Raw genomic sequence first — 144,179 nt, forward strand, 5'->3', positions numbered from 1 at the left:
AGCCCACCAAACCCCGGATGAAGGTGTAAAATGACTGCCTCCGGATGGAAGAAGCTGAAGATTCTGCAACAACGAAAGGTGCTAGGAACTTCTCCTTCGTGCAGAAGATGTCTCACAGAGTGCTGGAGGATGCAGAGTTGTTTCCTTGGCAAAATACCACAAACAAGCCTTGCTAGCTGCAAGAGTTGCGGTTGAAGAAAAACGGTGCTGCCCGGCCCAGTTAGAACCAGGATGTTGCCACTTGGGAGAGGAGTAAGAGGGGGCCCTCAGCAACGTAGAGAGCCCATGCACAACTTCTTCTTGTAGCACCCGCACCCGCAGAAGTCCTTGAACACGGGTTCAAGAAGACTGAACACAGCGGTCATCTCAAAACTGCAAAAGAGGGACCCACGGGAGCTGAGCATCGTAGGACAGAGTGCTGGGGACCTAGGCATGGCTGTGCATGCAGGATTTTGTGGAAATGTGCACAGAAGGCCTTGTAGCTGCAGTTCAAGCGGTGCACAGGGTTACTGTCTGGAGAGGGGAGGCAAGGACTTACCTCCTCCAAATTTGGACAGTTGGACCACTAGACAGTCTGGATACTCGGGTCCACCACCTGTGTTCCAGGGGCCACGCTCGTCAGGATGAGAGGGGTCCCAGAGTACCGGTGACGCTGAAGTTTGGTGCCTGCTGGAGCAGGGGGAAGATTCCGTTGACCCATGGGAGATTTCTTCGTGGCTTCCAATGCAGGATGAAGGCAGGCAGCCCCCAAAGCATGCACCACCAGGAAACAGTCGAGAAAGCCGGCAGGATTAGGTGCTACAATGTCGCTGGTAGTCTTCTTGCTACTTTGTTGCAGTTTTGCAGGCGTCCTGGAGCAGTCAGCGGTCGATCCTTGGCAGAAGTCAAAGAGAGAGGTGCAGAGGAACTCTGGTGAATTCTTGCAAGTCGTTATCTGAGAAACATCCCACTGGAGAGACCCTAAATAGCCTTCAGAGCAGGATTGGCCACCTAGTCAGGTAGGCACCTATCAGGAGGGGTCTCTGATGTCACCTGCTGGCACTGGCCACTCAGAGGCCTCCAGAGTGGCCTCACACCTCTGGATCCAAGAGGGCAGAGGTCTGGAACACAATGGAGGAGCTCTGGGCACCACCCCTTGGGTGGTGATGGACAGGGGAGTGGTCACTCCCCTTTCTTTCCTTTGTCCAGTTTCGCACCAGAGCAGGGCCTGGGGGTTCCATAAACCAGTGTAGACTGGCTTATGCAAGGAGGGCACCATCTGTGCCCTTCAAAGCATTTCCAGAGGCTGGGAGAGGCTACCCCTCTTCAACCTTCAACACCTATTTCCAAAGGGAGAGGGTGTAACACCCTCTCTCAGAGGAAATTCTTTGTTCTGCCTTCCTGGGACTGGGCTGCCCAGACCCCAGGAGGGCAGAACTCTGTCTGTTGGGTGGCAGCAGAGGCAGCTGCAGAGAAAACCCGAGAGCTGGTTTGGCAGTACCCGGGGTCCATAGTGGAGCCCCGAGGATGCATGGAATTGGCACCCCAATACCAGATTTGGCATGGGGGGACAATTCCATGATCTTATACATGTTACATGGCCATAATCGGAGTCACCATTGTGAAGCTACATATAGGCATTTACCTATATGTAGTGCACGCATGTAATGGTGTCCCCGCACCCGAAAAGTCCAGGGAAATGGCCCTGAACTATGTGGGGGCACCTTTGCTAGTGCAAGGGTGCCCTCACACTTAGTAACTTTGCACCTAACCTTCAGCAAGTGAAGGTTAGACATATAAGTGACTCATAAGTTACTTAAGTGCAGTGAAAATGGCTGTGAAATAACATGTGCGTTATTTCACTCAGGCTGCAGTGGCAGTCCTGTGTAAAGGTTTGTCTGAGCTCCCTGTGGGTGGCAAAAAAAATGTTGCAGCCCATAGGGATCTCCTGGAACCGCAATACACTACCTAGGTACCATATACTAGGGAATTATAAGGGTGTTCCAGTGTGCCAATTGAAATTGGTAAAAGTGGTCACTAGCTTATAGTGACAAATTTAAAGGCAGAGAGCGCATAAGCACTGAAGTTCTGATTAGCAGAGCCTCATTGACACAGTTGGTCACTACACAGGTACACACATTCAGGCCACAAATATGAGCACTGGGGACCTGGCTAGCAGGATCCCAGTGGGACAGGCAAAATCAAACTGACATACATGTAAAAATGGGGGTAACATGCCAGGCAAGATGGTACTTTCCTACACTATCGCAAAGCAAGTGAAGAACTTGGGGGTCCACAGCCGGCAGACTACTCATTGTCGAAAGCAGTGGGAGGACCTGAGACGCTAAGCTTGGAAGACTGTGGAGGCCCAGCTGGGGAAGTCCTCCCAATGAGGGAAGTGTGCCTGTCGGACCCTCGCCCCCCCCCAATGGCCCGTGTTTTGGCAGTGGTCTACCCTGAGGTGGATGGGCGTTTGAGGGCAGCACAACAGCCACAAGGGGGTAAGAATAGACTGTTACCTGGTACCTGCCTCTGACTGAGTGCTGTTTGCTGTATCACTGTATCTTCAGTGACGATGTAGTAGCTGACAAATGTTTCTAAACTAGTGGTAATCAGTTGGTACCACCTTGCCAGTGGATGAGATGTGGAGCAGCCCTCATGGTTTGCTATGTGTGAGTTTTGGAATCATGTCTCAAGACATCATTCTGACTGCATGTGGAAATGCTCCATTGTCCATGGCAAGTGTTGCACATCCTGCCATTCATATGCACGTCAGCTGGTGTTTCACCGTAACCTTTTAGCCTATCCGGACCATCCCTCTGCATATGTGCATCAGTGGCTCTAAGGTGTCTGACCACTCCCATCTGTGCTGATCACCTATTGTAGCAACAAGTTGAGTCACTTATTTGGTACAGGCTCCAAACATTACTTTTTACTGGTACAGGTCTGGACTCCATGTGAGTCTGCCATCTTATGTACAACACGGATATGGACTGTCTAGGCCAGTACATATCTGTGTTTGTCGCTGTAACTCCATTGTCCGTTTATCTCCATTCAATGGAGTACGTGAAGGTAGCAACGAAGGGACATTCTATTTTGGGGGTCTGCTTTGTGTATTCATAATACAATAGCTTTTCCATGTGATTGACATATGCATTTCATCTCTGTCCCAATGGGTAGGTAATAGAGAAGGCCTGAGCCAGCCTTATACAATATGTGATGTCAATGGTATGTGTGCAAATGCCCTACCAATTCCTTTGTAACCTTGGTAATATGCTGCCTACATCATGACTCAATGGTTAAATGGGTGCACACCATGTGGAGTAGGAAAATCTATGTTACCCTTGGCCTAGCTGATTTGTCCATTCAAGTGAGGAATATGTATTGAATCACTTATGTGGTGATAAAGTGATGGTCTGGTTGTACCACTATGTCGAAAGCAGGTATGTGTTGTAATGGAAGATGTTTTTAATGCACTGGCATTTGTGTAGTGCCATGCGTAAATCATGTGTACATGTACATTTTGTGTGACATTTGTGTGGTCTTGAGTTAGATACACGCAATCTCATGTCAGGTGGTATGGTGTGAGGGATGTCTGTGTACTCATGTTGCCAAGTCCTGGAACTATGACTGCATGTCAGGTGGAATGGTAGGTGGCCTATGATGTCTATAGTGGCTGTCTGTAGTGTAGTTGTTGTGACACTGCACTCAGAGATTGCCTATGAATGTGTAATGGGTGCTATATAGGCCGTTGTAGCTAGACATGCAATAATGAAGTGATGTGTTGTATCTATGTTTAGTGTGTGCAGATATTCCTCAGTGATTTTGTGAGTGTAATGCTATGGCTTTTCTACACATCAGTTGTCACCTGTATGGGAGTGACACTTGTGGCTTGATCAGTTCAGGTATCCCTGTTGGCATATATGTATGGGGGTCATCCAGCAATGTGATATGTATGGCATGTGCTGTGTGGAATGTGAATTGGGTAGTCTACACTTTCAAGGGACATTAGTTATTGAGATGGGCTGGTCAGGTGTAGTTTCAGGACATGCATGATGTGTTGGGATCACTCACTTGCTCTCCCAATAACTGATAGGAGTATGGAGAGGTAGGATCTGGACTATGCATGATATATCTACTTCTGCCATGGCATGGGTAGAATGTACACATGGCTTTACAGGTATAGAGGTGGATTAATCCAGTTGTGCTAACTTACTCAAAATATGATGTGGGTGAGGGATGACCGGGAGGGGTGGATAGTATTAACATGATGTCACATGACGTAGGATATGTGTAATGCCAATGGAGATAGCCTAGCCTGCACATGTTCATCTGCAGTACTGCATTTTTCCATATGTGTATGTAAGGAATGTGAAAACCCTTTCTCTCCCTCTCAGTGACTCCCTCCCTCTCTCTCTATTTGTGTGCATCAGCATCAGTGGGCGATGGAGACGAGGCACATGCGAGTGGGGATGCTGCTGGCCAGGGGACCCAAAGTTCTGCAACCAGCGACAGTGAGGGGCCCACTAGCTCTGAGGGCGAGGGGAGTGCCACGGGAGACTGGAACATCATCATCATCTTCGGAATCCTCATCCAGTGGACACTCCCTGGCAGTGGCAGACCCATCTGGAACCACCCTAGCACCATCTTTGTCCACCACTCCCCTTAACACTACCGCCCTCCCTGTAGCTCCTCACCCAGTTGTCCCTGCGTACTTACCCAGGAGGGTGGGTGTCTCCTTCCCCACAGGCACCTCTGCCCCAGTCAGCCCTGTTGTCCTCAGTGAGGAGACTATTGACCTCCTGAGGTTGATCTCTGTGGGTCAGTCGACCATCGTGAATGCCATCCAGGGACTTGCAACTCAAGTCCAACAGAGCATGGAGTTCCTAGAGGGTATTCACTGTGCACTGCCTGGGCTTCAGAGATCCTTTCAGGCTCTGGCCTTCGCACTGACGGCAGCCAGTCACCCTTTGTCTTCCACCCCCTCCGTCTTCCTCTACCCAATCCCACACCCATCTTCCCTGTGCCAGCCTGAGCACCCAGACAGATAAGCATGCATACCCCTCAACAGACAAGGATACTGCAGTCAAACACAAGCACCACAAAACCCACCACCGGCATGCAAACAGACAACACCCACCTGCAGACACATCAACACCCACTACCTGCACAGAATCCCTCACCACCCCTCTTACCCTTCACATACACTACACCTGACACACCAGCAGACACCACACCAACATTCACAGATCCAGCCAGAACTCCAACCCTACCCAAAGTCAGCACAATAGCAGACCAGCAGAAATCCACCCAAGTCACCACTTCCGCAGCCACCACAACCACTGACTCACCCACATGCAGCACATCCACCATACCGGCAGTCACCACTCCAACAGACACTCACCCTTCCAGCACAGCATCTCCCAGCTCCTCCACCCCCTCACCCACCCAACAGACACCAAGCACACTCAAGCATTCCTTGCACACACCTGCACCCAAAACATCCACCAAGACACCTGCTACGAGCACTCCCATTCCCTCCACTCCCAAACCCTTTTGCCATGACCGTTCCTCTATGTCTAAGAAGTTTTTCCTCTCGGAGTTTAACATTTTCCCTACTCCTCTCCCACCCCATGTGACCCCCAAGACCAGCCCCACCACCTCCAAGTCCTCCCCTGCCCCCCTGCAAGTTCCCATGCCCTTCCCCTGCCAAGAAGTGGACCCCTCCAAAGCGCTCCCAGCCCGCCCCTAAGCCACGTCCGAAGCGCGCACCTCCCAAGCCCAAGTCCAAACCTAGACTCAAACCCCCACCTCCGCTCCCCGTAATCCCTGAGGTGCCTGCCTGCCCCATTTATGCCCCTACCCATGGGGGTAATTTAGCAGTCAGGAGTCAAGTTGGGGCAGTCTGACATGCCAACTGTGCATGTTGCACTTTCGATTCTGGGACTGGCTTAAGGCCTTTTATATTTGTAAATACTAATATCAAAATATATTTTTTACATTATTTATATACATACATCTGGGCCAACCAGTTGTTGGTTCCAACGTTATCATCTTTGTCCTGCCTTTCATTCCTCATGGCTGTTATGGTCTTGCCTGTTTCATATTGTGTGTGGGTGTGTTATGTGTGTGTGGTGGTTGTGCTACCTGTTATGTTTGAGCTGCTTGTGTGGGTGTGTGCTTTGCAATTCTCCCGCCGTGATGGCTGTGTATGGTGTATTTGGCATGTATGTGTGTTGGACATACATTTAGGTTGCTTTGTGTAGATTGATTGTATTGGCTTTTGTGATTTGGAGTGTTGTGTGCCCTTGTGTGGTTGTACTGTGTGTGTGCGTGTGTGTGGTGATTGGTATGCCCGAACCGCTGTGTAGTGCGGTTACGTGGTGTGACGAATTACTCATTGTGTGGCTGTGTGATTGTATGTCTTGGTACAATGGTGTTGTTATGTAGTGTTGTATATATGTATTGTCAGGTAAGGGTGTGAGTTGTGTATTGATGGTTCCTTTGAGGTGTTGCGGTTGTTGTGCAGTTGTGTAGTTTGCTGGTGTGCTGTTATGTTTGACAGTGCCAGTGCTGTGTGTCTGCAGATCGGTATGTTAATTTGGTAGTGTGTGTTGGCCATAGCGTGTTTCCTGAGTCTGTGTGTGTGTGTAAATGACTGTATGTGAATTTGCGTGTCAGTGTAGGTGAATGTGTATGTGTTGCCCTCACCACCCGTTCTGGATGTGTATGTTGTGTGTGCGGTGTGACCTTGCCATTATGCAACAGTGACAGGTAAGTGTGCGTGCTCACAGTTGCTGCCGTTGTCGTCATTGCTAGTCCTGGAGTCAATGGGTGAGCAGGAGCACCGGGAAGATGTGTAGTTCAGGTTCCATGGCGGCTCCAGATGGGTGTGGCTTCCTGAAGGTGGGTATCTCCATTTATACTGTAGATTTTCACCAGGGTTTCTGTGAAGGTGTGACCGCGGCAGAAATCTTGGCAGTGTGCAACTTCGTAATATGCCGGTAGTAACATGGTCTCCGCCGGCCTGAAGGTGCCTCCCGCCGTCCGTGGCAGTCTGACTGTATTGGCGATGCCAGCAGTGAATTGGCTGATTTCTGTTGTGAATACCCCCATGGTCATAATTTGGAGGTCTAATCCACCAGCCTATTGGCAGAAAGACCGCCACCACCAAAATGGCAGTCATGGAACCGCCAACATCGTAATGACCCCCAAAATCTGTTGCTGGTTACAATAGGGGGCCACTGCTTAAAAGACCACTCAGCCTCCTTCCTACCTGCAGCTGGGGGATGGCCCAAGGTTAAAACCTCACCAGGCAACACACATGCTGATAAAAAAAACCAGAGGAAGCAGACAGATACCTTCAAGTGAATGCAAATGTGAAAGAGAGGAAAACGCAAACGTCGCTCAGGGTAGCAACAGTTAATAACCACACAGTCCCCTCTTAGTGCCGTTACCTGGGGGCCACCTAAACAATTTTTCTTACAAACGAGAGATCATTGGAGTCTGCAATATGGAACTCCGAATTCCAGGACAGCCAGTGACACACTTTGTTCTTCAGTTGGGCCATAAATTCCTCAGTGCTTGACAAAAACCAAGGCACAATAGATAGAACAGCAACACTCTGGGGGAAGGTGCAGCTGGCTAGGGCTCTCCTCCCTCAAGTTAGTTTCACCCCTTCCCGTAGTTGATGGACAAGTGTGACTTGAAAAATTACAAAGCCTCTTGAGGTCAACAGGGGGCTGCACAAAATCCCAGTTGGTAACATCACGCACATCAACAAAACCACCTGCAACCCATTGAGTCGGCTTAACCAGAGACTTCAGTGAATTCTTTGCATCCGAGTATAATGACTGACCCACAACACCTTGTATGAGCAACATGGCCACTCAGGGTATTAGAGATATACACATTAGCCAAATCTATGACCTTCGCTTCTAACTCTGCCAGCTTATCTTTTAGTGGGGACAAACAAGCGTAGATGATCTCCTTAATTTGTGACATAAAAGCAGGCATTATAATTTGGGCAAGCTCCTTAAGATTCATCATGGAGGGATTACTACCTGCTTGGGGTACGAGTCGTCAATCATTATTGGAACACGCGGAATCCTTCACAAGTGTTCTCCTAGGTTGACTGTTCCTTTTGACGGGAGGGTTGTCCGCGGTGTCAGAAAAAGAAACTTGCTCCATATCGATATGGCCCTGGGTTTGTGCAGTCAGCTCAGGCCTCTGGGCCAAAGAACCGTGGGCTGTGTCCCCCAACCTGAGGTCCCTCCCTTCATTAACAGCAATGGAGACAGGTTGCAGGAGCAGACTAACACTCGCAGAGTTCCAAAGATAAGCATTGCTCGGCCAAATCTATCTCTTTAGAGACCACCCCAACAGCTCTAGCTAAAAAGAAGTCCAGGGTGGTACCAAGCGGGCCTTGGGGCGGAACAACTGCATCCTTGCCTTCTGGGTTCTTTCTCTTGACCATGATAAATAAAGTAGTTGCAGCTAACAGACAACAAACAAAAAATAAATTGTAAAGGGCCTTTACCCCAAAAAGTGCACAGGGTGGAGAAATCAGAAGCAGAGCTTGGCAAGGGGACGTCTTCTTACCCTAAAGACACAAACCAAGAGGTTGTGCCCAGCCTGGCCTCTTCCGACAATGGCGGGCTAAGACAGCCCGGTTTTCGCTCGGGCATGTGTCCGGGTGTATCACACAGGGCAGGAGGCCAGGTGTGCTAAAAGTGCTAGTTACACCCTCTCAGGGCCAGGTGCAGGCTGTGGGACAAACCCAGCCTGGTGATGGCATAGCACTGCAGGCACTTCTGCTGCTGGAAAATCACCCCAGGAGGTGGGAGGCCAGGTGCGCTAAAAAGCACTAGTCACACTCACTCCGAGCCAGGGACAGGCTGGGGGCAAAGTCTTACCCCAGCCCAGTGATGGCAAAGCACTGTGGGCACTTCTGCTGCCAGAAAATCATCTTAATTTCAGAGCATACTATATTCATTTTAATGAGTGTCATATGCACTTTAACACCTTTTGAATTTATTTCAATGGGCCTCATATTCTTTTCAACACATTTAATATTCAGATTAGCATGTGTCATATTCCTTTCAATGGATGTTGCATTCATATTAAAAATGTTATATTAATTTGAACAAAGTCACATCTATTTCAACACATATAATATTAATTTCAATGTGTATCATTCAACTGTCAATGCAAGGCGCATTCATTTTAATGAATACAATGCTCATTTCTAAGTTACTCATATTCATTTTAAATTCATGTCAAATTTATGTCAAGGAAGCTCATATTCATATTAGTACGTCATATTCATTTTAACATGTGTCATTTTCCTTTCAATTGATGTTATATTTGTTTCAACAAGTGACATAATCATAGTAACACTTGTTATATGAATTTTAGCATGCATCATATACATTTTAACATATGTTATATCCATTTCAATATGTATCATATTATTTTCAATGCATGCCATATTCATTTTGACGAATGTCAAGCGAATTTCAGTGTTGATCATATTCATTTTAAGGCATGCTGAAATTAATTTCAATGAGGCATACATTAATTTCAACAGAAGTCACATTCATTTTAAATCATCTCATATTCATTTCTGTATATCTCATATTTATTCCAATCTTGGTAATGTTCATTTCAATGGAATTCAAAGTCATTGCAACATATGTAATGTTCATTTCAAGGTATTTTATATTATTTTCAGCATAAAATATATTCTTTTCAGAATATAGTATATTCACTGTTGTAACTGATATTCATTTCAATCTGTCATAATTATTTAAACTAATGTCATATTCCTCCTGGCATATGTCAGTCATTTCAAGAAATGCCACATTCTTTTTTGATGCATATTCTATTCATTTCAATGCTTGCTATATTGTTTACAGTGAAAGTCATATTCATTTCAGTGGAACTGATATATACTTTAGTATATCTCTTATTCAATTCAGAGTGTGTGTTATTAATGTTAATCACTAAGGATCATATTCACTCTGCCATGTTTCATATTTGTACTGGCACAAGTCTAATTTAATTCTGCCAGGTATCATATTTATTTTGACACATATTACATTAATTCTTATATGAGTCATAATCATTTTGCAGCACGCCGTACATTTCAGGAGGAGTCTCATATGGGGATTCCCATACACCACCCTATAACATGGGCATGGACCAGGATGAAGAATGAGGTAAGTAAATTTAAAATATAAGAGAATGTATTTCAAGCAGCAGTACAGCCGAGGTAACTTCCTGGTGCTGTCAGGGTATAAGAAACTTTCAGTCAAAGGATGCAAAGAAATGCAGAAACACAAAACACACATACATGGATATGTTAAGCGCGTTACTCACCCGGCAGGGTCTGAAGGCGCTGGGGGTGGGGGGTGCTACTGCTCGAAGAGCCAGGTCTTGAGGTGCTTCCTGAAGGTCAGGAGGTCCTGGGTCAGACGTAGGTTGATGAGGAGGGAGTTCCAGGTTTTGGCGGCAAGGTGGGAGAAGGATCTACCGCCAGATGTGGTGCTGTAAATGCAGGGAACGGTAGCAAAGGCGAAGTTGCCGGAGCGGAGTTGGCGTGTAGGGATGTGGAGGTTGAGGCCCTCGTTGAGGTAGGCCGGTCCAGTGTCGTGGAGAGTTCTGTGAGCTTGGATCAGGAGCTTGAAGATGATCCTTTTGTTGACGGGGAGCCAGTGGAGATCTCTGAGGTGGGCTGAGATGTGTTTGTGGCGAGGGAGGTTGAGGATGAGTCGTGCAGAGGCGTTCTGGATGTGCTGGAGCTTCTTCTGGAGCTTGGCTGTTATTCCCGTGTAGAGGGCGTTGCCATAGTCCAGTCTACTGCTGACAAGGGCGTGTGTGACCGTTCTTCTGGTTTCCATGGGGATCCATCTGAAGGTCTTACGGAGCATGCAAAGGGTGTTGTAGCATGAGGATGTGATGGCGTTGACCTGCTGGGTCATAGAAAGAGAAGAGTCCAGTATGAAACCGAGGTTGCGTGCGTGAGTGGTGGGCTTTGGAGCCGACCCCAGGGTGGCAGGCCACCAGGAGTCATCCCATGCTGATCTGTTGGGCCGAAGATGATGATCTCAGTTTTCTCCGAGTTTAGCTTGAGGCGGCTTTTCTTCATCCTGTTGGCGATGGCGTGGCGTCCGGTGTGGAGGTTGATCTTAGCGTTTGCGGGGTCCTTCGTGAGAGAGAGGATGAGCTGTGTGTCGTCTGCATAGGAGATGATTTTGAGGCCGTGGGATCGGACGATGTTGGCGAGCGGGGCCATGTAGACCTTGAAGAGGGTGGGGCTGAGTGAGGATCCCTGGGGAACTCCACATATGGTCTTGGTGGCCTTGGACAGGAACGGGGGAAGGCGGACTCTCTGGGTTCTTCCAGAGAGGAAGGAGGTGAGCCAGTCCAGGGCTCTGTGGTGAATTCCGGTGTAGGAGAGGCGTGTGCGAAGGGTGTGGTGGCAGACCGTGTCAAAGGCTGCAGAAAGGTCAAGGAGGATGAGGGCGATGGTTTCTCCTCTGTTGAGTCTGCTCCTGATGTCGTTGGTGCAGGCAATAAGGGTGGTCTCGGTGCTGTGGTTCTGGCGGAAACCTGACTGGGAGACGTCGAGAAGGCTGTTGTCCTCCATGAAGCGGGATAGCTGGTTGTTGACTATCTTCTCGAGGACCTTCGCAGGGTATAGGAGAAGGGAGATGGGTCGGTAGTTTTTGAGGTCTTCTGGGTCGGCATTGAATTTTTTGAGCAGGGTGTAGACTTCGGTGTGTTTCCAGCTCTCTGGGAAGATGGCGGTCTTGAAGGAGATGTTGATGATTGTCCGGAGCTGGGGAGGGATGATTTGTCTGGCTTTATTGAAGATGTGGTGAGGGCAGGGGTCAGCAGGAGAGCCGGAGTGGATGGTGCTCATGGTCTTGGTGGTTTCCTCGTCGTCGGTGGGTGTCGTTCAGGACTTGTGTGTGGCAGGGTGCGCTGGGGTCGACCTTGGCTGTGGTGGAGGTGGGGGGTGGTGGTATGAAGCTTCCATGAATGTCGATGATCTTGCTGTGAAAGAAGGTGGCGAGGGAGTCGTAGAGGTCTAGTGAGTGGGGTGGGTCGGCGGAGCAGGCCTTGGGGTTGGTGAGTTCCTTGATGATGCTGAAGAGCTCCTTGCTATTGTGTGCGTTGTTGTCAATTCGTTCTGTGTAAAAAGTTCTTTTGGTGGCTCGGATGAGCTGGTGATGTTTGCATATGGCTGATTTGAGGGCGGCGTGGTTGTTTTCTGAATGTTCTTGTCGCCAGATCTTCTCGGCTTTCCGGCATTCGCGTTTGGATGCCTGAAGGTCTGAGGTGAACCAGAGAGCTTTCTTGTTGGCGTGGTTGTCGGTGCTTTTCTTGAGTGGGACAAGGGTGTTGGCACAGTCGTCGAGCCATACTTTGAGGTTGAGGGCGGCGGTGTTGGGGTCGTTGGTTTTGGGTGGTAGGGCGTGAGCAAGGTTGGAGATCAATTGGTCCTTGGAAATCTTGTTCCACTTGCGGTGAGGGATCCAATGCTGTTGGTGATGGGTGGTGGGTTTATGGAAGGAAAAATGAACACAACGGTGGTCGGTCCAATGGAGTTCGGTGGTGTGAGTGAAGTTGACGTGGTTGCTGGAGGAGAAGATGGCGTTGAGTGTGTGACAGGCTGAGAGGGTGGGTGAGGTGACCAGTTGCTTGAGGCCGAGGCTGGCCAGGTTGTCCAGTAGGGCTGAGGAGTTGCAGTCGCCGGTGTTCTCCAGGTGGAAGTTCAGGTCGCCGAGGAGCATGTAGTCTGTGGAGGTGAGGGTCTGGGTGCTGATGGTGTCGGCGATGGCGTCGCAGAATAGTGGGCGGGGGCCCGGGGGTCTGTAGATGAGGGTTCCTCTCAAGGTGGTGTTGGCATTAACGTATATCTGGAAATGCAGGTGTTCTGCTGTATCTAGGGCGCCATGGGTGTCAGTTGCGATCCTGATGGAGCTTCTGTGGACAATGTTGATTCTTCCTCCTGGTTTGTTGGTACGGTCTCTTCGGGTGATCTTGTAGCCCTCAGGGATAGCTTTCGCGATGTCCGCTTCAGATGAGGGGTTCATCCAGGTTTCGGTGAGGAAGATGATGTCAGGGGAGGTAGATGTGAGCAGGTCCCAGAGTTCGATGGCGTGCTTGTGGACGGAACTGGTGTTGAGGAGGATGCAGCTGAGGTGGTTGGGCTGGGCGGCATTGTTGTGATGCTTGGTGGCTTGAGTGCAGGTTAAGTGGCACAAGAGGCAAGAAAAAGGCCCGTGGGTGTGCCTAGGAGAGGCCTGGATGCAGGTGGTTGGGCGACCAGGGTTGAGCACGAGGATTTCTGAAGTGGTGTAGTGTCGTCTGGGTCTGGCGGCGTGGGAGGTGCAGGGGGACGGGCGCTGGGTGCGGTCCAGGCATGGACAGGCGCAGACGGGCTTGCCTCTGGCGTGCCAGTGGCGCAGCCGCACAGCGGCTGCCATTAAGAAGGGGAGGTGGGAGGGAGGAGCAGCTAGGAGGCGGGAGGGGGTGGCGAATGGGGGCGCGAGGGGGACGGTGCCGCAGGGGACACAGCGGCGGGAACGGGGAGACCGGGCAGATTAAGCAAAGCAGAAACGGGCAGAAACAGGCAGAGACAGCAATAAACAGGCAAAAAGACAAAAGCAGAAAAACGGCACACAAGCACAGAAAACAGATGACAAGACAAACACACAAGAAAGCGCATAGATACAGATACAAAAACAGAGTTCCATAAAGAAACGGAGACAAGGAACACACAAAGCACAGGGACAGAAAAATAGGTACATAAGCATATGCAGATGACGTACACATTGAAGTTCACAGATAAATAGACACACTCTGGCACCCTCAGAGTGGCACATGTAAATACATATAACTCTCTGAAGGAGGACGTGGGCAGTCTTTCATACCGTTCAAGCAAACAAAGTGAATGGGAGCATAGCCAGAAGGGAGGCTGAATAAAATATTCTTATTAATATAATTATTAAATTCACAGATTGTGCAACATATTTATAGCGCAGCACGTGCTTACCTGAGGCTCCATCCGTTTCTGCAGCAGGGCTTCCCACACCAAAAGGTAAAATGGTGATATTGCATAGAAAAAGTGAAAATTGTACCTCCACTGCAGGAGCCTGCAGTGGAAGGACACTGCCACTGGAAGCAAGACTCAGATTCGAAGCCCAGGAGGAAGATGGAGGTGAGGATGCGGTGCTGACCAATAGTAAGCAAAGAGTGACGTGGGAGCCACGTGGGGAATAGCCAATAGCAAGTAAATCGATGTGGGGCCAGCAAATGGTGAGTAAAGGTATGTAATGGGTGTCCATTAAAGCTAGATGAGTTGTGAAAGTTTGCCTTTTTACAAATTGGGTCATGGTTCTAAAATGTTTGGGAAGTACTGCCCTAGACTCTACCTTTGTTAGTGGAACATTTTGGTAGCTTTATATCCTTTGAAATAATCACTAGAGTAAAAAGTGACCATGGAGCTCAGAAGGCATCCTTTACTGATGAGCCATGTGCAGACATCACATTTATAATGCCATAGGTGAATCTACTGGTCGCCAACAACAAAAGGGTAATGTGAGAAAAGCCTACAATAAATAAGCAGGTTAAACAAACGGCTGACCACAGATGATTATGTAAGTCTGACCAAGATACTGTGCTAAGCGGATATATCACAATTAGAATGATGTGCTATGTGGGAGCAGATTACAAACCCTTTATTACAACTATGTTGAAGAGTCCAAATATCAAACTCTGTAACACTGTTAGACGTGCTTCTATTAATAGCTGTAGAAAATAATCTTAAATTGGAAATTAAGAAGTAGAAGATCGTAACCCATCAATCAAGCACTGGTTGAAGAAATCAGTAACCTGAAAAGACTATAAACAATAAGTCAGGGATGTGAGGAGAGCCCACACAGGAGATCAGTGGATGAAAATGACTCAAATCTGCTCATCATGATTCTCTCAAAAACGTTTGGAAATGTATAAGTAGCCTTGATCCTCATTGTTTAATTGATTCTGGTAATTCTATTCTGAACAAAGGATTTTGCATGTTAAGATGCCTTATCTGATTGATCCAAAGGGGTGGCACACCCCTTTTACTCTTTCCTACATAGTATTTTCCTTTGAAACCAGTCAATGAGGTTCCAGACCCAAATGGCTTTCCAAACAGGCAGTATTAGTCTAACATTGACCTCTTGGCCCCTATTATAACCTATCTTTATTGTAGAGCATCTGAAACCGAGATTGTCCCTGCATCATGGGAAGGATATATTTTACACCCTATGTATAAAAAAAAGTATTCCAATGCATGTTATGAACAATAGAATGATTGCACTACTTGATGCGGATGTCATGTATGCCACAAAAAGTATTTTAGAAGAACTAGAACTCTGGGTAGAATTAAATAGTATAATTCTACCAACAAAGACGGAAGTCAGAGGCTGGAGCAGTGTGAAGGAAGGTGGCTTTCTTCTAGCATGGTTACCCCCATTTTTGGCCTGTTTGTCAGTGTCTGTCAGTGTGTTTTTACTGTCTCACTGGGATCCTTTTAGTCAGGACCCAGTGCTCATAATGTGTGTCCTATATGTCAGTGTGTTTTACTGTGTTGTCAGTATGCTTGACTGTGTCACTGGAGTTCTGCTAACCAGAACTCCAGTGCTTATGCTCTCTCTGTTTACCAAATTAGTCACTATAGTCTAGAGACTCCATATTCCAATTCACATTGGCACACTGGACCCCCCTTATAAGTCACTAGTATATGGTACCTAGGTACCCAGGGCATTAGGGGTTCTAGGAGATCCTTACGGGCTGCAGCATTTCCTTTGCCACCCATCAGGAGGTCATACAAACACTCCTTCAGGACTGCCACTGCAGCCTGAGTGAAATAGTGCCAACACTATTTCACAGGCATTTTCACTGCACCCGGTAACTTATAAGTCACCTATATGTCTAACCTTCAGTTACTGAAGGCTAGGTGCAAAGTTACTGTGTGTGAGGGCACCCTTGCACTAGCAAAGGTGCCCCCACGTTGTCCAGGACAAATTTCACTGACTTCGTGAATGCGGGGACACCATTATAAGCGTGCACTACATATATGTCAATACATATATGTGGCTTGACAATGGTATCTCTGAATATTGCCATGTGAGGTGTCTAAGATTGTGAAATTTAACCCCCAATCCAAATCTGGTATCGGGGGGCAATTCCATGCACCCTGGAGGCTCCACCATGGGCCCCCTGTACTGCCAAACCAGTTCTTTGGGGTTTCCACTGAGCCCCAGCTGCTGCCACCTCACAGACAGGTTTCTGCCCTCCTGGGGATTGAGCAGCTCAATCCCAGGAAGGCAGAACAAAGCATTTCCTTTAGGAGAGGTGTGTTACACCCTCTCCCATTGGAAATAGGTGTTACAGGCATAGGAGGGGTATCCTCCCAGAGCCTCTGGAAATGCTTTGAAGGGCACAAACGGTGCCCTCCTTGCATAATCCAGTCTACACCAGTTAAGGGACCCCCAGTCCCTGCACTGGCATGAAACTGGACAAAGGAAAAGGGAGTGACCAATCCCCTGTCCATCACCACCCCAAGGGTGGTTACCAGAGCTCCTCCAGAGTGTCCCTTGTGTTAGCCATCTTGGATTCCAAGATGTGGGGACCCTCTGGGAGCATCTGAGTGGCCAGTGCCAGCAGGTGACGTCAGAGACCCCTCCTGATAGGGGCATACCTGGGTAGGTAGCCAATCCCCTTCTCAGGGCTATTTAGAGTCTCTCCTCTGGGTATTTCTCAGATTTGGTTTGCAAGACTGCACCAGGACTCCTCTGCATCCTCTGCTTCAGCTTCTGACTATCAGATCAACCTCAGACTGCTCCAGGAACTACTGTAACTGCAACAAAGTATCCAGGAAGGCTATTGTGACCTGCAACTTCAGCTCCAGCCAGCACCTGCAACAGTTTCCAGGTTGTGCATGCTCTGAGGACTGTGTGTCTTCATCCTGCACCAGAAGAACCAAAGGAATCTCCTGTGGAGCGACAGAGTTTCTTCCCTGCTTCAGCAGGCACCTCTCTGCAATGACGGCCGGTACTCTGGGACTCCTCTCCTGTCGACGAGCGTGAATCCTGGAACACAGGTGGTGGACTGAAGTGATCCAGACTGTCCAAAGGTCCAGCTGTCCCAATTTGGTGGAGGTGAGGGCTTGCCTCCCTGTGCCAGACAGTACCCCTGTGCATCGTGTCTTCTGCAGCTCCTTGGGCTTCTGTGCACTTCTTCCAAAAGTTCTTCATGCACAGCGTAGCTCAGGTCCCCAGCATTATATCCTGTGATGCTCAGCTCCCTGAGTTGTTCTCCAGAGGCATGGGATCCCTTTGTGTGGAGCTGCGACGACCGCACTTTGAAACTCCTTTGTCCCCATGTCCTGGGACTCCTGTGGGATCTGCCTGGTCTTCTGAGGGCTCTCTGAAGTGCTGAGTGCCCCCTCTGTCTCCACAGTCTGAGTTGAGACCCCCAGGTACCTCCTGGGTCTGGGCAGCTCCTCTTTGACGCAAAACGCATCCTTGCGTGAACCAAGGCTTGTTGGCAGAATCCAGCGACACAAGCAGCCTGCATCCAACTACCCGACATGGGACATCTCGTGCACGAAGCAAGAACCAACAGCTATCTTCTTTGGTGCATTTCTGTACTTTTCTTCCAACTGGAGAATCCAATTTTGCACCTTCATCCAGGTTGGCAGGGGCTCCTGTTCTTCCTGGATTCTTTATCGACTTCTGGACTTGGCCTCCTCTCTCCACAGGTCTTCGGGTCCGGAATCTATTGTTGGTTTCTTGCAATCTTGCTTGGTTCTTGCATAATCCTTCACCATGACTTCTAGTGTGTTCAGAGGAAACTTGCTGTACTTTACTCCTGTTTTCCTGGGCTCTGGGGTGTGGTACTTTACTCACCTTTGGCGTTTTCTTACACTCCCAGCGCCCCTCTACACTCTCCACTATTTTAGTATATGGTTTGTGTTGGCCCTCGGCCCATAGCAACCTATTGTGTTTTTCACTGTTTGTACTATTCTATGACTGTTTACTTACCTGACTTTGGTTACTAGTGTATAATAATTTCCTCTAGCAGGAGTATTATCTCTAAGATATTTTGGCCTTGCGTCACTAAAATAAAGTACCTTTATTTTTGGTAACACTGAGTATTGTCTTTTATTGTGCATAAGTACTGTGTGACTATAGAGGTATTGTAAGAGCTTTGCATGTCTCCTAGTTCAGCCTTGGCTGCTCTGCTACAGCTACCCCCAGACAGCCTAAGCTGCTAGACATAGCCTACATTTCACTAAGGTGGATCACTGGACCTGGTATAAGGTGTAAGTGCCTCTGGTACCCACTACAAACCAGGCCAGCTTCTCACACAGTGCCACTGATAACATCTTTGCCCTATAAATATTGATCTATGAAAGTAAAAAAAATGTTGTCTTTTTACTACTTTTATTGACTACTGAATGGCCATTGATGGGGTTGACTGAGGCATCCTGTGGTTACAATTTACAAGATGTGAATCTGTCCACCATTACTGAGGGCTCTTCAGTTTCTATACAGGAACCCTTGGGTGCAGGTTAAACTACTGCATAATCGCCACACGTCAAGTAAAATAAGGGACAACAGAGGCCTAAAACAGGTTACGTCTTGGCACCCCTATTATTTTACTTATACACAGTAGATCTCCTAGAAACCATTAACATGAATGTCTGTCTTCCTTCAAAAGTCACATCAATTTTTTTCAGTCCCTGCAAAACTCAGATGACACAATTATTTGGTATTTGGATAAAATATTGACTTGTAAATATCGGGAGATAAGAATATGAGAAAAATATATTGTGATGCAAAAATATAATTGTCTAGATATTGTTTTTGTAGGTAAGTAATATCGTTTATAAGAATATAGTTTTTTTAATGTTATTTTCAGTAACATAGAAGTAAAATGTATTGTTTTTTAAATTATTTTAATTTTAGTTAGTTCATATAGTCATTTTATGTATTTGTATAATTGTTATTAAGTTTTATAACCCCTTTGGTGCAGGTGTAGGCCACTGGCAGACGCCCATACTACCTCCCTGGTCACGACCAGTGGGCGACACCAGGGAGGGGGTTGAAAATTCCTCCGTAGAATTTTTTTTTTTGTTAATTGTTTTTGTTAATTTTGTTAATTACCCTGGGAGACACAGAAGAACTTCCGCACCCCCAACCCCCCAACCCGCCCCTCTGTGACATCAGCGCACTCAACGTCACATTTTTCCCCACCGGAGCAGCGGAGGAGCAGGTGCGCGTCCTCTCTCCACTCCGGTGGGGGAACAAAAAGGCCAAAACGAGAAAAAGGAGAGTGTCCCCTTTCCATCAATGCCCTCCTGGTACTGTTTCCTGGCCATGGATCTCAGTGTGGCTGCAATCCATGGCCAGGAAACGGCCCTAGGCACCAGGGATATTGTTTGGATTGGTCGGCTCCCTTGTGAGTGAGCCAGCCCCCCCCCGGGTGGGGCACAGTTAATAAAAAATAGATGGTGGGTATCTTCTGGGGGGGCGATCGCGCCCCCCAGATAGTAAAATTAATGTTTTTTAAATAAATAAATAAATAAAAAATTGCGGGTCGGCCATTCTTACACGGGCCGGCCCTGGGGCCCAATATTTACAATTATTTTAAAAAAATTCTCCCTGGGGGACCGATTTCGCCCCCCAGGAAATATTTTTTTTTTTTAATGAAAATGTTGGAGTCAGCCCTTTGGCTGACCCCCTCTGGGGGCATTTTTAGGGACGAGCGCAAAGCCCTCTGTCCATGGCGTAATCTGTCTGTGGGCTTTTAACCAAGCCCATGTCAAGCCCATCAGGTTGGTTGGTTCGTCGGCTTGCCTTTTAAAATTAGCTTGATTTAATTAGTGAAAGGCATGCATAGGTAAATGAATAATTGCACTTTTGCCAGTTACATGGATAGTTGCACTTTTACCAATACATTTCACTGCAGGCGAAATTCTGTTTCCTTTTGTGTGTTTACTTTGCACTCATAGCAGCTCTTGGCTCGCTTATGTGAAACTGTTTTACTTTTCAGTTTATGTGGCAAGAAAGGTCCGGTTAGGGGTTTACAACACTAATAGCTTTAACTCGAGCAAACGCGAGACCCATTGTATTGCAAATGCTTTTTTTTATACATCTGTGCTTTGCCATGGGGTCACGACTGGCCCCATGGAAACCAGACATGTATAAAAAAAGAAGTAATGTAGAGAGTCAGTCTCTCTCTCTCTCTCGAGATATATATATATATCTATATATATATATATAGATATATATATATATATATCTGTGGCGATATGTAACGAGAGACAAAGCGCTCTCTCTCTCTCTCTCTCTATATATATATATATATATATATATATATATATATATATATTTATTTCAACCAATTGCTCCGCCTGAAGTAAGTATCTGTGGGGGTGGCACATCTCCGCCAGGGGAGCAATCTGGCAATTAATTCCAATGTTAAGACAAACAATAAATGATGCACTCTCAAGCTGATGCAGTCACAGTGTTTATTACTCACACAACGTGTTTCACCCGCAAAAACAGGCTTGTGAACATGCATGGCTTGTGACGCCATGAAGTAGCGCAGATGATTTATATGCTTGCTGCAAAGGATATACATGTATTTAACTAAGTGGATTAGTAAAGCCAGGCATTACCTGCGCTTTAAAACAAATTAAATGTATGTGGAGGGGGGCTATGTAGATATGAGGGGCACTTTTGTTGGGTGGTACTGAGGGAAATAGAAGAGGAGGTCATGGGAGGCAGAGCACCAAAAATGACTGTCGCACTGGGTGCCACTAGCGCTAAAGGCTGTGATGATGGGTATGTGGTAAGGTGAAGTAATAATTTGTATTTTTTTGTTGTTATTTTCAGTGTCTTCGGAGAATCTGCTGAATCAGAGAAGAAGCGAAGGCAAGGTGACGACATTTACTATTGAACACATCACACACACCCATGAGCAATTTTGTGACTCTATCTGCCTTCTACGTAGGCTAGTACTTTAGAGGGACAGCTTAGCCAGTAGCAGAGATGGCGTCTCGTTGGATGACTGCTGCTCAAGCTCTAACTCAGTATATGGAGGATAGCTCTGAGGCAGGATCAGTGACTGGGACAGCATCTGAGGGAGAGGACAATTGGGCAGAATCTGCAAGTGATTTTTCAGTCGGCAGAGTCCTATCCAACGACACCTCTTACAGTGATTCTGAGGGAGACGGTGACGACAGTTGTGCTGTCTCTTTGCAAGCACAGTCTGTGCAGCGGGGCAACAGCGGGTTAGCCGAACCCAGAGAGCAGGTGCGTGCGGCTGCAAACACAGAGAGAGTGCTCTCTTGGAAGCCCCCCCCAATTTAGTTCAGCCCCACATTTCACCTTTTAATGGTGACGCTGGATGTAAAGTCAATACAGCCAACTTTTTGCCAGTCGACTACATCCATCTATTTTTGGATGTTGAATTCCTTCAGAAAATTGTGCAGCAAACAAATTTGCGTGCAGACCAATTTCTGAGGGAGCATGGAAGCACTCTAGGGCCCCGTTCTAGGGCATGCCAGTGGACTCCCACTTCGCTGGTGGAGCTGAAGATATTTTTGGGCCTTACGCTCAAAATTGGGTTAGTGCAGAAACCCACCTTGCAGTCCTACCAGACGACTCGTGCAGTTTGGGTAATCCCCATCTTCGCACCATACATGAGAAGAGATCTTTTTTTCTACTGCAGCACATGCTACATTGCACTGACAGTTCTGCTGCATTGCCCCGGGACCATCCAGACCATGACAGGTTGTTAAAAATTCGGCCTGTCGTGGAACATTTGTCTGCCAGGTTTCCAGAGATCTATACTCCTGGAAAGAATATAGCAGTCGATGAGTTCTTGATCCTCTACAAAGGACGGCTGCTTTTCAGACAGTACATTGCGAGCAAAAGAGCTCGCTATTGCTTAAAGCTGTACATGCTGTGTGAGAGCTCTTCTGGCTATGTGTACAGCTTGAGAGTGTATACAGGGAAGGACTCTACCCTAAACCCTGTCGGTTGTCCTCCCGCGTTAGGGGTCACAGGTAAGATTGTGCGGGAATTGTCCAGCCACTTCTTCACAAAGGTTATAACCTTTCTGTGGACAATTTCTATACAGGATTAGAGCTGTTCAGTGAGCTCTACAAAGCTGGCACTTTGTAGTATAGTTCATTGTAACCACAAAGGATTCCCGCAAGAGCTTGTTTGCAAGAAGCTCCAGAAATCCCAGAGTACTACATTGTGTTCCAACCAACTGCTCTCAGTCACGTTCTTGGATAGGCGTGATGTATACGTGCTCACTACAATTCACGATGAGAGCACTTCCCCCATCACGGTTTGGGGTCAGGTGGCCGAAGTCCACAAGCCTATCTGTATTCTTGATTCCAATAAGTACATGGGCGGAGTGGACAAGAACGACCAGTTCTTCAACCATACAATGTGTGTCGTAAAACTTGCACTTGGTACAAGAAACCGTTTACCCACCCGATCCAGATGGCAACATACAAAGTGCATGTTGTTTACCGGCAGACAACCGCAGGAAGACTCATGACTTTCCTTGATTTCCAGTTTGTAATTGAAAGCCTCACTGCTTTTACAGAAGCAGCAGCAGCCTCCACCTCATCTGTTCTGGGGGAGGTGGACAAGGCTGCAGGAGTGACACTTTGCTGATTGCATTCCTTAAACACCCAGAAGGATCATCCATGTTGTCGCTGTAAAGTGTGCTCGAAGCATGGAATGGGGCAGGAGAGTCTGTATTACTGTCCCCAGTGCCCATCACAACCAGGCCTCTGTGTCCCTACTTGCTTTACGTTGTATCATACTAAAGCAAAGTTCTGGGAAATTGACTGAGGTGGAGCTGATATTGGGTAATCCTTTCAGTTGCAATGCATGGATACCGAACGTCCATGGGCCACTGCCTCGTTATGCAAGGAGCCACAGAATTTTACTTCATCTACTTCGGGAAATCATGGACTTCTTTAAGTCCTGCTTGAGACCTAAATCCACCGTCAGAACGTGGTAGGTGTTCTGTTCAATTAATGTGCATTATAGTCCCCATACTGCATATACTAGTGAACAGAACATATGCCACATTGTCGCAGAGTACCCTGTGTGGCAGAATGTTAAAAGCATGTCTGAATTTTGAAGTGTTTGTTAGGTAACTTATGTATACTACACAAGGACCACCATGATTGCCAACGAGAACCAGAGTAAGTGTAATGAGTCAAACAAATGTCCTGTCAGGCATATTCACCAACATTTCTACTTGTTTAAAATAGTGCAAACTCAATCTGTTGCTTCACTTTCAAAGCAAAAGTAGAAGGGTTGGTGAATGAGTCCCACAGGATATTTGTTTGACTTTTTACTTTAGAGAGCTTAGGATTTCTTCACCAGCATGTCTGCCTTAGTTTTAATGGTAGATATGCTCGCTCATTTTGCGGAATGGGCCTCCCAAGTTATACTTGGACACCCCCCCCCCCAAGTATTGGTTCACTTGGCAATTATACAGGATTAGTCAGGACTCTGATGAGAACAGAGACATAAATGGGTAAGGAAAGCTTATGGTAGGTGTGCCTTCACAGGGATATTGCACAGTTAGAAGGCAGATAGTAAAGGTAGTACAGATGTACATCATCTACACCTATGGATTCAAACCCATTGGTGCCATCCCAGCACTGAAGGACAATGACATGTATGGGTCAGTGTTTGACCTGCTTTCCATGTTCATCCTCCATCAGAACTTAATAGATGTTCAGTTTGCTGTATGATAAGTGCATTACAGTCACAGCACTGCACATAATGTTGGCTGGGACATATCCTACGTTCTAACGGACTCTCCTGTGTGCCAAACACTACCCTTTTTCATAGCCTATGACCTTCTCTTTAGGGAACATCACGAGAATTCCCCAGCAAATCTCCCTTAGTTTCAAAGCTAGATATGCTCCCTCAGTTCGAGGAATCGCTTTGTATGGCATACTCGGACAACCCTAACTTGCATCCACAAACTGGAAGGAGTTGGATTTAGCACAGTGAGTGCATTAAAGGCACATGAAAAACATGTCTTCCTGAGCCTCGGGTGGCTGTCATGGGAGTCATTAGTAAAGGTTTGTTATGCATGCATTCGGTAATGTCCAGGAAGAAGGAGGTGGTTACTTGACAGGTGGTAAAATGTAGTCAAACGTATTACTTTCTGTGGCGTGTGAATGTGATGGGCCCTTGTCTGGCAGCAGTAAGTTAATGTGAGTGCAGTGATTGGTTGGATTGGGCCCGTGGCCGGCAGTATGAAAGGGTTGTTTGTTGTGTCTGAATGGCGTATGAATGGACCATAAAGAGGTTGGTGCCTCGACGTGGCTTTATGGCCCACCCATAGAAGGCTTGGTTCCAATATTCAGATACTTTGATAAGTATTCATGCTTTGAAACCATAATTTCTGGAGCTGCTAAAACCAACCAGTGTGAGTGGTGGGTTAACTTTAACATACTAGTACCAGGGGAGTCCAAGGGTGCAGGACTTGCGTGTCTCTCGCCAGTTTTCCTTCGCCCAGAATCCCCTTGAAATCACAAAATTTGCTTAAAAAACACTTTTGCCTTGAATTTCAATGAACAGAAGTCCAGGGATCTGCAGGCAGCCACACATTTTCTACCACTCAGCATTCCACTAAGTCATCACTTTAGTGTTTGGGCAATTGACCACAACAGGGAAGTACCCAAAACGGATTGTGGAGACATCAAAATTACCTACCACAAAACAGCCTCATTTTGTAAGTCAGTCACCTGAGTATTTGGTCCTGGGCTCGGCAGCCATATAGGGAAACCTACCAAACCCAGACATTCCGGAAAACTAGACACCCAAGGAAGTCCACGAAAGTGTGGTGTGTTTGGATTTCACAGAGTTTTCTCACCCAGAATACTCTGCAAAAGTGAAATGTTGATTAAAAACACTATTTTTCCATGCTTTTTCATCACAGAAACTACAGGAATGTGCAGGAATCCTCAAAATTCCTACCACCCAGTGTTTCTCCACTTGTCCTGATAAAAACACAACCCCACTTGTGTGCCTGTGCCTAGTGCCTGCGTCAGGAATGGATCACTCCAGGGTTAACAGTAGCCCTCATGCAAGGACTACCATTGACCCTTGTGTGACCCATTCCTGTCGCAGGCACTAGCCTACCCACACAAGTGAGGTACCATTTTTATCGGGAGACCTGGGGGAATGCTGGGTAGAAGGAAGTTTGTGGCTCCCCTCAGATTCCAGAGCTTTCTATCACCGAAATGTGAGGAAAAATTGTTTTTTTTGCCAGATTTTGAGTCTTGCAAAGGAGTCTGGGCAACAGAACCTGGTGAGAGCCCCACAAGTCACCCCATTCTGAATTCCCCTTGGTGTCTAGTTTTCAAACATATGTAGGTTTGCTAGGTTTCCCTAGGCACCGGCTGAGCTAGAGGCCAAAATCCACAGCTAAGCACTTTGCAAAAAACAGGTCAGTTTTCTTTCGGAAAATATGATGTGTCCATGTTGCGTTTTGTGGCATTTCCGGCTGCGGGCACTAGACCTACCCACACAAGTGAGGTACTATTTTTATCAGAAGACCTGGGGGAATGCTGGTTAGGAGGAAGTTTATGGCTACCCTCAGATTCCAGAACTTTCTGTCACCGAAATGTGAGGAAAAAGTGTTTTTTTGGCCAAATATTGAGGTTTGCAAAGGATTCTGGGTAACAGAACCTGGTGAGAGCCCCACAAGTCACACCATCTTGGGTTCTCCTAGGTGTCTAGTTTTAAAAAATGTGCAGGTTTGGTAGGTTTCCCTAGGTGCCGGCTGAGCTAGAGGCCAAAATCTACGGCTAGGCACTTTGCAAAAAAAACGTCAGATTTCAATGTAAAAATGTGATGTGTCCATGTTGCTTTTTGGGGCGTTTCCTGTCAATACAGTAGGCCTAGCCACACAAGAGAGGTACCATTTTTATCGGGAGACATGGGGGACCACAGAATTGCAAAACAAGTGTTATTGCCCCTTGTCTTTCTGTACATTCGTTCCTTCCAAATGTAAGACAGTTTGTAAAAAAAAGACGTATATTTGAGAAATATCCCTGTAATTCACATGCTAGTATGGGCATCCCAGAATTCAGAGATGTGCAAATAACCACTGCTTCTCAACACCTTATCTTGTGCTCATTTGGGAAATACAAAGGTTTTCTTGATAACTATTTTTCACTCTTTATATTTCAGCAAATGAATTGATGATGCCCAGTATAGAATGAAAACCCACTGCAAGGTGCAACCCCTTTACTGGCTCTGGGTACCTAGGGTTCTTGATGAACCTACAAGCCCTATATATTTCCCCGCAACCAGAAGAGTCCAGCAGATGTAACGGTATATTGCTTTAAAAAATCTGACATGGCAGGAAAAAGTTACAGAGTAAAATGTGGAGAAAAATGGCTGTTTTTATTCACCTCAATTTCAATATTTTTTTTAATTCATCTGTTATTTTCTGTAAGAAAACCTTGTAGGATCTACACAAATGACCCCTTGCTAAATTCAGAATTTGGGTTATTTTTCAAAAATATTTAGCTTTCCATGATCCAGCATTGGTTTCACACCCATTTCTGTCGCTATATGGAAGGAGGCTGAAAGCACAAAACATAGTAAAAATGGGGTATGTCCCAGTAAAATGCCAAAATTGTGTTGAAAAAATGTGGTTTTCTGATTCATATCAGCCTGTTCCTGAAAGCTGGGAAGATGGTGATTTTAGCACCGCAAACCCTTTGTTGATGCGATTTTAAGGGGAAAAACTACAAGCCTTCTTTGGCAGTCCTTTTTTCCAATTTGTGTTAAAAAAATGAAATTCTTGCTGTATTTTGGCCAATTTCTTAGTCTCCTCCAGGGGAACCCACAAACTCTGGGTACCTTTATAATCCCAAGGATGTTGGAAAAAAAGGACGCACATTTGGCGTGGATAGCTTATGTGGGCAAAAAGTTATGAAGGCCTAAGTGCAAACTACCCCAAAGAGCCACAAAAGGGCTCAGCATTGGGGGATGGGGGAGGCCGAGCAGCTAAGAGGTTAAATAAAGTTTATAATTTTAAGTGATTTCGAATTTTTTATTTTATTATTAAAAGTAATTTATAATGTTGTTGGATTTGTAGGGGGATAGGGTGGGGAGTTAATTAAGCAATAAATATTAATTCATTATTAATTCATTATGTGATTGATGTTAATTATGCAAAATATGTAATACTGATTTATTTTAGCTTTACTTGAGCAATGGGTTGCTAGGTTTGTAGGGAAGTTAATTAAGTAATATCTAATTAACAATAAATGATTAATTATTAATTGATTATTTACATCAAGTGTGTAATTCTTATATATTTTAGTTATATTTAGGTGTGTTTGCTATGTTTGTAGAGGTAAAAGGTGAGGAGTTAAGTAGTAATTAACAATAGATTTTTAGTTGATAGTTATTTAATTGATTATTAGTATGAAAATAGTTTCATTGTTTTTTATTTTTTTTAATATATGTATATATATATATATATGTTAGACTTTTCATCCTTGGCGTGGTCTCCCTTAACTTTTTGCCTCTGTTCCCCAGGTTGTTGATGTGTGCTGGACTCTGATTTTGCTGTTTTTGTTACTCTGGGCACTTTACCACTGCTAACCAGTGCTAAAGTGCAAGTGCTCCTGTTTAAATTGTATGTAAGTGGTTCATCCATGATTGGCATATTTGAATTACTAGTAAGTCCCTAGTAATGTGCACTAGAGGTGCCAGGGCCTGTAAATCAAATGCTACTAGTGGGCCTGCAGCACTGGTTGTGCCACCCACATAAGTAGCTCTGTAATCATGTCTCAGACCTGCCACTGCAGTGTCTGCATGTGTATTCTTACACTGTAAATTCGACTTGGCAAGTGTACCCACTTGCCAGGCCTAAACCTTCCCTTTCCTTACATGTAAGGCACCCCTAAGATATGCCCTAGGTAGCCCCAAGGGCAGGGTGCAGTGTATGGATAAGGTAGGACATATAGTAATGTGGTTTATATGTCCTGACAGTGAAATACTGCCAATTTCGTTTTCACTGTTGCAAGGTCTGTCTCTCTCATAGGATAATATGGGGGCTACCTTTAAATATGATTAAAGTGTAGATTCCCCTAGAGAAGAGATGGACAGGTGGAGTTTGGGATCCCTGAACTCACAATTTAAAAATGCATCTTTTAGTAAAGTTGATTTTGAGATTGTGAGTTTGGAAATGCCACTTTTAGAAAGTGAGCATTTTCTTGCTTAAACCATTCTGTGACTCTGCCTTGTTTGTGGATTCCCTGTCTGGGTCAGTTGACAGTTGGGTTGTTTTTCACCTCACACCAGACAGTGACACAAAGGGAGCTGGGGTGTGATCTGCATTTCCTGATTAGCCATCTCTGCTAGGAGGGAGGGGTGGAGTGGTCACTCTCATCTGAAAGGACTGTGCCTGCCTCTGACAATGCTGTCTCCAGCCCCCTGGTGTGTGTCTGAGGCCTTGCCTGGGCAAGGCAGGATTTCACAAGAAGGTGTGAGTCCCCTTTGAAGGAAGGTGACTTCAAAGACTAAAATGGGTATAAGAAGGGCATCCAAACTTACAAACTTTAGAAACACTTCTGGAATCAAGGGGAACCTCTGCCTGGAGAAGAGCTGATCGCTGAGGAACAAGTGCTGCCCTGCCTGTGACTGTGCTTTGTGGAGCTTTCCTGCAGTGCTGCTTCTGCCAGAGTAAGAGGGCAAAGACTGGACTTTGTGTGCCTTCCATCTTGAAGAAGAAATCTCCAAGGGCTTGATGTAGAGCTTGCCTCCTGTTATTGAAGTCTCAGGGATAGCAAAGACTTCTTCCTGCCAGCACCTGGAGTCTCTGGAGAGACCCCTACTCTGCTCTGTGGTGCCCTTCCAGTTCCTGGGACCCTGAAAGGAGAGGCTGGCAGCCTAAGGACAAAAATACACGCACCGAGCGCCGTGCGGAGAAAAGATCGACGCGAATCCGATCGCGGCTGAGAAAACGACGCGACGCCGGCTCCGCAGCTGAGAAACGACGCCGCAGGAAACGCGACCGAAGAATCGACGCCCGGAGCAGGAGAAACGACGCGCAGCATCGCTGACGAAGGCTGAGAGATCGCAACCTGCGCCGCGGGACTTTCGGACCGTCGCGTGGCTGGCTGTTTCGACGCGCATCGCCGTGCCGAGTTGTTTTCGACGCATATAACCGTGCAGGGTTATTTTCGACGCGCACAGCCCGTGCGGGGTTATTTTTGACGCAAACCAGGTACATTTACACGCTAGCAGCGCTAGTGTGTTGTTACAACTACCTAAAGACTCTTTTTATTTTAAACCTTTTAAAAATCATAACTTGACTTGTGTATGTTGGATTTTTGTCGTTTTGGTCTTGTTTTGTCTAGATAAATATTTCCTATTTTTTCTAAACTGGTGTTGTGTCATTTTGTAGTGTTTTCATTGAGTTACTGTGTGTGTTGGTACAAATACTTTACGCCCAGCACTCTGAGGTTAAGCCTACTGCTCTGCCAAGCTACCAAGGGGGTAAGCAGGGGTTAGCTGAGGGTGATTCTCTTTTATCCTAACTAGAGTGAGGGTCCTTGCTTGAACAGGGGGTAACCTGACTGTCAACCAAAGACCCCATTTCTAACATTGGTGACCAGCGGTCGGGATTTGGACTTGTATTTGTACTTGACATACAGTAATTAAGTGTACACTACTGTTTTGATCTCAGACCACTACGTGACCACATACTACTAGTCTTGTGATTTTTGTTTTTTTACTTGGACTGGTTTTCTCTGCATTTAGTTTCTTTTTTTTCGCTGATCCCGGGATTGACTTTGCTGAAACTTCATTTGAGAACTTGCTTTTCTGTTTTTGGAACTGTGCATATTTTTTTTAACCTCTCATCATGTCTCAGTCTGGAGATGCCCTAGCTGAAGCTGCTTTTGACTTGGAGAAATTGGAGAGCTACAAGGTGGCTCAGTTGAAGCAGTTCTGTAGTAATGTTGGCTGTCCCATTAAGAGCTCATCCAAGAAGGATGAGCTGCAAAAGGCGCTGAGGGCCTGGGTGACAGCCAAAGCAGCTGAGGGGCACACAGAGGAGGAGCCAGAGGGGGAAGAGGAGTTGCAAGTCACTCACACTGATGTAGTGGGTGGGCCTGCTATGTCTCAGGGGAGAATCTCTAGGGCAAGTAGCAGTGTATCCTCCAAGGGTCTGACACCTGAAGAGTTACAGGACAGACAGGCAGAAAGGGAGTACCAATTGGAGCAGAGAAGGCTAGCCCTTGAGGAGAAGAAGATAACAATGGCTCATGAGCTTAGCTTGAAAGAGATAGATCATAGGAGCCAGTCCAGTAGGGATGGTGGCAGCAATTCTACAGTGCAGCCTGAGAGAAGGGTACACATCCCAAAAGACCTTGTGAGGGATTATAAGAGGGAGGATGATATCTACTTGTGGTTCAAGGGTTATGAGTCAGCTCTCCACATGAACCTGGTCCCTGAAGCTCATTGGGGGGCAGCCCTGTGGAAGCATTTTGAGGCAGAGGGGAGGGACACACTGACGGCCTTAGGGGATGCTCAGAGTCTCACCTACCCTGCCATGAAGGAGGCCTTACTTACCAGGTATGGTCTCACCCCTGAGCAGTACAAGGAGAAGGTTAGATCCTACAAGAGAAAGGAATCCCAAACATGGTTGGAATGTGTTGATTCTTGTTGCAGGTCACTGGATGGTTGGGTGAAGGGCAGTAAGGTAAACACGTATGAGGGGCTTTACAATTTAATTGCTTGGGAGCACTTGTACAGTTTATGTTTTCCAGAGCTGCGCCAGCACCTCATTGACAGCAAGCTGACTGACCCCAGGAAGCTTGCACAGGAAGCGGACCGCTGGGAGAGCACCAGGGTCCAAAAGAGGTATGGGGGAGACCACGCCAAGGGTGGGCAGGGTCCCTCTCAGACGAAAGGGGGGGGTAAGGGCAAACAGGATGAGTTCTCTAAAGGGCCCCAAACTGATTCCCAGGGTAAGAATTCCCAACCCCCCAGTGAAAACAAGCCATGGTTCTCCAGAGGGAAGCCAATGGCAGGTGGTCCCCTACGTAAGTGCTATTCATGTAACCAGGTGGGTCATGTGAGGGGGGACCCCAAATGCCCCAAAAGTACACCGGCACCCACTGGTGCACCGTCCCAGGGTTTGGCCAGTGTAGCGCTTGGGGAGGAGTTGGTTTCAGGTGGGTGGGAACCAGCAGAAATGACCCTTGTCTCACTAGGGGACAGTGAGATGGTCCAGAGAAACCTAGTGCCTGATAACACTAAGAAGTACAGGCAATGGGTGACCATCAATGGACAGAGGGTGGAGGCTCTAAGGGACACTGGAGCCAGTGTGACTACAGTGAGGAGTCACCTGGTGTCTGAAGAGCAGATTGATCCCCGGGTACTTCACCAAGTAGTTGCAGTAGACAATTCTGAGCGCCTCTGCAGAGTGGCGCAGGTTCCCTTTGAATGGGGGGGGGTCTCAGGTTCCTGGAAAGTAGCTGTGAGTCCAACCATGCCTGTTGATTGTTTGCTAGGCAACGACCTGGAGGATTCCCCTTGGAAGGAGGTGGAACACAGGTCTCACTTGGAGATGTTGGGTCTGCCTGGGTGGGTATGCGTATCCACCCGGTCTATGGCAGCCAATCAGGGTAGTCAAGAGCCCCTGGAGCCTGAAACAGTGGCCCAGGGGACCGCCAAGAAGAGGAAAGGCAGGAGGCGCGGGAAACCCGCCCCAGAAGTTCCCACGGTCCGGGAAGAGGCAGAGCCTGAGGGTGATGCCCCAGAACCTACAGGGGAACAGGTGGCTGAACTGGGGGAGGTCCCTGAGCTGTCGCAGTGGCAGCAGGAAGGGGGACCCACCAGGGAAGTATTCTGCACAGCGCAGAAGGAATGCCCTACTCTTGAGGGACTGCGGCAGCAGGCTGCAGCCCAGGCGGCTGGCGGGGCGCCAGGTACTCACCTGATTTATTGGGAGGATGGCCTCCTGTATAGTGAGCCTAAGGTTCCTGAGCCGGGGTCAGCTCGTATGCTGGTGGTACCCCAGGGCTTCAGGACCTTCCTACTGGGGTTGGCTCATGATGTGCCTTTGGCAGGACATCTAGGGCAGGACAAGACCTATAAGAGGCTTGTCTCCCACTTTTACTGGCCCTTGATGAACAAGCAGTCAGCTGCTTATTGTAGATCTTGTCAGACTTGTCAGGCAAGTGGCAAGAGTGGGGGGAAATGCAAAGCTCCCCTCCAACCTTTACCGGTAGTCAGTACTCCCTTTGAAAGGGTAGGAATTGACATTGTGGGGCCTCTGGATCCCAAGACAGCCATGGGCAACAGGTTCATCCTGGTCTTGGTGGACCATGCCACACGGTACCCAGAAGCTATTCCTCTAAGGACGGTCACCGCCCCCGTGGTGGGACGTGCCTTGATGGGGGTTTTTACCCGCATGGGGTTCCCCAAGGAGGTAGTATCTGATAGGGGTACAAACTTCATATCCACTTATATGAAGTCTCTGTGGAAGGTGTGTGGGGTAACCTACAAGTTCACCACCCCTTACCACCCCCAAAGTAATGGTCTGGTTGAGAGATTCAACCGCACCTTGAAAGGCATGATTCAGGGCCTGTCGGAGCCCTTGAGGCGTAAGTGGGACGTCCTCTTGCCATGCCTTCTGTTCGCTTACAGGGAGGTGCCTCAAAAGGGACTTGGCTTTAGCCCCTTTGAGCTCATCTATGGCCACCCTGTGAGGGGACCGCTCAGTCTGGTGAAGGAGGCTTTGGAGAAAGCTCCTAGTAAACCACCCCAGGATGTATTTAGCTACATGCTGGCACTAATAAACCAGACTGCCCGCTTCAGGAGTCTCGCTCAGGAGAACCTGGAAGCAAGCCAGGAGGACATGAAACGGTGGTACGACCAGAATGCCACTCTGGTTGAGTTTCAGCCTGGACAAAAAGTGTGGGTCATGGCACCAGTGGAGCCTAGGGCTCTCCAAGATAGGTGGACTGGGCCTTTTGAGGTGGTGGAAAGAAAGAGCGAGGTCACCTATCTGGTAGACTTGCAATCCCCCAGGAACCCCTTGAGGGTCCTACATGTCAACCGCCTCAAACCACACTTTGAGCGAACTGAGCTATCCATGCTCCTAGCGACAGATGACGGGGTGGAGGAAGAGAGTGAGCCTCTTCCTGACCTCCTGTCTGCAGGAGAGAAAGATGGGTCTGTGGAGGGAGTGATCCTCTCCCCCTCCCTGACTGAGGAACAGCAGAGGGACTGTCGCCACGTGCTGGGACAGTTCGCCTCACTGTTTTCCCTGATCCCAGGAGTCACACACCTGTGCACACATGATGTGGACACTGGGGACAGTACACCTGTTAAACATAAGGTTTACAGGGTGACTGACAGGGTGAGGGCTTGCATTAAGGAGGAAGTCTCCAAAATGTTAGCCCTAAGGGTTATTGAGCACTCCAGCAGTCCTTGGGCCAGCCCAGTGGTCTTGGTCCCAAAGGCTACTGCTCCTGGTGCCACCCCAGAACTTAGGTTCTGTGTGGACTACCGGGGTCTCAATGCGGTCAGCAAGACTGACGCACACCCCATCCCCCGAGCTGATGAGCTCATTGATCGGTTAGGAGCTGCCAAGTACCTCAGTACGTTTGATTTAACATCTGGGTACTGGCAGATTGCCTTAACTAAAGGGTCAAAGGAGAGGTCAGCATTCTCTACCCCCGATGGGCACTTCCACTTCAATGTGATGCCCTTTGGGATGAAGAATGCCCCTGCCACCTTTCAGAGGTTGGTCAACCAGGTGTTGGCAGGACTGGATGAGTTCAGTGCCGCCTACCTGGATGACATTGCTGTGTTTAGTTCCACATGGGAGGAACACCTGCAACACCTCTGGAGAGTGTTAGAGGCCCTGCAGAAGGCAGGCCTCACTATTAAGGCGAGCAAGTGCCAAATAGGGCAGGGTTCTGTTGTGTACTTAGGACACCAGGTGGGGAGTGGCCAGGTGGCACCCCTACAGCCTAAGATCGACACGATTCTGGCTTGGGAGCCTCCCAAGACCCAGACTGAAGTGAGAGCCTTTTTAGGGCTCACAGGATACTATAGGAGGTTCGTTAAGGGATATGGTACCATTGTTACCCCCTTAACTGAGTTGACTTCTAAGAAGCAACCCAAGAAAGTGATCTGGACAGAGGCTTGCCAGAACGCTTTTGATGCCCTGAAGGCTGCCATGTGCACAGCACCTGTGCTGAAGGCACCTGACTACTCCACGGAGTTTGTTGTACAGACAGACGCCTCAGAGCATGGTATTGGAGCAGTACTCTCACAGCTGAATGAAGAGGGCCTAGATCAACCCGTAGCCTTCATTAGCAGGAGGTTACTACCCAGGGAACGTAGGTGGAGTGCCATAGAACGTGAAGCGTTTGCTGTGGTCTGGGCACTGAAGAAGCTAAGACCCTACTTGTTTGGGACTCACTTCCGAGTTCAGACCGACCACAGACCCCTCAGATGGTTAATGCAGATGAGGGGTGAGAACCCAAAACTGTTGAGGTGGTCCATTTCCCTACAGGGGATGGACTTTACGGTGGAACATCGACCCGGTACAGAACACGCCAATGCTGATGGTCTGTCCAGGTTCTTCCGCCTTAGTGATGAGAACTCCCATGAGGTTGGGTAGTTGCTCCCCACTTTTAGCTGGGGGGGACACGTGTTAGACTTTTCATCCTTGGCGTGGTCTCCCTTAACTTTTTGCCTCTGTTCCCCAGGTTGTTGATGTGTGCTGGACTCTGATTTTGCTGTTTTTGTTACTCTGGGCACTTTACCACTGCTAACCAGTGCTAAAGTGCAAGTGCTCCTGTTTAAATTGTATGTAAGTGGTTCATCCATGATTGGCATATTTGAATTACTAGTAAGTCCCTAGTAATGTGCACTAGAGGTGCCAGGGCCTGTAAATCAAATGCTACTAGTGGGCCTGCAGCACTGGTTGTGCCACCCACATAAGTAGCTCTGTAATCATGTCTCAGACCTGCCACTGCAGTGTCTGCATGTGTATTCTTACACTGTAAATTCGACTTGGCAAGTGTACCCACTTGCCAGGCCTAAACCTTCCCTTTCCTTACATGTAAGGCACCCCTAAGATATGCCCTAGGTAGCCCCAAGGGCAGGGTGCAGTGTATGGATAAGGTAGGACATATAGTAATGTGGTTTATATGTCCTGACAGTGAAATACTGCCAATTTCGTTTTCACTGTTGCAAGGTCTGTCTCTCTCATAGGATAATATGGGGGCTACCTTTAAATATGATTAAAGTGTAGATTCCCCTAGAGAAGAGATGGACAGGTGGAGTTTGGGATCCCTGAACTCACAATTTAAAAATGCATCTTTTAGTAAAGTTGATTTTGAGATTGTGAGTTTGGAAATGCCACTTTTAGAAAGTGAGCATTTTCTTGCTTAAACCATTCTGTGACTCTGCCTTGTTTGTGGATTCCCTGTCTGGGTCAGTTGACAGTTGGGTTGTTTTTCACCTCACACCAGACAGTGACACAAAGGGAGCTGGGGTGTGATCTGCATTTCCTGATTAGCCATCTCTGCTAGGAGGGAGGGGTGGAGTGGTCACTCTCATCTGAAAGGACTGTGCCTGCCTCTGACAATGCTGTCTCCAGCCCCCTGGTGTGTGTCTGAGGCCTTGCCTGGGCAAGGCAGGATTTCACAAGAAGGTGTGAGTCCCCTTTGAAGGAAGGTGACTTCAAAGACTAAAATGGGTATAAGAAGGGCATCCAAACTTACAAACTTTAGAAACACTTCTGGAATCAAGGGGAACCTCTGCCTGGAGAAGAGCTGATCGCTGAGGAACAAGTGCTGCCCTGCCTGTGACTGTGCTTTGTGGAGCTTTCCTGCAGTGCTGCTTCTGCCAGAGTAAGAGGGCAAAGACTGGACTTTGTGTGCCTTCCATCTTGAAGAAGAAATCTCCAAGGGCTTGATGTAGAGCTTGCCTCCTGTTATTGAAGTCTCAGGGATAGCAAAGACTTCTTCCTGCCAGCACCTGGAGTCTCTGGAGAGACCCCTACTCTGCTCTGTGGTGCCCTTCCAGTTCCTGGGACCCTGAAAGGAGAGGCTGGCAGCCTAAGGACAAAAATACACGCACCGAGCGCCGTGCGGAGAAAAGATCGACGCGAATCCGATCGCGGCTGAGAAAACGACGCGACGCCGGCTCCGCAGCTGAGAAACGACGCCGCAGGAAACGCGACCGAAGAATCGACGCCCGGAGCAGGAGAAACGACGCGCAGCATCGCTGACGAAGGCTGAGAGATCGCAACCTGCGCCGCGGGACTTTCGGACCGTCGCGTGGCTGGCTGTTTCGACGCGCATCGCCGTGCCGAGTTGTTTTCGACGCATATAACCGTGCAGGGTTATTTTCGACGCGCACAGCCCGTGCGGGGTTATTTTTGACGCAAACCAGGTACATTTACACGCTAGCAGCGCTAGTGTGTTGTTACAACTACCTAAAGACTCTTTTTATTTTAAACCTTTTAAAAATCATAACTTGACTTGTGTATGTTGGATTTTTGTCGTTTTGGTCTTGTTTTGTCTAGATAAATATTTCCTATTTTTTCTAAACTGGTGTTGTGTCATTTTGTAGTGTTTTCATTGAGTTACTGTGTGTGTTGGTACAAATACTTTACGCCCAGCACTCTGAGGTTAAGCCTACTGCTCTGCCAAGCTACCAAGGGGGTAAGCAGGGGTTAGCTGAGGGTGATTCTCTTTTATCCTAACTAGAGTGAGGGTCCTTGCTTGAACAGGGGGTAACCTGACTGTCAACCAAAGACCCCATTTCTAACAATATATATATATATATATATATATATATATATATATATATATATATATATATATATATATATATATATATATATATATATGTTTCATGTTAGTTAATAATGTGTTTTATTAAGGGTTTAACACATTTTCCTAAATGGGGATATTCATACATGTAATGTGTTTGAAGTGAACTTCTTTCCCCACTGTTGCTTAGACTGGAGTAGTAATAGCAAATTTAACCCCTCCAGAGTCCAAGGCTTTCCAAACTGTTGCAAAGACTGGAGTGGGAGTAGTAAAGTTTGCCCCTCTGGAGTACAACACTTCATCTATTATTGCACTTTCCGGAGTTGGAAAAGTAGATGTAACTCTTCCGAAGTCCAACAATTCACCTATTATTGTGCTGTTTAAAGAGGGAATATTAACTCCTTTTAAGTCCAAAACTTTCCATACTGTTGAGGTGACTGGAGTGTAAATAAGAAATGTAACCCCTCCAAAATCAAACACTTTCCCTACTGTTGATTAGACTGGAGTGAGAATAGTAAATGTACCCCTTCTGAAGTCCAATAATTTCCCTACTGTTGTACAGACTGGATTGGAAATAGTAAATCTAACCCCTCCAGTGTCCTATGTTTTCCCTACTGTTGTGTTGAATAAAGCCAAAATAGTAAATTTAACTCCTACACTTTCTCTACTATTGCGCTATTTCGAGAGATAATAGTCAATGTAATCTATTCAGTATCCAGCACTTTCCTAACTATTGCGCTGTTTGGAGTGGGACTAGTAAATTTGACTTGTCCTAAATCCCACACTTTCCCTACTGTTGCAGAAAGTGCAGTAGCAATAGTATATCTAGTATTCCAAGACTTCAATACTTTTCTGAAAATTAGTTAAATGTATTTTGTTTTATAATGTGTTTGAATTTTTAATTTGTATTTATTTTTTATATATTTCATTTATATAATTTTTGTAATATTATGTAATTTCATTGTAAGTATTTTGTGTGTTTTTCATTTAAAAAAAGAATATATCTATATATATGTATGTATCGCCAGTAGGTTGTTATATTTAGGATCATGATTCCATAGAAAAAGCATTTTTTGACTTGCCTATATCTTTGGTACCGTTAGATTTTTCACGAATTTCCATGAATTATTTGCAAAATATTTGCAGTTATGGAAAAAAAAAAATTAAGAAAAAACACAGACTCATTCATACACTAATTCATTCACTCATACATGCACTCAGAGGCTCAGGCGCCCACTCACACACCAACTCAGGCACACTCATTGGCTCACATATCCACTTTCAGACCCACTCAGACACTCACGCACCCACTCACACATCCACTGACAGAGACAGGCCCAGTGGCCAACCTGTGCTGTGCACGACCAAAGGCCACCTGTGGCACTGGGTTGGGTGGTTAAAGGGCTTGGCTGCAAGGCCTGACTGCAAGGCCAGGCCTTGCGACCAACCCTGGGGTTGGAATAACGTATAGTAATTAAGATTACTTTATGTTAAAAAACCATAGAACCCCTTTCTGGTGCACAGAGGAAGGAGACAAGGGTGCCCGCTTTTGCCTCTCTTATTCCTCCTAGCAATTAACCCCTGTCGGCCACCACCCGCCAGTCTCCTCTACTCACCGGAATACCGGTACAGAGGGAAGTCTCCAAGCTCTATCTATATGCGAACAACATTTTACTCACCCTAACAGACCTGGATTGCTCCATTTCGGCCTTGCTAGAGAATATAGATAGATTTGCACTCCTATCAAGAGACCGTGTGAACTGTGACAAGAGAGAGGCCCTACCCCTCCCCATTACCACTATGAGGGCGGCGATTCATGTTTTCCCATTCCGCTGGAAACCATCTCGCCCTAAATACCTAGGGATGTGAGTAAACAAAGGACTGGACCGAAAGGTGGCGGATAACCTGGATCCACTCATGACTCCTATGTCTCAGGACTTTGACAAATGGTCCCATCTGGAGATCTCAATGTGGGGTAGGGTTCAGGCGGTGAGGATGGTTACCCTACCACGCCTTACTATGTACTGGGTATATTACTCATGATATACCATTAGTGACTCTCAGACGAATTGACACATTAATCTGAGCCTTTGTGTGGGGCTCAGCTCGCCCCGCTCATTGTCCCCCAAACTTATGGCCCACCGCTCCTACGGGGGAATGGGACTTCCATCAGTGGAACAATTTGCCTTTGCCCTCCACCTTTCTCAACTGGAGTATATGTTACCTGAAGCACCGGAACCCCCCCAGTGGGTTCTCACTGAGCACCAATTGCTTTCAAACAGGGGTGGCCTCAGCATCTTATACAGAGTCTGCACAGCCCAGACTAGCACCAAAAACCCGATGTTGGAGGCAACACTTACAGCTTGGCGCCAATCACATCACCTCCTTGGCACACACTTTCATTTCCATAAGGGGGCCCTATATGGGGTAATGGCTGCTTACACATAGGAGGGACCACCTTCCTTTAGACACAGTGGAGCACAGCAGGTGTCAACCACTTGGATCAGCTAGTAAAGAATGGTGAACTCAAGTCCTTTGCGAAGTTAGGGGAGGAATTTGGCCTTCAACCAGACCAAATGTGGCAGTATCTGCAACTTTTGCACTGCTCCTGAAGTGCTATAGGAGTCCACCCCTGGGTCCTCCAAACCCTGCCCAGTTCTGTCTTACGTAACGGTGTGGGGACGCTCCAAAGGAGTTATGTGGGGTCTCTATGAAGTGCTCACCCTTCATCTCTATTCGCGGCCCCTCCTGCTAACCTGCGCACCAGGTGGTAGCTTCGCCTCTGAACTGAATTAGAAGAAGAGGACTGGATAGACATCATGAATGACCTGGACAGGGGCACTCGAGAAGCTTGCCTGAAGTTTTGTCTCTTTAAAATAGTTCACAACTGGTACTGGACCCCAGCAAAACTGTGCAAAATGGGTCTTTTGCCCAATACCAACTGTTGGCGGTGCGCTGGGGGACGTTGCGATTTGATACACAACCTCTGTGACTGTCCCTCGGTTCAACCCTTATGGGAGGCTGTGGGAACTACACTCTTTGACTCTATTTCTCTTCGGCAACCACTCCCTACCTCTCATCTCCTCCACGATATGGGGGATCTTCCTGACTTGTCTAGACCGCAACGCATACCGCTCCTGCGATAGCCAAGATATGCATCCTCCGCCACTGGAGATCACCCACTCTGCCCACAACAGAAGAGTGGATTGTGGCAATGACACAAACTGCTGCACATGAATATGTTATCTATAATCTACAGGACCAGGCCGCCCTATTCACACAGGTTTGGGCACCTTTCCTACCTGGGGATCCATAGAATAGAATGGAATATGCATCCACAGTCTTCATATATTATCCGTGGAATATCCAAAGAATGCACCCATTTTAATTCTGACTGCTGCTATTAACGCTATGCCACCCTCACTCACTTTTAGACTAGTTCTACCATAGGACTTCCCCTCTCCACCTGCTCTGTTCATCCTTCCCCCTCTCTCTCTTCCCCCTTCCTCCCTTCCACAAAGCAAGGCGCTGGGTGCCTCAGTGTATCCCCCTGTCTAACATGACCCCCCCTTCCACCCCACCCCACCCTCCACTTCATACTCTACATTGCTCCCCTTGGTCTTCCTTCACTCTACAATATTCATTCTTGCTTTAACCCACCAACCCTACCTCATCTACTTATCACTATCCCTCCATTTTCACCCGAATCTAAGGCTACTCCAAGACATACAGCGATAACAGGGTGGATTGACAGAATTGGAGATCAATAAGCTACTTATACCCCCCCTTCGGCTGCTAGCACCAGGACCTCTACAGAGATCGGGATAAACCTGCAAAAAGTTGATTATTATTGCTGTGAGCCATTATACCCTCTATCTTCCGAGCACCACTGACATGCACAGGACACACATCCTCTTTTTCCAGAGTGCCCCCGTCCGAGCACCTTCCCTCCCCCCCTTCCCCCCCACCCTCCCCTTCCCTCTCTCCCTTTCCTTTCCTCTCTTCCCTCTCCCCTTCTTTGAGATTATCAATTGATGATTATCTATGCTTATGTTCAATTCCTTTGTATTGGCTGAAAGATGGAATGTATGATTATAATTCTCTAACAAAAAATTGCAAAACAGAAAAAAACCCATAGAAATTCACTCAAAAAAACAAATGTTACAGGGATGTTATAGTTAGGTTCTGAATTTAATCCTAGAAAACCATAGAAATTCAGCAGTTACATTTAGAGTTCTTTCAAGTAACTATAACTCTTACCTAAGGTAACTATAACTTGTGCCTTCGCCATGCACAGCTAATTACCCCACATATTGGGCCATATTTATACTCCGTTTGCGCCGAAATTGCGTCGTTTTTTTTGACGCAATTTCGACGCAAAACTAACGCCAAGTAACGCCATATTTATACTATGGCGTTAGAGGCGAATAGCGCCAAAGTTCCCGGAATGTGCGTCATTTTTTAGCGTGAACCCCTTCCTTGCGTTAATGATATGCAAGGGAGGCGTTCCCGTCTAAAAAATGACTCCCAGGCCTTTACGTGGTATTTATACTCCCGGGCAAAAGAGACGCCCGGGAGTTGGCGTGGCTAAAAACGGCGCATTTGCGCCGCTTTTTAACGCCTGGGTCAGGCATGGCGTTAAGGGACAAGTGGGCTCAAAATGAGCCCAGAGTGCCCTCCCCTGCCCCCAGGGACCCCCCCTGCCACCCTTGCCCACCCCAGGAGGACACCCAAGGCTGGAGGGACCCACCCCAGGGACATTCAGGTAAGTATTTTTTTTTTTTTTTTTAATAATATTTTGTGGCATAGGGGGGCCTGATTTGTGCCCCCCTACATGCCACTATGCCCAATGACCATGCCCAGGGGACAGAAGTCCCCTGGGCATGGCCATTGGGCAAGGGGGCATGACTCCTATCTTTACAATGATAGGAGTCATGTTGATGGGGGATGGGCGTCGTTAAAAAATGGCGCAAGTCGGGTTAAGACGATTTTTTCGACGTAACCTGACTTGCCCCATTTTAAGACGCCCATGCGCCATTTTCCCCCTACGCCGGCGCTGTCTGGTCTACGTGGTTTTTTCCCACGCAAACCAGGCAGCGCCGGTCTGATTGCGCCGTCTAACGCCATTCCATAAATACGGCGCCCGCATGGCGCTTCAGAATGGCGTTAGACGGCGCAAAACTTTTTGACGCTAAACTGCGTTAGCGCAGTTTAGCGTCAAAAAGTATAAATATGGGCCATTATGTCATAGATGGCAACTTTGATATCTCTGCAATGTTTGCAATAACATTATTGATAAGAAAACTGTGAATGGCAGGGGTGTGAGTTATAGTTACCTTAGGGCTAATTGAAATTTCTTTGTTAATTATTATATGTAAAAATTACTTTTTTAAAATTTTAAATTGGAAACAAATAACTTTTTCTATATCAGACATCAAAGACTAAAAAACTCTATCTCTTTCCCTTACTTATGCTCTCTCTGTCTCTCTTTCAATCAATTCTCCTACTTACACACCCACTCAGACACGCACCCACTCACAGACCCACTCAGACACTCACTCACTCACCCACTCAGAGACCCACTCAGACCTTCATGCACTCACTAACAGCTCAAGTCAGACCCTCAAGCACCCACTCAAACCCACTCACACAGTTACAGATGTATGCACATTCACACCCAGACACTCTGACGGCCACTCTTACCCCTGGTTCAGCCTCTTACGCCTATTCTCACACCCAGAGAGGCCGCAGACAACTTCCGCTGTGCATGTGCAAAGGGCTGTGCACAGCATCGGGTTGGCTGGTTAAGGGGGTTGGCCGCAGGGACTGGCTACAGGTCAGCCCTTGCAGGCAATCCCTACTACATACAGAAGGCTGTGCACAGTGCAAGTTTGGGTGCTTATAGGGGTTTGGCCTCAGGGCCTGGCTGCAGTGGTTGGATTCACGTATAGCAATGAAAATTACTATACGTTAAAAAAAGCATATACATTCACTGAACAAAAACTAAGGTTACAGGGACATTATAGTTAGGTCCTGAATTTACTTGTAGGAAATCATAGACATTCAGCAGTTTTAGAGTACTTTCAAGTAACTCAAACTCATGCCCTAAGGTAACTAAAACTCGCTCCTTCGCCATGCACAGCTAATTACTCCACGTTATATCATAGATGGCATATTCTATGCCATCTTTCATATTCTCACTGCAACATTTACAACAAAATTATTGAGACAGCTGTGCATGGTGAGGGCGCAAGTTATATTTACCTTAGGGAGCACATTTTAGTTACTTGAAGAACTCTAACTATAACTGCTGAATTTCTATGGCTTTGTACGAGTAAATTCAGAACCTAATAACGTCCCTGTAACCTTTGGTTTTTCAGTGAATATATATATATATATATATATATATATATATATATATATATATATATGTGTATACTCCACACTACCACCAAACTCAATATAGATGAAACAAAATCCACAGCATAAACTTATCAAAAGTTTATTTGCATGGCAAAATCACAGTGTGGTGATTTTGCAATGCTCCCAATTATATTAAATCGTATAGTCCTAGTCCACTTGTCTTGGACTGCCCTAGGCTCCGCTGGTGCCAACACCCACACGTTTTGACCAGGTTGAAACTCGACCAGAATGGCATTCCGGTCATACCACAGTTTCATATCCTCCTGGCTTGCTTCTAGGTTCTCCTGTGCGAGACTCCTGAAGCAGGCAGTCTGGATTCTCAGAGCCAGCATGCAGCTATATACATCCTGGGGGGGTTTACTAGGAGCTTCTTCCAAAGCCTCCTTCACCAGACTTAAAGGTCCCCTCACAGGGTGGCCATAGATCAGCTCAAAAGGACTAAACCCAAGTCCCCTTTTAGGCACCTCCCTGTAAGCGAACAAAAGGCTTGGCAAGAGGACAGGCCCATGATCATGCCTTTTAAGGTGCGGTTGAATCTCTCAACCAGACCATTACTTTGGGGGTTGTAAGAGGTAGTGAACTTGTAGGTTACCCCACACTCCTTCCACAGAGACTTCATATCTGTGGATATGAATTTGGTACTCCTATCAGATACCACTTCCTTGGGGACCCCATGCGGGTAAAAATCCCCATCAAAGCACGACCCACCACAGGGGAAGTGATTGACCTCAGAGGAATGGCTTCTGGGTGCAGGGTGGCATGGTCCACCAAGACCAGGATAAACCTGTTGCCCATGGCTGTCTTGGGATCCAGAGGCCCCACAATGTCAATGCCAACCCTTTCAGAGGGGGTACTGACAACAGGAAAGGGTTGGAGGGGAGCCTTACATTTCCCCCCACTCTTGCCACTTGCCTGACAAGTTTGGCAAGACCTGCAATGTGCATCCGAGTGCCTGCGCATTAGGGGCCAATGAAAGTGGGTTACAAGTCTCTGAAAGGTCTTGTCCTGCTTCAAATGTCCAGCTAAAGTCACATCATAAGCCAACCCCAGTAGGAAGGCCCTGAAGCACTGGGGTACCACCAGCACACGGGCTGACCCAAGCTCAGGTACCTTAGGCTCACTATACAGGAGGCCGTCCTCCCAGTAGATCAGGTGAGATCCTGGCTCCCTGCCAGCCGCCTGGTCTTCAGCCTGCTGCCATAAACCCTCCAGAGTGGGGCAAGTGTTCTGTGCTGCACAGAATGCTTCCCTGGTGGGCCCCCCTTCCTGCTGCCATTGCGACAGCTCAGGAACCTCACCTAGTTCAGCCACCTGTTCCCCTGTAGGGTCTGGGGTGTCACCCTCAGGCTCCACCTCCTCCCAGACCGTGGGAACTTCTCGGGCCGGTTTCCCGGGCCCCCTGCCCTTCCTCTTTCTGGTGGTCCCCTGGGCCACTGTTTCAGGCTCCAGGGGCTCTTGACCACCCTGACAGGCTGCCTTTGACCTGGTAGATACGCATACCCAGCCAGGCAGACCCAACATCTCCAAGTGTGACCTGTGTTCCACCTCCTTCCAAGGGGAATCCTCCAGGTCATTGCCAAGCAAACAATCTACAGGCATGGTTGGACTCACAGCTACTTTCAAGGAACCTGAGACCTCCCCCATTCAAAGGGACCCTGCGCCACTCTGCTGCACAGGCGCTCTGAGTTGTCCACTGCAACTACATGGTGAAGTACCCGGGGATCAATCTGCTCTTCAGACACCAGTTGACTCCTCACTGTAGTCACACTGGCTCCTGTATCTCTCAGAGCCTCCACCCTCTGTCCATTGATGGTCACCCACTGCCTGTACTTTTTAGTGTTCTCAGGCACGAGGGTTCTCTGGGCCATCTCACTGTCCCCTAGTGGGACAAGGGTCATCTCAGGTGGCTCCCACCCACCTGGAACCAACTCCTCCCCAAGTGCTACACTAGCCAGACCCTGGAAATGCGCACCAGTGGGTGTCGGTGTACTCTTGGGGCATTTAGGGTCCCCCCTTACATGACCCACCTGGTCACTTGCATAGCACTTACATGGGGGACCCCCTGCCACAGGCTTCCCTTTAGAGAACCATGGCTTCTTCTCACGGGGGCTGGGAATCTTTAACCTGGGAATCAGTTTGGGGCCCTTTAGAGAACTCCCCCTGTTTACCCTTACCCCCCTTTCTTCTGAGAGGGACCCTGCCCACCCTTGGCGTCATCTCCCCCATACCTCTTTTGGACCCTGGTTCTCTCCCAGTGGTCTGCTTCCTGTGCAAGCTTCCTGGGGTCAGTCAGCTTGCTGTCAATCAGGTGCTGGCGCAGCTCTGGAAAACATAAACTGTACAAGTGCTCCCAAGCAATCAAATTGTAAAGCCCCTCATACATTGTTACCTTACTGCCCTGAACCCAACCATCCAGTGACCTGGAAAAGAATCAACACATTCCAACCATGTTCGGGATTCCTTCTTCTTATAGGATCTAAACTTGTCTTAATTTTGGTCAGGGGAGAGACCATATCTTGTGAGTAGGGCATCCTTCATGATAGTGTAGGTGAGATTCTGAGCATCGCCTAAGGCTGTCAGTGGATCCCTCCCCCCTGCCTTAAAGTGCTTCCACATATCCACCCCCCAATGAGCTTCAGGGACTAGGTGCATGTGGAGAGCAGACTCATACCCCTTGAACCACAAGTATTTGTCATCCTCCCTCTTGTAATCCTTCACAAGGTCTTTAAGAATGTGCACCCTCCACTCAGGCTGCACTGTGCTGTTGCTGCCACCATCTCTACTGGACTGGCTCCTCTGACCTAACTCCTTTAACCTAAGCTTATGAGCCAGCAGTGTCTTCCTTTCCTCAATGGCCATCCTTCTCTCTTCCATCTCTAGACTGAGCTTCTTCAGCTTCAATTGGTATTCTCTCTCTGCCTGTCTGCCCTGTTACTCTTCAGGTGTCAGACCCTTGGAGGACACACTGCTACCTGCCCTGGAAACTAACTCCCTGGACATAACAGGCCCACCCACTACATCATTGTGAGTGACTTGCACCCCTTCCTGCTCCTCCTATGTATGCCCCTCAGCTTTTTTGGCTGTCACCCAGGCCCTCAGCACCTTTAGCAGCTTCTCTTTCTTGGATGAGCTCTTAATGGGACAGGCAAAAATCCTTACAGAACTGCTTCAACTGAGCCACTGTGTAGCTCTCCAATTTCTCTATGTCAAAGCAGCTCTAGCTGATGCATCTCCAGATTGAGACATGATGAAGAGTTAAAAACTTACAAAGTTTTAAAGGCAGAAAAACAAGTTCCCAAATGAAGTTTTAAAAAAAAGTCTATCAAGGGATCAGCAAGAGGTAGAACAAAAAGAAGTCCCAAAGAGAAAAGTAAAAATCACAAGACAAGCAGTATGTGGTCACGTAGCGGTCTGAACTCAAAACAGTAGTGTACACTTAATCACTGTGTGTCAAGTACAAATACAAGTCCAATCCCAACCGCCGATCACCAATGTTAGAAGTGGGGTCTTTGGTTGGCAGTCAGGATACTCCCTGTTCAAGCAAGGACCCTATGTCAGAGTCACCAGATACTCGGGGTCTGCGCACGTTCCCAACACGTCCACCAATGAACAGCGCCAAGACTCTGATAGATAAATCACAGAGGCTAAGAGAGTTCAAGAGGGGAAGAGGGGATTAGGAAGGGAACAGCTGGGAAGGAGACCTGTAGTAAGAAAAAGGTTAAAACACACAATATGAAAATTACATCTCATTAAATCAATACTAGACTATGACTCTAAGCCTAGTCATTCTGAAAACATGAACAACCTAAGAATTAGGCTTAAAATGACTAAGTTTCAAGATGGCCGGATACCTGTAAGGGAATCAAGATGGATTAAATGAAACTTTCAAATTCAAGTACTTTCCTTTACATGAGAATCAGGAAAACATTCTGAATAAGTTCTAAACCAGTCATATGAATCCTTTTTTTTGAGAATGCATACTAGGACCATGCAATATTGCATCTAGAAACTCTGGTCTTCTGTGTTCTCTTGAAATGTTTCAACACGAATTGCGCACATTGCAGATTTTCATATATATAGTAAACACCATAAAAGGATTGTGCACCATGAATAACACAATATGGATTCAGGAAACAAATCACACAACTTGTCAACTCGAATATTACCTAATAAATGTCTTAGAATAAATGGCATACAATGAACAACATGAATTAAGCTCGAAGAGAGAATCATGCGTCTTGCCGATTCTAGTGCCACCATGTAAAATGTCAAGAAATGGTAGCACGCAATGAATATCAAGGTTAAATCACCATTAAACAAATCACGCGTCTTGCCGATTCGTAAGCCACGATGTAAATGCCAAAAAATAACAGCGCGCAATGAATAACAAGATTTAAACACCATGAAACGAATCGCGCGTCTTTTGCCGATTCTTAAGCCACCATGCAAATGTCAAGAAATGGTAGCGCAATGAATAACAAAGTCAAATCATCATGAAACGAATCGCGCGTCTTGCCGATTCGCAAGCCACCATACAAATGTCAAGAAATGGTAGCGCGCAAAGTAATCTGTTAATCATTAAAGAATTAGGCCAAGAATAGGAAAGTTCTCGATAACGGCGTCGGGAGGTCCTCCCAACCACTGTCTTACTGCCCAGAACAAGGATCACCAATGAAGAATGAAGGGCAGAGGCCAGGAAGATCAAATAGGCCACGGGACAGGAACTCAGGAAGTAGCTGCTGCTCTGCACTGGGACCTCTGAATAGTGAGCACTTGGAGCTGGGCTGGCTCCCTTTTATAGAGTCTTGGCCCAGCCCACAACCACACCCAGGCATGCTGCAGGGAAAGTCTCTGGAAGGCCCTGGAAAGGGACCACACCCTAACACAATCTGAAAGCCTGCAGCAATACATTGCAAATGAACAGTATTTGTAAACACATTAAAAATAAGTCTTCAGGATTAAACTCTGCAATGCAAAAGGTTAAACAACAACATATCAGCACAATGCATAAATTACGTTGTTTTGAGAGTGCTGGGTTTTTGCATTCTAGTCCACAATAGAGCGCGCACTGCCCTGGTGTTGACAGTACTCCCCTCTCCCAGACGCGCTCTAGGGCCTGGTTTGCCTGGATTAAGACGATGAAAGCGTCTCACAAGTACTGGAGCATGAACATCAGATGCGGAAACCCATGAGTTACTTTCAGGACCATAACCTTTCCATGAGATTAAGTAACATAGATTACGCCCTCACAGTTTAGAATCCAACACTTTCTTAACTTCGTATTCTTCTTCCCCTTGTACTAGAACAGGAGCTGGATGAGTTTGGACCTTTTGGACTGCCTTCTTCAAGAAGGAAGTGTGGAACACTGGATGAATCCGTAAGGATCTGGGCAATTGTAGTTTATAGGTCACCAGATTGATTTGCTGGAGGACAGTGTAAGGACCTATGAATTTGGGGTTAAACATGTGCTTCTTCTTGAAATCTATATGTTTTGTGGAAAGCCACAATTTGTCACCTGGTTGATATTGCGGTCCCTCACAATGTTTCTTGTCATAATGCCTTTTGTATTTTTGTTTGGATTTTTCTAAATGCTATTGAATCAGTTTCTGGGTTTGATGCAAATGCTGAATGGTTTCTGACACAGCTGGAGTAAGAGAACTTTCTTGAGGAATTGTGATGGGCAAGGTGTCAGGATGATAGCCAAATAAACCAAAAAAGGGTGTAACCCCAATAGAAGTGTGGAATGAGTTATTGTAGGTTAACTCAGCTAACCAGAGATGTCCAAGAATGAAGTGCCTTTTCAGCGTAGGCATGTAGGTATTATTTCAAAGTCTGATTTAGTCTCTCCGTTTGACCATCTGTTTGAGGATGGTGACTAGTAGATAGTGTAGATGTCACTTGGAGTGTTTTACACCATGTCTTCCAGAAATTGGAGGCAAATTGCGACCCCGATCGGAGAGGATAACTTTTGGCAGTCCATGATAACGAACCACTCTGTTCAGTAAAATAGTTGCCAATTCACTAGAAGTGGGCAATTTCTTACAGGCAATGAAATGTCCATATTTCGTGAGACAATATACTACCACCAGAATTACTGAATGCTTTTGAACCACTGGCAGACCGGTAATAAAGTCTAAAGAAATGTGTTCCCATGGACGACTTGGGGTTGGAAGTGGATATAACAACCCTTTTGGTTTTGAATGACTTGTTTTAGTGCGAGCACAGACTTCGCAGTTGTTTACCATTGCTTTTACATCGTTTGTTAGGGTAGGCCACCAAAAATAGCGTTGGATCAGTTCAAGAGTTTTAGGAGTACCTGGGTGACCTGCGGTAGGTATAACATGCAACCAATGAAACACTATCTTGCGAAGTTTGGTAGTGGGTACGAACAAACAAGCGTCGTGAAAGGGTAGTCCTTGCTTGATTGACCTTTTGGGGTCTGCTTGGGCCCATGTTTGCCATTTCTCAACAGTGAAAGAGTTGTGAATTTCTTCAAAGGAATCTTCAGTTTTTATGATACATAGAACCTTGTCAGGAGCAATGATAGCTCTGGAGGCTTGAAATGCAGGCAACGTGGTAGACTCTTGGCGGGACAAGGCATCAGCTTTGCGATTATCTTTACCAGGCCGGAAGGTTACTACAAAATCTAATTCGGCAAAAAACAGCATCCAGCGTAATTGCCGAGGAGTCAAAAGTCTGGCGGAACTCATGAATTGAAGATTACGATGATCAGTATATACTGTGACAGTGTATTTGGCACCCAACAAATGATGTCTCCATTCTTTAAAGGCGTCACGAATCGCCAGAAGCTCTTTTTCAGCAATGACATAGTTCTGTTCGGCTTCGTTCAACTTCCGAGACATATAAGCTACAGGATGGAGTTGACCAGTGTCTTTATTTCATTGCGATAAGACGGCTCCTATTGCTACATCTGAAGCATCAGCTTCCACTATGAAAGGTCGATTCGCATCAGGATGAGTCAAGACTGGGGCAGTGGAGAAAGCTTCCTTCAAAGTAGAGAAGGCTTGGTCAGCTTCTGGGGACCATACACACTTTTCTTTCTTTCTTAATAGCTTAGTTATTGGAGCCACTGTCTGGGAGAAATGATTTATGAACCTCCGGTAGAAATGTGCAAACCCCAGGAAACATTGTACATCACGAACAGTCTTTGGGGTGGGTCAATCAGACACGGCTTTTACTTTCTTTTCTGCCATCACCATACCTTGAGGGGTAAGAATAACCCCTAAAAACTCAACTGTGGTAACAGGAAACTCACACTTGGTTAATTTGCAATATAAATGGTGTTTTCGAAGGGCTGCAAGAATTTTCTTGACATGTTGGACATGTTCGTTTTCATTGTCTGAGTAGATCAAAATGTCATTAATGTATACTATGGCAAATATGTTGAGGTACTCTCTAAGAACGTCATTCAAGAAAAATTGAAATGCTGCTGGAGCTTTACACAGACCAAAAGGCATGACGGTGTATTCAAAAAGGCCATATATTGTCTTGAACGCTGTTTTCCATTCGTCAATCTCTCTCATTCTGACCAAATGATAAGCACCTCGAAGGTCAAGCTTCGTGTAGATTTTTGCTCTCTTTACTTGTTCCAATAAGACCGGAATTAGGGGTAAAGGATATTTATTCTTGATGGTGACTTTGTTCAATCCCCTATAGTCGATACAAATTCGAAGTTCTCCATTAGCTTTTGAAACAAAAATCAAAGGCGAAGCTGCAGGAGACTTAGAGGGGCGAATGAAACCATTCTCCAAAAATTGATCTAGGTATTTTCGTAAATGTTGATTTTCATGTTCTGACAGGGCATACACACGACAGTTGGGAAGTATCGCACCTGGGGCTAGATCAATTTGACAGTCATAAGATCTATGAGGAGGTAGGGTCTCTGCTCCTTTCTCATCAAATACATCTTTGTAAGATGAATACTGTTTGGGCAGCTGAATTTCTTTCTCCGCAGCAGTAGCTCTGTAAGAGTTGCAGACTTTTGGTACTTGAATCTTTTGGAGACATTGTTCTTTACATAGCACTGATGAGAACATGATTTTTCGTTCTGCCCAATTGATCTCTGGATTGTGATGAGTTAACCTTGGCACGCCCAGGATAATCCCATATTGGGGAGCATGGATCACGTCAAGGATGATTTTCTCTTTATGTTTCTTTCTTTGATTCTTATCTTCGCAAATCATCGATAAGGGAATAGTCTGAAGAGTTACTGGACCTCCAGTCAAGAGTTTTCCATCAACTGCCTGGATGATTTCTGGGGTCTTCTTTTCAATACATGGGATCCCCCATGCACAAACCAATTGGGCGTCAACAAAGTTCCCAGTAGCCCCAGAATCGACTAGAGCTTTTTTGAAATAGATCTTTTTCTTCACCTGAACTCTTATTTCCAGTTTAAGATGTCTAGATTGTGAAGGGTCCACGGTGACACCCAAGAGCAACCCTTCTCTGCATCTCGGGTGTTTTAGTTTTCCAACTCGACTGGTGCATTGGCTGCGACCTTCTGAACTGGACCTTGCTTGCTCTTTGGTTTGATTGGGCAATCTTTGGCAAAATGACCCTTCCGCCCACAATAAAGACATTGTCCATTTTTTCTGCGTAGGTCCTTTTCATCTTTGGTCAAAGGTCTTCTGATGGTTTCAATTTCCATCGGTTCCGGCGTTCTTTCTTTCGGAGTTCTTGAGTCTCTGTTATCATGAACACGCCATGAATATTTTTCAGTCTTTTTCGCATTCCTTTACGTTCTGATAAACGATGATCAAGCCTCAAGACAAGGTTTATTAATTCTTGACAGTCTGTAGGTTGTGGGTCGATTTGCGCTAAGATATCTTTTAGTTCCTCTTTGAGTCCCTTGTAAAACAAGACCGCTTGTTTTTCTTCAGGCCAGGATGTCTCGGCAACCAACCGGTTAAAGTTGGCTAGATACGACACTAGGTCCTGATTCCCTTGGCGTAAATCTAATAATTCACGATCTGCTGACTGTGTTACAGTTCTACGATCAAAAACTCTCTCAAACTCACGAACAAAATTTCTCCAGTTGTACAACAAGGGACTATCTTTACACACAAGAGGTATTGCCCAGGTAGCTGCATCCCCAGGCAGATATGATAACAAGAAAGCTACTTTTGGACTGGGCATCTGGGAAAGTATGTGGTCTACAGGTGAAGTGTAGTTCCACTTGAACCAAGAAAGATTGCGCTTTCAAAGGGTCACCTGAAAAACGTTCTGGGGGAGCTAAAGGAATTGCGGAAGGGACATTGAGGGAAATGCTTGTCGGATTACTTCCAGAAGTCTGAGAAGAAGCACCTGGCCAAGACACACCTGTGGGACTTTGTTCCTTCTTCTCTACCTTATCTTGTAACTGACTCACTCTCTCAGCAAGGCTAGTTGTCAATTCTTTGGATGATACCACCTCTGCCTGGAGCTGGGTGATAGCCTTGACTAACTCGTCCAGCGTGGCCATGCTGAGAACATCCACAAACCAGGAGGATAATAATTTGTGTGCTCACTATTCTGTCAGATTCACCAGATCCTCGGGGTCTGCGCACTTTCCCAACACGTCCACCACTGAACAGCTCCAAGACTCTGATAGATAAATCACAGAGGCTAAGAGAGTTCAAAAGGGGAAAAGGGGATTAGGAAGGGAACAGCTGGGAAGGAGACCTGTAGTAAGAAAAAGGTTAAAACACACAATATGAAAATTACATCTCATGAAATCAATACTAGACTATGACTCTAACCCTAGTCATTTTAAAAACATGAACAACCTAAGAATTAGGCTTAAAATGACTAAGTTTCAAGATGGCCGGATACCTGTAAGGGAATCAAGATGGATTAAATGAAACTTTCAAATTCAAGTACTTTCCTTTAAATGAGAATCAGGAAAACATTCTGAATAAGTTCTAAACCAGTCATATGAATCCTTTTTTTTGAGAATGCATACTAGGACCATGCAATATTGCATCTAGAAACTCTGGGCTTCTGTGTTCTCTTGAAATGTTTCAACACGAATTGCGCACATTGCAGATTTTCATATATATAGTCAAATCAAATCAAATCATAAACATTTATAAAGCGTGCTACTCACCCGTGCGGGTCTCAAGGCGCTCGGGGGAAGGGGTTACTGCTGCTCGAAGAGCCAGGTCTTGAGTCGTCTCCGGAATGCGGAGTGGTCCTGGGTGGTCCTGAAGATGGTGGGGAGGGAGTTCCATGTCTTGGCCGCCAGGTAGGAGAAGGACCTCGCCACCCGCCGTGGTGCGGTGGATGCGAGGGACGGCGGCGAGAGCGAGGTTGGTGGAGCGAAGATGACGGGTGGGTGTGTAGAAACTGAGGCGGCGTTTGAGGTATTCGGGTCCCTTGTTGTGGAGGGCTTTGTGTGCGTGGGTGAGGAGCCGGAAGGTGATCCTTTTGCTGACGGGAAGCCAGTGTAGGTGTCTCAGGTGGGCGGAGATGTGGCTGTTGCGGGGTATGTCGAGGATGAGGCGGGCGGAGGCGTTTTGAATTCACTGCAGACGTTTCTGGAGTTTAGCAGTGGTTCCTGCGTATAATGTGTTACCGTAGTCCAGGCGGCTCGTGACGAGGGCGTGGGTCACGGTCTTTCTGGTGTCGGCGGGGATCCAACGGAAGATCTTTCAAAGCATGCGGAGGGTGAGGAAGCAGGAGGATGATGCGTGCGTGGTTTGAGGGGGTTGGTGCGGTGCCAAGGGCCGTGGGCCACCAGGAGTCGTCCCAGGCGGTCGGAGTGTTTCCGAGGATGAGGACTTCCGTTTTGTCCGAGTTTAGTTTCAGACGGCTGAGTTTCATCCAATCTGCGATGTCTTTCATTCCATCTTGCAGGTTGGTCTTGGCGCTGGTGGGGTCCTTGGTGAGGGAAAGTATCAGCTGAGTGTGGTCGGCGTAGGAGGTGATGATGATGCTGTGTTTGCGTACGATGTCGGTGAGGGGGCTCATGTAGACATTGAAGAGAGTCGGGCTGAGCGAGGAGCCTTGAGGGACGCTGCATATGATCTCGGTGGGGTCTGAGCGGAAAGGTGGGAGGTATACTCTTTGGGAGCGGTTGGAGAGGAAGGAGGTGATCCAGTCCAGGGCCTGTCCTTGGATCCCGATGAAGCGGAGGTGGGTTATTAGGGTGCGGTGGCAGACGGTGTCGAAGGCAGCCGAGAGGTTGAGGAGGATGCGGGCGACTGTTTCTCCATTGTCCATCAGGGTTCTGATGTCGTCTGTGACTGAGATGAGGGCTGTTTCTGTGCTGTGATTGGCTCGGAATCCGGACTGAGAGGGGTCGAGTAGGTTGTTGTCTTCAAGGAAGTTGGTAAGTTGCTTGTTGACGGTCTTCTCTATGACTTTGGCCAGGAAGGGGAGGAGCGAGATGGGGCGGAAGTTCTTCCGGTCGCTTGGGTCCGCCGTAGGTTTCTTCAGTAGGGCGTTGACTTCAGCGTGTTTCCAGCTCTCGGGGAAGGTAGCAGAAGAGAACGAGCTGTTGATGATGGTCTGGAGGTGCGGGGCGATGATGTCGTCGGCTTTGTTGAAGATGAAGTGTGGGCAGGGGTCCGAGGGGGCACCGGAGTGGATGGAGTTCATGGTGGCTTTGGTCTCTTCCGTGTTGATGTGAGTCCAGGCGTTGAGGGTGATGGTTGGGGTTGTAGGTTCTGTGGTGGTTGGCTGGGTCTGGTGTCCGAAGCTGTCGTGTAGGTCGGTGATCTTACGATGGAAGAAGGTGGCGAGGGAGTTGCAGAGGTCTTGTGAGGGCGTGATGGCGTTGGCATTAGGGTTGGAGAGCTCTTTGACGATGTTGAAGAGATCTCTGCTGTTGTGGCTGTTTTTGTCCAGTCTGTCTGTGAAGGAATTTCTTATAGTAAACACCATAAAAGGCGTGATGGCGTTGGCGTTGGCGTTAGGGTTGGAGAGCTCTTTGACGATGTTGAAGAGTTCTCTGCTGTTGTGGCTGTTTTTGTCCAGTCTGTCTGTGAAGGAATTTCTTATAGTAAACACCATAAAAGGATTGTGCACCATGAATAACACAATATGGATTCAAGAAACAAATCATACAACTTGTCAACTCGAATATTACCTAATAAATGTCTTAGAATAAATGGCATACAATGAACAACATGAATTAAGCTCGAAGAGAGAATCGTGCGTCTTCCCGATTCTAGAGCCACCATGTAAAATGTCAAGAAATGGTAGCACGCAATGAATATCAAGGTTAAATCACCATTAAACGAATCGCATGTCTTGCCGATTCGTAAGCCACAATGTAAATGCCAAAAAATAACAGCGCGCAATGAATAACAAGATTAAAACACCATGAAACGAATTGCGCGTCTTTTGACGATTCTTAAGCCACCATGCAAATGTCAAGAAATGGTAGCGCAATGAATAACAAAGTCAAATCATCATGAAACGAATCGGGCGTCTTGCCGATTCGCAAGCCACCATACAAATGTCAAGAAATGGTAGCGCGCAAAGTAATCTGTTAATCATTAAAGAATTAGGCCAAGAATATGAAAGTTCTCGATAACTGCGTCGGGAGGTCAGCCCAACCACCGTCTTACCGCCCAGAACAAGGATCACCAATGAAGAATGAAGGGCAGAGGCCTGGAAGATCAAATAGGCCACCGGGACAGGAACTCAGGAAGTAGCTGCTGCTCTGCACCGGGATCTCTGAATCGTGAGCACTTGGAGCTGGGCTGGCTCCCTTTTATAGAGTCTTGGCCCAGCCCACAACCACACCCAGGCATGCTGCAGGGAAAGTCTCTGGAAGGCCCTGGAAAGGGACCACACCCTAACACACTCTGAAAGCCTGCAGCAATACATTGCAAATGAACAGTATTTGTAAACACATTAAAAATAAGTCTTCAGGATTAAACTCTGCAATGCAAAAGGTTAAACAACAACATATCAGCACAATGCATAAATTACGTTGTTTTGAGAGTGCTGGGTTTTTGCATTCTAGTCGCCAATAGAGTGCACACTGCCCTGGTGTTGACAGTACTCCCCTCTCCCAGATGCGCTCTAGGGCCTGGTTTGCCTGGATTAAGACGATGAAAGCGTCTCACAAGTACTGGAGCATGAACATCAGATGCGGAAACCCATGAGTTACTTTCAGGACCATAACCTTTCCATGAGATTAAGTACCATAGATTACGCCCTCACAGTTTAGAATCCAACACTTTCTTAACTTCGTATTCTTCTTCCCCTTGTACTAGAACAGGAGCTGGATGAGGTTGGACCTTTTGGACTGCCTTCTTCAAGAGGGAAGTGTGGAACACTGGATGAATCCGTAAGGATCTGGGCAATTGTAGTTTATAGGTCACCGGATTGATTTGCTGGAGGACAGTGTAAGGACCTATGAATTTGGGGTTAAACATGTGCTTCTTCTTGAAATCTATGGGGGTGATTCTAAGTCTGGCGGGCGGCGGAGGCCGCCCGCCAGACTTCCCCCTCCAAAATACCGCTCCGCGGTCGAAAGACCGATGAGGGTATTTTGGGTTTTGCACTGGGCTGGCGGGCAACCGCCAAAAGGCCGCCCGCCAGCCCAGTGCAAAACACCCTTCCCACGAGGACGCCGGCTCAGAATTGAGCCGGCGGAGTGGGAAGGTGCGACGGGTGCAGTTGCACCCGTCGCGAATTTCAGTGTCTGCAAAGCAGACACTGAAATTCTTTTTGGGGCCTTTTTACGGGGGCCCCTGCAGTGCCCATGCCATTGGCATGGGCACTGCAGGGGCCCCGCGACACCCCATACCGCCATCCTGTTCCTGGCGGGAGAACCGCCAGGAACAGGATGGCGGTATGGGGTGTCAGAATCCTCCATGGCGGCGCAGCTTGCTGTGCCACCATGGAGGATTCATTTGGGCAGCGGAAAACCGGCGGGAGACCGCCGGTTTTCCACTTCTGACCGCGGCCAAACCGCCGCGGTCAGAATGCCCAGCGGGGCACCGCCAGCCTGTTGGCGGTGCCCCCGTCATTTTAGTCCTGGCGGTCTTGGACCGCCAGGGTTAGAATGACCCCCTATATGTTTTGTGGAAAGCCACAATTTGTCACCTGGTTGATATTGCGGTCCCTCACAATGTTTCTTGTCATAATGCCTTTTCTATTTTTGTTTGGCTTTTTCTAAATGCTGTTGAATCAGTTTCTGGGTTTGATGCAAATGCTGAATGGTTTCTGACACAGCTGGAGTAAGAGAACTTTCTTGAGGAATTGTGATGAGCAAGGTGTCAGGATGATAGCCAAATAAACCAAAAAAGGGTGTAACGCCAATAGAAGTGTGGAATGAGTTATTGTAGGTTAACTCAGCTAACCAGAGCATAGATGTCCAAGAATGAAGTGCCTTTTCAGCGTAGGCACGTAGGTACTATTTCAAAGTCTGATTTAGTCTCTCCGTTTGACCATCTGTTTGAGGATGGTGACTAGTAGATAGTGTAGATGTCACTTGGAGTGTTTTACACCATGTCTTCCAGAAATTGGAGGCAAATTGCGACCCCGATCGGAGAGGATAACTTTTGGCAGTCCATGATAACGAACCACTCTGTTCAGTAAAATAGTTGCCAATTCACTAGAAGTGGGCAATTTCTTACAGGCAATGAAATGTCCATATTTCGTGAGACTATATACTACCACCAGAATTACTGAATGCTGTTGAACCACTGGCAGACCGGTAATAAAGTCTAAAGAAATGTGTTCCCATGGACGACTTGGGGTTGGAAGTGGATATAACAACCCTTTTGGTTTTGAATGACTTGTTTTAGTGCGAGCACAGACTTCGCAGTTGTTTACCATTGCTTTTACATCTTTTGTTAGGGTAGGCCACCAAAAATAGCGTTGGATCAGTTCAAGAGTTTTAGGAGTACCTGGGTGACCTGCGGTAGGTATAACATGCAACCAATGAAACACTATCTTGCGAAGTTTGGTAGTGGGTACGAAAAAACAAGCGTCGTGAAAGGGTAGTCCTTGCTTGATCGACCTTTTGGGGTCTGCTTGGGCCCATGTTTGCCATTTCTCAACAGTGAAAGAGTTGCGAATTTCTTCAAAGAAATCTTCAGTTTTTATGATACATAGAACCTTGTCAGGAGCAATGATAGCTCTGGAGGCTTGAAATGCAGGCAACGTGGTAGACTCTTGGCAGGACAAGGCATCAGCTTTGCGATTATCTTTACCAGGCCGGAAGGTTACTACAAAATCAAATTCGGCAAAAAACAGCATCCAGCGTAATTGCCGAGGAGTCAAAAGTCTGGCGGAACTCATGAATTGAAGATTACGATGATCAGTATAGACTGTGACAGTGTATTTGGCACCCAACAAATGATGTCTCCATTCTTTAAAGGCGTCACAAATCGCCAGAAGCTCTTTTTCAGCAATGACATAGTTCTGTTCGGCTTCGTTCAACTTCCGAGACATATAAGCTACAGGATGGAGTTGACCAGTGTCTTTATTTCGTTGCAATAAGACGGCTCCTATTGCTACATCTGAAGCATCAGCTTCCACTATGAAAGGTCGATTCGCATCAGGATGAGTCAAGACTGGGGCAGTGGAGAAAGCTTCCTTCAAAGTAGAGAAGGCTTGGTCAGCTTCTGGGGACCATACAAACTTATTTTCTTTCTTAATAGCTTAGTTATTGGAGCCACTGTCTGGGAGAAATGATTTATGAACCTCCGGTAAAAATTTGCAAACCCCAGGAAACATTGTACATCAGGAACAGTCTTTGGGGTGGGCCAATCAGATACGGCTTTTACTTTCTTTTCTGCCATCACCATACCTTGAGGGGTAAGAATAACCCCTAAAAACTCAACTGTGGTAACAGGAAACTCACACTTGGTTAATTTGCAATATAAATGGTCTTATTGAAGGGCTGCAAGAATTTTCTTGACATGTTGGACATGTTCGTTTTCATTGTCTGAGTAGATCAAAATGTCATTGATGTATACTATGGCAAATATGTTGAGGTACTCTCTAAGGACGTCATTCAAGAAAAATTGAAATGCTGCTGGAGCATTACACAGACCAAAAGTCATGACGGTGTATTCAAAAAGGCCATATCTTGTCTTGAACGCTGTTTTCCATTCGTCAATCTCTCTCACTCTGGCCAAATGATAAGCGCCTCGAAGGTCAAGCTTCGTGTAGATTTTTGCTCTCTTTACTTGTTCCAATAAGACCGGAATTAGGGGTAAAGGATATTTATTCTTGATGGTGACTTTGTTCAATCCCCTATAGTCGATACAAATTCGAAGTTCTCCATTATCTTTTGGAACAAAAAACAAAGGCGAAGCTGCAGGAGACTTAGAGGGGCGAATTAAACCATTCTCCAAAAATTGATCTAGGTATTTTTGTAAAAGTTGATTTTCATGTTCTGACAGGGCATACACACGACAGTTGGGAAGTATCGCACCTGGGGCTAGATCAATTTGACAGTCATAAGATCTATGAGGAGGTAGGGTCTCTGCTCCTTTCTCATCAAATACATCTTTGTAAGATGAATACTGTTTGGGCAGCTGAATTTCTTTCTCCGCAGCAGTAGCTATGTAAGAGTTGCAGACGTTTGGTACTTGAATCTTTTGGAGACATTGGGGGTCATTCTGACTTTGGCGGGCGGCAGACGCCGCCCGCCAAAATAACCCCGTCGAAAGACCGCTCTGCGGTCAAAAGACCGCGGGGGTCATTTCGACTTTCCCGCTGGGCCGGCGGGCGACCGCCAAAAGGGCGCCCGCCGGCCCAGCAGGAAAGACCCTGCAACAATGAAGCCGGCTCCGAATGGAGCTGGCTGAGTTGCAGGGGTGCGACGGGTGCAGTAGCACCCGTCGCGATTTTCACTGTCTGCAAAGCAGACAGTGAAAATCTTTATGGGGCCCTGTTAGGGGGCCCCTGCACTGCCCATGCCAGTGGACACCCGTTCCCGCCATCCTGTTTCTGGCCGTGTAAACCGCCAGAAACAGGCTGGCGGGAAGGGGGTCGGAATCCCCATGGCGGCGCTGCAAGCAGCACCGCCATGGAGTATTCTCCGGGCCAGGGGGGATCCCCTTTTCTGACCGCGGCTTTACCGCCGCGGTCAGAATGGCCCTGAAAGCACCGCCAGCCTGTTGGCGGTGCTTCCGTGTCCGACCGCCAGGGTTGGAATGAGGGCCATTGTTCTTTACATAGCACTGATGAGAACATGATTTTTCGTTCTGCCCAATTGATCTCTGGATTGTGATGAGTTAACCATGGCAAGCCCAGGATAATCCCATATTGGAGAGCATGGATCATGTCAAGGATGATTTTCTCTTTATGTTTCTTTCTTTGATTCTTATCTTCACAAATCATCGATAAGGGAATAGTCTGAAGAGTTAATGGACCTCCAGTCAAGAGTTATCCATCAACTGCATGGATGATTTCTGGGGTCTTCTTTTCAATACATGGGATCCCCCATGCACGAACCAATTGGGCGTCAACAAAGTTCCCAGTAGCCCCAGAATTGACTAGAGGTTTTTTGAAATAGATCTTTTTCTTTACCTGAACTCTTATTTCCAGTTTAAGATGTCTAGATTGTGAAGGGTCCACGGTGACACCCAAGAGCAACCCTTCTCTGCATCTCGGGTGTTTTAGTTTTCCAACTCGACTGGTGCATTGGCTACGACCTTCTGAACTGGACCTTGCTTGCTCTTTGGTTTGATTGGGCAATCTTTGGCAAAATGACCCTTCCGCCCACAATAAAGACATTGTCCATTTTTTGTGCGTATGTCCTTTTCATCTTTGGTCAAAGGTCTTCTTATGGTTCCAATTTCCATCGGTTCCGGCGTTCTTTCTTTCGGAGTTCTTGAGTCTCTGTTATCATGAACACGCCAGGAATATTTTTCAGTCTTTTTGCGCATTCCTTTACGTTCTGATAAACGATGATCAAGCCTCAAGACAAGGTTTATTAATTCTTGACAGTCTGTAGGTTGTGGGTCGAATTGCGCTAAGATATCTTTTAGTTCCTCTTTGAGTCCCTTGTAAAACAAGACCGCTTGTTTTTTTTCAGGCCAGGATGTCTCAGCAACCAACCGGTTAAAGTTGGCTAGATACGACACTAGGTCCTGATTTCCTTGGCGTAAATCTAATAATTCACAATCTGCTGACTGTGTTACAGTTCTACGATCAAAAACTCTCTCAAACTCACGAACAAAATGTCTCCAGTTGTACAACAAGGGACTATCTTTACACACAAGAGGTATTGCCCAGGTAGCTGCATCCCCAGACAGATATGATAACAAGAAAGCTACTTTTGGACTGGGCATCTGGGAAAGTATGTGGTCTACAGGTGAAGTGTAGTTCCACGTGAACCAAGAAAGATTGCGCTTTCAAAGGGTCACCTGAAAAACGTTCTGGGGGAGCTAAAGGAATTGCGGAAGGGACATTGAGGGAAATGCTTGTCGGATTACTTCCAGAAGTCTGAGAAGAAGCACCTGGCCAAGACACACCTGTGGGACTTTGTTCCTTCTTCTCTACCTTATCTTGTAACTGACTCACTCTCTCAGCTAGGCTAGTTGTCAATTCTTTGGATGATACCACCTCTGCCTGGAGCTGGGTGATAGCCTTGACTAACTCGTCCAGCGTGGCCATGCTGAGAACATCCACAAACCAGGAGGATAATAATTTGTGTGCTCACTATTCTGTCAGAGTCACCAGATCCTCGGGGTCTGCGCACGTTCCCAACACGTCCACCACTGAACAGCTCCAAGACTCTGATAGATAAATCACAGAGGCTAAGAGAGTTCAAAAGGGGAAGAGGGGATTAGGAAGGGAACAGCTGGGAAGGAGACCTGTAGTAAGAAAAAGGTTAAAACACACAATATGAAAATTACATCTCATGAAATCAATACTAGACTATGACTCTAACCCTAGTCATTCTCAAAACATGAACAACCTAAGAATTAGGCTTAAAATGACTAAGTTTCAAGATGGCCGGATACCTGTAAGGGAATCAAGATGGATTAAATGAAACTTTCAAATTCAAGTACTTTCCTTTAAATGAGAATCAGGAAAACATTCTGAATAAGTTCTAAACCAGTCATATGAATCCTTTTTTTTGAGAATGCATACTAGGACCATGCAATATTGCATCTAGAAACTCTGGTCTTCTGTGTTCTCTTGAAATGTTTCAACACGAATTGCGCACATTGCAGATTTTCATATATATAGTCAAATCAAATCAAATCATAAACATTTATAAAGCGTGCTACTCACCCGTGCGGGTCTCAAGGCGCTCGGGGGAAGGGGTTACTGCTGCTCGAAGAGCCAGGTCTTGAGTCGTCTCCGGAATGCGGAGTGGTCCTGGGTGGTCCTGAGGATGGTGGGGAGGGAGTTCCATGTCTTGGCCGCCAGGTAGGAGAAGGACCTCCCACCCGCCGTGGTGCGGCAGATGCGAGGGACGGCGGCGAGAGCGAGGTTGGCGGAGCGAAGATGACGGGTGGGTGTGTAGAAACTGAGGCGGCGTTTGAGGTATTCGGGTCCCTTGTTGTGGAGGGTTTTGTGTGCGTGGGTGAGGAGCCGGAAGGTGATCCTTTTGCTGACGGGAAGCCAGTGTAGGTGTCTCAGGTGGGCGGAGATGTGGCTGTTGCGGGGTATGTCGAGGAGGAGGCGGGCGGAGGCGTTTTGAATTCGCTGCAGACGTTTCTGGAGTTTAGCGGTGGTTCCTGCGTATAATGTGTTACCGTAGTCCAGGCGGCTCGTGACGAGGGCGTGGGTCACGGTCTTTCTGGTGTCGGCGGGGATCCAACAGAAGATCTTTCGAAGCATGCGGAGGGTGAGGAAGCAGGAGGATGATACGGCGTTGACTTGTTTGGTCATGGTGAGAAGAGGGTCCAGGATGAATCTGAGGTTGCGTGCGTGGTCTGAGGGGGTTGGTGCGGTGCCAAGGGCCAAGGGCCACCAGGAGTCGTCCCAGGCGGTCGGAGTGTTTCCGAGGATGAGGACTTCCGTTTTGCCTGAGTTTAGTTTCAGCCGGCTGAGTTTCATCCAATCTGCGACGTCTTTCATTCCATCTTGCAGGTTGGTCTTGGCGCTGGTGGGGTCCTTGGTGAGGGAAAGTATCAGCTGAGTGTGGTCGGCGTAGGAGGTGATGATGATGCTGTGTTTGCGTACGATGTCGGTGAGGGGGCTCATGTAGACATTGAAGAGAGTCGGGCTGAGCGAGGAGCCTTGAGGGACGCCGCAGATGATCTCGGTGGGGTCTGAGCGGAAAGGTGGGAGGTATACTCTTTGGGAGTGGTTGGAGAGGAAGGAGGTGATCCAGTCCAGGGCCTGTCCTTGGATCCCGATGGAGCGGAGGCGGGTTATTAGGGTGCGGTGGCAGACGGTGTCGAAGGCAGCCGAGAGGTTGAGGAGGATGAGGGCGACTGTTTCTCCATTGTCCATCAGGGTTCTGATGTCGTCTGTGACTGAGATCAGGGCGGTTTCTGTGCTGTGATTGGCTCGGAATCCAGACTGAGAGGGGTTGAGTAGGTTGTTGTCTTCAAGGAAGTTGGTAAGTTGCTTGTTGACGGTCTTCTCTATGACTTTGGCCGGGAAGGGGAGGAGCGAGATGGGGCGGAAGTTCTTCAGGTCGCTTGGGTCCGCCGTAGGTTTCTTCAGTAGGGCGTTGACTTCAGCGTGTTTCCAGCTGTCGGGGAAGGTAGCAGAAGAGAACGAGCTGTTGATGATGGTCTGGAGGTGCGGGGCGATGATGTCGTCGGCTTTGTTGAAGATGAAGTGTGGGCAGGGGTCCGAGGGGGCACCGGAGTGGATGGAGTTCATGGTGGCTTTGGTCTCTTCCGTGTTGATGTGAGTCCAGACGTTGAGGGTGATGGTTGGGGTTGTAGGTTCTGTGGTGGTTGGCTGGGTCTGGTGTCCGAAGCTGTCGTGTAGGTCGGTGATCTTACGATGGAAGAAGATGGCGAGGGATTTGCAGAGGTCTTGTGAGGGCGTGATGGCGTTGGCGTTAGGGTTGGAGAGCTCTTTGAAGATGTTGAAGAGTTCTCTGCTGTTGTGGCTGTTTTTGTCCAGTCTGTCTGTGAAGGAATTTCTTATAGTAAACACCATAAAAGGCGTGATGGCGTTGGCGTTAGGGTTGGAGAGCTCTTTGACGATGTAGAAGAGTTCTCTGCTGTTGTGGCTGTTTTTGTCCAGTCTGTCTGTGAAGGAATTTCTTATAGTAAACACCATAAAAGGATTGTGCACCATAAATAACACAATATGGATTCAAGAAACAAATCATACAACTTGCCAACTCGAATATTACCTAATAAATGTCTTAGAATAAATGGCATACAATGAACAACATGAATTAAGCTTGAAGAGAGAATCGTGCGTCTTCCCGATTCTAGCACCACCATGTAAAATGTCAAGAAATGGTAGCACGCAATGAATATCAAGGTTAAATCACCATTAAACGAATCGCGCGTCTTGCCGATTCGTAAGCCACGATGTAAATGCCAAAAAATAACAGCGCGCATTGACTAACAAGATTAAAACACCATGAAACGAATTGCGCGTCTTTTGACGATTCTTAAGCCACCATGCAAATGTCAAGAAATGGTAGCGGAATGAATAACAAAGTCAAATCATCATGAAACGAATCGCGCGTCTTGCCGATTCACAAGCCACTATACAAATGTCAAGAAATGGTAGCGCGCAAAGTAATCTGTTAATCATTAAAGAATTAGGCCAAGAATATGAAAGTTCTCGATAACGGCGTCGGGAGCTCAGCCCAACCACCGTCTTACCGCCCAGAACAAGGATCACCAATGAAGAATGAAGGGCAGAGGCCTGGAAGATCAAATAGGCCACCGGGACAGGAACTCAGGAAGTAGCTGTTGCTCTGCACTGGGATCTCTGAATCGTGAGCACTTGGAGCTGGGCTGGCTCCCTTTTATAGAGTCTTGGCCCAGCCCACAACCACACCCAGGCATGCTGCAGGGAAAGGGTCTGGAAGGCCCTGGAAAGGGACCACACCCTAACACACTCTGAAAGCATGCAGCAATACATTGCAAATGAACAGTATTTGTAAACACATTAAAAATAAGTCTTCAGGATTAAACTCTGCAATGCAAAAGGTTAAACAACAACATATCAGCACAATGCATAAATTACGTTGTTTTGAGAGTGCTGAGTTTATGCATTCTAGTCGCCAATAGAGCGCGCACTGCCCTGGTGTTGACACCCTCACTCTAGTCAGGGTAAAAGCAAATCACGTTCAGCTAACCCCCGCTCTCCCTCTTGGTAGCTTGGCACGAGCAGGCAGGCTTAACTTCAGAGTGCTAGGTGTAAAGTTTTGTACCAATACACACAGTAACTTAATGAAAACACCACAAAATGACACAACACAGGTTTAGAAAAATAGAAAATATTTATCTAAACAAAACAAGACCAAAACGACAAAAATCCACCATACACAAGTCAAGTTATCAATTCAAAACCAAAAAGAATCTTCATGTGATTTTAAATACAACGCTAACGCTGTTAGCGTGGAAATGTACCTAGGTGGGTCAAAAATAACCCCGCATGGGCAAGTGTACGTCAAAAGGGGCTTTCGATGCGTCACTATCACTCGGTCAGGTTGGCGTGCATCGTTTCTTCTCTCCGCAGGATAGCGATGCGTCGATCCGAACACCACTCTAGGGTCCAGGCAGGCCTAGCGTCGTTTTTACACGCCCAGCAATGTTTGTGTCAGAAATCCTGCCGCACGATGATTCGAAAACCACGCAGCCCGGGTTGTGATCTCAAAAGCCTCCGTCAGCGATACTGTGCGTAATTTCTCCAGCAGCGAGCAACGATTTTTTAGCCGCATCTCGGAGTTTTCTCCGCACAGCAGTCTGTGCATGGGTTTCTTACTCTTGTTCTGCCAGCTTCTCCTTTCAGGGTCCCAGGAAATGGATGGGCACCACTTGGCAGGGTAGGAGTCTCAGCAGAGGCTCCAGGTGCTAGCAGAGAGAAGTCTTTGCTGTCCCTGAGACTTCAACAACAGGAAGCAAGTTCAGTTTCAAGCCCTTGGTGAGTTCTTCACAAGAAGGAAGGCACCCAAAGTCCAGCCTTTGTCCTCTTGCACAGGCAGAAGCAGCAACTGCAGGACAGCTCCACAAAGCACAGTCAGAGGCAGGGCAGCTCTTCTTCCTCAGCTCTTCAGCTATTCTCCAGGCAGGGGTTCCTCTTGGTTTCCAGAAGTGATCTAAAGTCTGTGGTTTTTGGTGCCCTTCTTATACCCATTTTGCCCTTTGAAGTAGGCTTACTTCAAAGAAAAGTCTCTCTTGTTTGTGAAATCCTGCCTTGCCCAGGCCAGGCCCCAGACACATACCAGGGGGTTGGAGACGGCATTGTGTGAGGGCAGGCACAGCCCTTTCAGGTGTGAGTGACCACTCCTCCCCTCCCTCCTAGCACAGATGGCTCATCAGGATATGCAGCTCCCTTTGTGTCACTGTCTAGAGTAAGGTGCAAACAGCCCAACTGTTAAACTGACCCAGACAGGAAATCCACAAACAGGCAGAGTCACAGAATGGTATAAGCAAGAAAATGCTCACTTTCTCAAAGTGGCATTTTCAAACACAAAATCTTAAAATCAACTTTACTAAAAGATGTATTTTTAAATTGTGAGCTCAGAGACCCCAAACTCCACATTTCTATCCGCTCCCAAAGGAAAGCTACACTTTAATCATTTTTAAAGGCAGCCCCCATGTTAACCTATGAGAGGGATAGGCCTTACAACAGTGAAAACCAAATTTAGCAGTATTTCACTGTCAGGACATATAAAACACATTAGTATATGTCCTACCTTAAACATACACTGCACCCTGCCCATGGGGCTACCTACGGCCTAGAAAAGTGAAGGTTTAGGCCTGGCAAGTGGGTACAGTTGCAAAGTCGAACTGGCAGTTTAAAACTGCACACACAGACACTGCAGTGGCAGGTCTGAGCCATGTTTACAGAGCTACTATTGTGGGTGGCACAAGCAGTGCTGCAGGCCCACTAGTAGCGTTTGATTTACAGGCCCTGGGCACCTCTAGTGCACTGTATTAGGGACTTACCAGTAAATCAAATATGCCTATCATGGATGAACCAATTACATACACATTTTGTATAGGAGCACTTGCACTTTAGCACTGGTTAGCAGTGGTAAAGTGCCTAGAATGACAAAAACAGCAAAAAGAGAGTCCGGCACACATCAACAACCTGGGAAACAGAGGCAAAAAGTTAAGGGAGACACGCCAAGGATGAAAAGTCTAACAAAGCTAAACCACTCTGATCATTTATGCCATTCTTTGTCTCTATAATAACTTTGAAAGCCCTTTGTTAAAACATTTGCTGTGAGTAATAAAAGTGAGGGACATATTTAAGAAAGTGGTGCTGCACTCTGTGCACAGTGCTGCGCCACTTTTCTTGCGCCATTTAGTGCCCCGCTCCTGCCACCATGAGCCAGATGTACAAAAAACAAGATTTGCGATTCAGTAATTGAGAATCAATGCGAATCGCAATTACCGAGTCAGAAATCAGTATGTACTTAGGAGGGGAACACCAATTTAGCGATTCAGTGGCGGCTTTCATCGTAATTTGCGAAATTGCAAATAGAGACTCGCAAAATTGCGACTGCGCTTAAAACCATTTCGCATTTTGCGATCTGGAATTGCAAACTGCGATTGAGTCGCAATTAGCGACCGGGGAACAAAAAGAGAACAATTTCATTTCCTGGGGCTGGGTAATGGCCTTTGAACCAGGAAGTGGCTTCCATGACTGTGGGAGGAGCCTAGGCAGCACACACAGCAGAGGCTTACCAAGCAGAGACGGGCAATTGGGGCCATGGCTAGCCAAACCAAGGAGGCAAACACAGCAGGGAGGAAGAGAAAGTTAAAGTTCTCTGAAAAAGAGTTGAAAATACTCACTGAGGTGTGCTGCGCACATCATGAGGTCCTGTTTGGGAGGTCTTCAATGACTGTATCTAAGTCAGAAAAAAAGAAAATATGGCTGGACATACAGGCCAAAATAAATTGTATTGGAGTCAGCCATCGCTCCATTGATGGAGTGTGCAAAAGGTGGTATGACCTCGGGTCCAGATCAAAAGAAAAGGTTGCAGAGCAGCTGAAGGAGGAGTGTGGAACAGGTGGGGGACCATACACAGCACCACCACCCACAGCAATGGAAAGTATGGTGGAGACCACACTGGAGGCGGAGGCTCTTGTGGGAATAGGGAACCTGGACAGTTCAGCACCAGGAACCTCAAAAAGTAAGTAGCACATATCACATGTTCACACTAGTCAGGCCACTATGCAGACATCCTCAGTTCACAAAAGCATGCATCATTCTGAGTAGTCCATGTTTATATTTCCGGTACCAGTATAGTGCATAATGGGTAATGTAGTCCAATAGTCAAAATAGTGACGGATAAAGAAATGTATTGTACCAAACATATGATAGGTACTGACAGGGTATCCACTGTGTCCCGTAGGTCTCCCTTAGGTATCCACTGATGACCCCCGTGTGGAGGGAGGCGATGATGCCAGCGTGGTGGCAGAGGAGGCATTCAGCATTGCCACAGAGATGTGCAATTCACAAACCATAGTTGGTATTGACCCTGTACCTATTGAGGACCAAGATTCTGACAATCAGATTGCACAGTTGCCTCCCAGTCAACAGATGGGTGAAAGCCACCCACAGAGAGTTGCAGTGCGTAGGCGTAGAAGGCGACATGTGGTGAGTGATGTGGGTGATGAGGACAACAGTACTCAGCTTTTCCTGGGGCTGGAGACATCCCTACTCACCGGTCAATGCCTACAAAACAAACAGATGTGATTAATGAACACAAATCTATTACAGATAAAACACACTCGAACAGAGGGTTTGGGGAATATGCAAACACAACTAGTCACCATGAATAGAAACATTGTCAGCCTGACCACTGCCATCAGTGATCTATGCAGGGATATGGTGGCAGATCGTGCCCATGTAAGGCGTCAGGAGCGCAGCACTGCTGCACTAATGGACCAGCTAAGTCAGTCAATTGGCAGTCTAGCCACAACTACCACATTCCTGTTGCGACGCACAGTCACCCTTCAGGTGGAATTGGGTCATTTTGCTGGAGATGTGACCAGGGGACTAGGTCGCATTACTGCAGCTGTGGACCTACTACAGACTTCCCAGGCAGCAAGGGGCACAGGTGACACCCCTCAGGACAGTGAGGAGACACCCAGTGTGAACAGCATTTCTGCTCCAGATGCCCGCATCCTGTGGAGCAGCAGTGCCCGCCAGACATCTGTGGGCCAGCCAGGCACAGGTCATGGTGGTCGTAGCCGTAGAAAGCTGTGATGTAGAGTTTTGCTATATTTACATGCACATGGCTTGAATGTGTTCGGTGATGTAACCACATGTTGTTTGATGGCTATAGCAAGATGCATGCCACTGTATTCCTATTCACATAATGCAATCTTGACATTAAAGGATATTTGTTAACAAGAACATGGCTATGTGTGTTTGACATTTGTGAGAGTGGTATCAGTTGTCACTTACCTGCCAAGGTAATGGGTTGCAATGTGATCACTTTGTCGTCCACCCTCCATTACAATGCTGCCATCCCCAGGCTGTCGTAGCGGCGCCTCCTGCTCCTGTTTCTCATCCCCGGATTCCGCCTGGTTGCAATGTTGTGGAGGATGGCACATGTAGACACAATCTTGCATGCAATCTCCGGGGCATACTGGAGTGCACCTCCACTTTTATGAAGGCACCGGAAACAGGATATCTGCAGGCCGAAGGTCCTTTCAATCATGGCTCTGGTGCACCGATGTGCAATGTTGTAGCGCCTCTCATTTTGATTTGCAGGTGTGGGGTAAGGATCCATGGCCTCAATGCATATGCACTGTCACCTGCATAATGAAGAAACAATTGTGAGTATGATTTCACATGAATATCCACTGACACATATTCATGGCATTGGGGTGCTACTGCACAGTACCTAGTAAATATCCTTCATCAAACTCCCCACATTCTAGCTGTATTCCACTTTGCCTAAAGATACATACATATCGGTTATGACATTGTGGGCATCACATACCACCTGGATATTTAGTGAGTGGGTACATTTCCTATTGAGGAACACATACTTCAGATGTGAAGGTGGACATATGGGTACATGTGTCCCATCCACACACCCTAATACATGTGGGAAGTTGACAATTCTATAGAAGTTCAGTTTGGTGTTGTGTATCTCCTCCGCATTCCTAGGAAGGTAAATGTATTTGGACATGTGCGCAAGTATGGCGTCTACAAACCTTCTGAAGAACCGTGACAGGGCACTTTGGATCACCCCACCAGCGACAGCTAGCTCCCCGTGATAGCTACCGGAGGCCAAGAGATGTAGTGAGCACAGCACTTGCACATGTGTGTGGCTAGAGCAGGTGTGCAGGGTACGGCTTTCTAGCTGGGTTTTGAGCAGTTCTATGAGCTCTAAAATGACTGCTGCTCAATCTATATTTGTTGTAAATTTCCTCCTCTGTTTGTAGAAATATAGGCCCTCATTCTGACCCTGGCGGTCGGTGATAATGCGGCGGCCAAGCCGCCAACAGGCCGGCGGTCCAAAATATGCAATTCTGACCCTGGCGGGAACCGCCAACACAGCCCGCCGCATTAACACTCCGACCGCCACGGCGGCACAAACAAACAGCGCGGCGGTCCCCGCCAACAGCCAGGCGGCAGACAATGTACCGCCCACCCTATCAAGACCCACCAATCCGCCACCTTTTCCGGGGCGGGAGCACCGCCGATAAAAACACGGCGGAAACAGACTACGAACGGGAAAACGCTCACCTCTACGCACTCCACGCGAGATTCCGGCAGTCTGGAACCCGAGTTGCAGGTCATCCCCGCACTCCTATACCTGCTCCTGTACCAGGAGCACGCCCGGCGGCGCGGAAGACATCGGTGAGTACTGCACCTACGACACAGGGGAGGGAAAAGATTACCGGCACACACCCACCCACCCATACCCACTACAACACACACATCAATGCATTCCCACAGATCACTGTCACAACCCACAAACCCCCCCCCTCCGAAATAATGCAAAGACCAAAAGAAGAGATCATAAACGGGCAGATATATTGAAATATGGACACCAGTAATCCCAATAAATAAATAAACTATGTACAAAATATATACAGCTACTAAATGTAGTCCAACCACTGTCCGTGGACCACAGGGGTCCTGTGCAAAGGGGCAAGGCCCAGTCCCACGACAAGAACTCCACGGAGAGAACACTGCAGGGGCATCAGAAAGAAAATAGGACAGGCACCTCAGGGGGAAGGGAAGGGGGGGCACCTCAGCCACTTGAGTACACGACGCCAGATCCACGAGGGGACTCCATGACCACTGGCCCATCCTGGGGAGTGCAAAGCCACAGTCCATACAGTCCATACAGTGGGTGGCCTGCCCACTGGGCCATCCTGGGGAGTGCAAAGCCACAGTCCATACAGTCCATACAGTGGGTGGCCTGCCCACTGGGCCATCCTGGGGAGTGCAAAGCCACAGTCCATACAGTCCATACAGTGGGTGGCCTGCCCACTGGGCCATCCTGGGGAGTGCAAAGCCACAGTCCATACAGTCCATACAGTGGGTGGCCTGCCCACTGGGCCATCCTGGGGAGAGCAAAGCCACAGTCCAAACAGTCCATAACAGACCCCACTGCCACTGGAGGAGGCATGTTGGCCAGAGGACATCCTGCAGCCCTGCCCGAGACAGATCCTGCCCTGCCACGTCTGCCAAAGGGCCAGCGGTTCTTGCCTGGAAGGGCCCAGTTCAGCGCTTCTTGCCTTGAAGGGCCCAGTTCAGCGCTTCTTGCCTTGAAGGGCCCAGTTCAGCGGGTCTTGCCTTGAAGGGCCCAGTTCAGCGGTGCTTGAGACGGCGGGGCCCAGCGGAGCGGTGCTTGAGACGGCGGGGCCCAGTTCAGCGGTTCTTGAGACGGCGGGGCCCAGTTCAGCGGTGCTTGAGACGGCGGGGCACAGTTCAGCGGGGCTTGAGACGGCGGGGCCCAGTTCAGCGGTTCTTGAGACGGCGGTCCCCAGCGGAGCGGTGCTGGAGACGGCGGGGCCCAGTTCAGCGGTTCTTGAGACGGCGGGGCCCAGTTCAGCGGTGCTTGAGACGGCGGGGCCCAGTTCAGCGGTTCTTGAGACGGCGGTCCCCAGCGGAGCGGTGCTGGAGACGGCGGGGCCCAGTTCAGCGGTGCTTGAGACGGCGGGGCCCAGTTCAGCGGTGCTTGAGACGGCGGGGCCCAGTTCAGCGGTGCTTGAGACGGCGGGGCCCAGCGGAGCGGTGCTTGAGACGGCGGGGCCCAGTTCAGCGGTTCTTGAGACGGCGGGGCCCAGTTCAGCGGTGCTTGAGACGGCGGGGCCCAGTTCAGCGGTGCTTGAGACGGCGGGGCCCAGCGGAGCGGTGCTTGAGACGGCGGGGCCCAGTTCAGCGGTTCTTGAGACGGCGGGGCCCAGTTCAGCGGTGCTTGAGACGGCGGGGCACAGTTCAGCGGGGCTTGAGACGGCGGGGCCCAGCGGAGCGGTGCTTGAGACGGCGGGGCCCAGTTCAGCGGTTCTTGATACGGCGGGGCCCAGTTCAGCGGTGCTTGAGACGGCGGGGCCCAGTTCAGCGGTTCTTGAGACGGCGGTCCCCAGCGGAGCGGTGCTGGAGACGGCGGGGCCCAGTTCAGCGGTGCTTGAGACGGCGGGGCCCAGTTCAGCGGGGCTTGAGACGGCGGGGCCCAGCGGAGCGGTGCTTGAGACGGCGGGGCCCAGTTCAGCGGTTCTTGAGACGGCGGGGCCCAGTTCAGCGGTGCTTGAGACGGCGGGGCCCAGTTCAGCGGTTCTTGAGACGGCGGTCCCCAGCGGAGCGGTGCTGGAGACGGCGGGGCCCAGTTCAGCGGTGCTTGAGACGGCGGGGCCCAGTTCAGCGGTGCTTGAGACGGCGGGGCCCAGCGGAGCGGTGCTTGAGACGGCGGGGCCCAGTTCAGCGGTTCTTGAGATGGCGGGGCCCAGTTCAGCGGTGCTTGAGACGGCGGGGCCCAGTTCAGCGGTGCTTGAGACGGCGGGGCCCAGTTCAGCGGGGCTTGAGACGGCGGCCGGTCTATGGCCAACTGCTCATTGCCTGGTGGTGCCCTCCTGGGCAGCGGGGATGGTGCTCCTTCAATGCCCACCTGGGCTGTGGGTGGTGGGGCCCTCCTGGCCAGCTGGGCTGGGTCCTCCCTGGGCAGCGGCTATGGGGGTGGTGGGCTCCTCCTGGGCAGCAGGCCTGCAGCCTGACCTCTCCAACTTGCTGCCCTTGCCCTCCTTAGTCGGGAGTCTGTGGCCCTTTCCTCCCTTTGGAGCTGTGGCTGGTGACTGTCTCTGGGTGGTGTCCGGGGGGGATGTAGAAGCCGGGCTCCTGCGGCGCCCCTTCCGCCTTCTGCTCCTCTTCCCAGGGGGTGGGCTGGCTGTCCCCTTGCTGCTGGGCGAAGATCCAGACATGCGGGCTGGTGGGCTCCAATACCCCTGCACCCTTGTCAAGGGGGCTGCAGGGCTGGTGGTGGCTGAGGTGCTCTTCTTACCCCGACGAGAAGGAGGGGGGGGCTCAGGGTCAGGAAAGAAGTTAGCAGTGGCGAGGAAGAGTTTCTTGGGACAATGGAGAGTGGTAGGTACAGTGGGAATGGGAGTGGAGGGAGAGGATGTGGTTGTAGGTGAGTCACGTTTGCTGTCTTTGGGTGCAGGTGCAGGAGGGATAGGCTGTCGTGAGGTGGATGGCTGTTGGGTGGGTGGGTGGCTGCGTTTGTGTGGTGTGGAAGAGGGGGTGACAGACACAGTGGGAGAGGACACAGGGGACGTGTAAATGGCAGTGGGGGTGGTGACTGCACGTGTGCGGACTGGAGTGGAGGGTGTGCTGGTGATGGAAACACTGGCTGATGGTGAGGTGAATGGAGGTGTGAGTGTAGACGTCACAGGGAGGGAGGAGGGAGACAAGGAGGTGGGGGTCACAGAGGTGGTAGTGACTGTTGGCATGTCTGCATCGGAATGTTGCGTGTGTGAATGTCTGCGTGATCTGTGGTGCTTATGTTTGGATGAGCTTCTCTTGGGTGTTGAGGTGTGTGCAGGCTGGTCTGATGGTGTGGGTGGGACAGGCAGAGGAACAGGAGACTGGGAGGAGGGAGTTAGTAGAGGGAGGCAGGAGACAGGGACAATGGCTGCCGTCAGTGCTGAGGCCAGAGCCTGGAACGATCGCTGATGGGCAGCCTGACCCGAATGAATGCCCTCCAGGTACGCATTGCTGCGATGAACCTCCCTCTCCACCCCCTGGATGGCATTCAAAAGGGTAGTCTGCCCAACAATGAGCGTTCGGAGGAGGTCAATGACCTCCTCACTGAGGGCAGCGGGGGTAACAGGGGCAGGGCCTGAGGTGCCTGGGGCGAAGGAGATGCCCGGCTTCCTGGCAGAGCGGGCACGGGGCGAACGCTGAGGGGCTGCTGGGAGGGCGGAGATGGTGCGCTGGGTGGCGGCTGTACCTGTAATGGCGGGGGCACGGATGGTGCCACCCCCGCAAGGGAGCTCCCTTCCGAGGACGTGTCCGTGTCGCTGCAGGGTCCAGTCGTCCCCGTTGTGGAGCTCCCCTCGCCCTCCGTCTCACTGGTCCAGTCTGACTCTGTGGCATGGCCCTCCTGGGCCATGTGAGATGCAGCTCCCTCCTGCCCCGATGCCACTTCTCCTCCGCCTGATGATGCTGATGCACACAAGCACAGAAAGACAAACAAAAAGGGGGGGGGAGAGAGAAATAAAGGGATATTGAGTACATGGATCTCCGGTACAGTTAGCGGACATGACAGACACAGATGCCCCCTGCACTAAGTTGCGCACTTGGGGTCCGCTACGCATTCCGTGGAACATGCCCTACACGCCTAGAGTTGACAACTGCACCCATGGATGACACGGCCCAGGGATGGCTGTACTGACAAACTACTGAGGGTGGTGGCTGGGGACACAGGGGCTTACGGGGGTGCCCAGCCTACAGATATCGCCCTGGCCTAGGGGGACCCACAGCCCTCCTCCCCCACCCAGACACCTCCACTGCGCGACAACAGAGTAGATAATGCTTGTACTCACCCCCTTGTGTCTGCTGTGCTGCCCTCACGCGCCCATCCAAATCAGGGTAGGCCACCGCCAGGATCCGGAACATCAGGGGGGTCAGTTGACGGCAGGCACCCCGCCTACGTTGGGAGGCCATCCCCAGCAGAGACTCGGCGGTCTTCTTGGTCCCGCGGCGGATGTCCTCCCACCTCTTGCGGCAGTGGGTGCCCCGTCGATGGTGGACCCCCAGGGTCCGGACTTCCTTGGCGATGGCACGCCAAATCCCGATCTTCTCATGGGCGCGGACCTATGTGACACGTACAGGGTGGGAGAAATACCACGTTCAAGTTTGTCTGCATTTTCGTTGCCAGTGGCCCAACGCGCCCCATCCCCGCCAGGCCCCCCGCCATGCCCCCCACCAGGCCCAACATGCCCCCCATCCCCGCCAGGCCCCCCGCCAGCCCCAACATGCCCCCCCATCCCCGCCAGGCCCCCCGCCAGCCCCAACATGCCCCCCCATCCCCGCCAGGCCCCCCGCCAGGCCCCCCACCAGGCCCAACATGCCCCCCATCCCCGCCAGGCCCCCCGCCAGCCCCAACATGCCCCCCCATCCCCGCCAGGCCCCCCGCCATGCCCCCCACCAGGCCCAACATGCCCCCCATCCCCGCCAGGCCCCCCGCCAGCCCCAACATGCCCCCCCATCCCCGCCAGGCCCCCCGCCAGGCCCCCAAGCCAGCCAGTGGCCCCAAATCCAGATTGAATTAAACTCACTTGTTGGTCTGGAGGACCGTAGAGTAGCGCATACTGGGGGAGGACCCCATCCACAAGTTTCTCCAACTCCTCTCCAGTGAAGGCAGGGGCCCTTTCCCCAGGCGCAGCAGCCATTGTCCCTTCCAGACCGAGGTCACAGCAACACTTGCAGTATAGGTCCTCTCCTGTGAAAGTTCAAGTCGCAAGTGGATAAGTAGATAGAAAATGGCGGTCACGTCCGCGGCGGTGCGTACCGCGGCGGTGCGTACCGCCACCGCCGGCGCCCTTCGCCATTGGCTCCTGAAACCCATAGGCTTCAATGTTAACCAATGCGGCTTCGCGCCGCGGTCTTCGCCCGCCGCCCGCCGCGGTGTGCCACGCCAGCGCATTGACCTCACATCCCATTGTCACACTTCACAGGTCAGGCAGCCGCCATTTCGAGGGTCCACATGGCTCAATTTCAACTGCGTCACACAGGCCTAGGCCTTGCATAGCCACTCAGACACGCCATTCACTGCATAGAGAATCGTTTACTGTGCTAGCTGTGAGTACGTACCTGTGGGTTGCTTGACTGTGTGCTCCATGTTGTCCTTCCTAGGCACCGTCCGCTGGGTTTGGCAAGGAGACGGATGAATCCTCCCGTGTACCGACCGCTGGTGGACCTGTCGACAATGGAAGAACGCCACATTATCCTGACCTACCGTCTTAACCGTGCCACTATACATGAACTGTGTGCCCAGCTGGAGCCCGACCTGATGTCCCCCATCCGCCAACCCACAGGGATTCCCCCTCTGGTGCAGGTCCTGTCAGTACTCCATTTCTTGGCAAGTGGGTCATTTCAGACAACAGTGGGAATTGCTTCTGGGATGTCTCAGCCCATGTTTTCGAAGGTGTTATCCAGAGTGTTGTCTGCCCTGATGAAATACGTGAGGAGCTACATCATTTTCCCTGAGGTGGGCGAATTGGCTGCAGTGAAGGGTGATTTCTACACCCTTGGACATATTCCCAACGTCATTGGTGCCATTGATGGGACCCATGTGGCTTTGGTTCCCCCAAGAGACAGGGAGCAGGTGTACAGGAACAGAAAAAGTTACCATTCAATGAACATCCAGGTGGTGTGTTTGGCTGACCAGTACATCTCGCATGTAAATGCCAAATTCCCAGGGTCAGTGCATGACGCCTACATCCTGAGGAATAGCAGCATCCCTTACGTGATGGAACAGCTAGAGAGACACCGTGTATGGCTATTGGGGGACTCTGGGTACCCCAACCTGTCGTGGCTACTGACCCCAGTAAGGAATCCCCGGACCAGGGCAGAGGAACGGTACAATGAGGCCCATGGGCGTACTAGGAGGGTGATCGAACGCACCTTTGGCCTCCTAAAGGCCAGGTTTCGGTGCCTGCATATGACAGGTGGATCCCTAATGTACTCACCTAAGAAGGTGTGTCACATCATCGTGGCCTGCTGCATGCTTCACAACCTGGCTTTGCGCCGCCAGGTGCCTTTCCTGCAGGAGGATGGTCGAGACGGTGGTGTTGTGGCAGCGGTGGAACCTGAGGAGAGTGACGAGGAGGAAGACGACGGGGCTGAAACAGACAACAGGGACAGAATCATTGAACAGTACTTCCAATAGGACACAGGTAACAATTCAAAGATAATTTAGTAAATGTGAACTACTCTCCTGCATCTCTGCTGCCTGTCTATTTGCCCCAGTGTATGATGACTGAGTTGTGGCTTTTCCCTCCCTATTTCAGATCTGGGGTCCCCACTACGAGTCCTGTGCTTCGTTTCCCCATGGACTACAGCTTTGTGGCAGCTGTTTGTTGACTTCACTATGTACAAGGACATATTTGCACTGTCATGTCAATTACAATATTTTGAAATCACAGCCAGACTCCAGATAGTTTTGTGCAAAATAGGTGTTTATTTAAGTGCTCAAAATGGGATGGGTGGTTTCAAGTGGGTGGGGGCTATGGTGAAGGAATGTCCATGGCAGAGTCCAGAGTAACAGTCACACAGGTGCATTGTCCAGAGGCCTGTGGAGAGATGGAGCATGGGCAGTTCAAGGATGGACAGGGTGACAATGTGGGACAGTGGGATGACATCAGGTGGTATCCTTTGCTGGCGGGGGTCTTGACATCCTACTCTGTCTTCTTGCGAGATCTCAGGGCCCTCTTGCGGGGTGGTTCTTCTCCTGCAGGAGGTGGGGGTCTGGTGGGCTGCTGCTGTGCGGGGGCCTCCTGTCCACTAGCGCCGGCGGAGGTGGTTGGCTGTTCTTGGTCCAGGCTAGTGGCAGGGGCCCTTGGGTGTTGTTGAGTGTCCGTCCTGGTGTTGATGAGGTCCTGCAGCAGCCCTACCATGGTAACCAGGGTGGAGGTGAGGGCTCTGATGTCCTCCCTGTACCCCCGATAGTGTTCCTCCTGCAGTACCTGGATCTCCTGGAACCGGGCCAGTACCGTCGCCATCGTCTCCTGGGAGCGGTTGTATGCTCCCATGATGGTGGTGAGGGCCTCGTGGAGAGTGGGTTCCCTGGGCCCGTCCCCCCCCTGTCGCACAGCTGCCCTCCGAGTTGCCCTGTTTCCCTGGGCCTCTGCCCCCTGGCCGGTGTGCCCACTACCACTGCCCCCAGGTCCCTGTTGTTGTTGGGGTGGTGGGTTATCCTGGGTGCCCTGTAGTGGTAGACACACCGCAGATTGACGCGCCCTGGAGACAGAGGCATGGGCCCGCTGGGTGGGAGCTGTGCTGGTGTTCCCAGAGGGGTTTGGGTCTGTAGTGGCCTGGGCCTGTGTGAGGGGAACCGACTGTCCAGAGGTCCCCGATGGTCCGGGCTGGTCATCGGTGTCCAGGTCGACAGAGCTGCTGTCATCGCTGACGGCCTCTTGGGTGGGGGGTGTGGAGAATTCTGGGCCCTCCGCGGCGGTGTGTTGACGGTCGGGTCCTGCAGGGGTATAGAGGTATGGTTATAGTTTCAATGTGTGGCATATGGGTGTATCTGTGGGTTCCCGTGTCCCCAAGTGCTGGCATTCGTGTGTGGGGGCTTTGGTGAGGGTGGCTTGTGGGGGGGATGTGTATATGCATTGGGCATGCTTTGGTGATGGGTGTCCATGCTTAGTGGACGCATGCAGGCCTAGGTTTTTGGATGTGTGGGTTGTGATGGTGAGACATTGGCAGGGAATAGGTGTGCTGGGGGTGGGGGTGAGGATGGTGGTGGGGGTGAGGATGGTGGTGGGGGTGAGGGTGGGGGTGAGGATGGGGGTGGGGGTGAGGGTGGGGTTCGAGGATGGGGGTGAGGGTTGGGGTATGATTTGGCATGCAGGTGGGGGGGAAGCAGTAGTGAAGCTTCAACTTACCAGTATCCATTCCTCCGCCGACTCCTGCGAGGCCGTCAGGATGCAGGATGTTCAAGACTTCCTCCTCCCATGTTGTAAATTGTGGGGGTTGAGGTGGGGGTCCTCCACCAGTCTTCTGCACGGCGATGTTGTGCCTGGATACCATGGAACGCACCTTCCCCCGTAGGTCGTTCCATCGCTTCCTGATGCCTTCCCGATTTCTGGGGTGCTGTCCCACAGCGTTGACCCTGTCGACAATCCTCTGCCATAGCTCCGTCCTCCGGGCAATGCTGGTGTATTGGATCTGTGTGCCGAACAGCTGGGGCTCTACCCGAACGATTTCCTCCACCATGACCCTGAGTTCTTCGTCTGAGAAGCGGGGGTGTCTTTGGGGTGCCATGGGGTGGTGTGTATGATGTGTGGGGTGGAGTATGTGTAGTTAAGTGTGTTGAGTGTGGTGGTGTGTGTTGTTTTGTGTGTGGTTAGTGTGTGGGTGATGGTGTTGAGTGGCTGTGGCTGCTAGTTTGTGGATGGTGGTGTCTCGCTCTGGCCTTCTTTCAGAATTTTTGGTCGTAGGGGTTTGTGGGTGATGTGGGTGTGTGTTTTATATTGTATTGTGTGTGTGGGAGTGGTGTGTGTATGTGTATCAGGTGTGTGGTATTCAAATCGGCCAATGTGGCTGAGTTTTGTTCGTTTGTGTGGATGCTGACCGCGGCGGTGTGTCCCGCCAATGGAATACCGCGTTTGAAAGACCGCCGCGTGGATTCGTGGGTCGTAATGGCATGGGCGTATTTCTGTTGGCGTGACGGTGGAGGTTTTGTCACCTCCACTTTTCCGCCGACCGCTGGTCTGGCGGTCTGTTGTGGCTGTCGGATTTTCGGAGGTTTGCCTTCTGCGGGTCAGAATGACCGTGGCGGGTTTCCGCGACCGCGGCGGGATTATGGAGGATTTCTGACCGGCGGTAGGCGCCTTTTACCGCCGAGGTCAGAATGACCACCATAGTCTGCCTGGTCCTGTATATACTCTCCTGTCTCTGCCTCCTCCTCCTCTGCTGGGCAGCCTGGAATCCCCTCCTCCATGCAATCACGTAGAGTGCAGCCATTTTGGGAAACCCTGATGCCTTCTGGGTCTGCTTTTATACTTTGCATCTGCTTACCACCTGTTCTGAATCAGTGCTAATCTGGCTGTGCAAAATGGCCTATTTGCGACTATTCGCAATTTGCGACTGCCTTGTACATACGGTTTGCGAGTCACAAATTGTGATTTCATATTTGCGACTCGCAAATTCCAGTCACAAACATTAGCGATTCGTTAATGGGTCACAATGCTATTTGTGATTCGCAAATGGTGGTAGAATGTGCCATTTTGCTTTTTGCACTGTCGCTAATAGCGCTGCAACCCCTTTGCGAGTTGCAAAACGTTCTTACATCTGGTCCCATGTGGGCACCGTATTTAAAATATGGTGCACCATGGCGCAGGGTAGGGGTCTTTAGTGTTATTTCTTTGACGCTATTGATGTACTCTGCAGAAGTAGCACCAAAATGTTGCCGCTACTCCTGCAGAGTACATAGGGGCCCATTGTATTCAATGGCATGCCCCCTTTTAGAGCCTGCCCTTAGCAGGCGTTAAAAGTGCCGAAAAAAATGATGCAATGAAATGTGTTAGACATCCTTGCGCCTTTATTTCGGGCCCCCTAACGGAGGAGCGCCCCCTTTCCATACATTATGCCTGGTGCAGGCATAATGAATGCATTGCGCCACTTTGTAAATATGGTGCAGCATTATCGGCCTTCTAAAGCCACATTAGCTTAAAAAATTTCGTTAATGAGTCATTAGAATGGCGCTAAGGGCTCTTAAATATGCCCCTAATTGTTTTACTGTTAATTGATTATGGCGTGGCAGCTTTTCCAGGGACATTGAGCTTCTGGGTCAACCGAGCACAGTGCACCCTTCTGAGATCAATCTTCCATCTGCCCAACTCAATCTATCGATCACAGATCAGGTGGGTATTAAACCTACAACGACTATCGTAGAAATCTAATTTTTTGCTAAGTTGCCATGCAGAGCTATTTTTTGTAAGTTTTCTCTTTAATGCAGTTGAGAAACTCACCTTGGACAATGTTTTCGGAATTTTGTACTGTGCACTTAACAATTGGAAGAAGCACGGAAATCTCCAATCTTTCAGGGCTATATCGAATTGATGGCTAGAAAATAACAGCTAAAATCCATATACTTTTTAAGAGACACTGAGCAACTTCATTCTGGATAGCCTAAAGGCTATATTAGAGAGAGTTTCAGTGAAGAAAGTTTCAAACTGCCTTTTGGACCATTTGGCAACATCATGCATTGTTTTATTCGATTGTGCTTTCTATGCATCTTTTTTAATGGAATTGAGACTATCTTGGATGGCTTTTAGAAATTGCCTTTAAACCTGTTGTCCCTGTGGCTAGGAGTGTAAAAGCCTAATCCACATATTTGCAGTGTGCCCAGCTCTTATTTCTCCGAAAGACAGAAAGATGGAAAAACATACTTCATCAAAAATGGGTGCAAAGGTCACTTGCAACAGTGAGACTTGTCCTAAATGGTTAACATCTACAAATGACAGCAATTTAGTTAGATTTATATATGCAGGTCTCTCTTGTACCAGTAACAAAGATGTGAATAACAATAGAAAATACTCTAAATCATTCTATAACACTGTGTCACTTTCTAAAAGTATGTAGTAGATAATTTAATTTCATTGTAAATCTTGCATATCCTCCATAAAAGGACAGAAAAATACAATTAAAACAATTAAAACAAGCAATAGAATAAATACATAGAATTTGCATTAAATTAATTTAGTAACAATACGATTAACATAGTCCAACCATAAGTCTAGAAGAGAAGAAAGGTCAATGGGGTCCCTTTGCCATATTTATACCCCTGTCACATCCGGTCACATCTGACTTACAATTATAGAGGTGGGACCTGACATACAGAAGTACCCTTCAGTAGACTAGCCTTTTGCCCCTGAGCCGCTGCATGTTCAGCAAGAAACGAAAGACAGCTAATACAATTGGTTGGCTGGTGTCACTTCTCAGGATTCTGATTGCTGATCTACAATTCCTGATCCCCAAGTTGCGGCAAAGCGACAGGGTCAATTACCTTCCGTATCCATGGTACTGTGCAGTAACTGTACCGGAATTTTACATACAATGCTTTTGCAAGAGTGGGGTTCAATCGCATCCACATATCCTTCCATAATAAAATAACCTCTTTAAATTCAAGAAAAGCAGCCGTGAGGGGACTCACCCTTTCATTCCCTAAGATCATACCATCAATCAGTCACTGATGGAGACCCTTGAGGGTAGATTTCAAAATCCCATGGGCAACCTCGGGGGTAGACCAAAGGTTCCCACATCCCATCTCAGTCAACTGGCGTTAAACAAAGCTGAACCACAGGATTCTTAAAAGCCCCAGGTAACTTCAAGACATCCTCCAAACCCTGCCCAGATGGCAACAGTTCTGGGGTCACCCAGATCCGATGCTAATACAATATTGGTCTAAGGTTCACTTTACTGGTGAGAAATCTGAGGCCCAATCTAATGGGAGGAAAATTGGCGGGGTGCTAATAGGGAGGTTGGTGAGGATTTGCAAAATGCAGTTATCCACTAACTCCAGACTGCTTACATTCTCATTGCCCCAGAGTTCACCACCATAAAAGGCCACCCCAGTAGCTTGAAGGTTATAAATTTGGAGCGCTGGGGATGCTGGGCGAAATGTGAAACCTCAATGTGATCTCATAATAACCCCTGTGAATTGCTCCAACTTAAGTCCACACTTCTGGATGTGGGGGGACCAATCAAACTATTCTGTGAGTATAATCCCTCAATAATAATCAAATATATGGACTCTCTCCAACGGGACACCATTTAGGACTGGGTTGGAGCGAGCTGACAGGCAGGGATGAAAAACCATATATTTAGATTTAGTAAGATTGATCTCCAAACTCCTCTGCTTGCAAAATACACCAAATTGGTCCAGGATTTTTTGGATCCCCATTGAAGATTTTGAGATCAAAAGAGTACACTCTGCAAACAGGAGAGCCTGGACCTTCCCATTAGCCAGGCTCCGGGCATTGTTATCACGCAATCCAAGCTGGAGCACTAAATCATTGATATATAAAAAAATACAGGTTGGGGCTAAAGCACCCTTGCCTCACACACCTAGTCACAGGAATGAGGGGTGTCAATTTACCCTGAGGCCCAAATCTGACCTGGGTAAAATTATTGGAGTGAAGCATAATAATGACATAAACAATATATTTCAGGACTGCTCTGCCATGACCTTCCACAAGAATTTTCTGGTTACAAAACTACATAAAGATGGCACCCCCCAAAGTGATATATTTCCAGTGAATTAGCTGGAGGCGAAACACCTGATCAGTGGTGGTAATGCCATCCCTAAAGCCGGCTTGCAGTGGTGACAACAGGCCCGCATCTTCCATCCAATCATGCAATCTATCTAGCACCATCTGGCTAAAAGGTTTCTGAGAACTGTCAATAGGGCTGATAGGCATATAGTTAGATGAGGGAGATCTTAAACCCTTTTTAAAGATTGGGATTATCCCGGCCCTAGTCCACAAAGGAGGCATAGACAAGCCACCCAGTAAGGCATTAAAATACAGAGCGAAAGAGGGACATCAGAGATCCTTATCAGCATTAAACATGTCCCTAGGGATCTTATCTAAACATGGAGCTTTGCTACGGGTGATCCAATCAATTGCTTTATTAATTTTGCTGTTAGAAATAGGCCTAGCATCTAGAGCATCCCGCCTGAGCATTGAACCTCCTGGAAAGACCTCAGCTACAATGCTATCCCCTCTAGTGACCGAAAACCCAACTAACTCAAGTTCAGAGTGATCCACACCCACATTATATGACGAGACATCAGCTGAAGAACTCTCCCCTCTATCAACCAATGTTCCAACTAACTCACACTTAGAGGGATCCACCCCAAAATTATGAGAGTACAGTTTAGAAAAGTTGTTGATCCAGGCAACTGCAGAAATATTACTTGCAATTGGTGAGTTGGCCTCAGGACCCCTATTTTCAAGGATATGCCAGAAGAAACAGCAATCTTTCCCTTTGACAGCCGTTAGCATGGCTTCTCATTTATCATATTTCCAGTCTCTTTTAGCATGTAGAGCAGTGGCTTTACAGGAGGACCTAGATTCATGTATTAAACTCCTGTTCCCACCTTTAATGACATTGGTAAAAACTTGCCTCGCAATTCTACATATCTTGGTATAATACCTTGGTATAAGCTGGTAAAATGGCCGCAAAGCTCAACTTTAGCCTACAACAATTATTTGTGGAAGTGAGCCTCCTGTCAAAAGATTCAGTAAGTGAACTAGGAATGGTGGAAACCAGTGATCTTAGTGTGAAATCCAAGCCATCATGGTCGCTGTCATATCAGGGAATCACAAGCATATCAATCAGTAAAGGCCATAGTCTGATGTCCAACAAAATATAATCAATAAGGCTCGTCCTGCCCTGACGATTGAAGGTGCTCCTCTGGACCTTATGCCCAGATGTGTAAACCGTGCTCACTGCGCCACTTGATTCAAGCTAACCTGGCTGATGAGGGGTGAAACCCCAAACCCAGTCCCGGGATGCTTGTTTCCGTTCCACGGAGGACCTGGCTCGGCAGTTCAGGCTGGACTGTTCCCCTGGGGGGCAGGGTCAAGACTGATTTGCATATGACTGGATCCAAACTGGGGTGGCGTGGTGGGCAAAAAAACGATGAATTAAACACAGATCATTTTGAATGGAGGTAAATGTTTGCATTGTTCAGCATTCCGTACATCATCTGTTCTTTTTGCTTTTCCCCACTTTACCTGACATCCCTTTCCCATTACAAGTTTGAAGGCCATTATTCAAGGTAAAGGCATTAAGTCCTGCCCACTTCCAGGAGAGATAAACATCAATAGTTGCCATCCAGCCCCGACAGATGGAGGTATCTATTGGAGTTTGAGACTGAAAAATCCCTGGGCAAGTCAATCCAAGCTGTGGGGAATCCCGCAACCACCCATCTACCTAGGTGGATCAGGTTTATCGAAGAAGCATAGAGGGACAATGTTGACGGCAGCTCCTGGCTTACAAGCCCTGGTACCACAGTGGAATAAGCAAGCAGTATTTGCAATTTATGACAACGAAGTTCCCTTCTACGCGCTTAGTTGAAGTGCCAACCACCCTCACAAATGTCATTGTACTCAGAAGTGGTAAAATCAGTGGTAGTGGTAAGTGGTAAAGTCAGCCAATGGCACACTATATTTTTTAGTTGCGAAGAAGATTCCTCCCTAGAAGAGGAAGAAAGAGTCGGTCAGGATTGCCACATAGGGGCAGGAATCTAGGGGTAAACTCAAATGAGGCTGGCAGTGGGAGAGGCAGTGCTCGAAGAAGAATCTTGGTGGCGCAAACTAGGTTCAGAGCTATTGAGCCCTCCTTGCCCCTTCTGGCCATCACAGCTTGGCACACAACTCAGATCTCCCACACCCTGTTCAGACGAGGGCTGGCTATCAATAGTGGAAGGCACACCAACAGGCGCTAAAGTCCTAGAACCAGGGCGACAACTTATGTCTCTAGGCCATGCCATGCTGATAGTAGATGGCTAAACGGGGGGCTGGGCCGCCACTAATCCATTGCGTTTTGCAGCTATTTTCAAAATAGAATTTTCCAGGCTACAAATCATGTCCACCAATGGGGTAACACATGAAGTCACAATAGATTTAAACTTCTCTAAGACACATTACCAGTCAAAATTAGGTGCCTCACAGTTCCTCCCAGAAGTAGCAGAAGATATCAGACCAAACTAAATTGATATGGACATAGCTAAATTGCAAGAACTATCTGTGTGATGGCTGCAGATCTGTGTCTAGTAACTGGCCCTTGAGGACCCCTTGCTTCATTTTTCTCTTCTTTTTAGTAGAGGGGCCACAAATACTTGTATTTGTAGGTACAGTGTTGCTCTGCAAACTAATAGGAGGTTGCGGAGGGGCTGGATCAGTATCCACAAAATTGAACAAGCCGCAGGATTTGAAAGGGTCCACATTGGGAACACCAGGAGGGGTATGCTACCAGAGTCAATGACGGACTGCCCTGCCGCTCTCCAAGTTCTAAGGGCAAGTGCTTCTCCGCCAAGTCAATTTCTGAAGAAATTACACCTACTGCCCGGGCCAGAAAGGAATTAAGTGTAGTACCTCTGTGTGAGTTTGTGGCAACACTATCTTTATCCCCAGTTAACTTCCTTTTGCCCATTTTCCCAACGAGCAGGCTTAACAAATATGACTCACCAACAAAGTCTAATCGTACAACCAAAAGAGGTGACGACAGGCCCGTTCTGTGCTTGGGCACACACCTGGGCGCATCCTGCACTGCGGGAAGCCACCGGTGCTTAAGAGCGCATTGTTAGCTGTCCGGCCCCTCCTGTGTGCAGGGATAGCTGCGGGACATAGTCCCACCCCAGCCAGGGCCACCCAAATTGCAGCTGTCAAATATGATGTCAGGGAGATTGCTTTAAAAGTCACCCGCGCTTCTGGAAGCTGCCAGCACTTAAGAGCGTGTTGTTAGCTGTCCCAGCCCTCCTGTGTACAAGGAGAGCTGGGGGACATAATCCTACCCCATCCAGGGCCACCCGAATTGCTGCAGTCAAATATTCGGGCAAGAAATTTGCTTTAAACTTTACTCACGTTGCAGGAAGCCACCAACACTTAAGGGCATGTTGTTAGCTGTCCTGCCCCTCCTGTACACAGGGAGAGGTGGGGGATGTAGTCCACCCCAGCCAAGGCCACCCAAATTGCTGAGGTGGAATATGTGGGCAAGGAAACCACTTTAAAAGTTGATTTTAATTAGATTTTTAGTCGATATCAACGCTTCAATTAAATTTATAGTACAATTGTAAATAATTGAAAAACGTAAAGGGTAACCCTGTGAAAACAGACCTAAAAGTGAAAACGCACTGTAAGAATGAGTTAAAAACAACTCAAAAAAGAGAACAAGAACCTGACTGAGCAATAGGCACCAACCTATTCACAAAAATATGCCAAACCCTAAAAGTGAAAAGTCTTCTGGGTTAACCAGCAATAGCCTAAAAGCCAATTTTATATCAGATTTTTCCATTTATGCATTTGTGCCACAACCTCTACTCAAGGCAGTAAGATTATCCATCAATGCATACTTCACTCTAGCATCTTCACTTTAAATAAGATTATTTATTGGATGAGATAACTTCCTCCAACGCAACTTTTGTCATGTGGAAAACACCCATCATTGGATAAAGATCATCAAATTCTACTGGATTGCTCATGGTCTTCAAGCTGAACACTCACATTGTGGACATTTTTTAGAGCTGTATAAACTGTTGCATTGTTTTTGACTGGAGATTAATTTACTGGCAAAAACCTAACCTTATTCAGTGGGACAGTATTCTGGGAGATCAGAGCATGAGTTCCAGCCCACAGAGGAACTGGCTTTTCTTCATCCTTCAGTCCACACCGAATAAGCGATATGAGAAAATCAGTTAAATCAGCTTTGCAGACCGCAGCATCAGGTAGAAGAAGATCCATGTCCTCAGCTACTTTGAACCTTTCTGGTAGACTGGGACATGTTGATGGCTTGTAGTGACTTTGAGCACGTTGGCAAGGCAGCTAGGTTTTAAGTTTGCAGCTTTGCTTGTTTATGCCTACAGTAGACACAACTTGTTTTCCAGCACCTACTCCATTGGTACAGTCTTGAAAAAGCACATGGCAGTATCATGTGTGCTGGATGCTCCAGACAAAGGAGAGCTGTCTTCTAAATCAAAATTATCAAGAGGAACAATTGTAAATCCTTTCCTGGTAAAGTGACTTGGAAGTGGTGTGTTGTCGGATTCACAAGATTTTACAGCATGAGCTGCTAAAACGTTCCTGCTCTGTACTATGTTATATATAACTTGTTAATACACCAATCCTATTCATTGAAGTGATTAACTCTCTACTTTTGCAGTTGTCATAGATTCCATGGGCAGTCATCATATGTAGCAGAGTTTTCTTTTAGCCGTGATGTAATTCATAAAAAATGATTTGGAGAAGACAGCACATTTGCACATCATAAGCTTGTCGGTTCAGTGAATTGTCTTCCACTTCTTCACTTTATATCTTCAAAGCCATCTTCAATGTTGTTGGCTTCTGTTCTGATCTCAAGAACCATAGTTTGTAACAGTTTTTATTTGCTGATATTAAACAATGATGCAAAAAATGTTTAATCAACATCTGGCATTCTTGTTGACGACCATGATTTGCTAAACTCTGGGGCATCACAAAATTTGTCATTAAGTGAAAATCTAAGTCTTTCAGGAAATTTCTTAAAATGGTTCCTGCTGATTTTACTGCATCCTCTGATTTTATTTCAGCAGCAAGAACTTCAGGGGTCAAATCACCCGAGAACACCATAAGTGGCTCATTCTTTTTGTTAGACTGACAAAAACAAATTCTGTCATTGTACATTTTCACCAGAAAAAATCTTAATTTCAATATTATGGATCAATACAGTTTCATCAGTGTGAATGATTATTTCTCTGATCACACTGACTGTGATCCCGTAGCCAGCACTCAAGAATGGCTTTAAAACTTAATTTTCTTTTTTAAAGAGTGCAAACTTAACTGAAGGCTGGTAGTACAGTTGCTGCTGAGAGCTCATTGTAATTCATATTTTCAAACATATGCACGCATGCAGATCGGGTGGACATACAACTCCTCTGCAAATACATTCACCTTGCTGTTTAGATCAGCTACTTGGCTGAAAACTTCATCTTGAAAGAAACTAGCTGCAGGTAAAAACATGTTTTCCTTTTGAGACTCTTATACTCTGTACATTGTTCCTTTGCAATCCCTTTGGCCCTTGTTCAGGCTAAACCACAGATAAAACATTGAAGACATTCTGCTTTCTGAGCAGTTGTGGGGGGTGGACGAGGGGTAGTCACCGATCTTCTACGTGGAGGGTCATTGGGTTTGGTTGTCATTGCTTTCTCAGAAGACTCAGATTCTTGTTGTGATTCACTGGTTTCTACTATTTTTCCAGGCTTTTTCCATTTTATACACCTTATAGCACTTGTTGTTACAATGACAAAATATTTTATACTCTTCACCCATCAGTTTCAATCTTTTGTAAACTTCATCTGGCTGTATTTCTCCAGCATCTCAAACTCTCTTCTGTCTAGCCGCAGTTGATGTTAGCTTTTCTTTCGGATTAGTTTGCCATATGTCATTTTTCTTTGTTGAAGGAGTCCTTAGATTTTGTAGTTAGCAACACTCTGTCAGGAGGTAAAGATCCTCTGCTTCCACATGCTTTGCTCATGTTTATGAATGTGAGTCAATGGAAAAACCTGAAACAAAAACAACATTAAAACAAAATACCAATATGATGGCTGTGTTCTATATAGAGCTGCCAATTTGGAAAATGGCGGAAGGGTTGCTTTGAGGAGGTATTTTCTGTCTCTAGAAGACTACTTGACCCCCAAAACCTATGTTTTGATGCCAAAATGAAGTATATAGGTCTCATGGTTACTGAAATATTACATCATCACTGCAGCACATACGCCATTTTGTAAAAATGTGGTACAGAAAAAATCAGCTTGGATTAGAAATGTCTACTCAAGTTAAATTACTGCTCTAATGATACAAAAACACAAATCAAAAATGAAAATCTCTGGACAACATTTTTTTACAGAGGTATGTCAAGGGGCCAGGACTATTAAATGACCAGCATGCACTATTCTTTGCTGTATGGCCTCGTTCTGATATACCCGCCCTAAATTGAGTAGGATGCCCTTGCAAGGGCTTGTAGTGATTAAATGAAATGAGATGTATTTTTTATAAAGCACTTAAATGCCCGGGGCATCTTGGCGCTACTGCAACATAAAGGTATGAAGGGACGGTTTTATGGTGACACAGCAGGAAGAAGAGTGAAGATGGATAGTTTATTGGCTGAACAGCCACGTTTCTAATGCTTTTTTAAAAGGGAAGAAGACCTATCATTCCTGTCAGCCTAAGAAGGAGAGTATTCCATAGTTTGGCAGTTCAAAGTACAAAGCTTCTGCTGTCCTTGAAGGGATCACCTGAACTTGGGAATGGCAACATTTTTTGCCAAAGAAGAATGCAGTGACCTGGATGGGGTAAACCAGGAAAAATAATGTTTCTGATAGTCTGGGACAAAATCATTAAGTGCTTTAACAGCAATACATAGGGTTTTAAAATCAATAGGTTTCCTAATAGGCAACCAGTGAAGCTTAATTAGGACCTGTGAGCAGCCGCGGCCCGTCCATTGGGGCGGAGGGGCCACACCTCCCCCCCACACCTTTTGCCCCTCAAGAAAAGTGTCAGTCAGGCTGAGCAAAGGTCAGCCTGACAGACACTCTTCATCTTCAGGTCAGACAGCCAGGAGCAAGACTTGCACGATTTGCGCAGGCTCCTGGCTGCCTGAGCTGAACTTTGCTGGGCTGAAGAGGTGACAGCTCCTATGGGCGTGACCTCCTCAGCTCAGCAAAGGTGCCTCGAGGCACTCCCCCTCGGTGACGAGGGAAAGTATCACCCATTGACTCCGACCTGGGCACTTCAGGTTTAAGCCCTGAAGCGCCCAGGGCGAGTATCAATCAGTGACACTTCCTCACAGAGTGGGGAGGGGTCTGAAGTCTCACTGACCCCATCCCACTCTGTGATGAAATTGGGACTGCTGCCTTCTTCCAGTGAGGCAAGGCAGCAGTCCCAACCCACCTGGGACCTCCGAGGCAGAGCTGAAGGTAAGTATGTGTGTTTTTTAAAATGAATGTTTTGTGCGTGCCTCTGTGTTTGCAGTATTTGATAATGAGTGCTGTGAATGGATGTGTGTGTGTGTGCATGTGCGTGTGTGTGTGTGCATGCGTACATGCGTGTGTGAATGAATAAATGAGTGTGCATGTATGTCCCGCCCCCCTCCTTCCTAAATTTACCAGCCGCCACTGCCTGTGAGGCTTACTGATTCCTAGGAATCCCTAGCAGCAGACGAGCTGCAGTGTTCTGCAAAAGCTGCAGTTTGTTTAGGAGTTTTTGGTGCATGTTAATGTAAATGTTATTACTATAATCCATTTTAGATAGCACAACAGCAGTCTACAATCTTCCACAGATCATTCGGAATGAAAGAGAGCACGTTTCTAAGAATCTTCAGAGTGCAATAGGATGACAAGGGCATGTCATTGATTTGACTTTCAAAGGACAATTTGTCATTAAAAAGAATCCCTAAGTTCCATACTTTCCTGACCGTGGTTGGCAAGGTTCCCAGTTCCTGAGGAAACCAGGTAGGGGACAAAAGGGAGATGTTTTTGCTGAACAGTAGGACCTCAATTTTTCCTGAGCTTAATTTAAGGCATTTTTTACTTATCCAATCGCCTATATGCATCATGCAGTTGTGGAATCTGGCTGCAGTGTCATCAAAATTAGTGGACACTGAGACCACAGTTTGGATATCATCAGGGAAAATATTACAGGGAAATCAAAAGTTTTTTGTAAGCCTGGCCAAAGCAGTCACATAAAGTTAAAAACCGTGGGACTCAGGGAAGACCCTTGCGGATCACCACACAGTAAAGAAAAAAGGTTGGAAACAAATGTGATCAAGGCAATAAATTGTTAATGTTCTGACACATAGGATTTCAAAAGAACAAGCGCAGCTCCCCTGATTCCAATACTGTTGAGACGGTCAATCAACAAGTTATGATTGACCTTGTTGAACATCACCGAGCGATGGAAGAGAATCAAGGCTGCATTTCCTTCTTTATCCAGGGTGGATATTATATCTTCGGAGGATACAGTCAGAGCTGATTCTTTGCTGTGCTTGCTCCTAAACCCAAACTGAGTAAGATCGAGCAGGTGGTTAATGTGTATAAAGGAGACAAGATCCTTATTTGTAGCCTTTTCAACAATTTTGGATGGGAATGGAAGGTGTAAAATGGGTTGATAGTTAATAGGTTCGTGAGGGCTGAGGAGAGTGGCGTGGTTACAGCCTCACTTTACTGTCCAATTACCCCCATTGCTTCTCAGGGTTTACCGCTTCTCAGGGTAATCCTTGTCCTAAAATCTTTGTCATATTGAAGACACAGTATTCCTCCATAATCAATCAGCACCATGTGCACTACATCTATAAGTCTGAACATTGTGACATCACTTTCAACACTCACATTTATCAAAAATGCAGACGTCCAATTTACGATTGTCATGGAAACTGTAGGCTGTCTAGTCAGTGCCCATTCTTTCTTCTGCAAACCTTGTTTGGCTTGAATTTATCTATACAATAATTTTAAAAAGTTCACAAATTCTCCTTTCCATACGTTATCCGTTGTGAACTCCAACAAATGAGCTCCTCACAGCACTGTAATGTTAATGTTCGGCAATCATTTCCTTTTGACACTTTTTCCCCAGAATCCTTACTTCCTTCTAACAGGCCTTCCTCCTTATGATCTCCTGAGTTTTGGGCCTTATTTTTCTTTAATGTATCTTTTACCTGTGCTTTGACTTTAGCAGTATCTTGTGCTATCTCAGCGGACACTAGACTCCCACTTTTCTTAAATTCCTTTGCAAGTGCTTCCTCATTAGCAACACTACCCACTCCAACTGTTACTACCCACAGCACCTTATGATCCAGTTTGCCGACCATTGCCACACAATGGAGCCCACCATCTTCTCCCACCTTGTTTGTGGTGAAACAGAACTCTTTTCACTCCTCTTTAGCCTTTTGACCCTCCTTATTTCATTCAGACATGAATGCATTTGGATGCTTTGTCTCCATATCTTCTTGCAAAACATCAACACTCCTGCCTATGTCAAAATCAGAACCCTGTCCCAACTTCTGCACACTCAGCTCATCAACATTCTGTCCAGATACATGCCCAATATAATCCATGTTGGATTTCTGCTGGGTCACCCCCAAACTTTTTGCCTTCCTCCTTCTCTTTTTCTGACCTCATTTTTGCTGGCTTTAGGACTCTGCACTTTACCACTGCTAATCAGTGCTCTCTCCTTAAAACATGGTGACATTGGTCCATACCCAATTGGCTTATTTAATTTATTTTTAAGCCCCTAGTCAAGTGCACTACATGTGCCCAGCCCTGTGAATTAAATGCTACTAGTGGGCTGCAGCACTGGTTGTACCACTCACATAAGTAGCCCCCTAACCATGTCTCAGGCCTGCCACTGCAGGGCCTGTGTCTGCAGTTTCACGGCCACTTCAACTTGGCATTTAAAAGTAATTGCCAATCTTTAAACTCCTCTTTTTCTAGATATTACGCATCCCTAAGGTAGGCCCTAGGTAACCCATTGGGCAGGGTGCTATGTAGGTAAAAGGCAGGACATGAACATGTGTCTTCTATATGTCTTGGTAGTGTAAAACTCCTAAATTCGTTTTGCACTTCTGTGAGGCCTGCTCCTTTCATAGGATAGCATTAGGGCTACCCTCATATACTGTTTGAGTTGTAGATTCTGATATGAAAGGAGTAACCAGTTCATATTTAGTATGGCCAGAAAGGTAATACAAAATCCTGCTGACTGGTGAAGTTGGATTTAATATTGCTATTCTATAAATGACACTTTTAGAAAGTGAGCATTTTTCTACACTCAAATCCTTCTGTGCCTTACAGCCTGTCTCCAATCCACGTCTGGCTGGGTTACTTGACAGCTCCCTTGTGCATTTCACTCAGACAACCCCAAACACAGGATGCTCAGTCACACCTGCACACATCTGCATACTGAATGGGTCTTCCTGGGCTGGGAGGGTGGATGGCCTGACACTTACATGTCAAAGGCCTGCCCTCACACAATGGACTGCTAAAGTTCCTACTGGGACCCAAGCAGACAGGATAGAACTGAAAGGGGACCTGGTGCACTTCTAAGCCACTCTTTGAAGTCTCCCCTACTTCAAAGGCACATTTGGGTATTTAAGCAGGGCCTCTGACCGTACCAACTCAGACACTTCTGGAAAAGATACCACTGGTGAAGAAACTCTGAACCAGAACCTGCAACCTGCCAAGAAGAACTGCCTGGCTGTCCAAAGGACTCACCTGACTGCTTTTCTGCAAAGGACTGCTGCCCAGCTGTTGCCCTGCTACCTTGCTGCCCTTTGGCTCTGCTGAGAAGTGCTCTCCAAGGGCTTGGATAGAGCTTGCCCCCTGTTCCTTTATGTCTCAGGGCCAAAAAGACTTCATCCTGCAAAGAACTCCTTGTGCAGTGAAAATTCAACACACAGCCTGCCAGAAACGATGCACAGCTGCATCGTGGTGAGAAAATCACAGCACGCCGAACCGGAACGACGCAGCACTGCTCCCTGAGAGGAGATCGACGCTGTGCCAGCGTTGCGACCGGAACTTTGACACACAGCCAACTGTATCGATGCATAGCTGAGCCGGAATGACGTAGCCCGACTTCCTGCAAGAAGCGTCGACTCAGCGCCTGCCGTGCGACAGAAATTTCCCTGCATCGCCCACTGGATCGACGCAGCTCCTGCGACTTTGTCCTGCATGCCCAGGATTTTTCTGCATCGTCCCCGGGGCTTCCAAATACCCCGCAACCCGAAGAGGATCTAAGTCTTTGTGCCAGAAATCGACACAAGGCCCTGACTGCATAGGAAAATATCGATGCATCGTCTGTGTGCGCCTGGAGAAACCAACGCACACCTCCCTGTTTTCCATGCATCTCCTCCTCTGTGGCCCTCTGCGGATAATTTAGACGGAAACCAGGTACTTTAAGCTTGCAAGAGACACTTATTGCTTTTTAAGAACTTAAGACTCTTTTTATCATTCTCAAAAGTGATATTTAATGTGTACTTATCAAATCTTGATCGTTTTGACTTGCATTTAACCAGATAAATATTCTATATTTTTCTAAACACTGTGTGGTGTATTTTTGTGGTGTTATACTGTGTTATTGCATGATTTATTGGATAAATTCTTTACACATTGCCCTCTAAGTTAAGCCTGGCTGCTCAGTGCAAAGCTACCAGAGGGTGGGCACAGGATAATTTGGATTGTGTGTGACTTACTCTGACTAGAGTGAGGTTCCTTCTTTGGACAGAGGGTAACCTGACTGCCAACCAAAGACCCCATTTCTAACACTCCATCAACTAAGTACCCGGAATCTCCCCATTGCCCACTCCTCCATCATACAGTTGACGATCCTCCAGCTAAACCTTTTTTGTTCAAGGGAGCTTCTCAAGATGTCGCCCTCCCTTCAGACTCGTGCTCACAAGTCATTCCGGACATGAGCAGTTACAGGAGACCATCACTGACCTCTTCCGCCGGCATCACAGTAAAACATACCCTCTGGCTGCACAGTCTGCATGGCACGCCACACCCAAAGGCCACTTCAGCCTCCCATAGGTGTTCTAACACTAACCCTTGAATAGCTTCAAATACCCAAATGCACTTGCCACTTGAGCTCCATTTTTCGCTGCCTACTTTGTTGCTGAACTCCCTCACAGTTAATGGCTTGCTAACTTGCAAATTGCCAAAATTTTACAAAAACCTTGAAACTGGAGTTAACCTCCATCTCTGGATTTTATTAAGCATAGGGCTGAGCTGTTCATGTACCACATTGAAATGCTCCATGCTTGTACAGGCCCTCCTCCATCAGTCCTTCTCTTTGTGACAGAGTGAATGCTTTATAATCCAATTGCCCTGCTGGCAGATGATGCAGCGCTATATTTTGACTATCTAGCACTGAGTCCAACATTACAAATATGTTGGAGCCTTGTAATATGGGAGTCCTCATCTACAGTGCTATCAACGGCTTTTGTTCATTTGCATTATGCATGCAGTTGGCAGCACATGAGCCCTCATGCCAAGCAGCTCCAATGCAGCCTTATATGGTGAAATATGACATGTGACACATCCTGCCTCCCCTCACCATCTATCCTCCAGCCATTATCCGGCGAAGACTGCGCACTGCACCTCACAAGGTAAGCCAGAAGCACCTGGGAGCGCTGAGTCAACATCAAATGGTGTCATGTACATATTTGTGCGACTCGCTGCCCTTCCTGACTTACCTTCTTTTTTACCCATCTCCCTACTGGTCCTACCCTGCAGCTCAGAACATGTTGGCACCATTGCTGCTATCTCACTGCCTGACGACCTTTTAGGACATTCAAGGCCCGCCCACATTTTCTGTACTACTCCATGCTTTATAGGATTTCCCCTACCTTCCTCCTAAAGTATCTGAAGTACCTTTACTGGCTTAACTACACTGATAGACGTTAATGCATTCCCACCTCCCATCCTTGACTAAGCTGTTTGGCTGCCAAAAAATCTCTAGTCTGCCCACTGGGTGAGGCAAAGGCCCATACCCAGCCTACAATAAAATTAACCCTTAGTCCCACGCACAAAGAACACTAACCAATCAGGGTCCCCCAGCATGGAGTCATGACTCACCAGTTGCCCAAAATGCCAGGGCAAATTGATTTTGCCAAACTCCCACTGGTTCCTCGTTGTGTGCATTCTGCGTCAGTAACATTTATATGCTGAAAGAAGGGATGTTGGAAGAATACACAGGATTCAGTAACACTAATACACTAGTCAGCATTTCAAAATGAGAATGAAGTTTAGATCTTCAAGGTCATGATAGCCTACGTTTGGTGAATGCTGTCAAGTTGATCACTATACCTCCTATGTTGTCGTGTTTAAAGCTCTCAAATTTTAAGCTTTAACCGTGACACGTTAAAATTTAAAATATATTCCTGGCTTACAGCTGCATTGACCTGAATGGATACTTTATGGTTTTGTCAATGTTGGACATATATTATACGCGACTATTGAGGATGCACTCTGATGTGCCCAAATGAGCTCCACCCATCAACTCCACTTCACACCATGTAGTAACTGACACAGTTTCCAATCCAGGACTTCTCACTCGCAAACCATTGCTATCAGTAATTAGTTTAATGTAAGCAAACCAAGACTGCAACACCTAGAATGTGTTAGGTTGCACTGTGCTGCAAAGCTGTGCCCTATAACCAGTAGTATTTAACAGACACATGGCCACCGTGAGGGTTTCCTCGAGTTTTATAAGACTGGATATTACATGTATGTGGATGACACTGCTAGGGGGAGACCACCCCCCTGCAGATCATAACAGACACATTTGCGAGTCCTGGACCTTTGTGTGATAGCCTAATGCGTCCTTGGTGCTGTATTGTTTTGCTGCCATTTAACTAATTAGACGAACACTGCTGAAATCAAGGGTTTGTAAGTGACAAGGTCAGGGCTCAAGGCTGTGTCCGTAATGACCTGAAGTGAGGTGGTCAGTCTGCACATAGGTTCACCTGAAGACTGATACTGAGCCTGCCAGTCTCCTCAGTTTTTCCCGATGCTTCTCACAGGCTCGTCTCTGGATGCTGAACAGTTGTCTCATCCTGCTCTTGGACCACATCAATCTGGACTACAGTGGTTAGGGGAGCAGGGCACTCCCCTATCAATTCTGGTGGGGACAGCACATCATTTGGGAGTGCTCTTTGATTTTGACCTATCCTTTGTCCCCAAATAAATGCAGTCTCCGAACCTCTTGCCAACCACTTGTGTCTGCAAGAAGGGTACTGCCAATTAAACAGTACTCTCAGAAAATGTCCCTAGTGCTTGCAGTGGTAATGTCTCGAGTGGACTTTTGCGACAGCACATCTACTGGCTTCCCGGAAGTAACCTTTCCCATACTGCAGAGTCTCAAGCACAATACGAACCGCTTGCTGTTAAAACAACACAATCGCATTTCTCTGGATCTGAAATCATTCCACTGGCTTCCAGTAAACAAAAGAATGATTTTTTATTTTATTGTTTTGATCACTTTTCTTGTTTATAACAACAAGGTCACAGCAGAGCAACATTTCAAGGATAGTACATACAGATACATCATGTAAAGTGACTACACAGACAGTTGTTAGCAGTACAGAACCTCGAATGTCGTTTAGAGAATTTAATGAGGTGATGCTGGCGAATCAGAGGGGGAGGTGGGTACAGATATTAAATTGCGAAGGAGGTAAGACAAATATGGAGACCAGATATCTGTTGAGCTGCCAAAGGGGTGCGATAACTCTGTGAAGAGCTCAGACATGTCTTGACAATAGGCAGTGTCTTGTAACTATTTTTTAGCTGTAGGAATTTTCTTTTGCATTCAAACCGTAGCTACACATCTTTTCTCAAGTACAAAGAGGGTGGAGGCAAGGTGGCAGAAGCTCGCAGGTAATGCTGATGTGTCACCTAGCAATGCGGTCTGGAGTGATGGGGGCGAGGGTGGTCCAAGCATCTCGGCTGTGATTGCAAAGACTTCCTGCCAGTACTGGGTAAGGGCAGGACATGAACAGGACATATGCAGGAAATCAGCTGCAACTGAGCAGCATCTCATACACTGATTATTGTAAGATCCAGTACATTTAGCCACACATTTGGGTGTGTAGTAATAGTGTTGCAAGTATTTTAAATGGATCATTGTGTGTTTGTAATTGACTGGGGTATTCTGCACATGTCCACAGCAGTATGTCTATGTCTTATAAGATACATGGGATCCCAGGACCACCATCTTAATAAATGAGATTCTCCCCACCAAGGAAAGCGGCAGCCAGGGCCAACGCTCTATTGACATTATTTTATCTAAAGCTCTTCCGAAGTTACTACAGGTAAAATCATTGTAATCCAGAGAAACCTAAATGTCTACCTAATGTACACCATGCGGGCTCCATTGTAGAGAATATTTTAAAGTGGGAGCGGAAGAAAAATCAGTGAGTGGAAATATCTCAAATTTAGTCCAGTTTATCTGCAATCCTGAGTAGCATCCATGGAATATTATATCTCAGTTAATGAGGTAAAGGTTTACCTCCAGGCATTGAACATTCAGTATCACATCATCCACATATAAGGAGATTATTAACGACCTGGATATTAGAAAGAGACCATGGTGAGAGTCAAACTCCTTTGTATAACAGGCTAAAGGTTCAGTGGCGAGGGCAAAGATCACGGGGAGAAGGGACAGCCCTCACCTGTTCCTCTACCAATGTTGAGTGGTATTGAGTGTAATTTAATCACACATGCACCTGCTTTGGGTCCTGTGTGCAGTAGCTCGATAAGGGATAGAAAACAGTTCTCCAGCCCTAATCTACGAAGTGCTCTAAAAATGAAAGTCCAATCGAGCAAATCAAACACTTTCCCAGCATTGAGGAGCACAACTACAAATGGAAGCTGTGGGGCTACTCTGTGCAATATTGGCATTATGGTGCGGAGATGAAATGGGGTAGAACGTTGTGATATGAATCCTGATGAACTAAAAAATGCATTAATGGTTGTAAGCGTCGTCTGAGAATTTTGACAAAAAAATGTATTGTCAGTGTTGAGTAACCACAAAGGTTTACACGAGGAGCAAAGGGTGGGGTCTCTGTTTGGCTTCAAGGGCATCACTGCCCTGGGTCTTTCCCCTGGGAAGACTCATGACAGTTTTTTTGATGTATTCAAGTATTAAGGGAGAATTTAATAACATCCTGGCCTCGCCATTCAGACATGTCAGTCCTACTCGTTCAAAATAGTCTGAGATATTGATCTATCCTCTATCTGTTCTGCTTATATATAAACCCCTATAAAGGTGCACACATTTTTTAAATAATGGATGGATTCAACATGGTTCCAATTTCCTCACATGTAGTGTTAGTGATCTGATCTGAGACTCTATCACTCTTAGTGATCCAGGCCAGGGTTTTGCCGAGTCTGTCTCCTTCCCCAAAGACTTGCACCCAAGCACCACGCCCCAAGTACATGACCTCATGATTTGCTTCTTTTCTGTATTCCTGTAGTGTAACCTGGAGCTGAGCTCATAGCTATGCGTCCCTGGTGACAGCGTCTGTGTTCTCTAGCTGTAGAAGGTGAATTTAGAGGCGAAGACATGTTGTGTACGGTTCAGTAAAATATATGTTCAACTAAGGTGGGATGTAATCATGGATGTCATTTAGGGGTCGCCAGGGGTTGATGTAACCATGGACGTCATTTAGTGGTCGCCAGGTGTCGAGGCTCGGACCCATGGCTTGCCCCTTGCGGTCCCTGGCACTACCTTTGCGACCTGTGGCCTCAGAGGTGGCAAAATGAGTATATGCAACACAGGGGTAGCTAGTCCCAAAGGACTTCGGTTGGGGACCCACTTTGCTGGTTGTCTACTATTTGTGTAATAAAAAATGAAGTGCAATTAGCTGGAATATGACCCTATTTGGCAGTGAAGGTAAGTTAAAAATGCTTTTAAATGCATGTTGTATGCATGCTTTAGGGTGAGAATGTGTTTATGTGAAAGAGAGTGTGTGAATATGTGCGTATGTGTAAGCATGTGTGTGTGAATCAAAGTAAAAGTCAAATGGCGTGGCGTTTGATGTCCCTTCCACTACCCTTGGCATTTTGGTGAATTGACGCCCATGGATGTAATGCTCTCCAAGCTTCCACAAGGTCAAAGAGCTGCATCATGTGAACAAGAGCCGAGCTGGCCCACGTTGCAGGACGCCCCAAGAAGGTGGATTCATCAACTTTTGGACCATGCAGGTTAATTAAAAGGAAACACTGCCCATCAAGCGTACATGCCATAATCACTAGTCTGCCTGTATTGTCAAGGGTGAAGTTTCATGTTTTTTTAAGCAATGTGACAAGCCCTCCTGAGTAGGTAGAGTAAGAAGAGAAGTATCGATAAGTACCCCATAATTAGTCAAACATTGAACGTGTCATTGGATCACAATGGGTTTCCTGATTCAGAGCAATGTCTATTTTATATCTGTCAAGATATGCTACCACCTGACGGGCATCTCAAACTTTCCAAGTTAATAAAGCAACCATAATGGGCAGTGAGGTCAGTGGGAGGGACAACCGGAGTACATGGTGTACACGAATATTACACAAGTAGAGTGTAGTACTGCGGAAGTGCATTTGGATTTGTGAAGGTGGCTGTGACAACAAATCACAAGAACATACAACGACCTACCCACCTCCCACCCTTGTTAATCCCAATTGTCAGCTAACATCCCAGTGAGTAATGAGCAAAGAAGACTGCAGCCAGTCATATCTAAACCTTGAGGAAAATGATAGAGCTCCACTCTTGGGGGTTGGGGAGTCACAAGAAGCACTTCATGCCCTTAGGTATCTGCTAGACAAAATATTGTAGCTATGAGCATTCTACCATATACTACATTTGTTATAAGGCGGCAACGTGCCTGCAGCTACGATTAGACATGTAATCATTAGCACCCTCTACTTATATAAAATAGCTTCAGTAAGCACAATGAGCTGCACAGAAAAAAACACCATACATGATGTCACTGTAATGCTATCTGTATTTAACCACCGACTCCAACTTGACCACTGACTCCATTTTGTGCTTAACTTCAAATGGCGTCACATCAGTCGCAAGAGTATTTTTCCATGCACAGCTTGTTTTGTACACTGAACATGTTTTCGCTCTTCTCACCCGAGCAGGGAACATATTGTGGGGAATGCGGAGGTGATAAGAGTGTACCAGGATGAGAATGTTCACAGCAGAGAAAGGTACAGCTTTGTCTCTGTAATGCACATTGGGGCCTGGACAGTTCTTATGTGTGTTTTAGACACAGACCAAGTACCGCCAGCGATTGAATTTCAAAACGTACTCGAACAGAGAGGGAAGGTTACCAGAACCTTCTTTGTGGGTTTGTTTAAGGTATATAAGGTGGGGAAGCTTGGTGCTGAGGTGGAAGGAACTCAACTTTGAGGGTGGACGCACTGCTCAAAAACCAAGTCCCATTGGGGAGTGTTTCTCCTGTCTCAGTTGCCCAGGGTTCCACAGTTTGACGTTGGCAAGGATGATGTTGGATTCAATCCCTATCATGATACATTTTAATTCTTAATTATTTAGCTTTGCTGTGCGCATACATAAATATATATATTCACTGCATACATATTCATTGTTGATGCATTGCACTTTTTTCTGCCTATCATTATTCAACTGCTGTGATTATTTTAGTATCTGCACATGTTTTGCTGTATTCAAGTTAAATGCTCACATTAATATTTTTGTGTGCCCTTTTTTGAGATCTGAGAAGTGCCTTCATAAATCCATTACTCAGACTAAGAGTGCTGTATTCTTTGCATTCTTTAGCTTCGTTCCCTCTTAGTTTGAAGCTAAGCAGAACAATTTGGCGTGGCCGTTTGCAGAAAATGAAGTGAAAGATTTAAAATTGAAAATGTTTTGCAAAAGGTCAAAGGCAGTTTCCCAGGTGCCAGGTGATATCCCAATTTAGGAAAAAGCACCTTATGAAATTCTTATCAGTGCTAAATCAAAAACAGTTTTACTCTGTTTACAGAAAGTGGTAGTAGAACGAGGACTTGATTTATCTATTTTAGGCAGACGGGGCTGGATCCTGTTATTTGCTTATAGAAAAATGCATGAAAAGTGTGCTCAATTAGAACAAGAAAATCAGCAATTGAAGTGGCAGCTAGTAGAAGCAACCAATATTGTAACCATGCTGTCTTGTCAGAATAAGTTATTGCAGGATAAAGTGGATATTTATCAATCTGTTGCAGAAAAGGCAGCGGTTCTCATTGCCCAATACACATACCATAAACATAGGGGTAGAGTCAATCAAAAGAAAGTTCATTTAGCTATTGCTAAAGCAGGGTTTAATTGGGTCCCAGAAATCTGGGATGCCAATACATGGGATTCCACAGATTTTTCTGATTCCAGTAATGAGTCGGTTGAAAAAGGTGGGGGCCAGCTTGAGCTAGACATACAGAAAGTGATTCGTGCACAGCCTATATTTAGATGGAAAATACAGGGCACCCCACCAAATCTTTAGGATACACTCCGTAGAAGATTATACACAACAGGAAGTCAATGATATCATAGACAGATTTAGGCAGAGATCTGGGGAAACATTACTTACACGGATGGTGCGATTATTTGACACAGGAGCCTCTGGAATAATGTTAGATATGTGAGACGCTCCTAAGTTTTGTACTCTTAGGACTGACCCCATAATACATGAGCAGTTTAGGGGTTATCAGGGTAATCAACAGATCACCCTACTGCAGCTAGCAGACATGGGGGGTAACCATAACTATCCTACAGAATCAGACTGGCCACAAAATGACAAGCCCTGGCACACCTTAAGAGATGCAATGCAGAGAATTTAAGGAGGTGGGAATGAAAACTGCTATTTTCCTGGATGATGCTCACCGTCTGTTAGACAGACCGCTCTCCATGTCAGTGCGAAATAAAATTATTCGCCTTGCTCCTCCAGCCAACAAGCAGGTAAAAATGACTCTCCTAATTAATCAGACAGGGCAGGCATTGAAAGATGTACTGGAGGCTGTCCGTGAGCTGGGAGAGTGGATGACACCTGAGAGAGCCTCAAGATCAAAGGGCTGTGGAGACATTAACAGAGTATCTAGGAGAGACATGTTTATGACATACTGAAGGTGTCAACAAGGAGCAGATTGATGGGATAGATACCAAATGTTTGTGGGAGATGTACTGTAAGCAAGGGCTGGACCAAAAGGAGGGCAGCAGGAAAGTGAACAAGCAGGATAATAAACGAGTGAATCGAGGCCAGCCACAGATGCAGGAGGAAGGAAAAGAGAGGGAGAAAAATATTTCTTTACAAGGGAAAGAGGAGGAAGATTTGGACAAAGATTGGTTAACTGCTGAAAACAGGGAAGGAGAGAATCTCCTCGCAAATATGAGAGCATATATCCAGACCTGACTTGGGCAAAAATTGACAGGCTTAAATCAGATTAGGAAACAGGCAAAGCTCTGGTACAGGGATGGGCTCATAAAAATAACAGACCTCTTGTTGATTTAAAAATTCATTGAAAACATAGAAATGTTCAAAGGGTCCGTGCCTTAGTTGACACCGGAACAGAGGTTTCTTTAATTTATGGAAATCAAAACAAGTTTACTGGTCAGCACTACAGCATAACAGGGTTGGGTGGCAAGCAACCCCGCCATGCAGGCTAAGATTCAAATGAAAATAGGGATAATGCCAAAAAGAGAATATACTGTTTTGATTGCCCCCCCCCCCTAGAGTATGTACTGGGAATCGACATTCTGAATGGGGTGACTTTATACTTGGACGATGGTTGTTATCAATTTCGATCAAAGCAATATATTTCAGTGGCAGCAGCAAGAGTGGGTCATCTGAAGATACCCTCAGTGAAGGACCCCCTGCAACCAAGGTGGTTTGTTTGAAACAATACCGAATTCCAGGAGAACATGAGGAAATAAGTGAGACTGTACAGGAGTTGATGGAGGCAGGTGTGGTGGCTCCAGTCATCACTGAGAGGAACAATCCTCTGTGGCCCGTGCCCTGAGCGGATGGGTGCTATAGAATGACGATCGATTACTGCTAATTTAAAAAATATACGCCTGTTGCTGGCTGCAGTCCCCAACACCATCACCTTGACTGAGAGAATACAAAAACATTAAGGGACCTGGTATGTAACTGTTGATATTGCCAATGCTTTCTTTTCTATACCATTGGCACCTGAGACTCAGGAGCAATTCAGTTTCTCGTGGAATGGCAGACAATTCAAAATGCTAAGGCTCCTCCCAAAGGTGTACATAGCCCTAGCATTGTCACCGGCTGGTGGCAGAACACATGGATGAAGTATCTGTCATACCAGGGGTGCAATTGTCTCATTATATCGATGATGTGATGATTCACGGAGAGACACAAGAACAGGTGTAGACTCAGTTGGACAGGATTGTGGAACTCTTGCTTAGCAAAGGGTGAATGATCAATCCAGATAAGACCAAAGGACCGTCTCAAAATGCGAAGTTTCTAGGAATTTAGTGGAATTAGGGACATAGAGAGGTGTTGCCACAGGCAAAACAAAAGATATTAGAATTTGCCACTCCGTAATAAGCAGGAGAATCAGTGATTCATTGGACTGTTTGTTTTTTGGAGACAGCATATCCCTCACTTGAGTCAGACTTTGGTCCCTTTGTACAAAGTGACAACAAAGCAGCATGAGTTTGAATGGGGGGAGCAGAAGCAGTGTGCGTTTGAATTGGCAAAGGAGGTGATTCAACAGGCTTTTGACTTATTGCCAGTACAGGAAGGAGACGTTGATTTACATGTAACCATTCAGGGGCAATTTGCTAATTGGAGCATGTGGCAAAAACAGGGTTTCGGGATCAAAAAGCTACCAGATGCTGGAGAGCAATATATTCCCTTTCAGAAACAGTTACTTGCATGTTACTGGGCTCTAGTGGATACTGAGCAAATTACCTTAGGTCATAATGTGATTCTGAGACCTGAGATTCTAATAATGCAGTGGACGATGAGCTCACCTAAAACTCACTGGACAGGACATGCACAAAATGCCAGTACAATCAAGTGGAAGGGGTACATTCAGGACAGGGCCTGAGTGGGACCAGCAGGGGCAGCAGCCATGCGTGAACAGGTGGCACAGGCCCCCCTGCAGGATGATGAGAGGGTGCAGGAGGTACCAGACATAAGAGAATCACCCATTAGGTGGGGTGATTCTTGTCCCCTGAGGAAAGGAAGCATGTATGGTTTACCAATGGTTCAGCCAAGTATGTGGGGGCCGAGGAGGAGCCAAGATGGCGCCGTAGTCGGACGCGTCTTGCGGAGCTCCGAGACGGCCTCCGGGAAAAAAGAGATCCTGCAAGCAGTCATTGCCCCTCCGGGACTGCCCGTGAAGAATAGAAGGGTTCTTATGCCCTCCGATCCCCTTGGATCCAGCAAGGTCGGCCGAGAAATGGAGAACGGCCCTCGCGACGGACGGGGGAAAAGACAGGTTGGGCCCGTACAAAACAACCTGCTGAGGGAGGCAAGAGCGGAATGGAAGAGCTCGAGCGTGGGAGTGTCGGCCGATCCCGAAGGCCGGGGCCGAGACACTCGACCTGAAAAGGCCTGGATTGAGGCTCGGCGGCTCCTGAGCGTCGCGCCTCGGCCCGAAGGTGAGAAAGGGAAAAGACGTGCCATATCTAAACCTTGAGGAAAATGATAGAGCTCCACTCTTGGGGGTTGGGGAGTCACAAGAAGCACTTCATGCCCTTAGGTATCTGCTAGACAAAATATTGTAGCTATGAGTATTCTACCATATACTACATTTGTTATAAGGCGGCAACGTGCCTGCAGCTACGATTAGACATGTAATCATTAGCACCCTCTACTTATATAAAATAGCTTCAGTAAGCACAATGAGCTGCACAGAAAAAAACACCATACATTATGTCACTGTAATGCTATCTGTATTTAACCACCGACTCCAACTTGACCACGGACTCCATTTTGTGCTTAGCTTCAAATGCCGTCACATCAGTCGCAAGAGTATTTTTCCATGCACAGTTTGTTTTCTACACTGAACATGTTTTCGCTCTTCTCACCCGAGCAGGGAACATATTGTGGGGAATGCGGAGGTGATAAGAGTGTACCAGGATGAGAATGTTCACAGCAGAGAAAGGTACAGCTTTGTCTCTGTAATGCACATTGGGGCCTGGACAGTTCTTTTGTGTGTTTTAGACACAGACCAAGTACCGCCAGCGCTTGAATTTCAAAACGTACTCGAACAGAGAGGGAAGGTTACCAGAACCTTCTTTGTGGGTTTGTTTAAGGTATATAAGGTGGGGAAGCTTGGTGCTGAGGTGGAAGGAACTCAACTTTGAGGGTGGACGCACTGCTCAAAAACCAAGTCCCATTGGGGAGTGTTTCTCCTGTCTCAGTTGCCCAGTGTTCCACAGTTTGACGTTGGCAAGGATGATGTTGGATTCAATCCCTATCATGATACATTTTAATTCTTAATCATTTAGCTTTGCTGTGCGCATACATAAATATATATATTCACTGCATACATATTCATTGTTGATGCATTGCACTTTTTTCTGCCTATCATTATTCAACTGCTGATATTATTTTAGTATCTGCACATGTTTTGCTGTATTCAAGTTAAATGCTCGCATTAATATTTTTGTGTGCCCTTTTTTGAGATCTGAGAAGTGCCTTCATAAATCCATTACTCAGACTAAGAGTGCTGTATTCTTTGCATTCTTTAGCTTCGTTCCCTCTTAGTTTGAAGCTAAGCAGAACAATTTGGCGTAGCCGTTTGCAGGAAATGAAGTGAAAGATTTAAAAATGAAAATGTTTTGCAAAAGGTCAAAGGCAGTTTCCCAGGTGCCAGGTGACATCCCAATTTAGGAAAAAGCACCTTATGAAATTCTTATCAGTGCTAAATCAAAAACAGTTTTACTCTGTTTATAGAAAGTGCTAGTAGAACGAGGACTTGATTTATCTATTTTAGGCAGACGGGGCTGGATCCTGTTATTTGCTTATAGAAAAATGCATGAAAAGTGTGCTCAATTAGAACAAGAAAATCTGCAATTGAAGTGGCAGCTAGTTGAAGCAACCAATATTGTAACCATGCTGTCTTGTCAGAATAAGTTATTGCAGGATAAAGTGGATATTTATCAATCTGTTGCAGAAAAGGCAGCGGTTCCCATTGCCCAATACACATACCATAAACATAGGGGTAGAGTCAATCAAAAGAAAGTTCATTTAGCTATTGCTAAAGCAGGGTTTAATTGGGACCCAGAAATCTGGGATGCCAATACATGGGATTCCACAGATTTTTCTGATTCCAGTAATGAGTCGGTTGAAAAAGGTGGGGGCCAGCTTGAGCTAGACATACAGAAAGTGATTCGTGCACAGCCTATATTTAGATGGAAAATACAGCGCACCCCACCAAATCTTTAAGATACACTCCGTAGAAGATTATACACAACATGAAGTTAATGATATCAAAGACAGATTTAGGCAGAGATCTGGGGAAACATTACTTACACGGATGGTGCGATTATTTGACACAGGAGCCTCTGGAATAATGTTAGATATGTGAGACGCTCCTAAGTTTTGTACTCTTAGGACTGACCCCATAATACATGAGCAGTTTAGGGGTTATCAGGGTAATCAACAAATCACCCTACTGCAGCTAGCAGTCATGGGGGGTAACCATAACTATCCTACAGAATCAGACTGGCCACAAAATGACAAGCCCTGGCACACCTTAAGAGATGCAATGCAGAGAATTCAAGGAGGTGGGAATGAAAACCTCTGGGACTGCCTGTGAAGAAGAGAAGGGTTCTTATGCCCTCCGATCCCCTTGGATCCAACGAGGTCGGCCGAGAAATGGAGAACGGCCCTCGCGACGGACGGGTGAAAAGACAGGTTGGGCCCGTACAAAACAACCTGCTGAGGGAGGCAAGAGCGGAACGAAAGAGCCCGAGCGCGGGAGTGTCGGCCGATCCCGAAGGCCGGGGCCGAGACACCAGACCTGAAAAGGCCTGTATTGAGGCTCGGCGGCTCCTGAGCGTCACGCCTCGGCCCGAAGGTGAGAATAGGAAAAGACGTGCCAGGCGCGGCGCAGTGGGGCCAAGAGGCGAGACCAGTCCAGAGGCCCGGGAGCTGAGAAGGGCCCCGTGATGGGGAGATTAGCGAGCGGCCCCACAGGGGCGATTGAGAGGGTCCCCTCCCTGGGTCGGTGGAGCCGAGTGTGGCCGCGGCGGTGCCGACCAGGCCTCGTAACGGGTGTCGTCTGGAGTTGGACGCCGTGCCGTGGCTCCGGAGGTCGAAAAGAGTGGCTGCACGCTGTTTGGGCGGTGGTCCTGGCCCTGCGGCGCTCTGGGGCAGAGGAGAGAGATCCAACCAGGAGGCCCGGGAGGGGATGGAGGACTAGAAAAGTGCATGGCGCGAGCCGAGGCATCCCGGAACAGACCAAAGAAGCGTCACCTCCCTGGTCAGAGTTTGAAAAGTGCCCACTCCAGAGGGTGCATGAAGAGCACTCCCAACTTGGACTATATGACCGACTGATGTACGAGCACAACTAGACCTCGCTGGAGCGGAGGGTGAGACTGCCAGAAGATCCCCCCATGAGATTCTGTCTGAAGTGAATACGAGTGCTGATAATGAATGCTTGACTAGGACGTATGAGAAAAATGGACTTTGAGGACCCCCCACCCCCACCGAGAGGTAAGGCCTGAGAAGGCCCCCGGAATAGGAGAGCGGGGTGCAAACTAAAACTGCAAAGTTTGAAGAGGCCCAGAGGCCTCGGTTGAGACAGTCTCAGTAGTGTTCTGTCTAGATTGTATCGGAGGATTGCGCTAGCGTAGGACCTAAGAACCACGGTCCGGAGCGGCCTTGCAGACGGCAGCAGCAGACACTGGATGGCACGAGACAAAAACTCCAGCCCGCCCCGCCAGGGCAAAATGGACAGATACACTAAAGTGGTTACCCCACCAGTCTCGGTCACAGAGGCTACGCCTGCTCCGGACAACAACACGCTCCTACTAGCGATACAAACCTCCCGGGGTGCTCTTGAGGAACGAATGGGTGAAGTGCACTCAGAGGTAACACTGCTCAGACAGGACCTACGGAAAGTAGCGGAGAGGGTCACAACAGCACAGGTGCCCATATCAGAAGTAGAGGACACAGTTAGAAGCCTAAGGAAGGAAGTATCGGAGCTCAAAGTAATTAATAAGGATGTGGCGCCTGGAGGACACAGAAAATAGAGCACGCCGTAATAATCTCCGCTTTGTGGGATTTGCTGAAGGGATAGAAGGAACAGACATGAATGGTTTCCTCATGAAATGGCTAAAAAAGATTCTACCGGTGGAAAAGTTATCGACATGCTTCATAATAGAGAGAGCCCACAGGGCACTAGGTGGGAAACCGCCTCCGGGCGTCCCCCTAGGCCAGTGATAGCCCGTTTTCTTAATTACCAGGATAGAGACACGATTCTAATGGAGGTCCAAAAGATGGGAGAAATCAGACATGAAACTCAAAGATACTAGTCTTCCCGGACTATACCAGAGAAGTGTAAAGACAAATGCATGCTTTTGACGCGGTCAAGGCCAGGCTCCGTGGATATATGCTCCTCTTTCCGGCGAAACTAAAAGTTATGTTCCAGGGGAAAACCTTCTTCTTCCAGTCCCCCGAGGATGCCTAGGACTGGATTGAGGAACGACCCCAGCTCAGTAAGGGTGGAACTGCGGAATCTGGCAGGATACCTAGAGAAACTGAGGGGGCGAGGCCCAAGGAATGGTCCCTCCCGGTGCGTAGAGGCAGAAGAAGACAGAGAATGGGAAGAAATACACCCTGGAGGAATCCTAGAAGAGCTAAAGGGAGAGCAGACACTACAGACTCGGAGGGAAACTATGATGGAAGGATCCGGTCTCAAAATGAACAATCCGACGCCAATCAGCAGACCCCAAATGGGGGGCCTGGTCCGGGGGAGAGTTCCCCTCACCCATTGCTGAAAGCCATAGACAGACTGGAGGTTGAAAGAGACTCACGGGCACTTGGAGAATCGGAGGGGCACTTGCAAGAATGACGACGTTAAAGGATGGCGAGCCGTTTCTGTCCTCCTCCGAACCCATAAAAGGACTACTTCCCCAGCATTTTGGGGTGGTTTGAATATTTTTCATAGTTATACACGGTAGGGGAAAATAAGGGGGGGAAAGGGAGGGCTACAAACCTCCGGACTCTAGTGGGGTTGGGACATGAAGGAACAAGCTCACAGGGACCCTTGGGAGGTAGGGTGGGGGGAGGGAGGGATACTTAGTTATCAATGGTTGTTTTACATATTGTTTATGTTAAGTTTTCCAACTAGCTCAAAGAAACAGGCAATTATAGCTCAATCTCAAGGGAAAAGAGAGAAACCTTACAGATCACAGGGTGGTGACACCGGGGGCCCCAATTGGCTGAGTACCCATAATGAAAAGACTCAATATTCGAGATGACTCCCAGACAAAGGAATAGGGCGACACTCCCTGAGAGTGAAGGGGGATTTAGCGTGCTCACATGGAACGTGAATGGACTAGGTGATAAAGTTAAGAGAGGTCTAGTCTCCCAATATATCAAGTGACAGAAACCAGACATAGTACTCCTACAAGAAACTCACCTGAAAGGTACAAAATGTGTTTTTTTAAATAGAGGCCCCTATGTAGTACTTGCACATGCAGGGTACACGGCAGGCTCTAGAGGGGTGGCAATACTGATCCGTAAGACCCTTTAGGGTTACACGTAGATGGGAGGACACAGACAGGTGCTTTGCAGGAGTTGAAGGCACATGGGGACGAAGAGAAATCCTACTCCTAAGCACGTATGCCCCTCCAAGATTACAGGCCCCTCTCCTTGAAAAGATTGCAAAGATACTATTAATATCTTCTGCCACCCTACATATCCTGGGAGGGGATTTTAATGACGTAATGAATCTAACACTAGATAGATCAGGGCAAAGACGGACAGTAGGTCAGAGCACCCCACTGTATGATTTTGCAACCTCCCTGGGACTAACAGATGTATGGAGAAGGAGACACCCAGGGAAAAAAAAAATACTCATACTTCTCGGGAGCCCATAGGGTCTTCTCTCGATTGGACTACATTTTCGCACCAGCGGGGGAAATAGGTAAGATACAAGGGGCTGAATACCTCGTGAGAGGATTGCCAGATCATTCCCCCCTGTTAGTTACTATAGGTAGGAAGTCTGAGAAAAGAAAGAGCTGGAGACTGAATCCATGGGACATGCAAGATGGAGAAGTGGCAAGAGGTTTAAGACTGGACACTGACCTCTACTTTAAGGAAAACGAAGGGTCAGTGAGGTCGGCAGTGATTTTATGGGAAGCCTACAAGACAGTGCTTAGAGACACTGCACAAAACCTAGTTGCCCAAAAAAGACGTAGAGATAATAAACAATTAGACGATATAGAGGCCAAACTCCTAGAGATAGAAAGGGAGGCGATACATACGACCACAAGCTCACTATTGAGACAACTAGAGCTAGCGAAAGTTGAGTATAAGGAGCTAGCAGAGAAAGAGACAAAGACCCGCCTTAGAGCAACGCAATGTAGACTATGTGAAATGGGGGACAAAGCTGGGAAACTTCTTGCATGGCTCGGAAGGAAAGAAAGGGAAGCGAGATGGGTCCAAGAAATAGAGACACAAAACGGGGCTAGGGTTACTGAAGATAATGACATAGCAGAAACATTCGCAGGCTATTACAAAGAATTCTATAGAGCAAGACCAATGGAAGAGATAGATTCCATCACTAAATACCTAAATGGGATAGCCAGGCCTGTATTAGACTCGGTGGACCGAGAAGAGCTAGAGGAAGACCTCACAGTGGAGGAGATATCTGCCGCATTGGCGCGACTAAGACCGGACAAAGCACTGGGCCCGAACGGCTTCCCGGCAGAAATCTTTAAAAGCTCCCGAGAAGTACTGGCTCCTCACTTATTAAATATGTACCTAGAGGCCTGAGAGCAAGGGGTGCACCCCCAGACCTGCGTAGGGCTGAGATAGCAGTAATACACAAAGAGGGTAGACCCAAAGATAAATGTACCTCATACAGGCCGATATCCTTGTTAAACGTGGAGGTCAAGGCTTTAGCCAGTGTGCTGGCATCCAGGATGCTTAGAGTCATTTCTTCATTAATACACATGGACCAGACCGGCTTCATACCCGGAAGGTCTACAAGACATAATTTAAGAAGAGCACACATATGGCTTGCCGCAGTGATGAATCGTCCAGAGCCCCATTTATTCCTGGCTTCAGATGCGGAGAAGGCTTTTGATGCAGTGCACTGGCCATTCCTGGTGGCGACCTTGAGACGATTTGGGTTTGGCCCAAACTATATTAAGTGGGTACAACTGCTCTACACAAGGCCCACAGCCGCGGTTAGGGTGAACGGAGTCGTCTCCTCAGAATTCCCCATCGGAAGGGGAACGAGGCAGGGATGCCCTCTGTCACCCCAGCTATTTGCCTTCACACTGGAATCATTAGCGTGCAAGATCAGAAACTCCGCTGACATAACTGGCTTTAGACTGAGACCGGAGGGAGAGAGGAGGAGCGCATTTCTCTACACGCGGATGACGTTCTCCTCTACATCGCTCATCCTGAGATCACACTCCCGAGGTTGTTTCTCCTGATAGAGGAGTATGGTAGGTATTCGGGATACTGCATTTATTGGCACAAATCGAAGTTATATATACCACAACAGGGGATATCCCTCCCACCTCTGCCGATGCAATTGCAAAGCACGAGGGAGGGATTTCAATACCTAGGAATATATGTCACCCATGAAGCTGATGGATGCCTCGGACGTAATATCGGGAGGATAGCAAGAGAATGTAGTAGTGATTTCGATAGATGGAAAACACTTCCCTTGACGTTAATGGGCCGAGTGGCAATGGTAAAAATGATCTCCCTACCAAAGTTCCTATACGCTTTACAAAACACATACTACCAAATTCCCAACAGCCAATTCGGGGCCATAGGCAGGGATATCAGACTTTTCCTATGGGAAAACACCTACAAATTGCTCTAACTACGCTACAACGCTGCCAATACGTGGGTGGACTGTCCCTACCCGACATCGAGCCATATTACTGGGCAGCCCATCTAATCAATGTTAATGACTGGATATATGTTGCAGCTCAACACCCCACCTTCCGACTGGAAAGGCTACAATGGGAAGGGAGATCCTGTAAACAATTTTTATATGAGGGCACTGGAACTAGACACCTCGCTCCAGCCACGAGAGTGACCTTGTTGGCCTGGAAAAGAGCCAATATGAAGATAAGATGATATAGGCGCCCCACTATGAAGACCCCGTTATGGGAGGGAAGCTGGTTAAAAGAAATTAAAAAGCTCAAGGGCTTCAGGGGCTTGGACATGATTGGGATTTCCAAAATTGGAGATCTGATGTTGAATGGCGGTCTCATGCCCTTTGAGTCTTTACAACAAGAATATGCCCTAAACGAGACACAATAGTTTCAATATATAAGATTGAGGCATGCGTGGGGGAAGGAAGGTCTTGGGGGACAGGAAATCGTGGAACACTCCCCCCTTGAAAGCCGCCTGCTAACCAATAAAATAATGGAGAAAGCAACATCGCTGGTATACAAAACCATTAATAATAATATGCCAAACACCCTACTAACCCTACGTACCAAATGGGAGAAGGACATAGGACAAATGGAAGAAATAGACTGGGAGGCTGCATTGATGTTCCCAAGGGAAGTGGCAATAAGATCCAGACTTCGCTTGATACAATTTAAAATACTACACAGAGGGGGTCATTCTGACCCCGGCGGGCGGCGGGAGCCGCCCGCCTGGAGGGAACCGCCAGAATCCCGCTGCGCGGTCACAAGACCGCCGCGGGTATTCTGGGTTTCCCACTGGGCTGGCGGGCGACCGCCAAAAGGCCGCCCGCCAGCCCAGTGGGAAACAGCCCTCCATGAGGATGCCGGCTCCGAATGGAGCCGGCGGAGTGGAGGATGTGCGACGGGTGCAGTGGCACCCGTCGCGAATTCCAGTGTCTGCAAAGCAGACACTGGAATTCAAAGTGGGGCCCTCTTACGGGGGCCCCTGCAGTGCCCATGCCGTTGGCATGGGCACTGCAGGGGCCCCCAGGGGCCCCACGACACCCCTCACCGCCATCCTGTTCCTGGCGGTCGGAACCGCCAGGAACAGGATGGCGGTGAGGGGGTCGGAATCCCCCATGGCGGCGCAGCAAGCTGCGCCGCCATGGGGGATTCCCAGGGCAGCGGAAAACCGGCGGGAGACCGCAGGTTTTCCTGGTCTGACCGCGGCCAAACCGCCGCGGTCAGAATGCCCTGCGGGGCACCGCCAGCCTGTTGGCGGTGCTCCCGCATCCCCCCGCCGGGGTCGGAATGACCCCCAGAGTGTATTATGACCCACACAGACTATACAAAATGGGGAGGACCGGACACCCAAATTGTGCTAGAGGCTGTTGCGAGATCGGTTCCTTTCTACACGTCATATGGGACTGCCCGGTGATAAGGGAGTTCTGGAATGGGGTATTGGTGGAACTCTCAGGGGTACTGAACGAGAGGATTCCCCCGGATCCCAAATACATACTTAGATTTACCCAGGAGAAAAATTCTGCTATGCGGACTTGGACTGATGGTTGCGAAAAGAGACATAGAGGGTCATTCTGACCCTGGCGGTCATGGACCGCCAGGGCCAACGACCGCGGAAGCACCGCCAACAGCCTGACGGTGCTTCCATGGGCATTCTGACCGCGGCGGTACAGCTGCGGTCAGAAACGGGAAACCGGCGGTGTCCCGCCGGTTTCCCGCTGCCCCAGGGAATCCGACCCCCTTCCCGCCAGCCTGGTTCTGGCGGTTTCCACCGCCAGAACCTGGCTGGCGGGAACGGGTGTCGTGGGGCCCCTGGGGGCCCCTGCAGTGCCCATGCCATTGGCATGGGCACTGCAGGGGCCCCCTAACAGGGCCCCACATAGATTTTCAGTGTCTGCGTGGCAGACACTGAAAATCGCGACGGGTGCAACTGCACCCGTCGCACCCCTTCCACTCCGCCGCCTCCATTCGGAGCCGGCATCCTCATGGAAGGGGGTTTCCCGCTGGGCGGGCGGGCGGCCTTCTGGCGGTCGCCCGCCAGCCCAGCGGGAAACTCAGAATGACCGCCGCGGTCATTTGACCGCGGTACGGTCATTCGGCGGCTCCCGCCGGGCATGCGGTTACCGCCGCCGGCGGGAGTCGGAATGACCCCCATTGCCCGACAGTGGAGAGCCCAGACCCGCCCAACTCTGAATACCTGGAGAAAGGGGATGGACGAATTCATGATGGGGGAAAAAACTACATATACAAATAGGGGATGCCCGCAGAAATTTCAAAAGATATGGGGGGACTGGACCACATACTACTCACTTGAGATATAGTCAGAAAGAGACTATGGACTATAGGACCATCAGGACAGACATAGAACAATTAACACGCCTAAGGGGCTCCCAGATAGAAACCGATTGGAGGAAAGAGGGAATGCATTTCAGGAAGGAGTGCTCATCGACGGATTATGTCATGTAAAATGCTGGGGGATGATGGGAGGCGAGGGAGGTTTTCTCCTGTTTTTAACATACATATTTGCCCTGTATCTGATTGGCAGTTATTGCCTGAGTTACATTATTTTTCCGGATTTGTTATGTCCGGGTTTAAAAGCAAATAAAAAAATGTTTTTAAAAAAAGTATGTGGGGGCCAAAAGACATTGGAAGGCACTGTCATATAACTCAGTCACCAAGAAGTTGCTTTCCACTACAGGAGAAGGAAAGAGTAGGCAATATGGAGAACTGTATTCTGTATATCAGGCACTGAAACAAAAATTGCCTGGGATCCGTCACATTTATACTGATTCTTGGTCTACTGCAATTGGTTAGCCACCCGGCTTCCCACATGACATGCACGTAACTGGCAAATATATTCAAAGGAGGTGTCAGGCAAAGAAATGTGGCAAGAAATTTGGGAAATGCTAGAGCAAAGTACTGTTACTGTGTATCATGACGATGCCACTGTCCCACCAACTCACTAGAACGATGGTTTAATTCTCTTGCAGTTGACAAAGCCAAAATCTCAGAGGCAGAAGTGGCTACACAGAATTCTGACTTGGTGAGGATGACTAAGTGGGCGCACCAAAAATGTGGACATCTGGGAGAGAAGGCCACTAACAGGTGGGCGGAGATGAGAGGGATGTACATTCCCCTAGACGTATTAAAAACAGTGATCATGCAGTGTCCTATTTGTTAACACAAACAGCACAGATCTCTCCCTTGACACTGTCAAAGGTCAGTTGGGGAGAGGGAAGTTGCCGGGGCAGATATGGCAGATTGATTACATTTGGCCACTACCGAATAGTTGCTGGTGTCAATACGCCTGCACAGTAGCGGACACGTATTCTGGTTACCTGATTGCCATCCCTTGCAAATGAGCCACTCCTTTTAACACCATAAAGACACTGGACTTGTTAATGTTGTATTACGGAGTACCATTTTAAATCTAAAATTACAGCAGGTCACATTTCAAAGGAAAATTGGTGCAAGAATATTGTTCACAACATAATATTGAGTGGATTTATCATATTCCATGTGATCCACAAGCTGCAGGACTGATTGAGAGAATGAATGGCTTACTGAAAGCCCAATTACGAAAATTATCAGATGGAACTTTGAGAAACTGGAGAGAGGGTTTAAATGAAGCCCTCCAAGTTTTGAATAGCAGACCTTTAACAAATGCAGAGACCCCTTCATTGCAAATGTTGACCCCAGCATTACAGATACAACCCAATGTAGAGACCAACACCATCATGTATTGGGAAATAAAAGCAGGAGCCTTAGCTCCTTACTGAGCCACACCAGAAACTGCATGCCTTGATTTACATGCTTTGAGTATGTACAGAATGAAACCAAGAGACATGGCACGTCTTGAAACAGATGTTAGAATAAAGATTCCCCCGGAGCGTTTCAGATTGATTGCTCCCCGATCTGGGTTGGCACTCAAAGGTATTCAGGTCTTGGGGGGAGTGATCGATGCAGACTACCAAGGAGAGCTTATGGTTATCCTTTTGAACAGTGGAGACACTGACTTGATAATACAATCTGGAGACAGAACGGCGCAGATTGTAATCATTTCAGTGTATGGAGGAATAGATAAAAAGGGGACTGCCCCAGCCCTTCTTACAGTGCATGGGGAGGGAGGTTTTTGGCTCAACTGATAAAAACCCTAGTGCTGAGGTGTATGGGTAGAACCCCCAAATCATCCTCTTGAACCAGCAGAAGTTATAGCCAAGGGCCGGGACAACATATTAATAGTCATGAAACCAGGAAAGGACAAGTGGGAACATGTACCAGCTGAGAAATGTTATTTATGAGAACGATCATACTTGTTTCTTTTATAGATCATACTGCAAGATGTCTTTGTGCTGCTTGTACCGCCTGGATAGTATTTGGGCGTGTGGGGTCGGGAGGGACTGAAAGCCCCCAGATCTGGAGTGATTGACCGACCGTGCCGATCGTCATCTTTACTGTTCTTGACTGAAAACATCTGGACCCATCTGGCACGAGCTGTGCTCAACAGATCGGATTTCTGAATGACGAATATGAAAAGTACTATTGATGTCACCTCCACTTGCTGGGTCGCCATACCGACTCCTGTCAGTGTTTTGCTGCAAATGTTTAATGCCACCAACAAAGATGGAGCAGCTCAAGAAAGTGACATGTTGTCACACTTTACATTATATGAGTACTGCAGGTTTTGCCAAGAGGTAACAGATGAAAAATGGGACGATCTGACCCATGTGATTACTTACAATGTGATCCTTACAAAAAATGGGAAAATGTGCTCAAATGCGCCTGGAGACAACAACGGGGTCTCCTCAAGAGATCCTGTGGGAACAACAAGTACTGTGCCAGCATAGAAATGATAAAACTTGCAAGAATACGAATGATAGCATGTCTTGCCAACAGATTGTGACTGCTGCCAGCCACATCAAGCATGTTAAACTACAAATGGGGTGATTTTACACTTGTGGAAATATCACTTATACATGCATTCCTGCCAATATAATGAGTGGACCGTGTGTTTTCACGCGGTTAGGACTCATGATGTTTCCATTTCACTCAGTACATACTCGCCTTCCGAGAGCAACAGTTCAATTAAGCGAAGACTGTGACTCTGAAATTCAGTTGTTATCTAAATCAGAAAATGCGAGCTGAAGTATTTCTATAGCAGGAGTTCCAGGATTAGATGTTTATAATACTCAAGTTATTAACAAGTTAGCATGATTGATGGATAAGAACTTCAATCACACATCTATAGCATTCGGCGAATTACTGCTTGATATATGAGGCACTAGAAAAGCTACATTGTAAAGCAGGGCAGCCATTGACTACTTGCTCTTGAAGCATGATCATGGCTGCTCAGCGTTTGAGGGAATGTGCAGCTTTATCCTTTCAGACCACTCTAAATCTATCCAGGCTCATATTGCACTTTACAGAAATTGGTGAAGGGAGCTAGACAAGATGTTGACAAAGGGTGGTGAGACTGGTTATTTAGCTGGTTACCTGATTTTGGGCAATTACACAATATTTTAGGTGGAATACTCATAGTGATTTGCATTATAATAATACTTTATTGCTGTGTACAGTGTATACCTAACCTACTTTCAATATTTAGACCAAAAATGGTTACTTTTAGACCAGTATGTTATGAGAGGGTGGGGTGTAATGCTATCTGTATTTAACTACTGACCATCTTGACCACTGACTCCATTTTGTGCTTAGCTTAGCTTCAAATGTCATCACATTAGTGGTGCAGGTATTTTTCCACACACAGCTTGTTTTCTACAATGAACTTGTTTTCACTCTTCTCACCAGGGCCGGGAACATATCGTGGGGGTTGCGGAGGTGATAAGAGTGTACCAGTATGAGAATTTTTACATCAGAGAAAGGTACAGCTTTGTCTCAGGAATGCGCATTGGGGTCTGGCCAGTTTTGTGTGTTTTAGACACAGACCAAGTACAGCCAGCGCTTGAATTTCACAACTTACTCGAAGGGAGGGAGAAGGTTACCAGAACTTTCTTTTTGGGTTTGTTTAAGGTATAGAAGGTGGGGAAGCTTGGCGCTGAGGCGGAAGGAACTCAATTCCCATTGGGGAGTGTTTCTCCTGCCTCAGCTGTCCAGGATTCCACAGCTTGACGTTGGCAAGAATGAAGTTGGATTAGATCCCCATGGTGATGCAGTTTAATTCTTAATTGTCTAGCTTTGCTGTGCGCATACATCAATATATATATATTCACTTCATACATATTCATTGTTAATGTATGGCACTTTTTCTGCCTATCATTATTCAAGTGCTGTGATCATTTTAGTATCTGCATGTGTTTTGCTACATTCAAGTTAAATGCTCATGTTAATATTTTTGTGTGTTCTCGTTTGAAATCTGGGATGTGCCTTAATAAATGTATTACTCATAATAAGAGTGCTTTATTCTTTGCATTCTTTAGCTTCGTTTCCTCTTAGTTTAAAGCTAAGAAGAACAGTCACTCGACCAGCACATCTTGGTGTACCAAAGCTCTACGTCAGGCATATATACGAAAAAACATCATACAGTGAGTCCTGATGACAGAAACCTGATCATTGACTCTGAAGGGGGAGGCACCTTCCCAATGTTTAGCACAGGACAAGGTTGAGCTGACAAGCAATAGGGACTCAGCCGTCTTAGGCCCTTGGTGGTGTTCTTTGAAGTCAAGTCAAGGGCACCGTAAGGATTTAAAAAGTGGGTTTGCCCTTATATTTCAGACAAAGTTTAGCTGGGAACAACATGGAGTATTTAATTGCTTTGGATCTAAGGATCCTCTTGACCTCCAGGAATGATAATCGGGCCTCCTGGACTGCTGTGGTGAAGTCAGGGTAGAAGAATAGTTTGGCCCCTTCATATTGTAAATCTGGGAACTCCCTGTTAAGTTGCAGCATACATACCATGTCCCTTTAGCTCAGCAGCCACTCTGTGATTGGTCTCGGCTTTTGGCCAGGTTTAGGTTTGGGTGCCAGTGTGCAATGCACCGTTCAACAAAGAAACCATCAGAGAATTATTCCTGACCAAACAAAGTGCCTGAAGTCATTTGACAAAGCCCTTCATGTCATTGCCGTGGATGATTCAGGTACTTCAAGAATCCTAATATGATTGCAGCAGTATCTACCTCCAAGTCTTTGTTTTTTGCTTTGATGACTTTCAGCTCCTTCACAGTCTCAGTTAGCCCCCGATCAAGATTGTGCTGAGTATCTTCCAACTCTTAAATTCTGGCTTCAGCTAGCATCAGTCTTGAATTATGTCTGTCAGCCCGCTTCTGGAATCTATCCGGTCTTACTATGACAGTACCATTTTGCTGTCAATTAATTTGAGACTATTCTTAACTTCCTTAAAAATAGCAGCTATATTCCATTCTGCCATGCCAGGCAGAGTAGTGTCCTGCTGATTGCCATGTAACATGAAATGACGCCTGTCAAATTAAAGTTTGGCCTGACATTGGTTAGCTTACCCACTATGGATTCAGTCAATGCAGCCGAGGTGGATGCAGGTGCAAGTGGGCCACAAAAAGGCTGAGAGGGTCTTGACGGCATGGATCCAGGCCACGGAAAAAAAAGCACTGCCCAGGTGCTGATTTCCAAGCAGGTGTTGGATGTTGAACGGCAATCATCCAGCAACATACTAAAACAGCAAACAATAGGGGATGTTCATCAATCAGTAAGAGGGATCCGAATGGAGGAAAGGGTAACATGTAGCCAGTATGCTTCAGAGGTGCCAGGCTCATGTGGTGGAGTAGCTGCTGAAGATATGTAGGATTTGTAAGAAGGTTCTTCTACCTCAAGACTGCTGCGAAGGAGGCAGGTGCAGGTCCATAAAGGTGACAGGACACCCAGAGGAGCTACATCGTCAGGGTAGGGGGACCAGGCCATAAAAAGGTGCCAGGTAATCACAGGACTGGGCTGCGCATCCTCTGACACCAACACACTGCAAGACGAGCAATGTTATCACCTCAGATGGACCCCGCCCCCTGCACCTCAGCCATAGGGTTGCAGTTTTGGGAGTGTCACTGCTGGAGCAAAGGGAGTGCATGGCGAAAGGCCATGACAGACCCTGGCACAAGAGCACAGCATGGCAGGGAAGGTAGGGGTCATGGGAACAACATGCTGATTCAGCACTCAGCAGCATGGGTCCCCTTTGTCAGAACCACCATCACATGGTGGGAAGGTGAGTGCGCTTCCACAGGTACCAGCAGGCAAATCGTCTTGGGCAGGGAGTGGATCTGGCCCAGCCACCTATAGGCCCCCCAAGCTATTGCTAGGGCTGCCGCCACACTCTGGCTGTTGATTTAAAGTGTAGGCTGTGTAACGGCCCTGGCACTTGCTAGAGAATCTGAAACGATCCACCAGCTCTGCGGAATGTAATCGATCTCGAGTGGTTCCAGCAGTTAGCTACTACTCCCCACCCCTAACAGCTCCAGAGCAAGAAATACATATGCTTTCTAGCAATGGTGCAGTTTCTTAGGGCGATCAGATACCACTTTGGGTTTTGTGCAGAAATTACAAAAATAAATACAAATAAATAAACAAATAAGAGGCACAGCATCACTGCTCTCCTAAATATCTCACAAAACTGTTTGTCCCTTATCACTCCAAAAGAAGTTTCAGGTCTGCAGACCAGGGCTTATTAACATTCTTACCATGCAGGTACAAGAAATAATCTCCTTGCAGTGGGCTTCTCTTAGCAGAATGCCTATCTGTAGTTCTGAAGAAACTTAAAGACCCAACTCTTCACTCAAGCACTTGGGTACTCATTGAGACAGTCCTCACCAGCTATCGTAGCCCTGCTGGTAAGATGCCTAAGACTGTCTGAATCTCCTTCATAACCTTCACACCTTTAAGGTTTTACTATTATCATCCTAGGGTCATAATCACGGCAGTCATCTTTCAACAGTGTTAATCTGTTTGGATGATCTTCTGTTTACAATCACTGGATTCCTGCCAAGGTATGCTATTACTGCTGCCATTCCAATTCATATTGCCTACTTAAAGCGATCTGGAGCCATCACAAGGAGGTTAGTACAAATACCGCAAATAAAATATTAAAATTAATAGAAACAAATACAGCAACAGGATGCCAATGCTGCTATCATCTGAGACAGCATCTTTGCAAATTAGATTTTAGTTCACATACAATAGCATAATACATTTTAATTCCAAATAACACAACACATGATATATTTGTGTGTAAAATATTTAATTAAGGAACTGGTCCCCCCGGTGCCCTCTCTGCTCTATCCTGCCTACCGTCCTGACCTGACCATCCACTTTGTTTTGACAGATCTTTCATTCCTCCCAACTTAACCTGAACTATCCCATCACAAAGCTGCTCTCTTACCTTCCACCCTAACCCCAACATCCTCAGGCCTGCACCTAGAGGGGACAGAATGCTTGTAACAACAGAATTGCTCAGTGCATCTAATGGAGCTGACATTTGCCCAGAACTCTTTTAACCTCTCCCCATTCTTGGCACACATGACACTCCAGTGGAAGCCTGTCTGCTTACATTGGTGGCAGTCTGACAGCCCTGCATTAGCTGATTTTGTATTTTGGGAAGAAGCTGAGGACCATATTCAGTTGTAGTTTGACACAAATGTGGGCTCTGTATACAAGCAAGAAGTGTTCTGAAGTGCATATGAAGCCTACATTAGAAGTATTTGTATAGGCAAAGATTATGGGGACTTAAGTACATTTGACATGGACTGACCAATATAGAGGCTAACGTAAGGAAAAAAGATGAAATATGAAAATACAAGAGGCTAAGCTATACTGGCAGAAATATGTATGACTGAATTCAGATCACTAGCTGAGAGAGAGGTTATTTTGCCTTGGTGAGTGATGGCTTTCTAGTATGGTGAAGGGGGAAAACACGTAGTACTGTAGTGGAGTTGCTAGAATTGCATGAGAGAGAACACAGATTACTTGTGTTAAAAATTGAAGGTGCACCTTGGTAAATAAGGAGGGGCACATTAAAAAGGTGTTGGTAATGGGTATCGATACTGTGATAGCATACAATTCTCAATAATCCACACATGGTCTAAGATCACCATTCGGCTTTGTGACTGAAACCATAGGTGCTCCTGCAAACAAATTGGAATGCCTTAAAACTCTTGAGTTAAATTCTCTTCAGAATATTTATGTAAATGTTTCTTGTCCTTTATCATCAGTGGTTGATTTGACCAGGTTGTATTTTGTCCTCTGAAAACAGTTCTATAGACCAATCATACTCCATTTTGGGGGAGGGTTCAAGGTTCCTGTACATGTTACACAAAACACATCATGGAAATCAGCTTACGTTGTAGGAATACTACTTTCTTCTTCTGTAGGAATCAGTATAGAACACCACAACCAACCACTGGTGGATTTGAGAGTTAGAGTCCTTCAGAAAATTGTGTTTGGCAAACTTCTTAAGTTAGTTGCAGGCTTAAGAACTTCCTGTTCACCACAGGATTATGCTGAGGTAGCCATGAATTTCTTAGAATGATGTGAAAACTAATTGTATTAGTTAAGTCAAAACAAATAGTTGCACAGCCTCCCAAGTCTGTAGCAATTCTTTAGTCTCTTTATACACTTCTCCAGAAGTTAGAAGGTGTGCCTTCAATAATCATAATGGGCTGAGGCTTATTTTTTTTGTAGAAATATCATATGAGTGCACAACTTTGATATCCATAATGCAGCCAGATGTCCCTGAGTTCAGTAGTGCCCAACATTCCAGGGGCAGGATCAACCAAAGTAACCTGTAAAAATTGTGCTCGCATTTAGGAGTCACTGGAATACAGAATTTCTCAATCTTGGTCCCCTGTTTAAGGTCAGGCATACATGTTTCCCTCCATTTCCATTTTCCCACAAAATATCCTGCTTTTCTACTGTGAAAGCATAAATCATTATTTTCTCTGGTCTCTTTCCTCTTGAGATAGAGGTTTGCACACATTTCCAATCTGAATGAACTATTTGTGTACAGTAGTCTGAGTAGATCCATAAGAGTAGTTGGGATCCAATGGCGCAGGGGCACTGATCTTTCTGCACACTGCTTCTTTTGCTTATGGTCTATCCACTACTAAATCAATTATTACAGTCAATGTGGTTGGTGTGTTAGCCACAAACAAAAGGACATCTTTAAGATCTTCCCTCAATCCATAATAGATGACGGCAACATAAATATCGTCAATTTTTGCTGCTTTTAATACTAATAGAGAAAACTGAGTAATACAGGTGATGCTCTCTTTTGGGCCTTACTTTGAAGACAAGAGACCAATGTGAGCTGCTTGATCAAACTGCATGTGATCAAACACCACTAATCAAGAAATGTATTAAAATGCTGAAGTTAGGGAAATGTATTTAAAATTATTGGAGCTGCCAATATAAGAGCATTCTTGGTCATATGAGATAGAGTAAATACAACCTTAGCTCTATCAGTGGAAAATTGATGAGGTAGTATCAAAACGTACATATTACACTGAGCTAGATAGGACTAAAAGAATGGGGCTCGCCAGTGAATTTATCTTGTGGAATCAGGTTAAAAGGCACAGTACAATATTCATGTGTCAAAGATACTGCTGTAGATGCTCATGCTTGATCAGGCCTGATATACTGGGAGAAGAGTTATTAGAATCATTGAGGACAGTTGTTTCAAGCAATGAAGTAAATATGCTTGTTCCCTACCATATGTATTGGGAGATGTGTGCTAACACAGAATACTAGAACATTTGTTAGTAAAAATTAGATTTGATTTTTTTTAAATGCCCTCTGAAACGCATGAATTTATGGGCAATCCCGAATTCAGAGGTGTACAAATAACCACTGTTGGCAAATTTAATCATTTGTGCACATTTCAAGAATACATGTTTTTTTTTAACACCCATTTTTATTTATTAGGTTTTCCCACATGAATTGCTGCATTGTGGACACATGACGAAAAAACATTATAAACTGCAGACTAGTTGTAGGCTCTGGGTGTCATGTGTTTTTGAACAACCAACAAACACTATATATCCCTGTGACCAGAGGATATGATCGATGTAACTTTAGGGTACTTTTGTAAAATGGCTTTTAGGGCAAAAAATTACAGATGACATGTTATCACCAATTACTATTTTTCCTACTTATTTTAATTATTTTTTATTTCAACAATTAGTTTCTTTACTAAAACACAAATGACCCCTAGCTAAACTTGGAATTTAGTCTAGTTTCAGGAAAGTACAGCTTTCTAGGATGAACCATGTGTTTCAATCTGTTTCCACCACAAACTGCAAGCAGGTTGAAACCACAATACATAAGGAAAAATTGACTACCACTTAGACAAATGCACAAAAATAGTAAAATATATATTAAAACTCCGATTGTTCATGAAAGCTGGGAACATTGTGATCCTAGTACAGCAACATTTTGTTGATGCCATTTTCCTCTTGCTATTCTTTCAAACAAAAAAAAAAAATTGCTATATTTTGGCAATATTTTCAGTTACCTCCAAATTCATCCACAAACTCTGGATGACTTTAGAACACCCACGATGTGGGGGCAAAAAGGCTCAAATTTGTCCTGAAAACCTTTTGTAGGAAGAAGTTCTGAAGACTTAAGCGTCAAGTGCTCCCAGTGTCATAAAAGAGCTTAGCATTCTAGAAGGAAGACTTAACAAACAAGTGGTTTAGTCTTCTTGAATGGGTGTAATGGCCTGAGCCATAAACTGCAGGGGATTGGATCATAACTCATGCAGAAAGATAGGACTGCCCTGCAGCTGCCAAAATTCTGAGATATTGTACGGCAGAGTCTATCAATTCGACTCAGTCCCAGAGTGCAACCATGCTAGTACATGAACAAGCACTAAAAGCAAAACTAAATAGAGGGAAAAGCAGAATGGAAATGAGACAAGGAAGAGACAGCCAAAGCACAGTGGCTTCGTAGGTACAAGCCTCTGAGGCATCAGAATATTTGCTGCAGCATTCTCACAAACTGGCATTGTCAGGCAGGTTAAGCATGCATTACAGCTTCATAGACCATAAATATATTTAATATTATTCATAGACATTAGGAAGTGCAATAAACACTGTTAGTTCAAGCCATTATACTTACTGCCTTCAAAATAGAGGGCCGGAATGAATCTAAGCTAGAGTTGGTGGACGTCAGTACAAGGATAAGTGAGATCAAGATCTATACACAATCCTGGACATGAAGTTAGAGAAAAACAAGAACAAACAAAGCAAGCAAGACAAATCATCATCCAGAATCATGTTAAACTCAGACACATGGCCAGAAAACTGAGGCAACTGGACAAGGAAATAAAATAACAAAGGTGAGGGACTGAACAACGGTGAACAAATCAATCAATCAATCAGTGAATTTATAAAGCGCGCTATGTACCCGACAGGGTTTCGAGGCGCTGGGGAGGGGGGGGGGGTGCTGCTAGCGTTCGAAGAGCCATGTCTTGAGGAGTCTCCTGAAGGTGAGGAGGTCCTGGGTCTGGCGTAGAGAGGTGGGGAGAGAGTTCCAGGTCTTGGCGGCGAGGAAGGAGAAGGATCTGCCGCCAGAGGTCTTGCGCTGGATTCGGGGGACGATGGCGAGGGCGAGGTTGGCAGAGCGGAGTTGACGTGTGGGGACGTAGAAGTTGAGTCTGGTGTTCAGGTAGGTGGGTCCGGTGTTGTGTAGTGCCTTGTGTGCGTGGGTGAGGAGTTTGAAGGTGATCCTTTTTTCCACGCGGAGCCAGTGGAGGTCCTTCAGGTGGGGGGAGATGTGACATTGGCGGGGTATGTCGAGGATCAGGCGGGCGGATGCGTTCTGGATGCGTTGGAGTCGTTTGATGTCTTTCGTTGGGATGCCTGTGTAGAGTGCGTTGCCGTAGTCAAGTCTGCTACTGACGAGGGCTTGAGTCACCGTCTTCCTAGTTCCTGTTGGAATCCACTTGAAGATCCTGCGGAGCATGCGGAGGGTGTTGAAACAAGAAGAGGAGACGGCGTTGATCTGTTTGGACATGGTGAGAGCAGAGTCGAGGACGAAGCCGAGGTTTCGTGCGTGGCTGGCTGGGGTGGGTGGGGGTCCGAGGGCGGTGGGCCACCATGAGTCGTTCCAGGCCGAGGGGGTGCGTCCGAGGATGAGGACTTCCGTCTTGTCGGAGTTGAGCTTCAGGCGGCTGTTGCTCATCCACTCGGCGATGGATTTTAGTCCCTCGTGGAGGTTGGTTTTGGCGGTGAGCGGATCTTTGGTCAGGGAGAGGACGAGCTGGGTGTCGTCGGCGTAGGAGATGATGCTGAGGTTGTGTTGACGGGTCAGTTGTGCGAGGGGGGCCATGTAGACATTGAACAACGTTGGGCTAAGAGAGGAGCCTTGGGGGACGCCGCAGATGAGGTTGGTGGCTTTGGAGCGGAAGGGTGAGAGTCGGACTCTCTGGGTTCTGTCCAAGAGGAAGGATGAGATCCAGTTGAGGGCTTTGTCTTGGATGCCGGCTTTGTGGAGACGGGTTAGCAGGGTGCGGTGGCAGACTGTGTCGAAAGCGGCTGATAGGTCGAGGAGGATGAGGGCTGAGGTTTCGCCGTTGTCCATTTGTTGTCTGATGTCATCTGTGGCGGCGAGGAGTGCGGTCTCAGTGCTGTGGTTTTGTCTGAATCCAGATTGAGAGGGGTCTAGGATGGAGTTGTCTTCTAGGAAGTGGGCGAGCTGTGCGTTGACGATCTTCTCGATGACTTTCGCTGGAAAAGGGAGGAGAGAGATCGGTCTGAAGTTTTTGAGATCGTTGGGGTCAGCCTTGGGTTTCTTGAGGAGGGGTTGGATTTCTGCGTGCTTCCAGCTGTCCGGGAAGGTGGCGGTGTTGAAGGAGAGGTTGATGATCTTGCGGAGTTTGGGGGCGATGGTGGCGTCGGCTTTGTTGAATACGTGATGTGGGCACGGGTCCGTGGGAGAGCCTGAGTGGATGGAATTCATGGTTGTTAGAGTTTCGGCGTCGTCTACTTGGGTCCAGATGGTGAGGTGGCAGGCGTGGGAGGAGTCGTCGGGGGTGGGGTCTGGCGGAGGTGCGGTGTTGAAGCTGTCGTGGATGGCTGCGATTTTCTGGTGGAAGAAGGTGGAGAGATCGTCGCAGAGTTTCTGGGAGGGAGGGACGTCGTTGACGTTGGCGTTAGGGTTGGAGAGTTCCTTCACGATGCAGAAGAGTTCTTTGCAGTCGTGGGCGTTGTTGTTGAGGCGTTCTGTGACGTGGGCGCGCTTGGCGAGTCGTATCCGTTGGTGGTGTTCACGGTTGGCGTCCTTGAGGGTAGCAAGGTTGTCGGGTGTGCGCTCGAGGATCCATTTCTTCTTGAGTTTTTGGCAGGTGCGTTTGGAGGTGGTCAGTTCGTCTGTGAACCAGGCTGGTATTTTCTTTTCTTGGTTGGCGGTGGGTTTCTTGAGTGGGGCTAAGGTGTTGGCGCAGTTGAGGATCCATTGATGGAGGTTGATGGCGGCGGTGCTCGGGTCGGTGGGTTCGGGTGGTGGGTATTTGGCGAGTGTGCTGGTTAGTTGGTCTTCAGTGACTTTTCCCCAGCGGCGGTGAGGCGGTAGAGGGATGCGGTGGTGTTCGGTGTTTTTCTTGAAGGTAAAGTGGACGCAGTGATGGTCGGTCCAGTGGAGTTCGGAGGTGTGGCTGAAAGAGATGTGGTTGCTTGAGGTGAAGAGTGGGTCAAGCGTGTGTCCGGCGATGTGGGTGGGAGTGTTGACCAGTTGACGGAGTCCGAGGTTGAGGAGGTTGGTGGTCAGTGATGCGGTGTTGGCGTCGTTGTTGTTTTCCAGGTGGAAGTTTAGATCTCCCAGGAGGATGTAGTCTGGAGAGGCGAGGGCGTGGGTGCTTGCGAGGTCGGAGACGGTGTCGCTGAAGGGGGCTCTTGGTCCTGGAGGGCGGTATATGAGGGTTCCTCTGAGGGTAGTGTTGGGGTCCGTGTGAATCTGGAAGTGGAGGTATTCGGCTGTCTTGAGGGTGTCGTCCGTGTGGGTGTGGATTTTGAGGGTAGATTTGTGGGCGATGGCTATCCCTCCGCCGATTCCGTTGGTGCGATCTCTTCTGGTGATCTTGTATCCGTCAGGTATGGCGATGGCGAAGTCAGGGGCCGAAGAGTCGTTCCACCAGGTTTCGGTCAGGAAGGCCACGTCTGGGGCGGTGGTGTCGAGCAAGTCCCAGAGCTCGATTGCGTGTTTTCGTGCGGAGCGTGTGTTGAGGAGGATGCAGTGCAGGTGGTTTGTGTTGGTTGTTGCTGGCTTCGTTGTTTTGTTGCAGGAGAAGTTGCAGGTGCGGCAGGAAAAAGGTCCTTTGGTGTGCTTCGGGGTGGCCAGGAAGCACTCTGTGGAGGGGCCAGGGTTGAGGGCGAGGAGTTCGCTGGCCGAGTATCGGAAGCAGGAGGTGCGGGGGGCATGAGGACCAGGGGGGGTGGTGCTGGGCGCGGTCCAGGCGCGGACGGGCGCAGACGGGCTTGCGTCTGGCAGGCCTCCGGCGCGCCAGCGGCGCGGACGCGCACCGCCAGCCATTAAGAAGGGAGGAGGGAGGGAGGAGCAGCTGGGAGGCGGGAGGGAGCGGCGAATGGGGGCGCGAGGGGGGCGGGCCGCAGGGAGGCAGCGGCAGGGAGCATGGAGCAAGGGGGAGCGCACAAGGGGCGAAAACACGAAAAACAAGGCACAAAAAAGTCGGGCACAATTTTAAAAACAGTCACAATTTGAAAACAGTCACAGAAATACACTAATGGCACAGTCTACAATCGGGGAAACAGCAATCAGAGGGGCACAACGGGGGCAGATGCGCAGGAGGCGAGGCGCTTGAAAACAGTAAAAACGCACTTACAGGACGGCAAAAAGTGGCACAAGCAGAAGGGGCACGACGGGGGCAGAAGCGCAAGGAGGCGAGGCGCTGAAAAATGAGAAAAACACTTACAGGACGGCGGAAAGCGGCACACGGGTCAAGTGAAGCTTACTAGAGCCCACTAGACACCAGGGATGAGGCGCAGGAGGATGCCTGCGGGTGGAGGAGGGCCTCGAACACGCTAGCAGCAGCGTGGGCGGGGGTCAGAGGCAGGAGACAGCAGGTTGGTGCTGTGGACGTGGGGGGCGAGCTCTAGACCTAAAACAGGTCAGAGGTCGCTCACTCGCGACGCGCAGCGCCAGCCATTAAGAAGGGAGGGGGAAGGGAGGAGCAGCTGGGAGGCGGGAGGGAGCGGCGAATGGGGGCGCGAGGGGGGCGGGGCCGCAGGGAGGCAGCGGCAGGGAGCGGAGAGCAAGGGGGAGGGCACAAGGGGCGAAAACACAAAAAACAAGGCACAAAGAAGTCGGGCACAATTTTAAAAACAGTCACAATTTGAAAACAGTCACAGAAATACACTAATGGCACAGTATACAATCGGGGAAACAGCAATCAGAGGGGCACAACGGGGGCAGATGCGCAGGAGGCGAGGCGCTTGAAAACAGTAAAATAAAGTAAAGTAAACAAACAAGTACAAAAAGCAAACGAGTCAATTCAACATGGAAAGTTGCCAGTCATCTTCCAGACGGAAGTGAACTCCTTGCATACCACCACTGCCTATCAAGCTCTGGGAGTCCTATCTCTTGACTTTTTCTGGCTAATAGTATCAGCACCTGTAATATGGTCTGCCACAGTTTCATGGGGAAAAGCAAAAAGAACAGATGGTGGACGGAATCCTGAACAATGCAAACATGCACCCCCAGTCACAAAGATCTGGGTTGAATCCACTCATTTTTGTCCATCACCTCACCCCAGTTTGTACCCAGCCATATGAAAATCAGTCTTGCCACTGATATTCTTGGGAACAGTCCAGCCCAAAGTGCCTGGCCAGGTCCTCCCTGGCCCAGAAACAAGCATCCTGGGATTGGTTTCAGGGTATCACCCTTCAGCAGCCAGGCTAGCTTGAATCCAGTGGCACAGAGAGCACAGAATCCACGTCTGGGCATACCCTTCCCACTTACGGCAACAAAAGCAAAAAGAACAGATGATAGACGGATAACTAAACCATGCAAACATTAACCACCAGTCACAAAGATCTGGGTTTAATCCACTGTTTTTTCCTCACTGTGCCCCATGGGGACATTCCAGCCTGATCTGCCACGCCAGGTCCTCCCTGGACTGGAAACAAGCATTCTGGGACCCATTTTGGGGTATCAACCTCATCAGCCAGGCTAGCTTGAATACAATAGCACAGTGAGCACGGGACCCACATCTTGGCATTCCCTTCCCACTTAGAGCGACAAAAGTAAAATGTAAAGATGATGGGCAGAACGATGAACAATGCAAACATTCACCCCAGTCACATACATCTGGATTTAATCCACTGTTTTTTTTGCCCACCATGCCACCCCAGTTTGGACCTAGCCATATGCAAATCAGTTTTGACCCTGCTCCCCCTGGGAGCAGTCCAACCTGAACTGCCAGACCGCGTCCTCCCTGGACAGGAAACAAGCATCCTGGGACCAGTTTCGGGGTATCATCCCTAATCAGCCAGGCTGGCTTAAATCCAGGTGGCCAGTGACCACGAGCCACACATCTGGGCATACCCTTCCCACTTAGGGCGGCAAAAGCAAAAACAACAGATGATGGATGGAATGCTAAACAATGCAAACATTCACCCCCAGTCACAAAGATCTGAGTTTAATCCTTTGGTTTTTTGCCCACCACACCACCCCAGTTTGGACCCACCCCTATGCAAGTAAGTCTTGTCCCTGATTCCCATGGAACAGTCCTGCCCAAAATGCTAGGCCAGGTCCTTCCTGGACCAGAAGCAAGCATCCAGCTACTGGTTTCAGGGTATCACCCCTCATCATCCAGTCTAGCTTGAATCCAATGGCGCAGTGAGCACTGGACCCACATCTGGGCATACCCTTCCCACTTAGGGCGAAAAAAGCAAAAAGAATAGATGCTTGTTGGAATGCTGAAAAATGCCCCAGTCACAGAGATCTGGGTTTAACCAACTGTTTTCTTGCCCATCAAAGCACCCCAGTTTGGATCAGGCCATATACAAATCAGTCTTCGCCCTGCTCCCCATGGGAACATTCCAGCCCAAGGTGCCTGGCCAGGTCCTTCCTGGCCCGGAAACAAGCACCCTGGGACTGGTTTCAGGGTATCACCCCTCAGCAGCCAGGCTAGCTTGAATCCAGTGGCACAGAGAGCACAGAACCTGCGTCTGGGCATACCCTTCCCACTTATGGTGACCAAAGCAAAAAGAACAGATGATAGACAGACAGCTAAACCACGCAAACATTCACCCCCAGTCACACAAATCTGGGTTTAATCCATAGTTTTTTTGCTCACCGCGCCACCCTAGTTTGGACCAAGCCGGATACAAATCAGTCGTGACCCTGCTCCCCATGGGAACAGTCCAGCCCAGAGTGCCAGGACAGGTCCTCCCTGGAGCAGAAACAAGCATCCTTGGGCAGGTTTCAGGGTATCTCACCTCATCACCCACGCTACCTTGAATGCAATAGCGCCACCCATGTCTGGGCATACACTTCCCACTTAGGGCAACAAAAGCAAAAAGTAAAGATGATGGATGGAACGATGAACAATGTAAACATTCCCAGTCACAAACATCTGGATTTAATCCACTGATTTTTTGCCCACCTCGCCACTCCAGTTTGGACCCAGCCATATGCAAATCAGTTTTGATCCTGCTCCCCATGGGAACAGTCCAGCCTGAACTGCCATGCCAGGTCCTCTCTGGACCAGGAACAAGCATCCTAGGGCCGGTTTCAGGACAGCACCCTTCATCAGCCAAGCTAGCTTGAATCCAGTGGCACAGTGAGCCTGGGACCCACGTCTGGGCATACCCTTCCCACTTAGGGTGGTAAAAGCAAAAAGAACAGGTGATGGATGGAATGCTGAACAATGCAAACATTCACCCCCAGTCACTAAGATCTGAGTTTAATCCTTTGATTTTTTGCTCACCATACCACCCCAGTTCGGACCCAGCCCTATGCAAATAAGTCTTGTCCCTGCTTCCCAGGGAACAGTCCTGCCCAAAATGCTAGGCCAGGTCCTTCCTGGACCAGAACCAAGCATCCTACTACTGGTTTCAGGGTATCATCCCTCATCAGCCAGTCTAGCTTGAATCCAATGGCGCAGTGAGCGCTGGAACCACATCTGGGCATACCCTTCCCACTTAGGGCGACAAAAGCAAGACAAATAGATGCTGGATGGAATACTGATCAATGTCCCAGTCACAAAGATCGGGGTTTAATCCACTATTTTCTTGCCCATCACACCACCCCAGTTTGGATCCAGCCATATACAAATCAGTGTTGACCCTGCTCTCCATAGGAACACTCCATCAATGCAGCCCAAATAGCCTGGCCAGATCCTCCCTGGAAAGGAAACAAGGATCCTGGGACTGGTTTCAGGGTATCACCCTTCATCAGCCAGGCTAGCTTGAATCCAGTGGCGCAAAGAGCACAGAATACATGTCTGGGCATACCCTTCCCACTAAGGACGACAAAAGCAAAAAGAACAGATGATAGAAGGAATGCTAAACCATGCAAACATTCACCCCCCAGTCACAAAGATCTGGGTTTAAACCCTTATTTTTTGCTCACCACACCACCCCAGTTTGGGCCCAGCCATATGCAAATAAGTCTTGACCCTGCTTCCCATAGGAACAGCCCAGCCCAAACTGCCATGCCAGGTCTTCTCTGGACAGAAAACAAACATCCTAGTACTGATTTCAGGGTATCACCCCTCATCAGCCAGTCTAGCTTGAATCCACTGGCACAGTGAGCACTGGACCCACATCGGGGCATACCTTTCCCACCTAGGGCGACAAAAGGAAAAACAACAGATGATGGGCAGAATGCTAAAAGATGTAAACATTGACCCCCAGTCACAAATGTATGGGTTTAATCCATCGTTTTTCAGTTTCTTAAGAATGCATGCAATGATTTTCTCTAATTCTTTTCACTAGAGCATTCCAAGATATCGACTCCCAAGTGTATTCCTGACATCTGACCTAAAAGACTAGAGAAAGGAAAAACAAAACAAAGATGAGGTACATAAAACTGTGCTAACTGGGACCTCCAGTCCACATAAGAACTAAAGTTGCCAGATTCTGAGTTACATCTCACAGTGCAAATTATGCTGACTGCTCTCGTAGTGCAAGTGGCACCTGTGAGTGTTTCCTGGCTAAGTACCTCTTTCTCATGTGCCTCAGATCCCCGCCTAGTCTGCCACTTTCTCCAGCCCCGTCTAGACTAGTGCTCTGTGATGCTCCGGTGGTTTCTCGTCTTCAGATATCTGACATGCCACATTCTTTGTAAGCTCACGTGTCCCAATGAAAACATTAAAATCACCTAGGCAAAATGGTTGTATTGTGGAGCTGTACCGGAAGTTTAGTGACTTAGGGCCATATTTATACTTTTTGACGCAAAACTGCGCCAACGCAGTTTTGCGTCAAAAAAATTAGCGCCGGCTAACGCCATTCTGAAGCGCCATGCGGGCGCCGTATTTATTCAATGACGTTAGCCGGCGTTAGCCTCCGGCGCTGCCTGGTGTGCGTGGAAAAAAACGACGTACACCAGGCAGCGCCGGCATAGGGGGATATGGAGCTTGGGCGCCAAAAAATGGGGCAAGTCAGGCTGAGGCAAATTTTTCGCCTCAACCCGATTGCGCCATTTTTTCCGACTCCCAACCCCCATAGAAATGACTCCTGTCTTAGCAAAGACAGGAGTCATGCCCCCTTGCCCAATGGCCATGCCCAGGGGACTTCTGTCCCCTGGGCATGGTCATTGGGCATAGTGGCATGTAGGGGGGCACAAATCAGGCCCCCCTATGCCACAAAAAAAAAAAAAAAAACACTTACCTGAACTTACCTTAATGTCCCTGGGATGGGTCCCTCCATCCTTAGGCGTCCTCCTGGGGTGGGCAAGGGTGACAGGGGGGGTCCCTGGGGGCATGGGAGGACACCTCTGGGCTCCTTCCGAGCCCACAGGTCCCTTAACGCCTGCCCTGACCAGGCGCTAAAAAACGGCGCAAAAGCGGACGTATGTCATTTTTTTTGACCCGCCCACTCCCGGGTGTGAATTTTGTCCGGGAGTGTAAATACGGCACACATGCCTCGGAGTCACTTTTTTAGACAGGAACGCCTACCTTGCATATCATTAACGCAAAGTAGGTGTTCACGCTAAAAAATGACGCAAACTCCATGGACTTTGGCGCTAGACGCGTCTAACGCCAAAGTATAAATATGGAGTTAGTTTTGCGTCGGAATTGCGTAAAAAAAAACGACGCAATTCCGGCGCAAACAGAGTATAAATATGCCCCTCACTACCTTCAGTGTTGTGCTACCTGCATAATGAAGTGTTGAAAAAGGGATCATTAACAAAAAGCATGCAGGTAGCCTTGATGACTTTACAAACCCTGGCAACGATACAACGAGAAGCATTAAATTAAAGCCATTTACTCTTTTCATAGTGGATTAAAATGTGCATCTAGTATGTATTCAGTGATTTTGATACCAGCCTTAACGAAACATATTGATCTGTTTTAGAAGGGATTCAACAATGTCAAGAAAGTGATTGGTTTGATTGATTTGAATAAGGTGAAAACATGCTTCTGTATAGAAGTAACACAACCCTTCGATAAAGTCAGATTCTCTTATTTAGAAACAATACTGGAAAAGCATGATTTGGGACGAACTTTTTTAAAGATTATTTAATATTTTATCATGATGCAAAATAAGCAGTGCTGGTGAATGGGGAAATCATATTAAATCAGGTTGTGTTGTGTGTGGAATATGAGAGGCTGCCCCTTTCACCTTACGGATGTAACCTTGTTGTAGAACCTCAAGCTTTGGCTATCTGGCATAGATCAGATATTAACGCAATTTTGTACGCAGATGAGAAAGCCTAAACGGAGCAATACAACAATGACATTGTTGTTTATTTCTGATCCCAAAATAACTTTTGAAACCCCTATTTTAACTTCTAAGTGAATTTGGTTCTTTATCTGGACAGAAGATAAGCCGAGGGACTTACTGGCAATTACATGTAAAACCTGCTTTTTAAGGTTAATACTTTTAAGGGCAGTTTGCAAATATGGACTAAATAAGTTTTCAAACACCACCGTATTACAATTTGCAGGGATATTATTCTGCTAATGTAACTTAACCTTTGTTTGAGATTGCAGCAGGTTGATGTAGCTGGTAAAAACAAGGAGCTCTAAACTTGGTTCAGTGGACCAAGATTATTTTTTTAAGATGGTTGCTTTACTGAAATTCCTTAATGCGTTAAATGTACTACCATTGCCTTAATTAGGAGGCTTATAAAAGCCATTTATCAAACCTTCAAAAATGTTGAGTGGAAGACAAATGTTGAAAATTCCTCTGTATGTTAGGTTTTGGAGAACACAGATTTAAGATTTCAAAAGTTCTTACCTTAATATATATCAGGAAGACTTCGCGTTGAGAGCCTCTTTCCAATGGTTTCAACCTGATTCAGCTCAGGTACCAGGTAGTGTAGGCTGCAGGGACATAGTGCTGGCCCTATATCAAAATGTCTCATTGTCTAAGAGAAAAAGGCAAGAAAGGTGTAGTGCTGTAGCTAAAACTGTGAAGGATTGTTTCAAAACCAGTGTTCAGTATATCCAGCAGTTTAACTTTGGAAGAAACTGCTATAAAATCATACAATAAAGCCAGCTACTGAAAAACAAAGATAAACGCGAGAACGTAAAGACTGGACATCTATGACAAACCATTAATTATTCCCCTTTGAATACTTAAATTTAACTATTAGATAATCTCACAAGAGCAATCACATATGGACAGCTCACTCATCCTTTTCACCATTTGCAATCCTTACTGCAGGGTAGCTTTCCGGAAGGTTTGTGGACCATATTACCTTATTGTGTGTATTCTCATTCCAATCGCAGTTCTATATATATTCCTTTTGATGTAATTCATATAGATTTGTTATTGTGAAATGGAATGTGCAAGAACTATGTGGGGTGAAATTCAGATCTTAATTTTCATTTAGTCCAGCAAAAACAATACATATGTGGTATCTGTGGAAAATGGCCCGACATGGCCATCTCAGAGTTATGGTGTTATTGACAAACTACTTCACTAATTGGTCTTGATTAATAAATGTGTTTCTTACTTTGGACTGTTTTGCTGGTGCGATTTATTGACATATATTTGTGCACAACAAAGTGGGAGTACAGTTAAGATTGCAATATTGAGATCTGCAGCCAACTCAATTTCGTTCTGGGAAAGACAAGCATTACCAATAATTGAAACGTTTGCTAATTCACTAAACCCACATAATAGTCCAAGACTGCAGTTCCCCCAGAGTGTAGGAAGATGTAATGCCCTATTCAGTGCCTGGGTCATCGCTCTTTGTTTGGCCACAGCTCTAGAAACTCAGCACCCAGTTGTCCTTCAAAGGTGATGGGTATCTCTGGTTCACAAGGACTGAGGGCCTGATTTAGAGTTTGGTGGAGGGTTACCCCGTCGGCCGTATTATGATCCCATTATATCCTATGGGAATCATAATACAGCGGACGGGATATCTGTCACGTCACCTGAATGCCAAATATCATCTGACAGGGAATACATTGGGTCACTCTCTAGCAGCTCAACTGAGGACCAATCAGACTAGAACTTACATAAAGGAAATTGGCACGTTCTCAAAACAAATATCAAACTTAGAGGAGGATCAATCGGCATGCTTTCATACATTCTAAACTGAGCTCTAAGCCTCAAATCCAAATGACAATAGCGATAGGGAACACTATCTTAAAGATAGTCCCAGAACACTATCTTAAAGATGGTCCATCACTCACTATAACAGGTACCAGGGAGGAGCTAGATCCACCAATACCAAAAGAAGAAGTTCTGGACCTTATACGAAGTATCAATTGTCAAAATCACCAGGCCCAGGAAACTTTTCAACCATTTTCTATTTAAAAAACGTATGCACAGCTGCTAACTGGGCCTCTGAAAAATCAATTTCAGAATTTCTTATTGTAAAAATGTATACCATCCTGGTGGAGATTAAAATTGCCACCAAATATGCAGATACTTTTTTATACAGAAAGTTCTAGATTTCAGAGAAATCTTTATTGGGTGCATAAACATTTATGAAATAGTTTTCCAGATCATTACTTTTAAGCCTGGTGATGAGATGATTGATTGGTTGATAATTGGTAAATTTGTAAAGATCAGCCAACTACTTTGGGAAATAAGTTTCCGGGTGCTCAATCAGAAAGAGTCAGTTGTGCGTGATGGCAACTCAGGTAACCCACTGAAAGTTATATGGTGTTTGCGGGCTCTGGAAGAAGAGATTTGGGGGTCCTCTAGCACCCCTAACATAATATGTTGGAGTTCAGAAGGTGAATGAGCAATAAAGATGTCTTTAAAGTTTTTATATTGTCACATGTGCTGTGCGCTCAAAGACAAAGGTCAAATACCAGGCTATGTTTTGGGCTGATTCTTTTAGCATAAAGATTGGTGTTTAAGTTTCTTTGTCAGACTGCAAAGAGAGAGTATTGTTGGTGTGGAAGGAAAGGCTGTATGATGTCATTTTTCAAACACACAAAAAAATATAAATACACTCTGCAAATATTTCAAGAGATATCAGAAGTTAGTAAAGCAGAATGAAGCGCTCTTTTGTAATTCTGAAGTGTGATGGAAACAAAGATTTTAATGCGATCAGAACAAATCAGGTTATTTCAGTCGGTTGGTGATGCGCAAATCACAAATATTCAATCAAACTCAATTTTCATATTTTGTTTGTATGCTGTATAGTTTTATCAGTAAAACTGTATGTCTGGGCACAATTAGTGCCAATTTCAATGGAGAATGTGATGTCTTTAAATGCTACCACACCATGGCTTTGTAGTTTGTTTAAGACAGTGTGTTCCAAAATGCACCAGCAGCTACATACTATACCACCCTTACAGCTCTCTTGCTGAGTGGACGTTTTGCCACCCTTGATCTTTGTGTGACACTTGGATTTTTCACAGTCCTTAGGGGTTGAGTGAAAATAGTTCCTGCACTACTGACGGTGTTAGTGAAAAGTGAAAAGAAAGGTTTCAGTTGTTGCCTCGAAATGGTCAGGTTGTTTTGAGCTCATAAGGGTGCCAACAATGCATTCCAGGCTCTGGTTGCAACCAGTGTTAGAGAGTGGCCACCAATCCTATTTTGTTAGGTTTGAGAACTTTTACCAGTAACGCGGACTGGGATTTGACAGGGCACAGAGGCTGGTCCCAGGAGAATAGTGGGTCCATAAAAGCTATCAGCCCACCATTGTATATTGTTTTATGGCATAAGCTTAAAGCGTTAAATAGATATCCTTTACGTACATGAAGTCACTGTTGCTTCTTGAGCTCATTAGAGGTTGATGCTGATTTCTTCATACCCAAAATTAGTCCGGCCACCACATTTTATTTTGAATTATTTTTATTGAAGATAAAAAGTTCATACAACAGGAATACAATAGCATAGGATCATTATACTTAACCAACACATTGGTTTGTTGTAATACAGCATGGAATGTCACCAGTGAAGCACAATTGGCACATTTACAGCCAGCTTGTGATTTGAACATTCTGCCGTGGAATCCCAATGTTTCAGTCATTCTATACATCCCCCAAAATCCCTTTCCAAACCTTAGCCCCTGTATTCCTCCTATGTTCCCCACACTGTCTTCCATTTAGAGGAGCAGCCCCTACCTGCATATACTACTCGCCCACCATATTTTGAAGCAACTGCACTGTGTATAAATATATTTCAGCAGCCCTACAAGCAGATAGTTGCAGTAAGTAGTTCATCCTAAATAAGACGAGTGCTTGAATCAGATCTTTTCTGGCTGATGAAGGAAGAAACTGAAGAATTTTGTAATTATGCCCAAAAGACGAGAATCAGTGGAACACACGGTCTAAATATGTTATACAAAAAATAAATCAGGGTCCACAATCACACACAGATTTTGGGGCTGTTCTATAGGGGGGCATAGCCTCTAACACCTCTGGTCACCAATCCTGTGACCTGGTGCTTCCAGCTACAAAGGCCACCTTTTCAGTTTTACTGCTGTGAAGGAGAAGTGTTACACTCAACCATCTTGTCACTCCCTGAAGGCAATCTCTGACATTCCGCACAGCCTCTCTTGGGTTGCTGTCCAGTCTGACAGTAGCTGAGTGGATATCTAAAACACGAGGGAACTCTATACTTCATATCGCCACTTCCACAAATTCAGCACTAAATGTTTGGGCACCCTGCATTCCAGAGGAACCAGCACACCTTATCCAGCATCATTCATACCCTTGTTAAACAACGGAAACTTTGCTCCGGGACTGGTCACTAAGGAATTCAGTAATTGGAGAGACAGAAGTCGTGATACACTTGGAGATCCATTTATTAAGGGTCAAGCTAAAACGTTTCAACAGTTTAAACAAAATTTGGAGTACAGGAGGAGGACATTTCCAAAACTTGCCGGCAAGACATTGGGTGAGGGAATCACTGGTTAAAGCAGGGACATCAAGGGTCCTCACACCATTCAAGAAACTGATCAAGACACACACTTTTCACACATGGGACATGTCCTAAATATATAAGATCTTGATAGATATGAAGTAGGAAGTAAGGCATCCCTTCCAGATGCAACTGTAGAAAGAACAGCAAATTACCTTAAATACTCATCAGTGGGAAGAAATTCTAAGAAGACAAAAGTATTTCCTAATTACATAAAAACGGTTCTATAGATGGCACCTCAACCCTTTTAATCTGCATCAAATCAACCCCAGGCGTAATAACCTATGTTGAATTGCATATGGGGAATTTGTGAGAAATGGCATATTTATTCAAATTTTGTAGAGCTGTTCACACCTAATATATACTGGGGTAAGGTTCTCAAGAATATACACAAAATCAAAGATTCTAATGCTCTTACCTAGCCAGAACTTGACCTTACCGGACCCGACCTGACTTCGACATGTAGTTGCAAAAAGTTTGCCGTCTGAAAGGAATGGAGAAATTAGCTTATTAAACAGAGGACAGAGATAAGCAATTATCAAAATCATAGAGTTCAATAGTTCAGTTTTCATCTCACGACTTTCTCACTGTAACCTGTCCTAAACATCTGGAAGTCCTCTGACTGGTGAATGCCACAAGCATAGAAAGGCCCACTACCAAAGAGAATGACTTCCAATGATCAACAGCGTACCACCTGTAGTCAGTAAAATAACCGATCTGATGTAGCTGGTCCAAGAAAGGGCAGGCAGGTATATATATATATATTTAACTGTAGAGTGGTAAAATATAAATATAAAAACTATTGAAACTAAAAATTATTCATAAGTTCTAAATGTCTCACCTGATGTGAAAACAATTATGATAGCCCACTGACATTCAGCGGTCTACTACTTAGTTAAAAAGAAACCTGCAATGCGGAAGCATCTTATGTACCACCAGCCATTTTCAGTGTGCCTTGTTTTGTATGTCTCCGGGTACTCTATGATTGAAAAGAGGACTGTCTAGTTCAGTGGTTCCCAACCTGTGGTCCGGGGACCCCTGGGGGTCCGCGAAGCCTTCTCAGGGGGTCCGGGACTGCTTAGAAGATTCAAAAATATTAACAAATATTGACAAATTAGGTCCCCAGCTTCCAGTAATGACTCAGGCGGGGGTCCCCGAATTCCAATGATGATTCAGTGGGGGTCCCTGGGTTCCATTAATGTTAAAATGGGGGTCCAAATAAATCAAAAGGTTGGGAACCACTGGTCTAGCTAGTTTAATGAACATCATAAGTTCAACAGTTATTGTTTTAAACGTAATCTGTATTAATGAGTAAATTAAAAAGTAATATTTTTACATTTCCAATACCATCAGTAATGAAAAAGGAAGATAACAGTATTATTAAATAACTCATGGTGAGTGCAAAAGGTAAGTCTCAAACTCGAGCTTACAACGGTACTGGCGACTAACAGATTTACTAAAAATGCTAGTCACTAATTTTTTCGTATCTGACATGTGACTTTGTGTTGCATGCTATTGCATTGAACATACTTTATAGTTAGCTGCCTCCTGTAATATGTATACTCCTTTTAAATGTATTTCTAATTTAATTAATTTTTTCTAGAGTACAGAAAGATGAAGACATTTTTTCATTCGTGTGACAGCTTTTCTGGATCCATCAATGAGTTCCAAACCCTTGAATTCATAAAGGAAAGGCAGAACTAAGCTTTTGTCAGCTAATGCTTTGCTCATGTCCATAGCAATCACGTTCTGGATATATATGAGAAATGAATTCTTGTTACATGTTACATGCGGTTATGCTGGGCATATATTGTAATTAGCAGACTCATGTCTTCTTTGTACCGTGTTTAAGGCTTTCCTCTGAATTATATAAAGAAAGCAGAAAAGATTAAAAAAACCTTTATTTTTTGAGTCCATCGGTGAGATTCCAAGCCTTAACCTCATTAACAAAAGGCATCTCTAAACGTACTAAGGCCCATATTTATACTTTTTGACGCTAAACTGCGCTAACGCAGTTTAGCGTCAAAAAGTTTTGCGCCGTCTAACGCCATTCTGAAGCGCCATGCGGGCGCCGTATTTATGGAATGGCGTTAGACGGCGCAATCAGACCGGCGCTGCCTGGTTTGCGTGGGAAAAAACCACGTAGACCAGACAGCGCCGGCGTAGGGGGAAAATGGCGCATGGGCGTCTTAAAATGGGGCAAGTCAGGTTACGTCGAAAAAATCGTCTTAACCCGACTTGCGCCATTTTTTAACGACGCCCATCCCCCATCAACATGACTCCTATCATTGTAAAGATAGGAGTCATGCCCCCTTGCCCAATGGCCATGCCCAGGGGACTTCTGTCCCCTGGGCATGGTCATTGGGCATAGTGGCATGTAGGGGGGCACAAATCAGGCCCCCCTATGCCACAAAATATTATTAAAAAAAAAAAAAAAAATACTTACCTGAACTTACCTGAATGTCCCTGGGGTGGGTCCCTCCAGCCTTGGGTGTCCTCCTGGGGTGGGCAAGGGTGGCAGGGGGGGTCCCTGGGGGCAGGGGAGGGCACTCTGGGCTCATTTTGAGCCCACTTGTCCCTTAACGCCATGCCTGACCCAGGCGTTAAAAAGCGGCGCAAATGCGCCGTTTTTAGCCACGCCAACTCCCGGGCGTCTCTTTTGCCCGGGAGTATAAATACCACGTAAAGGCCTGGGAGTCATTTTTTAGACGGGAACGCCTCCCTTGCATATCA

The sequence above is a fragment of the Pleurodeles waltl genome, chromosome 6 (genome assembly GCF_031143425.1).
Source record: "Pleurodeles waltl isolate 20211129_DDA chromosome 6, aPleWal1.hap1.20221129, whole genome shotgun sequence".
NCBI classification, from domain to species: domain Eukaryota; kingdom Metazoa; phylum Chordata; class Amphibia; order Caudata; family Salamandridae; genus Pleurodeles; species Pleurodeles waltl.